Source organism: Culex quinquefasciatus, chromosome 2, assembly GCF_015732765.1.
Source record: "Culex quinquefasciatus strain JHB chromosome 2, VPISU_Cqui_1.0_pri_paternal, whole genome shotgun sequence".
NCBI lineage: Eukaryota > Metazoa > Arthropoda > Insecta > Diptera > Culicidae > Culex > Culex quinquefasciatus.
In genome coordinates, this window is record NC_051862.1 from 119,772,385 (window position 1) to 119,916,563 (window position 144,179).

The following is a 144,179-nucleotide window of genomic DNA, read 5'->3' on the forward strand; positions in this document are numbered from 1 at the left end:
TTAGAAAGAATAAAAAGTTCACAAAAAAAATATGTTTGAAGTTTGACTATTTCTGATAACACTATTTAGAGAAACGTTCATGTTTGAAACAATGTTAAATTCACAGCATTTAGTTTGAAGCCAGTTTTTTTCATGAAAATATATTTACGTAATATCTTTTTTAAAGCACTCATTTGAGTATTTCTTTTCGACACTGTTAAGGGTAATGAGTTAGCCGTTTGGACGCCAAACGTAAGCGAAAAAACAACTGTTTCACTGGAAAAATCCTATTCAAAAGTGTTTTTCGGAATTGCAAATATGTTGCATGCAATTCGTTTCAAAATTCGTTTTTTTCAGCACTCGTTATTATTATCCAACTCGGTATGAAATATACTTTATTTTTGCAACTTGTTATTGTCCGTTTCTCTCGAAGGTATACGCCGCGCGGCATTTCAGAATGTGCCGCAGACACTGTTGCCAGCGATTTTCTGCACTTTTGGTGCAAAAAAAAACATTCCCGGCAACAATGCCATGCAATTCGAAGAAGAAGATCAACAAAAACAAAACGCACAGTATGGGATTTGACAGCCCGCATTTGCTGAAAGTGCGGCGCGTCGTTTCGAGGCTGGTATGCCGCGTGTCTTTTTCGGGAATACGCCCAATACAGATTTTAAAACCATATTTTTCTTGTTGTTATTGATAAAGTCTTAAATATAGGAATTCCGTAAACTTTTTTTTTGTAATATTATATTTTTCCATGTTTTTTTTGTGAATTACCGAAAAACCCTTGAAACGTAACATATCAGCTGTTTCGGTGACTTTCAATAAAACTTAAATTTTTCAGTATCTTGATCTCAGGAATGAGACAACTCATCTTTAATGTTTATTAGTCGAATTTATAGGAAATTATCTAATCTTTTTGAAAATAATATAATTTCTGTCTAAACCCCACCCTAATCCCACCTCAGCTGGTGTGTCTGCGATATTAGTGATATCTACAAGAAACGGTGGTGGTGCAAGAGCGCTCGGTTCTCTCACTTCTCTTGTCCTCCCTGATACACTTCGTCACCATCGCGTGTTCACGCTGCATTAGGGTGGTATTTTCCGAGTTTCTTAGTCCGTATTTGATCACGCCAAGTTCAATGTGTTTTGGTTTCTTCTCTCCCTCTCGTGCTTTTTTAAATATACGGTTTCTTTTGCCTGCTCTCAGATATTGGCTGGTGCTGGTGGTGTTCTTCCTCCTCTATACTCTTCTACACATGCCGGAACGTCGTGTTCGGAGAGAGAGAGGAAACACAGTGTGTATTGGTCGGGGAGCGGCTTTCCTGGTGTTATTGTCGTCACCAAACCCAGTCAGCCAGCCAGAGGGTAGTACAAGCTCAGTTTTTTCATAATTCGCGAGTTAGAAGGTCGCACAAGCTGTTCGCGCGCGCGTCGCAGTAGAACGTGATTCGAGCACTTCTCGTGGGGTTTTCTTTCGCTGTTTTTCGTGTAGTTGTTCGAGGATCACCTGTCCGACGACGGTGTCTTGCGTCAAAGAACTGGTGTGCTTCCTTAGCCGGTTTGTGCCTTTGGAGTGGATTTCTTGGAGTGTTTTTTTTGGGTGGATTATCCAAACTTGGAATTCGTCGTCATACGCCCACGTGCCCACTACTTGTTTGTGATTGAAAAAAAAGTCAAGGAAGAAGAGAGAAGAGCCTGTTTTTTGTTGTTGTTTTTGTGAGGCATGATGAATTGAGGAAATGGAAATACACATTTCACACGGATTCATCGGCTGATGGAGATGCTTATCGGAGCGAAGGAGCCAGCTTCTAGCTTCTAGGAGGTGATGATGATGAAGATGAAGTGCTACCTCGAGAATAGTAGTTGTACATACTAGTGCCAGTGCGCAGTTTTAATCAACGGATGTATTGTGTGCAGCACAGCAGCAGAGCAGAATCATCAATTTGTCGTCGTCATCGTCGACGACTTTGTCACAGTTCAATTCCGCATTCGATTCTTTGTGTGTTTGGGGACGAATTGTGTGTGTGTCATAAAATAAAACAAAATACAAAATCCTCATAAAATATTGATCTGTTTTGGTCGGTGCACAACACTACAGCAACAACGGAAGAACCCTTGAAGAAGATTTGTTTCAATTGCCAGTGGTGCAGTCAAAGTCAGTGATGTCGTTGGGTCCAATTGAGTTAAGCGGTTCCCTTGAACCGCCCCGTCGAGAGAGAGAGAGTGCTCTAAACAACAGCCGCGTAGAAAGTGCGAAAATATTTGTGGCTCCCAGGCCCCGTGCTAAAATTACTCAGCCGCCGCCACAGCACAGAGCACACACGAATTTGCGAGAACAAGCTGCGAACGAGGTGGTGTGGTGAGTCATGTGCACTCACATGGCGCAAAAGGCCGATAAAGATTATCAATTTCGCTTAACTTACATATTTTGCGCGCACAGGCTGACACTCGTGGATTTTGGTGGTGGAAGGGGAGAGCGGTGTACGGTGGGATTTGGGGCGTTGGATAACTGCTTTTTTGAAGCAAAACAAATTGTATGGACAGTAGGGATGCGGTTTTTGCTATCCGGATAAATTTCAAATCAGGTCAAACAAAAGGAAATCATCCATAATTTAAATCTATTTTCATTCAGAAGGGTCAGAAAGTATCGTCTATTGTACGGATATTTTAAGATTACGCGGACACTTTTTTGTAAATGTCCGGACAGTTCAATCCGTCTTTATAAAAGACGAACCCTGTTCTCTAATAGATAGGCATGTAATCAACAACAAGTTATTTTGAAAATTAAAGATTTTTAAGTTGGTTACACTTCAAGTTATCAAGTTTATAACAATGCTCAGTAGTTTAGGGTAAACAGTTTAGAGTATAAAAGTAGTTTAGGCCTTGGCAAAAATTTAACTTCGAATAATTGAAACTTCGGATAATCGAATCACAAAAAAAAATGTTTTTCGTTGTCTTAGTTTTGATTTTTGAGCTTAAGAATGACCCCTAAACTACTCAAAAATGATTTAAAATTTATAAACCAAAGATGACGACCAATATGGCGGTTATGAAATATTGACAAAATGCATTTTTTTTATTTAGCATTGATTTTTTGGACTAATTTTTCATAAATTTTGAAAAATATTAGCAACGGCCTTATTTCATTAATTTTTTTCTTGTTTTTCATAAAAAAGTTCTTTGTCAAAATCTTTAGTATTTTATCTTAGTATTGTTTTTAAAAAATCAAAATTTCAAAATCGGGTTTCGTGTTATATTTTGTGAGTCTTCACCTCAAATTTTGGCCAATTTGGTCTATCCTAGAGGTGGGCAAAAAATGAGTGAGCCGCTCAAAGAGCCGATTCGCTAAAAAGAGCGAACGAACCATGGCTCACAAAAAATGAGCCGCGATTCTTTTTGAAACTCAGGTCTTTTGAAAAACCGTGCCATAATGAAATAATTATTAAACTTATTATGTCTTTGTTTTAATTAATATAAAAAATCATTGAATTTCCAACAAATTGCAGCATACATTTTTTTCTGAGAATTGAAAATGAAATTTTTTAATCAAATTTGTCAGAATTGTGTATACGGTGTACATTTTCATGTACATAAATTAATTCAAAAATAAATGGGTTTCTGAGCAAAATGAAAAAACGTCTGATCGTAAAGAAACATTGAAGAATTTGCAATCAAAAAGTACTTTAGTGAAATTTTGATAGAGTGCACCGTTTTCAAGTTAAATCCATTTTTAGGTGACTTTTTTGACAAAAAGTCGCAGTTTTTCATTTTTTAAAATTAGTGCGCCTGTTGCCCACTCTTGAAAAAAATATTTTTGAAAAGCTGAGAAAATTCTCTATATTTTGCACTTTTGAACTTTGTTGATACGACTCTTAGTTGCTGAGATATTGCCATGCAAAGGTTTAAAAACAGGAAAATTGATGTTTTCTTACTCTCACCCAAACAACCCACCATTTTCTATTGTCGGTATCTCAGCAACTAATGGTCCGATTTTCAATGTTAAAATATGAAACATTCGTGAAATTTTCCGATCTTTTCGAAACAAATATTTTCATAATTTTTAAACCAAGACTAACATTTTAAAAGGGCGTAATGTTTGAATGTTGCACTTTATCAAAATTTTACTAAAGTACTTTTTGATTGCAAATTCAATTTTACATCGAAAAATGAAGTTGAAAAATTTTTGTGACCAATTTTTCGATTTTTTGAAAAAAATCAGTATGGATTCAAAAATTCATAACTTGCTCAAAGATTTTTTGCAGAACCTGGAAATTTCTAAAAAGTTGGCATTTGATGTCCTCTAAAACATTTAAAAAAATAAAAAAAAATAAAAATAGTGTTTTTTTTTTTTGCAAATCAAGTTTTAGTGACAAAAAGTTAAATAAAAAATCACCAAATTTTTTTTTACCATGCATAATTTTTTTTCAGTGTAGTCCATATCCATACCTACAACTTTGCCGAAGACACCAAATCGATCAAAAAAATCCTTCAAAAGATACAGATTTTTGAATTTTCATACATCATTTTTGTATGGCCAGCTGCCAAATTTGTATGGAAAATTATATGGACAAAATTATGATGCAAAATGGCTTCTTTGGGCATACCGAAGGCACCAAAAAAGTTTCAGTCGTATTAAAAAATACAACAAAAAAAATCGAATGACCGAAATCTGAGAGAATTGCTCAAATGCTTAAATTGGAAAATTTCGCTGAAAAACTACTAAGTAGCCATACTTCCTCTTGCCCGATTAAACTTTGGCATTTATAGGCTTTTTAGATTAAATCAGAATGTAGAAAAGAGTTGGCAGAATATTATCTCAAAATAAAATACCAGAATTTGTTTAATTTCGGTAGAAATTAACGCAATTTCGTTAATATTAATAACAATATTCTTCAAAATCCTAGATCCAACTTTGGGTGCTCTCTTCATCCAATTATTCGAAGGTTTATGCAATCCCATCTCAATATATCGTGTTTTGTAAATTTTGTGTTCTTGTCTTTATGATTTTTTTAAGATTTTGGTTAATTAAGTCGAAATGTGGACAACTCTCCCATATTATTTTTGCTGTTCCGAAATCGGCATACCGCATTTCTCAATTTAACAGTCGGTCGTTGTTTATACAAAAATCATCACATCACGTCATCACCGCACGTCCCATCCCTGCTTCCCTCATCTGCCTGGCCAGCCAGAGTGCTCTGGAGAACGAAAACATTCTCTTTTTTGCCTGCTGGTGTCTCGAAATTCGCTTTTCTGTGACATCGCAGTCGTGAGCTGAGACAGGCCATCTGATCTGAGGATGATGATGATGAAGACGTCCAAACAAACAAGCCCCGTCCATTTAACTCGTAAAAACTAACTCGTGCGATATCTAATGCGAAAATTGCTTTATTTTCCACTTGTTAGCGGACGCGTCGGGGAAGGTTGTTTCAACGTTTGGGTGTGATACTTTGTTTTTATACACATTTTTTTAAGAAGCAGCAGCAGTTTGTGGGAGTTTGTTATTTGCATAAAACGATTTTGATGGTGCAATCTCTCGCAAAAGTGAATCAAAGTGGAGGAATTTAGAGTGAATATATCTCTTATACAATGATGTTCAAAAGGGTAAACAAACTTCCTTCATTACACGAAACATTGATATTAGTATGCAAGAGACGTTATCGAGCAGCAGCTTCTTGAATATGCATATTGCTGCGTGTCTGATGGTTTTGGTTTATTTTAAGCCCCACCGGACCAGGACGATTGAAACGTCAACAAACCTTCCAGAGATAGAGGCAGAGGAAGAGGAGGTTAAACCAACCAGTAGCTGCATCTATTTACAGATATGTATGATCAATTAATCTTCTTTGTTCACTCGCAGCCGGTTGGAAAAGTTTGGAATTGCCTCTTAAAATAATAATCTTCACGCACACAATTTGGTTGTTTATTATGCAGGTCGCGGGAAGAGGAATGAAAAAAAAAAACTCGTACAACTGATGAAGTGAAAACAATGCTCGGCCATTTGTCTTTCGTTTGGGAGAAATTGTTTATTGTTGCTCAAATAACCTCCAAAATAAAATTGCTTCAGGAAAATTGGAAACGAATTATAAAATCTTGATACAGTTGATAACACAAATCGACAATTTTGAAGTTGGTAAATGCTTCAATTACATAGATGTATGATAGATTTGGGCTCTCTGAATACGCGCCAATCGACAGAATTAAATTTAAGTGATTTTTGAACTCGACAATAAAAAATCGTGATTGTTATATCTCAAGAGTCGACTATCCGGAGTGAATTTTTTCCGAGACCTTCGGATAATCTAGTCTGGACTCTAGTCCCCACCAACTAGAAGAAGATTAAATAAATAATAAATAATAAATTAAATGACTCCTAAACTACTATAAAGTGCTTTAGATTTTTTAAATCCAAGATGGTGGCCAAAATGGCTAAAAACTAGGAAAAAAAAGTCCCATACAAACCTGCAGATAATTGAAACTTCGGATAATCGAGGCTTTGGATAATCGAGTCTGGACTGTATTGTACATATTTAAAGAAATTCTTATTCCAAAATTGCCGAACTATTTCTTTTTAATTTTATGGGTTATTTTGCCTTTTATTTGTTTTTGTTTTTCTTCTTTATTTTATACTTATTTATTTTTTATTGCAAATCGTCAGGAATCTTTTTAACACTAACTGTAATCTTTTGTCTTTATGTTAATTCAATCATATGTATCATATGTTACGGATATTCCGGGTTGGTGAGGATGTCAAATTTGAGTTCCTGAGCAAAAATCAGTGTTGTTTTACATATCGGAAAGTACACTTGTGAAATTACCGAAAATGGTCCATCGGAACCATTTTACGGATAGTCTGGGTTGATGGCAGGCTGGCCAAATGGCACCAGATCATACTGAAGGATGTCAAATTCTAATTTCTGAGCCAAAATCAGTAACATCCGTTCCTGTGTAGTCGATTCCGCAAGGTCCGGGATCAAAGGAATATGCCTAATATGTCCAGAACAGGTCTTGGAGCAAATTTGGATGGTTTTTTCTGAAGAATTTATGATAATAATCATGATTTGTAGACTGGGTTGCATACCCGGACAAAAACCTACCCCACTAGGTTCCTGAATATCTCCGTGGCCAAGTGACCGATTCCGGATTTCTTTGTAGATTCTGAAAAAAGAGATTTTTCCGGTTCTTTTGAGGGGTGAACGAACTTATTTGGTCAAAACGAGGCCAAAGATACAGCATTTTTAAGGTTTTTTTTTTGGTATCTCGCATCAAAAGACTGTAAGGGTTAAGAAATTTATGATATTTTTAATTGTTTATTTTAAAAACGCTTGAGCTTTTAAACTACCTACGGCGTTGATCTATTAAAAATACATGTTTGAGATCCAGTTACTTCAAGGTTTGTTTATTGTCATTGTTTTTATGAATTTTGTGAATAATTAAAATAGAACGTTATAGCTCTGATTTGTATAAGAGAACCAAGATTTTTAAATACTGAGAAAAATCTTCTTTTTGTGCTATCACCTTCTTCCAAAATTCTTTCTTTTATCTTCATTAAGTCAAATCTTTGCCTTAAAATTTATTCAAACCAGTTTCGGTTGGTGCAAAAACTCAACCATAAGAAAAAAACACAGAAATTCAAAGCAAACACCACGTCGGAACAACGAATCCATTTGATCCTGTTGTGGTGGCTCAGTCAATCGTTCGTGTTTACATCTCACGACAGCCAGAGTAAGCGTTTGCATGTTCAACTGCAATAACGAAATGTATTTATGTATAGAAATCCAATTTTGAACTGCAGAAGAACGGAAAAAGCTACATTTCCTGTTTGACTCGAATTGAAATCAACAAGAGCCAAAGAAACAACAATCGTTGTCGCTCGTAGATCGGAATATTCCGATCAGATCGATTTTCGAAACAATTTCGAGGTGCGTTTGTCCAAATGTAAAACTAAAGCCACAGATGAAGAGAGAAAGATGTTATCGCACGTCTTCTTCTTCTTCTTCTCCTATGACTAGTTCAGTCCAGGCTCTAGAATCTTGTCCTTTTTGGTGATGATTCCTGTAGATTGGGCCGCAGGGTGTGTAAAACATGTGTTCGCTCGAACGACCAGGGTGTCGCCCCAAATGGCAAACACACCACACGTTTTTGCTGTTTTACGATATGCCGTTTGTCGCATGTGGTGCCATCGTCGTTGTTCAAGATATAACATATATACTTGCTGGTCGTCGTCGTCGTCGTCGTCGTCGCAGATTGTCGTACATGCACCGCACTGATAAGAGAACAGTCAGTCCGGGTTTCCTGTGTTGGCAAGAGTCCCCGCCGGACGATATGGTTTGTGTTTTTTTTTGTCTTTTCCCACTGTCGACGACGTTGCTTTCTTATCTCGGCGTGCGTTGTTGGAGAGGAATACACGGAATACGAGAGACCAGACTGCACTGGGGTGTGATTATTCATCGATGGCGAAGATTGCGAGTGGTTTACATAAGGAAGAGTCACATGCAAATTTTGCGTAGGTGGGATGAGCGCGATAAGGATTTTTACAATTTTGAGATGAATTTTAAAATTCTATCAAAATATATAAACTTATTTTGTTTCGATTAAAAGTAAAACATAAGATAGAGTGAATGATAGTCATCTATATATATATATATATATAATTTCGACGGTTTTGTTCGAACGCGAATCAGTTCAATACGGAGCGTCGGATCGAGGTGCTCTTTGTTGCGTTGGGTTCGTATTAGCTCAAGGAAGGTTTATATGCTAAAGAATTCCCACTTTGGCCAATCTTGGACCGATTCCGGAGCATCGGCCAATTGTATGGAGAAAGTTACGTAAAATCAAATTTTGATCACTGGAGGCTGAATTAGCAAAACAGCAAAAAAACGTCAACAAACAAAAAAAGGCAGAACGAAGTTTGTCGGGTAAGGCTTGTTATTAAATAAATATTCATTTTTTTTTTTTGTAAAAAGTCAAATTTCAAACGCCGCGAAATTGCATTACATAAGAGTTTTATGTGTAAAATACTCAAATTTTCACAAAATACATTTTTTTCCGAAATACTAAAAATTTCATAATTCGCAATGAAATATTCTTTTCACAGGGAATTTGAAATAAAAAAAAATCAAATCAAATTATTCGCTCTACAGCAATGCCTTGGTGTTCTCGTTTGCGAGATTCCTACTCGAAACTAAGTGTCCGTTTCACAATTGTTGTGGCAATTGCAAACCTCTTTTTACACCTTAGCTTCCATCCACTCCGGGATTCGAACTGACGACCTTTGGATTATTAGTCCAAATGCCTACAAGCGACTCCACCGAGGCAGGACCCAGGAAGACGACTCCTACACCTGTACTGAGCTAACGACATAACCCTCTAGGTTAGACCGAGGCCAACATTTACTTCCCCGTCCGACGGAAGGCGTGGTCAGACAAATCTCGTCTCGAAAAATGCCACCGGGACCTTCGGGGATCGAATCGATTTTTTTAAATACTCATATTTTCATAAAAATTCAGGTTGTCAAACGACACAAAATTTGGTGTAGATTTGCATTATATTAGAGTTTTCAATGTAAAATACTTAAATTACCACAAAATTCAGTAGTTTTGAAAATATATTTAAATTTTCATCATTTGATATATGAGTATAAAACGCCGAGACATTTCAACAAGATTTTTACTGGTTTCAGATTTTGAAAGATTCTTATGTAATGTACTAAAATATAAATAAGATACGTTATTTGAAAATACACAAATTTTCAATGTCATGCAACCCAAAATCTTGTACATAATTGCACTATATGAGAGCTTTATTTTTTACATAAAATCTTATTTTTTGAAAATACTGAAATTTTATAATTTTCAATATGGATATAAAATGCCGTGAAACTAGGGCGCCCAATTTTCCCGGGTTTTGAATGTCCCCGGAAACGGGAAAAAATTTTTTGATTCCCGGGAATTCCCGGGATCCCGGAAAATTATTGCAGCAGTCATAAAATCTATGTTTTCATTATATTTGTTACGTTTTTCTAGCTTAAATCATAGAATTAGCTCAAAACTTTTAATGGTGATAAGCTACACTTCAATCTGAACAAGGACAGCAGTTTTTAGATAGTTTAAAACACATTAAAAAAAATGTGTTCTTTGATGTGCTTTGGAATTTAATTGAACCAGAATTTTGAATATATTTCTTTTATTTTTTTTATTTATATAATATAACATTTACATAATACAAAAGCTTATGCAATTTAATTGAAAGTATATTTAAAAACATATTTTAAAAATTATTTTTAAATCACTACCAACCAACTACCAACTGGGGATAATCGGGACTGCAGTCTGAATATGTACAGGAGATTTTAGAGCAATAAATTTAGAAATCGGTGTACTAATTGTTTTGATCTATTTCTGTTGTAATCGAAATCAATCAAAACAATCAGAAAATTATTCAAACACAAATTAGCTTAAACAGCTGTCTTAATTTGTTACTTTTGTCCTGATTTGCTCCCGATGCCTGTTTATGATGAAAAGCTAAATAATTTTTAAAATATTTTGCTTTTTTTCCATGTTTAAGGTCATAAATATACGTGAATATAATAATAAGTAATTAAGTAGAAAATATCTAAGGCGCAAAGCATTTTGCGGATCTGTAAACAAAAAATTGAACAATTTTCCCTTCCAAATCAATGCTGTTATATGCCGAATACAAATTTTAATGCTTTAAAATGCTTATTGATTACTAATTTTCACAACGAAATCGGAATTTGTAGACCAAAATTTGATATGTTTTCAATTTCGGGAATTCCCGGGACAAAATATGAAAAATCCCGGGATTCGGGAATTCCCGGTTTTGGAAAAATCCCGGGATTTTTGTCCTGTGAATTCCCGGGATGGACGCACTACGTCAAACTGTGCATGTATTTTGACCATATAGGATTATCTTATTTTAAAATATTAAAATTTTAACAAAATATCATTTTTTTTCTGAAATTTGTAAAAATATAATATGGGTATCAAACGACTCAAAATTTTGTACAGATTTTCACTACGTTAGAGTATTCAGAAAATTAGGGGAAATATACCCTTTTTCAGCCTATTTCTATTATCGGCCTATCAGCACTTTGATCATTAATTACAGCTTTCATAAAGTGTTTTTGACTGTTCCAAAGCAATGGCTCTAATAAAAGTGAGCAAGCAATTCTCCATTGAAATTACTCTAATTATTTTATTTTCTAATGTATGTTGTCTATGTTGTTTAAAAAAGCCAAATCCAATCTGATTTCTCTGTATTTTCACTAAAGTCTTGTTTACAGACAGCTTTTTAAAAAATCTTTGTATGCGACGATTGAATACATCTGTTTCATTTTCATGAATGTTGACCCATTGATCTTCATTTCAGGAGTTATGAATGAAATGTTGCAAATCTCAGAAAGAAATGACATCAACCCAAATCACGTCACCTCGCTTGACAACCATCGAGACACTTCCCATCCATCGATTGACTTGCTTATTTTCGCCAATTATCACACACAAAAAAGCTCAGCCAACACGAAAAAAAAAACACCGGTGAAATAATATTTACCCTCTCGCTCGTGTGAGCTCATCTCAACGGCTGTCAAATGGTTTATTTTCGTTCACTTCCAAATCCAGCAGAAAATGCTCCCACGTCTGGCCGGCACCTGCTACCAGGCAAGGCCGCGGTGACTTTCCGACTTTCCATCCCCAGTCGAAAGACTCGCGCAAAGTAAAGGGCAGAATTTCAATTAGTGTGAGATAACCTGCAATTTGCCTAGCTTTCTAATGCGGAAAATTAGCATTTGAAGCATGAATTGTTTGCTTCAAACTTATTACAGTGGAACTAATGGTAGCAAAAAGGCTGCAGATAAAATGTTTCATTTGTAGCACCTGCTCTTAAAGAGAAGCAAATTGTAGTGAAATGTACAGATTTCAAGTTCTTGCAATCTCTTCAGTAAAACTCAGCAAAAGAACTATTCTAGCATATGTGTGTGTGTACTTCGGGAGAACATGCAAATTCCCGGTACACTTTACACTCCAGTGAAACCCAGCTGCCGTGGTCTTCGTCGTCTAGTTCCGCAAACAAACAATGAACATCCCACAGAGAGACAGAGAGGCGCAAATACACGCGTGTGAAAACCGGGAAAGTTGCTCAATTTCTGCACGTTTTATTACCCAGTTGACACAGTTTCATGCCATTTGGGCGGTATACTAACGAGGAGTCCTTCTAGAATCCTTCCCGTACTTCTGATTTTCACCTTCTTTTTCTCTAGCCGACGAAAAAAAATAGGGACCGAAAAGTAGCAAAAGAACGCAACAATCTTTTTCGGGAGCACAAGCCAACCCTAAAACTTGCAAGGTCATAATCGTTGTAGCTCGTCGTAAAAGTTTGGTCGTAAAATATGGACGAGATTGTTTGGATATTATGTATAAACACACAAAAAACGGAATGTAAATTTCCATTTCTTGAGAAGAAGTAGCAAAAGTTATCGACGGACGGCAACACCCAAACGACAGATTTTTGACATCCAATGGGACTACCATATTGTAGCACTGATTGACGGTAGTTCTGTCTTTAAAAAGCTCCGGTTTATGTCGTGAAGAAAGTTGATTTTTTTTAACTATCCTTCAAGTGCGTTCTTGTCAATATTATGATTGTGAGTATCCTCAAGCTTTATTACAATCATTAAAGCGGCCAGACCTACCACATTGCATTAACCGCAGATCATATTTCACACTTCGCATAGACGCCGTTGTTTCCATTCCCAAAATTCCACCTCCCTCACTTGGGTGTACCAAACGCGGTTTGAAAGTTGACAGGCACGTGATTCAATGCTGAAACTTCGTCACACGCTTAAACGTTGCGATTAATCATCAATTTTCTCTACCAGAGAGCAGTTACATTTATACGCTAACAATGCATTGAAATAAATCCAATTGCGCGGCGGCGGCGGTGGTTCAGAAGCCGTACCGAGATGGCAGAAATTGTGACGCCGTCGCTCTATCACATCTAATCGAGATAGAGAGAGAGAGAGAGTGAGCGAGCGTACAAAAGATAAACACTTTACAGAATTTAAAGCAATTGAGAGAGGTGTACGTCATCTTTTGCTAACCACCACTCTAGTGCGCTCAATGGTGGGCGAAGAATGAAAGTAAATTCAGTGAGCTAGCCAGCAAATCTCGGGTGAGTTTTCAAAAAGCCGTAAGAGCCACCGTGACCTCTGACACTAATTTTCGTTTTACTCGAAAATGAAACAAAATTTAATTTATTTTAAGTATGGGGCACTTGAAGGACGTGTAGATGAACAATTTAGAGCATTTTTGATATTGGTTTTTCGTAAGTAGGTCGAATACCGATGCAAAAAGGGTTTTGTTTACCAATGGCTCTTACGGCTTTTTGAAAACTAATCCGAGAAATGGAGCAGATGATTTAGCGCGAAATCTTGAATGAATGATTTACGGCGCCCTAAACTGGACTGTTCAAGTTCGTCGGAATTGAAGGATTCTTGGGTAGGGTGGGATGAGCTGTTTTGGTTTTGCTGGATTAGATTTCAATTTTGGATTTTTTAAGATATCCGGGAATCAAGTGAACATAACTTAGCTATCCGCCGGCGTGCCTACCAGGTAGCGATACTATTGGAAGGACTCTTTTTGAAGAACTCGTGAATAAGTCAATAATTTGACCATCTGCCTTACAGTTCCGGCGAGCTATTGTCAAGTTTTATAAATGTGAAATTGGTTTGATTGTCGCTGAAAGCAGCACTTTGCTCAACCAAAAAGAAATTGAAATGATCCAGATGACCTAAACCACCCGCCTCGCTTTTTGTAGCGAATTGTGACACCTATAATGAAGGCATCATTATTTATTATTTCCATACTGCGTCTCAAAAGAAGTTTCGGTCGTAACAATCTTCAAGGGCTTAACTAACAACTTTTGTCGATACATTTCGAAGACACCAGAAACACTTTTCCACATTCTTGGCCTAGATTTATGAAAATTTATTCCAAACCCCCAAACACTATCCGACACGTTTTGATGTAGATCGACCGAACCCCTCGCGCGGACAGATTAGGTCATATCAAGTAACTTGTGACATTTTGCTGACAGAAAAGGGCACACATTTCTTGTATCGTGGGCAAAGAATCCCAATGGTGGTGTGGTGTACGTGTGTACAAATCACTTATTATGTGACACCCAGATCCGATATCAGAGCGCACATACTTGAAGAATAAGAGAGTGGCATTCAATGGGCACATCAATAGTCAATCCATCAGTATACAGAACAATCGGGGTAGGGAGACCATCGCCATCGGCGCGGGCAAACAACGCGGGGTTTGAGCCTATTCAAACACGATTATACGACGCGACAAACTCCCATGACTTGTCGAGTTTTACTCACTAGAGGCAGCCAGGATATCCAAAGTTCCTCGCTCTGCATATTTGAGGAATTCTTTGGGCTTTCACAAACCTTGTGATAAAAAGAAAATGAAAATATTTTCATTTGATAAATCCACTATTTCACAAAAAATCCAAACTAATTTAGTTTCAAAAAAGGCCGGCTACGAAATTATGAGAAAGTCAATTCAAAAAGATATACAGGTAAATGATATAAACAGAATGGTTTGATATTTTGTATTATAATTAACTAAACTTTTCTAGGTGAATTCGTATAACATGTTGTTTTTCAAGAGAACAGCCTACTTTGCCTTCGGAGAAGAAGAAGCTGTCAAGCATAGACATTGACTTGAGCAAATTCCTTTCGCCCAAACAATTGCCACTACCACCATCCCGTTCTGCCCGGTGATGCGCTGCGGTACGCCGAAGGAATGCTAAAAAGGTTGCTTTTGAATAACGATGTTCTACCACAAGACAACAGGACGGTGTCACCATAGAGACCTTCGTTGCACTCCCCCGGTGGAGGCTCGGTCCCACAACAGAACACACTCTTCTATGTGGATTATGCTCGGTGTGGGATAAGTCGTCGAAGCAGGCCGGTTCAACGATCGTAACGAAATTGTTGACGGGCTTCCTTCCTTTCGCCTGAGTCGAAGCCTGCTGGGTTGTACTTATTACATCAGTAGCATGTAAACAGTCTCCTCTCTAAGAAAGTGTGGTTACCTGGTTTCCATACAAATTGACTTGTTTCACTTGATTCACCGTTCGAGGAGGAGGAGCAGCCAGTCTCCGCGCTGGAATGTTCAATTACCGACACCAACAAAAAGTGTTGTTTTTATTTTCGGCACTGTTCGACGCCAGTAGATGTAGTTATTGAAGACGTGCGACGCCACTTAGTTGATAGTGGTTAAAACGTCGCACAAAAAATTATGAAGGAAACGAAGCACGATAAGTGAAGTGTCATCCAGTGAATCATGGAATTTACGTTCGCGTTTTACAACACTTGAGTTATTTCGTGCGAGTGATTCAGTCAATAACAAAATGCAATAAAGTTGAGAGATTAATTTCGACAGTTGTGCAAGTTGATATTAATGATTGAAAAAAGTAAAGAACAACTGATAAAAGTATTTTTGTAATGTCATTGTGAAACTAGGGGAACAGCATCTAATTCCAGCGTGCCTCCAATGCTGGCAGGTCAGAACTTTGACATTCAACTAAAGCTAATTAAAAGGGTTTTCAGCTGAAATCGAGTGATAAATAGCTCAATAAGAAGTGAGCAAGCAAGTTTCTATCAACAGTTTTGCAAAATTAGTTGTTTAAATAGTGAAAATCAGCAAATTGGATGGAGTTAGGAGCGAAAGCTTAACCTGCCAAACATACGAGAATTTCCCCCAAATACTTTTATTGACATTCTCAAATGACGAAACGACCTACTTTTAATCGCCAAAAATATCAATACTGAAAAGCACTTCTCAGCATACATAAGAGTACTGAAAAGTTCAACTTTACAGCACATGTATCGAAATGTAATATGTTTTTTTGTTTCATCAAATCACAAGGATCTTCTACTGGTTAACATAACTTACAAAACTCTCAGTAGATTTCACGATTAATTCTAAATTTTTGTCTTTTTATCCATACCATATACATATAATCATATTTATGGGATTACACTGTGGGACAACTAAATCCCCTTCCATTTCTTTGAATAATCTCATATCTCTCTTAAGATAACATGCAATCAGTAAGCAGCTCGCAAACATTCTCGTCTGAACTCTTCCCAGCAGTAGCAGCACACTCGCACAGCTTGAAATAATAAAATCTGAAAGTTTCTTGCATAAATCAAACTGAGCGACATTTCGTAAGCAGCCTCATTCTACTTTCAAGCTCTTTGTCGCAACCATGTTTGTTGTGTTTGTTAAGTTGCCTGAGTTCGAGGCAAAACTCACCAAATTAACCACAGCAAAAGTGTCAAATTCAAACCGCAGTGTGATCAAAGTGCATGACACTGAAAAAAAACTAACAAATACGCCGAAAGTGTGGGCTGATTTGAATGATTCGCAAAAAGCCAACCCGAGAATGACACACTCAATTGAGTCGAAGTAATGAATGAATTTTGTGTTGCATTGCGAAGGCGCCAGCCAAGGTAGAGGAGGGTGACATCGATTTGAAGAATGCGGTTCCCGCGGCAATCAATTATATCTCGTGCCGTGCATACGGGTTCAGCACTGCAGGCAATGACCGCGGTCATCTATGTACTGAACTGAACATACTGCGGACTGGCCGGGCTGCTCTTGATCTTGACTTATGTGTCTCGAGGTGTCACATGTTCTAGAAGACTGGTGGCAGAGAAAATGGGACATGAAATTGGATTTGAACAGTGGTTGTGTTGAAGAAAGCGGTCGCGACACGACTTGACGACTTTTTTTTCTAAACTAACTCGCTTGAGCAGGGCAAACCCCGCCCGTAATCGTAATGCCAAATGGTGCTTCCGTAGGTAAATAAGTGTACGTACTTGTCGCGCAGGTACATGACACACTGATCATTAACTGGAACGCCAGGCAGGCAGGCACTCACTCTGGCTCTACACTTGTTGAGTCATACTCGCATTACTGTATTATCAGCTTGTTCAAGCCTGAGCACCTTCGCTTTGTGGTGGCCAAGTGTTGTTCATGCACCTTCGGGTTTGTTTGGCATTTGCGCGAATCCCTTTCAAAGCTGGAGGGGGAGCATTTATGAGAAAAATCCCTTCCCGAGTGGTTACATGGTGTCAAGTTTGGTGGATTTTCATAAAAGTCAAATATTCTCATAATTTCTTAGCCGGCCTACGAATATTTGATTGGTTTGTTTTGCAAAATGTTTCAATTCTTTAGAGTTTTTCTAAGCTTTCAACCAAAGTAGGCGTCTTTCATAACTTTGAGGAAGGGCAAATCAAAAAGTATCCTCTTTCAAAAAAATCATGTTTGAGACGACACCATGCACAAAGCCCTCTGAAGAGTCACTCTTGCACAAAAGCTTTTAACTTCGCTTTCCCTCGGCTTTCTGATGGAACTCTCTGCTGAATGCATACATAAACCAACATTAGTGTTATATTCCTTTGGCTTCGCAGGTCGTCCCTGTTTTCGATTCTGGCGGTTTCTCCTCCAACGAACTCTTAGCCCCACCAGGATGAGGCTCAAGTCCCAGCTTCTGGCCTACTGCGTTCGAGGCCGAGAGGGTTGAATGATGTTGTTATTTATAGCGCATTGCACTGGACTGGTGGTCGTTTATATTTATAGAACAATATATACATAATTACTGATACGACCTTGCACTGGATTGATACGAAACCAAGTACGCAGCTTTTTTTTGCCTTCCGATATTTTTCGTAATGGGATTGCCTTCCTACATTTTTATGGTGATGCTGGCCGTTACTGTGTAATTTTGCTTTTTTTTGCCTCATGGTCATAATCGTTCGATGTGCCACTATCGACCAGTTGTATAGCATTTAATCCAACACACAGGCACAAGCTTATCGGATAAAACTCCGAGCACCACTTCAGTTTGTGTTACACGATAGATGTGTGTGACCTATCTCTCTGGCACAGAGAGTTCAGAACAACTCAATTAAACGCTTCCCGCCAAAATGCGAACCGTTTTGTGCGGATTCTTCCGTCGTAAAAAAATAATTGGTAGCAGAAAAAAGCAGATCCGCTGTTTAATCCCATCGCCAAAATCAACTTGAATTAAATGCTCTAAATTGCCTAAAGATGAGCAAGAACTTTTCCGACGAATTTTCCCACAGACGCCGAACCGGGTTCAGTCAGCAAAAAATAAAGAAACGGGGAACCGTATAAATAAACCTTGCTATAATTATAGCAGCACGCTGTCGTCCATTACTTTTAGCGAATTCTAATATCGTCTACTGTCGTCTAGTTGAGATTACGCAAGCTCGAGGGAGAGAAAAAAAAGCAAGATAACCAGAAGCATCAGCATCGGTTTGTTTCGCGGTCGAGGTAAAAAGAGCAGTTTCAAGATCAAGATCATAAATATATCTGAACAAGCGAACGACAAAACAGTAGCACCATGATTTTATAATCCGGACTCTGGTGGTCGTGAATTTTACGACCTGGCAATAATATTTTTGCTTTATGTTGGAAAACTTGAAACAGACAGAAATAAACGGATAATGGTGCGTAGTTACAGTGAACTCTGCTTGAATTTGGGTCGACCAGTGCAGCCGTTCAATTAGGAAGGACTAATCCATCAACGCATTGACTAAACAATCGAGTGTCACACCACACCTAATCAACTCAGGTTACTGAGCTGTTGAGTGGACAGAAGGTTCGTTTTATTTTTATTGCCAAAGACAATTACCGTGCGCTGTTATCAGTTACTTAAGATAATGATATAAATACCGATGATCTGATTTGCAATCCTGTTGTGAAACCACTTATTATTAATCCACGTTCTTGAATGACGAAACAGGCTACATTTCATTGGCCAAAATTAAAAGTACTGAAAAATACTTTTTTGCAATTCCGTCTAGAAACTTCCTACTTTTCCTGTCATTCTCGCGTGACGAGACAGCCTACTTTTATCTACTAAAAATAACAGAATCGAATAGAAACACATTTCAAAACAAATGCTGAAAAGTTCTACTTTTCAGCACTGAAATGGATGCTGAAAAGCAGCACTTGTTTTGAAAAGTAATACTTTTCAACATTTTTTTGATTTAAACGATTTATTGACAAAATCCATGAACATTCGACTTATAATTTTACAATAGGTGTTTTTCAGAAATGCAAAAAATGTTGTATGGAACTCGTTGCAAACCTTGATGTTTTCAGCACTTATCGTATTTATCCAACTCGGTGAACCTCGTTGGATAAATGTACGACACGTGCTGAAAAAATCTTATTTTTGCAACTTGTTGCATAAACTACTATTTGCAATTCCGCTGTGAAACTGTCAACTTTTCCTGTCCTTCCGGAGAAACAAAACGGCCTACTTTCAACTACCAAAAATAACAGACTTGAAAATCAACATTTTTTAATGCTGAAAAGTTAATGTTTTCAAAACTTGTATCAAAAAGTAACATTTTTCAATATTGTTTTGTTTTGAACGTAGGATTTAGTTAACACATGGATGTTTGACATAAAAATTCATGCATAACCCGTTTTTTCGGAATTGCAAAAAATTGTGTAAGCAACTCGTTGCAAGACTTGATCTTGTTTTTGCAACTTGTTGCATAAACTACTATTTCAGTACTTATTTGAATGCTGAAATTAAACTTGGTTTGAAAAATAATTGTTTTCGACACTGTTTTAGTTTTATAGTTGCCAAACACAAGGACGCCAAACTGCAACTGAAAAATACTAATTTTGAGTTTAAAATGTAACTAAAATGATGCTCAAATACAACGATATGGTAAAAACAAGTCATCCAACAGTGTTTCTTGTTCGAGGGAATCGTATTGACAATGTGTGAAGTGGAGATTTTCAAACATTTGGGTTGTTTTCGAGCAGTTCCAACAAAAATATTAGAAAAATGTTTTTTTTTCAAGAGGTAATTTTTGGCCACATTTTCAAAATTTTGAAGCAAAAACTATCTTAAAATGCTTAAAACATTATTTCAATTGAGCCAGTGTCGAAAATTTACAAAATATCAATGAATTTATGAGAATTCTTTTATTTTAACATTCGCAAGTCCTAGGATAAATTTACCTTTTCTTGGCCCATTTCTATCATCGGCCTATCAGCGATAATTAATTACAGCTTGCATAAAGTGTTTTTGCTATTCCAAAGTAATAAATAGCTGAAATAAAAGTGAATAAGCAACTCAATATTGTATTTACCTACAGGTACATGAAAGTGTTGTTTGAATAGTGGAACGTCTGACGAAAATGTGTATAATTCCCCAATTGGGTCCTAAAATGCTGATATTATTGTTTACAGGGAAAATGCTTACTTTTCTGAGTACAATGGGTTTTTAAATCAATTTGGAAAAATTAACCTCGCGTTCCTTCTTGACAGAAAAATATCTACTTGACAGCTCGTTCCAAGGGGACCATAGTTGATCCATCGAAAAAATGTTCTCTTGTAAATATTTTTTTTTTTTTGCATTAAAATGAAAAAAAGTAATCAGAAATTGTTTTTAATCTTGTTTTTACCATTGTACATAACAATTGACATAGGGCTTCAGTACCCAATTTGAATAAAAATAAATAAACAAACGTTTTTGAACTTATTTTATACATTATTTTTTGTATAAGTTCTACAATTATTTTTTTTTTGAATATTTTCTTGAGTTATTCATTTTTCAAAGCTTTAGCCCTCGGCTCTGACCGGGGTCGAGGGTAGAGATCCTAAATAGGGAGACTGGTCGAAGTGAATTTGACGTACCCAAACAGACACGAGTTTGATGTATCCAAACAAGCATTTGCCTTTACGCCCAGCAAAACTTATCAGTGCTGTCAAGCTCAAAACATACGTTGCCAGATCGATTTAGCAAGCTTAGACCAGTCTCCCTATTTAGGGTCTCTAGTCGAGGGGCCATAATTACAACATTTGAATGCAAAAAGTGTTTAAAAGGCATTTTACACCTTTTTAAAAATTCAAAAGATTTTTGACCAAACTCAAACATGTTGAAAATGTTTCTAAACGCAGCGAAAAACAAATACCAACTCGACGTCGTCGTGCTATCTTGTCGCACCCGCCATTTCGACGTTCCGAAAAAAAAACGCGTTTCAATGTTTGACCTTGAATAAACAAAAACGAAAGCACGCAATGTAAACAATAACAAACGCGTTTTGTTTGGTTGACCATCATGCATTGTCCCGAAGTTTGGTTGAAGTTGGTTGCAGAAGTCCCGAGTAATTACAAATGTTTACGGTAGTCTAACTTGTACGTGCGGCAAACGCGTTCTGACCTGAAATCCCTTTGGTCAGTTGTTTTTTCGGATTTCGTTGAATATCTCAGGATTGAAATCGAATTTTGGGGATCTGTGAAGGTCAAAAGGTGAAGTATTGTGAGCTGCACAAAATGGTGTTCTTAACTCAATTTGGCCCAAACTGCACGTACGACAAGATAGCACGAAGGCGACGAAAACTTCATTGTAACAAGATAGCACTCCTGTGACGATAGATTCGAAAAAAACTAAATCAATCAAGAAGGAAAGCACCGCCATCTAAAGTTGATTACAGTGTACATCACAAATGATTTTAAACGAAAAAACCTTACTCCAAAAACTGTTCGTGAAACAATTCCAAGCACTCTGACCTGATATAAAACAGCACCAAAAAAAATCTGAAAGCAGTGACATTTCGCTCAAAATCGAGCTTTGCATGAAATGTCCATTATGGGTGGATTTCGGGGAGGCTTTTCAATTCAAACGTTTTTCCCCCACTTTTTCTTTTCTTTTTTTCTGTCAATCGATCGCGCGCGCTGATGATACGTGTTTGTCGGTGACGGTTCGCTGGCGTTAAAATCGAGTGAGAGCACTCAGCCCAAAAGGTGTACAATTTGTACCGGCTTTGTTGGAGCCAATCAATGGGGGGAAACAAGCAAACAACTTTGTTTTCTGCAATCACACTTTTACTGTGCTGTGAATGATTTTGAATGGTTAAAAATATCGTATTCAACATATTGCTGGTTCAACTATTGATTCCCCTCACATGTGGGTGGGAGTTTAACAAAACAATTGTAAACACGTGGGCCCGATTGTTTGACCCCCTTCGGACAGGTCAACAGGGCAGCCAGAATTGATTAATCAAACACTGGTCGGGCAGACCGAGTGGGCGACAGAATTAATGCAATCATGATTTCAATTACCACTTTGCGGCTCTACAAGCAGTTTGGTGCTGTTGGGTGGTTCTTTAGGAATGTTCATGCTTTATGTTGAATAGGGTATTGATTTTGACTGCTAGACGATGTTATCTACGGTATGGAACAATGCGACTTAAAAAGAGTTTTTTCGAATTCGAATATTTCTCACGTTTGTTTGCGTCTGCTTGATACTGTGGTAAACCTCGTCATTCGATACCGTTGGGAAATCATATCGACACGGTTCGCTGTGTTTGGTGACATTTCCTGCGAAAACTGAAAACCTCACCACGCACGGGGACAAATCAAGCGTAAATTGCAATTCTTGTGAAGGTTGCGTGACCGACGGGAGATTGTATGGTTCAATGAATCTTACCGGCAAAGGATATACATTACCTAATGAAGGCGATATCATGCATGTGAGTAATTTCACACGCCAAATATGGAACTGGTTTTGATTCAACTCTCTTTTACTACTACCCTTCTGCATTTACAATATAATTCCAAAACAACGGAAAAAATTAAAATTAAATGAAAATGCTTCGTATTTTGCTTTATTTTGAGAGAATCTATTTTTTACGATTTTCTAATTTTAACTTTGTGTTCTATCTCATTTGATAACATACCTACTAGGGTGGGTACGTTTTATAAAAAGTTCTCGGATCAAGTTTTAGTATGGTTCCCCTTGTAGGGCATGCCCATAGGGACTTTCATGCCAAATATCAGATGCTACCACGTGGGTGAGAAACAGCTGGAATATTTAATTGCAAACCTTCTTTTAACTAGAAAATGAACATTTCGAGTAATCCTGATATTATTTAGTCGAATTCAAAATCTTTGCATAGCAAATTTGTATTTTTTGCAAATATTTCAACCACGTGGTAGGTGTCTAACATATGGCGTTGCGGTGTTCATCAAGCTTTCATAGCATGCTAAAGAAAATTTGATGCTTTTTGAGGGAAAACCGTTGATTCCGGAGACATCGGATTGTTCACCGATGCGCCAGGTCTAGGGACAACGAATCCATATGCTCTCTTCGGGAAAAGTGTTCTCCAGACCATTCCCCATAGGCCTGACCATACCAGAATTTGGCGCGTGATTTTCCCAGACCTGTAGGAGCGTTTGAACAAAGAGTTCCAATTTCCCACAGTAATTCCCAGGTAAACTTTAACCCTGATGCGCGCAGCCAGTTTACAACCAAATGAGCTGATATTTGGCATGAAAGTCCCTATGGGCATGCCCTACAAGGGGGACCATACTAAAACTTGATCCGAGAACTTTTTGAAAAACATACCCACCCTAATACCTACATTGTCAAAAATGATTCTTTGTGTTAAAAATATATCATTACATGGCCTAACTGTTATAGCAGGCGGCACCGAGGAACTCATTGTTTGTAAAATGGTGACCATAGTGACATTCTCGAAGAATCTCAACTGACTACTTGTCCTATTCATGGCCATCGATCTGAGCAGAATACCTGTGGATATCTCTGATCATCACGTTGCTACAATGCCCGATGTCCGTTGCAGACAATGACCAATGACCTCAGAACTGGGCCGTCAGGTTTTCTGCCATTCTGAAATAAGTCATTGCAAACAGTGCGAGGGATAAGCTGTCTCAGCATAATCGAAGTCTGATACAAACTATACTTTCCCATACTTTCACTACCGGCTAGCTAGTATTGCGCGTATTCCCGAAAAAGACACGTGGCATACCAGCCTCGAAACGACGCGCCGCACTTTCGGCAAATGCGCGCTGTCAAATCCCATACTGCGCGTTTTGTTTTTGCTGATTTTCTTCTTCGAATTGCATAGCATTGTTGCCGGGTATGTTTTTTATTGCACCAAAAGTACAGAAAATCGCTGGCAACAGTGTATGCGGCACATTCTGAATACCGCGCGGCATGTACCTTCGAGAGAAACGGACAATATTGGATTGGACATACACATTGGAAGTAATACCATATCGAATCATCTCTGTTAATCTCCTTCCAAACAATGTGTGGTCTCTTGCTGTTGAGATGGTTCTTAACGAGACCTCAACTCGCGAATCGATTCCACTTTGAACTCCACCATCTCCCGGGCCACATCACCATTCGATCCGAAACAAGTATCGTGGGCTTTGCTGGTCTGGGATGCGAATTATCAATTTTCGCTATAATTCCATGTTAAATGAAACGCGAAAATGCAAATACTGCACTCCTGGAGGTAGGGGGTGCGGGAGAGTGCTGATGAGTTGATGTGGGAATGGATTGGACACGTGGATCCGATATGCCGCGGTACTCCAGTCCATCGAGGGGACCATTATTACCGCGTGAGACCACCAATGTGAGTGTCGAACACCGGTGGGCACCGCACCAATTACTGTGCTACATTTATCGGATTAATAATTCATAACTCGCGAAATTAATTTTTACTACACATAATTTATTCAATTAGCTACAATGCAGCGGGAAATGTTTATTGAATTATGAACGAAACAAAAATAGATCCCTCTGGAATGCGCCCGATACTGGCAATGGTTTAGTCCTATCTGGCAACGATACTTCCAAGTTCTCCGGAAATCACGATATCATCCTCAAAACTTAACAAGATAAAAAAAAATCCATGCCAAACAAAACGCAAATTTATTACCAACGTTGGCAAGTTTTCATCCCTTCTTGACCCACTTTTCTGAACGCTATCGAGCCCCCAGAATTCGACGATGCGATTTTAGTACACACTTAACCTACATTCGCGACTAGTCGGACCCTTGTCTAGCGTGTGGGCAGTGTCTTTTCCTATTATTTTTCTTTCCTCCTTTTTTTTAAATTAGCAAACTTTTGCCCAAGAAAGGACGGCGGAAGGTCGACCTTATAAATCCCACCACGTTTCGAGCGCCCTCCCCCCTGCTTCGACTTGAGTTTGTTATTTCCCGCTCATTTTATGCTTCGTTGCGTGTTCTATATTTAAAGGATCTCTTCCGTTTCAAGCTCGAGTCGAGTGTTTTAACGGACGAGAGCGCGTGCTACTGTTGCAGCCGCGTTTTTTTTCCAGAACATAAAAATTTTGCTGATTTGACTTTGACAGTGAACTTCGTTAGTTGATGTGATGTGTGATGGGTCTATGATTGAATGGGTTTTTTTTTTTGAAAATGTCCAATAAACCAAATTTTCAGTTTTTGATTTTTGGGTGTTTTTTTAATATCCCTGACTCAAGACGGTTTCAAAAACACTCAAAAAGCAAAAACTGGAAATTTGGTCTATTGGACCTTTAAAAAAAAAATCAGAACTATTTTTTATCGTTTTCATTTTGTTAATGATTATTAATTATTATTAATTATTAATTAAAATCAATAAACTTTTCGCCTATCTACAATCACTTTACTTTAAAAAAAAACGTAGCGTAGGAATTGGAATTCATGGATAGGCATATGCTATTCTACAATGAAACAGGTAAATTAGTGAATTAACGCCTTTTGAAAGAATATTAATTTTGTTGTAGTCCTTGAAATGATTTTGAAGTTCACTTCATATTGATGAAAATGCGGCCAAATTTGTGTTTTTTGGGAAATTTTTATTTTTTTCACTGTCCTTTGCTGAATTCCCACATAACGAAAATTTTCGTTTATATTTGTAAAAGACAATAATTGAAATCCCCACTATTTCAACCATGAATAACCCCTTCTCTGCGCTTAATAATTACACGAATCAATCAGAATTTTAATTTCCTCCCTCCCCATCACAGTCACCCGTCGGTCGCGTGCGTGTTAACTTCCTTTTCCAACGATCCGCCTGTGTGCAAACTACCATGAAGAAGGCCAACCAACACGCGGAACCATTTTTCTCTCCCTCAAACTCATGGCCTGCTGCAGTTCCGATATCCATTGCTGGGTTGGTACTTCTGCTTCCGGATTTGAATCACCTGCCTGGTCGTGAACCACGGTTCCGTTTGACATTGTGACCTTCGAAAAAAAAAAATTCATTAAGACTCAGTTGATGTATGAACGTAAACGTTTCACCAAAATTTTGTAACTTGTTTAAAAAATAAAATTTGATTGTTGATGCAACTGAGTGCATTTGGATTCGATTACATACAGTGAGTCAAATATTTGTCCGTACCCCCCCGTACGGAAAATGTTTGTGATATAAAAGTACATAAAATTCGACTAAAGTGCCATGTTTTATACATCAATCGACGCGGCAGAATGTCCTCTTTAAGACACTGTCATTGGATTTGCAAAAATCTTTTTCTTAAAAAATACAAAAATAGTTTACTGAAAAAAGTCAAAAAAAGAGGTCAAATAATTGTCCGTACCCCTAATAAAAGTACAAAATCTGATCGATTTAAGTGAATTCATTTATGAAATGTTGTTTCTGTGTCAAATACTAGTACCTCTTGCCAGTTTGTGACAACTTTGAACTTCTGATAACTTTGTTAAGTTAGTTTATATTAAAAATTGGATTAAATTTAGTTTTTTTATGTAAAACTTATCAAAATATTAGTTTATAAACAACTATTTTTATAAAATTGCTATTTTATGTTGTAAGAGTCTCTATTTAACAAGTTTTAACAATATTTGTTCGAAATATATATTGTTTTCATCTTTTATTGACATTTTTCGACCAAAATACTGTTTCGGAACAATACCGTTAAACAATCCGGATTGTCCCGGAACCGGTTTAACCCTCGGAGAAATTTTGTGGTGGTCAGATAGAGGACAAAAACCCACCTCTTGCAATTTAAAGCATCAATTTCGTCCACTACAGCCCGATTACGAGTCTGAAATTTGAAATTTTCAAATTCCCCAAGCAAAACATTCTGTCCCAGGACGGTACAAAAATTCTCAGTACGGAAAGTGAAAATTTCAAATTTCAGACTAGGGACTCGTAATCGGGCTGTAGTGGACGAAATTGGATGCTTTAAATTGCAAGAGGTGGGTTTTTTTGTCCTCTATCTGACCACCACAAAATTTCCCTCCGAGGGGTTAAACCGGTTCCGGGACAATCCGGATTGTTTAACGGTATTGTTCCGAAACAGTATTTTTGGTTGAAAAATGTCAATAAAAAAGATGAAAACAATATATATTTCGAACAAATATTGTTAAAACTTGTTAAATAGAGACTCTTACAACATAAAATAGCAATTTTATAAAAAAAAGTTGTTTATAAACCTATGTGTTGATAAGTTTTACTTTAAAAAACTAAATTTAAACCAATTCTTAATATAAACTAACTAAACAAAGTTATCAGAAGTTCAAAGTTGTCACAAACTGGCAAGAGGTACTAGTATTTGACACAGAAACAACATTTCATAAATGAATTCACTTAAATCGATCAGATTTTGTACTTTTATTAGGGGTACGGAAAATTATTTGACCTCTTTTTTTTACTTTTTTCAGTAGGGGAAGGTGGGGCAAGACGACCATATGGGGCAAGAGGAACAATCGCTCGTACGGCCGTAATTTTTACAATTTTGATTATTTCCAGTATGAGGAATTGTTGCTAGCAATGCAATTAGCTGATTCTACTACCACATAACCGTCAAAACGACGTAAACGCCACGGGGCATGACATTTAATGAATTTTTTTTCAAAACCTTTGTTTTCTTATAATATTTGGAAAGTACAAAATAAGGCTTAGGGTTCGATTTAAGGCTCATTTTATCAAAATGCTATTTTTCCTAGATCAGTAGTGTCCCTACCAATGACTTGCACCTATTAAAAAGTATGATTTAACTTTTGGCTATTTTTGTTGAGAGCTTTTAAAAAACCTTGTCCAGGTGGGGCAAGTGTACCATATGGATTTTTATTATGGAAAAAATACGAATTGCTGCAACATCATATTTTATTGGGAAATAAATACATAAAAGTACTTAAAAACTGATAAACAATTGATAAAAAAAAATCCGTACAAAATAAAGTGATATTATGAAAATTTCCTTTTTTTCATCTAAGTAATAATTTGTTTTTGTATAAACGATCAATTTTTTAGTAAAATATTATTAATTAATCTAAAAATTAAAGAAACGTTTCAAATACATTCTAATCTGATGTACCTAAGTGATAACAGTTCAATTGTTAGCAAATTAACATGTTATTTCATGCATTGTTCCTCTTGCCCCAACGGGTTGTTCGTCTTGCCCCACTAGTTGAGAAGAACGTACGGAAAATCATTTTTTTTTAAATCAATTTTTTACATTAAAAAACTGGATTTTTTAAAAACTTCTTCTATGAAAGTCTTAGTCAAGACCTGGAATAAGATGATTATAAAAAAATCCGACAGATTTTTAACGTTTTTGATGGGTTATAACGAGCATTTCCTTAGCTTGTTACACTTGCCCCACTTTCCCCTAAACTATTTTTGTATTTTTTAAGAAAAAGTTTTTTGCAAATCCAATGACAGTGTCTTAAAGAGGACATTCTGCCGCGTCGATTGATGTATAAAACATGGCACTTTAGTCGAATTTTATGTACTTTAATATCACAAACATTTTCCGTACGGGGGGGTACGGACAAATATTTGACTCACTGTATATTTATTTTAATGCACCTCGTTTCCATGGAGCTTGGGATTCACGTGCTCCTCAGAGCGGCCTACTGGGTTCTTCCGGCAGAATCGCACTTTAGTTTTGTTTGGACGCGCGAAAAATGCTGCACTTGACTGCTCGAAAAATCCATCGCCCGACCGTGAATTTAATATTTGGCACCGATCGATGTGGAACGTGATTGGACTAAGCTCATCGACTGTGACGACTTACTGGCTAGCTCGACTTGGCTGGCAAATAGGAACATTCAATCAATCAATCGACACGTCGACGTCGTGGCGAATTAATGAATCTGCTTGCTCTGTGTGGTTCCGGACGACGGGGGGATTTACGTGTGACTTTTTTTTTCCGATTTCAGCCCAGATTTAGCGTCGGCGAGTGAAAAAGAAGAATTGACGGGTGGGAAGAAGAAGCAGCTCAGTGTAATTAATCGCGTGTAGCCCAAATGAACGATAATGGGAACCCTCAGGAGAGTGCCAGCGACTCAGACGATGAAGATTCCCACCGGCGACGGCGGCCAGAAATAGCCGCGAATTGAACAGTGAACTGTGCGCGATCGTAAAGAGTCGCACGCGGAATGTAATGTGCTGTGATATACAGTCAGTGTGCATATAAAGATTGTCCCGAAAATATAAACAAATAAATACTCTCCGTTTAGTGTTTGTTGAAGAAAGGAAGAGTGTTGCGTCGAGATGTTCTCCTCGGCGAACGCGGCCGTCGCCGACGTGAAGAAGTCAAACTGGTTCTCGTCGTTGCGGCGACAACCGAAGCCCAAGAAGACAGCGCAGGTCGCTGAAAGCTTGACCCAGAAGAGTTGCGTCGATCTGACGTCCAGCAGTCTGTTCCAGGCCGCCGATCCGCCCGGAGAAGCCGCCGTCCAACCTAATCCTCCCGAAGTGATCAATCCCGCCCAGGAACGACCCTCCGTCTGTACCTGCGAGTGGGTCAAGCTCAACCCTTCACCGCCGTCCCTATCGCCATCGTCCGAAACGCACGAATCGTCCTCGTCCTCCTCGGCGGCCACCATCACCACGACCGTGGCGCGGAGTTTACGAAGTCACCACCACACCTATCAACCCCTTCCAACGGCCTCCTCCGAGGACAACCTCACCAGTGATAGCGCAAACGATCTCAAAGATCTGGCGCTGGCCGCCAACGCCAACACCACGAGCAGTCTCCGGAGAAGGCCCCGCCGCAAGGAACAACTCCTCACCTCCACAACCGTAACCACCGTCACCAAAACAACAGTCATCAACAAACAGAAAACCTACCGCGTCGGTCTCATCTTCAGCGACGCCGGCGAACTCCTCAACAGCAGTCTCGACCTGCGACAGCTCCTAGAAGAGAACAAACAGGCCCAACTCCTGGACCTCGCCAGCAGCAGTAGTAGCACAAGTGCCAACTCCGAAGTCAACAACAACCGCAAACCGCTGCGACAGTTCAGCATCCTGGACGACAGCAACTTTGACTTTATCGACGATAGTGCGGACCTGTTCAACCGGAACTACTCGGGGAACAACGCCATCGTCGGCCTGCAGCATGCCAACTCGGCCAGCTCGACGCCAAAGGTTCTGCGCAAGTGCAACAACTGCAAGAACAAATCCAATCTAGTCTACAAGCGGAGCGCTAGCTCTCCGCACCGGAATAAGGTACCACCTTGATCTCGATTCTCAGTGTGTAACATGGCAATTGTTCAATTTCAGCAATCAATCACAATCAAATGATCTGGACTAATTTATTTTATTTTTTCTCCCTCGTGTGTGTGTGTATAGCAAATAAACGATGAGCTGAACGAGGTCGAGTCGGAGATGAGGGCTCATGAGAACAAGGAGGAGAACAAACATTCCAATAAGGATAAGCAGATGGCGCTCGGGCGCAAAAAGTTCAACATGGATCCAAAGAAAGGTAAGAAAAGTTCCATAAATTACACTAAAGTAACATAGCTTATGTCTTCACAAGACAAACATGAAATCTATTTTTACGAAACATTTGGGGTTGATAAGTTGGATCAATTTCACTTGAGTGTGCTCATAACGATAAACAGTGGATCAATTATCTACAAAATCGGCTGTTTTCATAACATATTAAATTATAATTTTAGTTATATAAACCCGTAGAATTTTGCAAGCTGAGAAATTTCGTAGAATTTTCATGTTTTTTTTTCGATAATAACATTTCTTTAAAACTTTCTTTCTTTGAATTAAAACTATTGCCATGCATTCTCTACGGCAAAAGAATCAATTTTACATTGCTAGTTTTTCTAGTCAAGTTTTCTTTCACGGGAGTTCATCGGGACTACAGTCTAAATAGAGACAGCAGTTTTTAGAGTACATTAAAGCTTGAAATTTGGAAAACGATACACTATGTTTGTTTTCGGTATCTGTTCTATTTGAAACTAATCAAAAATATCAAAACATGATGCAGCAACATGGCTTAAACAGCTGTCCCAATTCGCCCCGTGTGGCCCGTTTCGCCCCAGATGACGGGATGTAAATTTTCGGAAATTATATATAATTCTATAATTGGAAGGAATTTTTCAATTGAATTGGTGTCTCTTGCAAAATTGTAGGTTATGATTCTTAAAATTTGTATCTCATTGGAATTTTTTTTATCGATTTGGTATCTTCAGCAAAATGTAGGACTAAGGACAAATTAGAGAAAAACACACTTTTAAAAAAGCTACCCATTTTAAATTGAGGTTTTCCTCAAGAAAGCATTAAAACTGTGGATAACAAAGGCATCTTATGAGGCAAAGAAAAATATCATAATATATTTTTTGCAATTCCATCGTGAAACTATTTACTTTTCCTGTCATTCTTGAACGACGAAATAGCCTACTTTTCTGTACCAAAAATAACAGAATCGAATAGCAACACTTTTCAAAATAAATGCTGAAAAGTTCTACTTTTCAGCACTCAAATGGGTGCTGAAAAGGTGAACTTTTCAGCACTTGTTTCGAAAAGTAACACTTTTCAAAAAAAAATTATTTAAACGATTTATTGACAAAATACATGAAAATTTGACATAAAATTTCCCTCAGTGTGTGTTTTTTGGAATTGCAAAAAATTTTGTATGGAACTCGTTGCAAAACTTGATTTTTTCAGCACTCTTCGTATTTATCCAACTCGGTGAACCTCGTTGGATAAATGTACAACTCGTGCTGAAAAAATCCTCTTTTTGCAACTTGTTGCATAAACTACTAATAACCTATGAATCAAGGTTGCTAACGACAAAATTATCGAGGCTCGATAACGATAACGATAGATCTACTGTTATCGTCGGGATGATAACGATAATCTATCGTTATCATTATTTAGATAATTCTATCGGCGATAATCTTGTTGCGATAAAGCACGATAGCTCATTTTTTAAATCTTTCTAAAATCGACTTACAGTATGTAAAAAAAGTATTTACACCCCTTGGGCCCTATGCACATTTTGTGATGAAACATGTTAACAATTTAATGTTTGACAGAAACCTAGTACTACGTTTTGTTCAAAAACTCATGCCGAACATTTTACTATAAAAAGCTCATGAAAAGATGATTTCTATAAAAAGTTATATAACAAATACTATTACAAAAATCAAAAAAGGTGCAAAAAAAAGTTTGTACACCTTTCGAAAAATCAACATAAATAAAGTTATTTGTTGACAAATCACCATAAATCCAGTCTTCCAACTCCAAATACACAGAAAAAAAAATGTAAATTTACCCAACACTGAAACTACGTTCTAAATGTAAACATGCTCAATGTAATTTTGAGATTCATTGTAAAAAGTTATATTTGATGTAAACAGCCTTCTTGTAAAATGAGATTAAATGTAAATGATAAATCTTATGTAAATTGAGTTTTTGGTTCTCGAAAATCGTAAATTTGAAAATATGAAAAGCATGTAAATTTATTTCAGATGTAAAACTTTCGAAATGTAAACTCAATTAGCATTTAATTTCAAATTAAAAGTTTGTGTTGCAACTGACAGTTCAAGTGGAAGACAAAAACAAACCAGTTTAATGTAAGATGTTCCGTGCGAGGTGAGCGCAAGTTTTTTGCAATAAATGGTGGATTTCGTGAGAAAAACAATCACAGCCGCTCAGGTATGTTGCATAAATGATTCATGATGTAAACAAACAATAATTAGAGTGATTTTTTCTTTAGGATAATCGATATTGCAAGTAAGTAGTGCATCCCATTCAATAACATTAGATGTGGTTAGGATGCAATTGTTTACATTTTCGTCACATCTCGAACAGGTGCATTCGACTGAATGATCTGCACCTTATTAATCGCTCTGGTAACAAGAGGAAAACGGAGAAATCCAGTAGCTCTTCTAGTCCAAACCGGAGAGGCAAGCAAGATCCGGACGGAACGCCGTCTGCAGACAGTTTTCAAGTAAAAACTTACCAATGAATGTTTACGTTGGTCGATTCGTCAAGACGGGACATTCCGTCATCTTGCAGGTAATTGCTCCGACACGGCGATGTCACAGAATGACCAACGGCTTGGCAGGGAGCACCTGATTGGAGTCAGACCCCTTCTGGACTCAGTGCGCGGAACTTGGAGGCGGAAAAAGCAAAGGAGCCTTCTTTCCGTTTGTGGATTGGTCTGATACGGGTTTGCTCCAGCAAACGTTTTTCCAGACGTCAGCCAATGAGAATTTCGACGTTCGAACGTTCGCAGTAAATTCGTGCGCAGGTTGCTCAATTTGGTGAGGTAGCCCATGTTTGATTTAACACTTTCTCTTCGTTGTGATCAATTTTAGTTATTAAATACAATTTTTCTTCTTATCTAATCAGAAATTAAAAGATTTTTTTCTAAAGTTCGACTCTCTTCGTTTGTCCGGTTCATCAAAAGCGAAAAAAATATTTTGATGGAATCCGTTTGACAGATCCACGGCCCAGCGGACAAAGCGAAAGTGTCGGAGTTTACACGGTCATGTTGGTAACCAAGGATTTTGATGAATCTTAACTCCGACAAAAAGTGTACAATTTTGGTTTTATACAAATGTGGGTAACAGGTTGGATGAAAGTAAAGTTTGATATCATTCAATTTTTACTTTTATTTTTGTTAATAGGAATAGCAAGTATCACGTAACATCAACAAGACTCTTCTTTAAAGAATTTCGTCACCAACACACAGACTTCCATCTCCTCTGAAAGTCCTCGTCATTTGTGAATCGAGCTTTATTTAAAATCTAGCTAACATTTCCAAAGGGTTCTATCAGCATAAAAATCCCATGATGCAAAGGGCCCTTTGAAAAAGTTTTCTACACAATGGGCACCGTAAACCGTAAATGATAGGATTTCAATTTATTTTTCCGCCTGAAAGTTTGCAAATTGAATGAACAATGTCAAATTGACCTTTAGTAATGTTACTTTCAATGATTCGTTTGAAAAAAAATACAATTAAATGTTTGTTTGAATAACTTTTCATAAAATGTATGTAAATTTTTGGTTAAGTTTGGTCAAAACTCATCAGTTACTAGTTTTTTCATTGAGTTTAAATTGCCGATGCCGCCAAAATCATTTTTACAGCATGAATCATACATTTTTCAAGTTTCTTAAGAAATTCGTTTTACTGAATATGTCTATAAATCTGAAGAAATTTTTGAGTTTTGTTTCAAAAACACCTAAAATTAGTAATTTAATTTTAATAGTAATTTGTAATTTGTTGTTTTATTGGTTACGATAGCCTGTTAGTAAAAACTGTGCAGTAGTTTAACTATAATACATTCCTTTATAAAGCAGTGTGCCTAACAACTAATTTCCCATATAGTGACAAATTATTTGTGGTATATTGAACTAAAACACAAATAGTTGACAGACTAACTTTTGAAAATTTTCTAAATTTGTTGAAAACCATTTCTTTACGTGTACTTTGAACACGGTTTTACCAAGCTCAGTATTGTTCCATACCATACCGATTATATTTAATTCGTAATTTTCATTTAGCTAAAAAATCTTCAGCCTATCAATCTCACCCCGGCTACCAAAGTCACTCCGGTTTACGATCTTAGAAAAACCAGCCCTTAGATGACGGTTTTCGTGAGATGCGCGTATCCACTGACAGACGGCAATGTAGCCCTCGTCGGAGCTTGCCAGTTTAATATGCATTTCAAATTTCGTATAGGATTTTTTTTTTCTTGTCGGCTTTCGCGGCACGCTCGTATTTTTAAACAAGTTTCTCTATAAAATGATTCCAAAATGCTTGTTATGATGAATTAACTTGAACAAGGGAAAGTCAATATTAATTTAAATTATTCGACATTTTCAAATGTTTGGCTGGATAATATCAAAGGACGCCTTCTTACATCTATGTACCAACAAAAAAGTGAATACGCTATGATTTTACGGGTTCCCGGGCTGAGAAAACTTAAACAAACCTTACAATTTTGTTTGCAGCCTTTAAAACTCAAATCAGCCTTCCCCAGCACAACCCAAAACTGGGTAGTTACCACTGAATCAGATTCACACCCCTATGAAATCTTTGACAACTCCGACAGAATCTCATGGCATTCTGCTCGCTTTTAAAATTTCAAAGTCATTGGTGGTAAATGTCAAAACATTTCATCTTTTGTTGTGAAAAGGTGCAAAAACAAAAACCGCGAAATTTGGTCGATCGATCAGATGATTTTTCATTTTTTTTTTATTCCGTTTTTTGCGAATCGTCTATCTGTAGTTGGTAGATCTAAAGTGTCAACTGCTGCGCAGGCGCTCGACTAGGGCGCAACCGAATTAGTTTAACTTTCGATAAAGGTAAGAAATGGTCTCAGAAAGTTGTATAAGTTGTTAATTTTTTCTTATTTTACGCAGCACGACGCGGAAGTTACCCACGGTGCGGGGATTCCGATGGATTTGGTGCCTACTGGGCCGATCTGCTGCAGCTCAACAGCCCTCTCGTATGCCGCCTAAAGTGAAAGTTGGTAATATTTGATTTCTGTTGTGGCAAGGACACACCACAGGACAAAAAGACGCTGTACAACACCTAACGTATGCTAACTTGGGCATTTCGGTACTGCTGATCAAATACAAAACAGCAACACGGTCGCAAATGCCACCACCAAGTGTATTTAAAGTCCTGTTCGAAGAAGCGGCTCAAAAGTCGCACTCAGTTATGCTGGTAAGTTGTGGTAGATTCTCTCGAATCGTTAAATTTTAATTTTCGTGTTTTTTCCTACGCAGCTCGCCCACGGCGCCGATCTGTACTTCAATCAACTATCTTGCTGCAGGACGCTAGCTGGTCTCAAATCTTCCGCCACGGCTACTTACAACGCTGAGTTGCTGTTCAGCAGGTGCATGATGGTGACTACGAGCTCTCCGACGATGGAAATGTTCTCGCATTACTTGAACTTTAACTAAGTAAGTCTTGTAATTTAATAATTTCCTAGTAAATCCGCAGAGCTAAAATCACATCACAATGTACATGGACATGAAATCAAAATTATTCCCACAATTTGTATGATTTCACATTACTCCGTTGAATTTAGAATCTGATTATATTTGTTAAGCTATGAGCCCACTGAAGTTTGAAATCATTTGCTTTTGTTTTATTTTTCTGTTTAGTAATTAACTTGAAATGATGATAAAAGTAAGCGGTTTCAATAAACAGAGAGCTCAAAAAGCTTTGAAATTTACATCAGATTCAAAATTCAACGGGGTAAAAAAAATTTTGGTTTGGGTAAAATTACATCGATTTCATCGGAAAATTACATGTTTCGAGGGGATCTTTGTTCGGCCGGTTTACGTCGGATGACATTTAAATTTACAATGAAACTGATGTAAATTAGCATCATTAATGACGTGCACTTTTGGTACATCATTAATGATGTAAATTTACCCAATTTTTTTTTTCTGTGTAGGCATCCTTGACTGATTAACAAGATAATTTGGATTGAATATAAAGTTTACTAACTACTTAGGTCCCGCCCGTGTGGATCAATCGGACCGCGCACTGGCTCACAATCCAGAGGTTGCTGGTTCGAATCCCGCGGCGGGCGCTCTAAAATTCTTTGTGTAAATATGGGTATTCGGCGCCGTCGCTCCGTGCCATACTTTCATACACTTAGGAGCCCAGGGCGGCGAAGTCCTTGTAGTTAAAAAGGAAGACACTAGTGGTTGGTACTAGCAATGGTGGCCGACAGCTATAAAGTCAACTTCGTTTAACTACTTAGTATAAAAGTTTATATAACTCTGGAAATTCGATATAAACTTATCTAAAATTAATTTTTTAAACTTTTAATTGAACTAAATGTCAATATATTACCATAGAATTGCTAAAAAAAACATTTTGAAGTGGGTATAACACCGTTTTGCAGGTCTTTGTATCGCTAGAATAGATTTTTCGTTGGAATTTCACCCGAAACCCAACCCGAAATTACGTCGTCGGAAAATCCGCCGGCATCCGAACCAGTCCACGATTTACAAGTCAACCTATGTGGCATCGGAAAGGGCATAAAATTTCCGATCTTTTGATACCCATACATCTAGGTTTTCTATAAAACCCACGTTTTTAAATACCTAGGCAAAACGTTCTTATGGTTTCGTTTGAGCAACCTGCCAAAAATGTATGGAATTTCGTAATTTTTGTTCTCGTGGTTCAAACTGACTTTTTGCCCAGGTATTTAAAAACGTGGGTTTTATAGAAACCCTAGATGTTTGGGTATCAAAAGATCGGTAATAAATATTAAAAAGTCCTTCTTTTCAGCACTGAAACGGATGCTGAAAAGTAGAATTTCTCAAAAAAAATATGCAATATGGGTTTGATACCCAAAGCAAGATTTTGTATGCCTTGCACTTTATTAGAGTTTTTTTGAAAATACTAAAATTTTCTCAAATAACCGTATTTTTTTGAAAATACTCAAATTTTCAAATACTCTAATTGGGTATCAAACGATGCGAAATATTTTATGTTTTTTTTCACTTTATAAGAGTTTTTTTTTGGAAATACTAAAATTTTCACAAATTATCGTATTTTTTCGAAGAGTGTAATTTTTTGTAAAAGTTCCTGAAAATATTTTTTTCAAGAAGCCGAGAAAGCTCTCTACAATTTATATTTTTCACTTTGAAAATCGGATTTTTAATTTGAAAAAAAAAGACATTGCAATGAATGAAATTTGAGAAAAGTTTTCAATGTTAAAAAAATTAATCATTGTAAAACTTTCCAATCTTTCGGATAAAAGTATTTGCAAAGTATTAAAATAAAACTTAGCATATCAAATGTAGACCTTCTTGAAATGTTATATTTGATTTTGCAGATTTGAAAATACATTTATTCGAAAATTTGAAAATAACAAAGTTTTCATTTTTTACACTAATAAAAGGACCAATAGTTGTCGAGCAATTTTCAGTCGTCGTCTAGAAAATTGAAAATTTTCTTTTGATTGTTTTTCAAACTGCTTCGTTATTCAAAAAAAATGTAAAAAAGGCGCATTTGTGACTTCACAAACACAAAACAATTGAAACAAATGCACATTGAAATTCATGTTAGTTTTTGTTTGTGTAACGTAATGAGCAATATTAATAAACAAAGCAATAAAACTGAAGGGTTATCGCTAATGCAAATGACTCCACTAATGATGACGGAGTGAAAAAAAGTTAAGATATAAATGTTTCCAGTTCATCAGCGGCAGTGGCACTTAGCTGGTGGAGTTCCACTTCCTTTCGTAATTTAAAGTGCTTTTGATAGAATGCAATGACAATTCACATGTGTGCATTTCCCACTTGCATCGTGGAGGCTCAGTTCTGTTTTCGTCTTTTTCTTTATCTTGCTTCCTTCAGAAAATTGTGCCATCTGGGTGCCTTGTTCATTGTTCTCAATGCAGTTTGCTCGAGTGCAAAAATGAATTTAAAAAAAAAACAAGAAATTAAATATCTGTCACGCAATTCGCTTCGCTACGACCACCACCCTCGCATCGTTGACTGCTCTAGTATCGAGAATGCATTGTAACTCATCATCAACAGCCGACTCGCCAGTATATTTAGTGGGTGAGTTGTTTTAATTGTTCCTCATCCACTCGAACCGAAAACTTAATGGCTCGGAACTGCGACGACCCACGACCGACAACGACAAGGCAACGCCTGGCTTCTATCTATCAAGCAGAAACAATTTGATCATCGATGAACACCGCCGGAACTGTGTCGACCACCGGCCGGACGGGGAAAAAAAACTTCTGGTTGATTAAAGCCACACGATCGATACAATTGAATTAACCTCGTTGAAATTGTTGGCATGACTAAGCATTTTATTAAAAAAGATAACTAAATATCATCAAAATAAAGAACGACTTTTCAAACATTCTTTTACGCAAATAATGATTTATTAGTCACTATCAAATTATGAAGCAAAACCAGCAGGACAAAGTTCTAGTTTACACCAGAGGGACTATTCTAAAAGAGTCCACTCCGGAAGGTACAACCACCAATTCCCAAACGAGCGATTCATTGAACACAAATAGTCTCGTTTGTCACCAAAGAGAGCTTGTTTGTCTAGCAAGCTGGAAGGTATTTTTTTCACTCTGTTCAACCTTTTGGTTCACACCAGAGTTAACCTTCCCCCTAAGTGGGTGGAAAAGTGCAATTGAGGGTGGGATGGAGAATGACGTTGATCCTTGTTGCATCGAACAGGATTTTGTCGCATATGATGGCGCACATATCTGGAGAGCAGTGTTGCTGGTCGACGATGAAGGTGAAGTTTGTTATGTGCACATAAAGGGGCATTGCAAGCTCTTCTCACATGGTAAACCGAGTTTAAACTGTCCCTTGTTCTAGTGCAGGGAGCATTAATTATACGAACATAAAGCTATTTAAGTTTACCTTTACCTTCTGCAGGCGATAACTTTGTCAGTTTTACTGATACCGTTGTTTTTTTCTTGTTTCAGGCATTGAATTTTTGTACGAGAATCAGCTTCTCAAGATGGACCCACACGACGTAGCTCAGTTTTTATACAAAGGAGAAGGACTCAACAAAACAGCAATTGGTAAGTTTATTTCATGTTCCCCACATTTTTTACCCTACTTTTCTTTGATGAATTTATTGAATCGTATAATCTAAGTCAAACTAATGAGCAGTTCTCTACGGAATCGGTCTTTTTTCTTTGATTTTAATTTTTTATTTTTTTATTCGGCTGTAACTTTTTTGGTGCCTTTGGTATGCCCAAAGAAGCCATTTTGCATCATTAGTTTGTCCATATAATTTTCCATACAAATTTGACAGCTGTCCATGCAAAAATGAAGTATGAAAATTCAAAAATCTATATCTTTTGAAGGATTTTGCCTTCCTCACTGAGGTAAGGCTATAATCCTGCACTAAAAATGAACTTTTCATAAAAAGCTCGTAGACCCATCTTCATGTACACCTATCGACTCAGAATCGAAAACTGAACAAATGTCTGTGTGTGTGTGTGTATGTGTGTATGTGACCAAAATTCTCACTGAGTTTTCTCAGCACTGGCTGAACCGATTTTGGTCAAACCAATTGCATTCGATTTGGTTTAAGGTCCCATACGTACCTATTGATTTTTATGTAACTCAAAAGTTATGTATAAAAATGTGTTTTTGTATTTATCCGGATGTTGGATAAGTGACCGGAAATCGATTCAAATATCGTCATGTTATACATCGTTGGTTAGGTGAGACCTTTCCAACGAGCAGGGCTGTGGAGTCGGAGTCGGAGTCGGAGCCGGAGTCGGTGGAGTCGGGTCTTTTTGGGGACCTGGAGTCGGAGTCGGAGTCGGAGTCGTCAAAACTCGAACAGCTGGAGTCGGAGTCGGAGCCGGAGTCGGCTAAATTTTATGAGCTAGAGTCGGAGTCGGAGTCGGAGCCGAAGATTTCTGATAACCTGGAGTCGGAGTCGGAGCCGGAGTTATCTTAAATTCAACAAAAAATATGTTTTTTTATTGTTCAGTATTTCCTACATAACAGCTTAATTTACAAAACAACTTTTAGTTTTAATTGATTTATCAGATGCCATTATGAATTTGAAACTTTTTATTGTGATTGAAAAGCTCTAATTGTGTTATTACACTATAATCACTAAATGTTAACCTCTTACCCATGTATCATAGTAGTATCATAATTCAAAAAAAAAAATATTGGTTATGTAGTCAGACTATATTTAATAAATATTATTAATATACAGTAGTTGTTCGGTAACTGGGCTGAGAACGTAGCCCAGTCATCGAATGCTGTTCGCTAACTGGGCTGAACGAAAAATAACGAGGGGACTACCGATGCATAATATTTATTTGATGAAATATAAAAATAAAAGTAACTAAAATTTATTTACAATGATTACTTTTCATATTTCTTTAATTGTGACTTAAAATAACATAAAAGTTTGAAAAAAGTTTGTTAATTGTTGACCATGATTTTTGCATCCATTAACCCCTCGGTTTGTTTTGGTTTTTTGACGTTTGTCTGCTTTTTAACTGGGCTACGGCCCAGTTATCGAGCGCCCAGTTAAAAAGCAGCCCAGTTAAACAACGCCCAGTTACCGAACAACTACTGTATATTTATATATTATATTATATTATTTATGTTCCCTTTCAATTCAAATTTGACCAAATTTCATTCAGTTATTTGTGAAAAAAGTACACACAAAGTCATCTTTTACCCCGATAGCGAGTGTCTTAGAGGTTTTAAGTTAAATCATTTTTTAGGAAGAAATTACGAGGTACATAAAAAGATTATAAATAGTAATAATCACTGTTTTGCATATCGAAAAACAGTCACTGACAGTTTAACTTTTGTAACAAATAATCAACTATAATAACAATCTCTTACTTGGAACTCAACATGCGCATTTTGTTTATAAGAAAATCAAAGTGTTGCATTTAAAATAATTTAAACTAACAAAAAATGTCAAAAGAAGTTGCAACAAATTTGAAATAATCATTGATTGTTGATGTTGATGGTGATTTTAGGTAAACTATTTTGATATCGTTGCAAATTATCGTTGAACAAATCTCAAGAATTCAGTAAAAAAATGAACTAATAAAAAAATGTATAGAACAAAATATAGGATTTTAATTTATTTTCAAATATTATAAATAAAAAACAAAGAATCAAAATGGGTAATTCTCCGCCAACTCACACAGCAGTTGCCCCGACCCCTCTTCGATTTGCGTGAAACTTTGTCCTAAGGGGTAACTTTTGTCCCTGATCACGAATCCGAGGTCCGTTTCGTGACGGAGGGCGGTACGACCTTCCATTTTTGAACATGCGAAAGAGGTGTTTTTCAATAATTTGCAGCCTGAAACGGTGATGAGATAGAAATTTGGTGTCAAAGGGACTTTTATGTAAATTAGACGCCCGATTTGATGGCGTACTCAGAATTCCGAAAAAACGTATTTTCATCGAAAAAACACTAAAAAGTGTTAAAAATTCTCCCATTTTCCGTTACTCGACTGTAAAATTTTGGAACATGTCATTTTATGGGAAATTTAATGTACTTTTCGAATCTACATTGTCCCAGAAGGGTCATTTTTCATTTAGAACAAAATTTTTCATTTTAAAATTTCGTGTTTTTCTAACTTTGCAGGGTTATTTTTAGAGTGTAACAATGTTCTACAAAGTTGTAGAGCAGACAATTACAAAATTTTGATATATATACATAAGGGGTTTGCTTATAAACATCACAAGTTATCACGATTTTACGAAAAAAAGTTTTAAAAAAGTTGGTCGTCATCGATCATGGCCGTTCATGGTCACCCGCGACAGACACGGACGACGAAACAAAGAGAAACGCAAAAAGTAACTTTTTCAAAACTTTTTTCGTAAAATCGCGATAACTTGTGATGTTTATAAGCAAACCCTTATGTCTATATATCAAAATTTTTGTAATTGTCTGCTCTACAACTTTGTACAACATTGTTACACTCTAAAAACAACCCTGCAAAGTTAGAAAAACACGAAATTTTAAAATAAAAATTTTGTTCTAAATGAAAAATGACCCTTCTGGGACAATGTAGATTCGAAAAGTACATTAAATTTCCCATAAAATGACATGTTCCAAAATTTTTACAGTCGAGTAACGGAAAATGGGAGAATTTTTAAAACTTTTTATTGTTTTTTCGATGAAAATACGTTTTTCGGAATTCTGAGTACGCCATCAAATCGGGCGTCTAATTTTACATAAAAGTCCCTTTGACACCAAATTTCTATCTCATCACCGTTTCAGGCTGCAAATTATTGAAAAACACCTCTTTTTCGCATGTTCAAAATGGAAGGGTCGTACCGCCCCTCCGTCACGAGATATCAAAAACGGACCTCGGTTTCGTGATCAGGGACAAAAGTTACCCCTTAGGACAAAGTTTCACGCAAATCGAAGAGGGGTCGGGGCAACTTTTCCCGATTTCGTGTGAGTTGGTAGAGAATTACCCAAATATTATCAACTGGTACGAATTTTCTCATACTGTATGTCTTACGCCAATGTCATATAAGGTGATAATCATTGCAAATCAATGTACCTTAAAAAAAATGAAATATTTGTGACCTAGAAAATATTTTACTTGTGGATATCTGTTTTTTGTTATATTTTAAGTTTTTTCATATATTTTGATGGAGGCGCAAGATCATCCATAAAGCTTCGTTTTAGGTGAAGATTCACGAAGTATCGTGCACCTCCTTTTTAAAGTATATAAAATTTTAAAATTAAAATAAATTAAAAATTTCCAGGATAAAATATTTTCCATGTCACAGATATTTGAAAAGGACATCTTAAGCGTCTTTTCCACGAAGAAATTGTTTAGATACATTGATTTGCCATAATAATCTCCTTCAGCCATGGCGTGATGTCCATGTACGTCTTAACAAAAAAAAAAAAAAAAACAAAAAAAGTTTCGTTTAAAATTGTCATGTAAAAAACAAGGTGCCTGTCACTGTGCTTCTTACAAATGTCAGCCTGAAAGTTAGCAAATTGAATTTTAATGTTCAAGGCCAGATTTCTTTTAGTTATTCATTCAAAAATAACAATTTAATAATTAAATTTAATAATTTTTTTTTGAAAAAAATATTTTCAAATTTGAGGTTAAGCAAGTAAATCCAAATTTACTTACAAAACTGTTCTTCTCAAAATGCCTCTAAAACTGAACTTAGAGAGTATTTAAATAATTCTATTTATCAATGTTATAAAAATAAATAACTAATAATAGTTAACTAACTTTTGAAACATTTAAAAACATGTGGAGTCGGAGTCGGAGCCAACCATTTGTTGAAAGCTGGAGTCGGAGTTGGAGTCGGAGTCGGCTAGAGTTGGTAGGCCGGAGTCGGAGTCGGAGTCGGAGCCAACCATTTGTTCAAAGCCGGAGCCGGAGTCGGAGTCGGAGTCAGCTAATCTGAGAAAGCCGGAGTCGGAGTCGGAGTCGGAGTCGTTTGAAATATGACCCGACTCCGCAGCCCTGCCAACGAGTCCAAAACATTGAAGATCTGGCAACCCTGTCTCGAGTTATGACCACTTGAGTGATATTTGTGTACTTTTTTTTGCGGATTTTAAGAAAATCTGGATGAAATAAGTGTCCAAACACATCGAATCACCAATTGTTGTTAAAGAGTGAGGAAGGCACCAACCACTTAGGTGGATTAAGTAAGTTTTTTTGATCGATTTGGTGTCTGTGGCAAAGTTGTAGGTATGGATAAGGACTACACTGAAAAAAATGATACACGGTATTTTTTTTTTTTTTTTGGTGATTTTTAATTTCACTTTTTGTCACTAAAACTTCATTTGCAAAAAAAACACTAGTTTTTTTTTCGGATAAGTTTTAGGGGACATCAAATGCCATTTTTTCAGCAATTTACAGAACGGGAAAAAAATCTTTGACGGAGTTATGATTTTTTGAATCAATACTGATTTTTTTCAAAAAAAAAAAAAATTAAATATTGGCTGCAAAAATATTTTAACTTCATTTTTCGATGTAAAATCGAATTTGCAATCAAAATGTACTTCAGTGAAATTTTGATAAAGTTCAAGTTGAAAGCAATTTTTAGGAAACTTTTTTTTAAATAGTTAAATCAGTTCTTCATTTTTCAAAAAAAATAAAGCCCATTTTTGAAAAATATTTTTGAAAAGCTGAGAAAATTCCCTTTATTGCCATCAAAGGTTTAAAAACAGGAAAATTGATGCTGCCTAAGTCTCACCCAAACATCCCACCATTTTGTAATGTCGATATCTTCAGTCCCTTCAAATGGATTGCTTTGATTTTTCGTTCTATAATTTGATAACTCCCGCTCTCGACGGTCCCTTCAATATCGACAACGAGAGAGTTTACTGTATTATGTGTTTTTGAAGTATAATTAAGAAAAATCTTCAAATTTATAGGCATTTTCAGTAGAAAAAAATGACATAAAATGTGAAAACTTATGATTCGTGCTTCAAATTCAGTATAAAATGCAATATGAATCGATAATTCTATAAACAAAACTAGTTTTAACAAATTTTAGTCAAAATTGTGACTTTTTAGAAAAGTTATCTAAATTTTTTATTTATTTTGTTTAAAAGCTTATAAATTTAGTTAACTATGAATAAATTTGATTTTTTTTTTCATAGAAACTATATATAACCTAAGCGATGGCAAATTTGACTTAAAATAGTAGTTTATGCAACTAGTTGCAAAAAGAGGATTTTTTCAGCACGTGTCGTACATTTATTCAACGAGGTTCACCGAGTTGGATAAATACGAAGAGTGCTGAAAAAATCAAGTTTTGCAACGAGTTCCATACAACATTTTTTGCAATTCCAACAAAACACACACTGAGTGAAATTTTATGTCAAATTTTCATGTATTTTGTCAATAAATCGTTTAAATAAAAAAAAATGTTGAAAAGTGTTACTTTTCGAAACAAGTGCTGAAAAGTTTTACTTTTCAGCACCCATTTGAGTGCTGAAAAGTAGAACTTTTCAGCATTTATTTTGAAAAGTGTTGCTATTCGATTCTGTTATTTTTGGTACAGAAAGTAGGCTATTTCGTCGTTCAAGAATGACAGGAAAAGTGAGTAGTTTCACGACGGAATTGCAAAAATAAAATTTTAACACTTCAAATGTGATTTAAACAAAAAAAACTATGAGTTCAAAATAAGAATTTTCAGCGCAACTATTTTTTTAAGCACTTTTGATTTTTTTTTTTTTCAAAAATAGTGCATGGTCCTTTTGTGGCCTACCCCAGTACATGTTTTAAAATAATAAAAACGAAGTTGACTTTACAGCTGTCGGCCACTATTGCTACTACCAACCACTAGTTTCTTCCTTTTAGCTACAAGGACTTCGCCGCCCTGGGCTCCTAAGTGTTTGAGTACGGCACGGAGCGACGGCGCTGGATACCCATATTTACACTTAGAATTTTTAGAGTGCCCGCCGCGGGATTCGAACCAGCGACCTCAGGATTGTGAGTCCAGTGTGCGGTCCGATTGATCCACACTGGTGGGACATAGTAATCTTGAGAATAACCTTGACAGTTGGAAAATATCCCACAAAAAAATTAAATCCTATCAATGTCACCCGGTTCATGGTAGTTAACAATCGATTCTGCAAGATATTTCAATGAAAATTTCAATTTAGGTCAATATTTTTCTTGCCACTTGTTTGATTGAAACCTTTTTTATGATCATTTATGTTTAATATAATAATTTTGAAGAAAAACATTGACCAATTAAATCAACAAATTTGGCACTACAGCTGAAAAAAACTGGAATTTGGCAATTTGAAAACAATGTTTTGCTGTTCTTGATAAAAAAAAGTCTTGAAATGCCAATCTTTAAAAACGATCTTGAAGAATGCGTTAGGTTAGAGTTCGTCTGACATTCTTCTTGTACCGTTGCATGCAAATGCAACAAAAAATCACAAACGCCAAATCGGACAGGCCTAATGCGTTATATTTACCGAAGAGATGATTCGTTGGGCTGGGTTGAGTTTGAGCATTTTTAAACAACAACACGATGCAGACCCTAAAAGGAGGGGTGAAGATTCAGGGAGCGACACCTTTTTTAATCTGTGATGAAAAGAATATTAGGGAACTACACTTGACATTACCCCAAAACTGATTCTATTTCAGTGCAATGTATACATTAACAAACCAACTAGAACCAGTCGTTTATTCACAAACGCATTCGGCACAAACGCTGTCGGTAGTCACACCATCAAAATGATAAACAGTTTTCAATACAGTCAGTGGACTCGTTCTGTGGAACGGGTAATTAATAATAACCGCGATGCAACACACAACACAGTGAAACCCACAATTTCCTCTGCTCCCTCAAGGGAAAACCTTGCATTTGAACTGATGTGTTGTTTTTACGTGTTTGTGCGTTCACATTGCCCTGTTTGAGGCGTCACAATAAACAAAAATAATTAATACCACCGGTTGATAAAAAGTAATTAAAATTTTTAAAATTATTTCATCTGTATGCGTTTCAATTTGTTTGCGGTTTGTTCGACTATCAACCCCTTCCCACGTTACCCGGGGTTGAGAGTGCATTGTGTGGATAAATTCATCTCGTGGCACACGTGAGCACGGGTTCGGCTTATATTTCATCCCCCTTTCCGTAGTGACACGTTTGGGGGCAAATAACCGTTTTTCATGCGGGGACGACGTTTGTGGAGTTGTAATTTTCATAAATTGCCGCCACGTGGAAAGATGTGCGAATGTTGAATCAATTATGCTTTATGAGCGTGGCGTTAATCACTTCTCCCTGCTCATTTTTCGTCTGTTTGTTTGTTTTACTGCTCATTTCAGGCGATTATCTCGGCGAAAAGAACGACTTCAACGAGCAGGTGCTGAAGGCGTTTGTGGATCTGCACGATTTCAGCAATTTGATCCTCGTGCAAGCGTTGAGGTGAGTACTTTACTAAAATCAGTAGAATTAATTTCACTAACGCATAATACTCTTCCCACCTATTTTTTTTAGACAATTCCTGTGGTCGTTCCGGCTGCCGGGAGAGGCGCAGAAGATTGACCGGATGATGGAATGCTTTGCCCAGCGGTACTGCCAGCTGAATCCAGACATTTTCACCAACACCGACACCTGCTACGTGCTGAGCTTTGCCATCATTATGCTGAACACGTCGTTGCATAATCCATCGGTGAGTTTGCGTCTGTTTGTTTGTGTCCAACATTACATTTTAGGTTCATCTATTGTTGTATGTGGATAGAACAAGGTTTGCACAATTTACGCATTTAGTTGTGAAGCTTTATGTGTAAGCACTGAAATGTTGGTCGATGCAGGATTGGATATCAGATCGTCAGAATATAATAGAAAGTAAATCTAGCTTTAAATGCAATTGAAATCATATGGAAGAAACTAATGCAATTAATTTGAATTTTCAATTTCTTCTTATTCTCTTCTTGATAACAATGATTTCAAAATAAACTCCAGAAAATTTCCTTTATTTAATTTGATAGTTTATAACCCATAGGAGGGAAGGAGGACAAGGAAAATTCGTTGAATTGATACTCTTCTCAGTGTTAACATTAAATTTCCTTTTGGTGTATTTAATGTTTAACTCATGTTAGGGCAGCGAATGGCCAAGAATGGTTTATGGACGGCCCTGTCTTACATTTCTGGAGTTTTTTTTTTTGAAAAGGTCCAATAAATTAAATTTTCAGTTTTTGCGTTTTGGATGTTTTTTAATACCCCTGACTCAAGGCGCTTTCAAAAACCAAAAAGTAAAAACTGAAAATTTGGTTTATTAGACTTTTTCAAAAAAAAAAAAAAATAAACTCCGTATTTGAATGAAAAAGGGTTGCAAAATAGCTTTGTTGAACTGTGCGTCAAAACTTATTCCAATACTTTTTAAAAAGGGTTCACGGTGTGAACGATTTTGCCAAGGTATTTAAAAACGTGGGTTTTAAAGAAAACCTTGATGTATGGGTATCAAAAGATCGGATATTTTATGCCCTTTCCGATGCCACATAGGTTAACTTGTGAATTGTGGACCGGTTCGGATGCCGGCGGATTTTCCGACGACGTAATTCCGGGTTGGTACGAAATTCCAACGAAAAATCAATTCTAGCTATATAAAAACCCCCAAAACGGTGTTATACCCACTCCAGAATGTTTATTTAGCACTTCTATGGTATTATATTGACATTTAGTTGAATTAAAAGTTTGCAAAATTATGTTTAGATAAGTTTTATATAGAATTTCCAGAGTTATATAAACTTTTATACTAAATAGTTAGTAAACTTTATATCAATCCCAATTATTTTTTTAATCAGTTAAGGATGTCTATTTGGAGTTGGGAGACTGGATTTATGGTGATTTGTCAACAAATAACTTAATTTATGTTAATTTTTCGAAAGGTGTACAAACTTTTTTTCTTTGCACCTTTTTTGATTTATGTAATAGTATTTGTTATATAACTTTTTACAAAAATCATCTCTTCATCAACTTTTTGTAGCAAAATGTTCAGAATGAGTTTCTGAACAAAACGTTGTACTAGGTTTCTGTCAAATTTTAAATTGTTTACATGTTTCATCACAAAATGTGCATAGTGCCCAAGGAGTGTAAATACTTTTTTACATACTGTTTATCTCAGCTGATACTGATCAAAAGCTAATATTGTTGTTTTGCAAACTTTTTTTTGCAATTATGTTTTGATTGAACATATTTACTAAAGTGGCGAAATTGCCTATTTATTGAGCACAATGCTAAAAAAGGATCTGTCACTGAATGGAAATGCTCGATATTTAAATGAACTTTCTGTCAGCGGCAATTCCGAAAACGAAATTTGATCGCTGACACACAGCGCCTATCATGAACGTCATTGCGACAGTCGGTTAAGGGACCATCCATAAACCACGTGGACACTTCAGGGGGTTCGAGATTACCAAAAAAGTGTCCACGTGGTTTATGGATGGTCCCTAACGTAAATACAAAGATGAAACAAATGAAAAAATGGGCACAGTCGCTGGAACGAGACAACGTGCTTTTTTCTCTTTCATTCGTTTTTCGTCTCTCTCTCTCTCTCTCTCTCTCTCTCTCTCTCTCTCTCTCTCTCTCTCTCTCTCTCTTCCTTGTGTTTGCTGTGTGTTGACAAAAGTCATTTGAATGCTTTCATGGGAGAGATGATCGGAATCTCGGTAGAATTTCAAACGATCGTTCTCGGAGCGAATGTATTTCTAGAGGAAAGTCAATGACTGTGTGAGTGACTTTGCGTAGCACTCATTCGTTTGAGTGTGAAACGAACGAAAGTAGAATGTCCAAATCAGGTGGTGGAAAAGATTGGAGTGAACTGTCACCTATCACAAAGTGGCAATTTCGTAAGCAATGATATACATATGAATAAGTAATTGTGCAAATTTTGAGCCAAGTCGGTTAAGGTTTAAGGGTCGCTTTTTATCGTTGAAAAATTGAAAAATCGGGAAAATCGCGAAAATGTATGGGGAAAACATTGCTCCAGAATTTCGGCAGCCGGTGGCGCAAGTCTCGCCCAAATTTGTTCAAATGTGAGATTCTTGAAGGAAATTCAATGTCCTACAACTTTTTCGAAGCGTGCAAGAAGATCCGAGTTTCCCTTCTCTCTGGTCTGACCGTTACACTGAATTTAGTAACTAAATGAGACGACATATGGGGAATTAAGTAAATCCAGTAAAGTAAAAAAAATACATAATAATTTTCAAAATATCTAAAAGGTAGGAAGTATTTAGAGTATTTTGATAAAAAAAGGAAAACATGATTGAATTTTGTTTATTTTGCGTTTTTTTTTATTTAAATAAGTTAAATGAGCACAGATTAAAATCGTGGATTGAAAGGTGGTTGCTTGAAAAGTTATTCCAATTCAAATCGTGGAGGTAAACTCTTTGAAAAGTCTTTGTAAGCTGAGCTTTGATTATTATTATTATTATTATTTATGCAATCATTTTATGCAATGTGCATCAGTAAACTAGCAAATCCGATTATAGGAAAAAGTGCTACATCAACAGTATCACTGCTCGGTATGGAGTGTTACAGTAAACGATTTTAGGTCTAGCTTAGAATGGCCATGTAATTACAAATCATTCAACTATTTGGAGTCAATTACAGGACACTCATGAATTCTGCAAGTCGTACACAGAAAAAAATATTTCTGTAAATTTACATTATTTATCATGTACCAAAAGGTATCATGATAAATGATGTATATTTACATTAGATTCATTGGAAATTTACATGACTTTCATTGTAAATGTTCCAATTGAAAATCTATTGAAATCGTGTAAATTTCCAACAAATCTAATGTAAAATTACAAAACCAGAAATTTTTTTTTTTGCTCCGCTGAATCTAGAATCTGCTACAATATTCAGATTCTAAATTCAACGGAGCAATACAAATGAGTTTTTATCGGTGGTATCTACACTGAGGAACATACTCACCAGACTCGGTGCTTTCCTTAATCGTGTCTTCTTTAGCTTGATGATGGGCTCCTCGGGCAACAAATGGTTTTGTGTTTGATTGAAATCAGCTTAACAGTTCCGTTACAAACTAAAAAATCCAACGCAGCAATCTATGGAAGCAAATGCAAGGCCAAATTCGTCAGCAGCAACATATTCAACAACGGTGCTATCATCCGCAGCAGAAGTTCCCTGATGTGACGATCAAGAAACCCAGCACGCGCTTGAGAAGGTGATTTACCGGTGGCAACTGTCCAATTGTTTTGGCCTGTGAATGGTAAAATAATGACTTAGTAAACAGTACTTATTTGACTCTGCCGTTTGATGTCTTACCTCTTGAGACTTTTCCATCCCGTGCAAGCTGGATCGGCCCTGAATTAGGTGCTTGCTAGTTTCGTTCAGCCGGATACTCTGTACTACAGCGTTAAATCCAACAGAACGATGCAGGACTTCTTGATGTACCGGCGCATCTTCAGGCGGGTGACGTCCTGGTTGAACATAACTCCACGGTGCACACGACTCGTCGAACGATCATCCGGCTGCTATTATTTTGCAGTAACATGACCGTCTCCAGAGCAATATTGACCGCCAGATCGGACTAACGGCTGATGAATTTGGAGTCGATGCAAGATTTGACCACCACTTCCAACATAGCCTTGTCCTACGGAACGCTGGCACCCTCCTGCAGCAGCTTGATCATATCCTCCAACGACTCCCGATACGCCCGGATGAGAACCGTCCGACTAATCTGCCACTGCAGGAACAGCTCTGCCACGGCCAATATTTCGACGCCCAGCACTATCACCGAGGTGGTTCCATCACCGCCTCCTCGTCCTGGGTTCGGGCAATCATTATCATACTGTTCGCCACCGGATGTTGGGACGTAATCTCGAGCAGGATCATATTTCTATCGTTGGTCATCACGATTCTGACCATCTGGTCCATCAGCATGGTTCGCGGTCCCAAACAGGATCAACAATTGTCTAACGGAAAAGAATAAAACAAAATAAATTAATCTCATTCAACAACCCAAGCAGAAAGAAGATCAAGACTCATGACTCACCTTGCCGGCATTGATGTTTTCTTTGTTTACCAGCTGCACTTTTCGTGTTCTGATCTGAAAGCTGCCAAATTGGATTAGTTTGAATCCCACGCCACGTAAACTTTCCGCTGTTACTCTTTCTATCATTGAAGTTGGTGTTTATCTGAAAAATAAAAAAGTAAACACAAAGTATCATTTCTTAGACACACACAAAAATCTAATATACTTATCTGAATGACAATTGTTTTGTTTTCTGCTACAGCTTATTTAGCAGTATTCTGCTCTGACCAGATTCTCTATAAGGTTCCGGCCTGAGTTCCAAACTTTCGATGCGATCTACACCTGCAGCTGCGGTGGTGGCGAATTTGAGGAATCGCGAAATCGTCCCGGCGTTGACATCTGCGTCGTAATCGCAGCTCCTGTGTGTGGAGCAAAAACATGTCAGAAATTCAACAAGAATTTTTGGCAACTTACCTTACCTTCTCCATCACCGGCCACCGCAGCCAGGTGCAGATCGCACTGAAAGTTTAAAATTAGAGCTGGCCCGTGAGTCTGCTTTGAACTCGCTGTAGTTTCGCAACTATCAAAACAACAAAACAAAAAAATCCAGCCTTCTTCGAGTTTGACGGGCCAGATTTGACAGATTTTGATTTCGATGATTTCGATGACGAGGGAATGCCCAGTGCTACACATTCATTGAGAATCGAGTGTTTATCATTTTATAAACAAAGGCGTATTCACAAAACCCATTTTAAAACGACTGCTCTCAAACAACTTTGTATTCGATCTGTTTTGTTTTGCTTTGCTGTCAAAAAGTTGTGGCAATTTCAATTTACATGTGTTTTGTAATTACATTAGATGAATTTTACATCTATTTTAGTTTTTACATGTTTAGATTCATTATTGATTGACAAAAACCATTTCCAGTTACATACCATTTATTATTTACATTCGTTTAGATTTAAATGATTGCTAAATACATCAAATTTAGCGATTTACATTGGATTTCAAATTTACATTTGGTGGAATTACATGAAAAACACACTTTACATGACATGGACATTTACAGATTTTTTTTCTGTGTAGGCGAAAAACGTATCTGTCATGATATTAATGAAATAACCGAATTAAACGCAATAAATTTTCTCTTTATAATTACACTATTTGGTATGTTTATCCTCTATACGCGAAACATATTGCTTACATGGAGCTATTTTCACCTGCCACCTATTAAATAGTGGGTCAGCAAATCTTTCCGCACAACGCTAGCTGGACTGAACATGGTTGTAATTAATACAGCATCATCGTTGCCAGGCGGGAAATAACGATAGGGTTTATTTTAGGGCTCATGCAATGCCCCGCATTTGTGCGTACGACCGTTACATATTTCCATCCAGCTTAGTTCGCAAGCAAGCGAACTCTCCGTAATTCATTGCATCTTATGACTCTTCTCTTGTGACCATCTATTTTCAGGTAAAAGAGAAACCAACTGTTGAGCAATTTATATCAATGAATAGAGGCATCAACAATGGCGGGGATTTACCGAGAGAATTGCTTGAGGTGAGTTTACTTTCAGAAACCATAATTACACGATGCGAGTTCTAATTCCCCTTTTCCCCTTCCCCAAACCGCAGTCTCTGTATGAATCCATTCGGACAGAGCCGTTCAAGATACCGCAGGACGACGGCAACGACCTGATGCATACGTTCTTTAACCCGGACAAGGAGGGCTGGCTGTGGAAGCAGGGCGGAAGGTAGGTGGAGTAGCGACGCGACGCGCTTGACAAAAGCTGCTGGACAAACAATTAAACGATATGTTGTCATTTTTGCACTCTCTCTTTGCAGATACAAATCGTGGAAGCGACGATGGTTCATCCTGAACGATAATTGTTTGTACTACTTTGAATACACCACCGACAAGGAGCCACGGGGAATTATCCCGCTCGAAAATATTGCGGTAAGTTGCATTTGGGGTTAGGAATAGTATTTTAGTGAATCGAAATTAGTTAAATTAATTTTTCGAGAATGTTCTTGGTCGTTCTGGTCATGTCAATGACATAACCATTTGCACGAATTTTTTCACTGTTCAGGTCATAAATAAAATAAATTAATGGAGAATTTGTCCAAATCTGGAAACAGACTGATCAGGAAACAACATTTCAACACTAGTAATTGTTTCATTAAAAAACATGCGTTGAAATTTTTGAGTTTTTTCCGCGTGTCATTTTGTTTATTTTTTAAAGAAAAATAGTTTCTTGATTAGTTTTGATATTTTAAATCGACTTTTTCATCTATTTATAAAAGGAAATTCCTACTGGTACTGGGACTTGAATATTGACATAAAACAAATTGAAACGGAGACCGGTTCTCTTAGAGTAATTCCTTAGAATCATTTAAAATGGTCGGGCAATAATTCAAACTTCGGGGAATTAACCAGATACAGTCATGCCTCGGTTTAGCACCGCATATGGGGGATGCAAAACCGAGGCGTGCATAACCGAGGCACAGAGCTTATGGGATTTTGGCTATATGGGAGACATTGGCTTTAATCGTACGAAAAATCATGCAAACATCAAAAAATTAAAGTGTGTTGGAATCGGGATGATGTCAGTTATCCATTAAAATTATTATTTCATGAAAAGTTTCACAAAAATACGTATTTTTCCTGTATTTGGAAAATGAATATTTTTTCTCTAAAGAAACCAAAAATATATTGTTATTGCAATATGGGTATCAAATGATCAGGTTTTTTTTCATACATTTTGGATGTAATAACAACATTTTAAGAAAATACTCAAAATTTTCACAAAACTGCGTCTTTTTGAAAAAAAAAACTTCAAATTTCATTTTTTACAATATGGGTATCAAACGATCGGGATTTTTTCATACATTTCGAATGTAGTAACAACATTTTTGGAAAATACTGAAAATTTTCACAAAACTACGTATTTTCGAATAAAATACTCAAAATTTTTGTTTTTACAATGTGGGTATCGAACGATTTTTTCATACATTTCGAATGTAATAACAATATTTTTTTAAATTACTCCAAATTTCAGAAAACTACGTATTTCCGAAAAAGAATACTCAAAATTTCCGTTTTCACAATGTTTTTTTTTTATTTTTTTTCAATAAATGGTTTTTATTAACGTATTTCAAGCATTACAAGATACAGGAAAATTTCAGCTAGCAAATGTTCAAATAATTGCCAAAAATCTTCTCAAACAACATTTTATAATTCCATCTTAACTGTCTAATATGTTCCTGAAATTTCGCTACTGTTCCACTCTTCAAATTGCTCAAATTAAAACGCATTGCCTCTGCCACTAACCATAAACAAGCCTTGTGTCTTTGCGATGTTACAATACTCATTTCTAAGATGTCTTCTGGATCTTCTAAATTTAACTTCAAACGTTTCGATACTACTTCTACTACCCACTTCCATACTAGCTTTGACTGATTACAATATTTAATTCTATGTTCTGTTGAATACACAGTTTTGCAAACTTCACAAAGGTTGTCGCTTACACCTTTTATCTTCAGCCTGAACATTTTGGATCTGTTTGGGATTATGTTGTTGTACACCAAAAAAGCGTTTCTTTGGCATGAGAACTAATAAAGTTCTTACTGATATTTTCCCAAATGTGCTCCCACAAAAGCTCCGGGTTTTCATACTCTACTTTAGGTACAATTTTCTTTTTTTGAAGCAAATATTCATTAATGATTTTGCAACTATTCAAATGGACTAAATTTAATATATCCGCCGCGAGGTTCAGCCATTCTCGTGCATTTCTTGTGAGTGTTTTACTATGAGACTGTGCTAACATACAAAACGATCGGGATTTTTTCATACATTTCGAATGTAGTAACAATTTTTCAAATGTAATAACAAAACTACGTATTTTCTTTAAAAAAAAAATACTCAAAATTTCCGTTTTTACGATATGGATGTCGAACGATCGGGATTTTTTCATATATTTCGAATGTAATAACAATATTTTTTGAAAATACTCAAAATTTTCACAAAACTACGTATTTTCAAAAAAAAAATACTAAAAATTTCCGTTTTTACAATGTGGGTATCAAACGATCGGGATTTTTTCATACATTTCGAAAGTTATTAAAAAATGAAAATACTCAAAATTTTCACAAAACTACGTATTTTTGAAAAAAATAATAATTATTTGATACCCATATTGTAAAAACTGAAATTTTGAAAAGTTTTTTTCAAAAATACGTAGTTTTGTGAAAATTTTGAGTATTTTCAAAAAATATTGTGATTACATTCGAAATGTATGAAAAAATCCCGATCGTTTGATACACAATGTAGGTTAAAACGGAAATTTTGAGTATTTTATTCGAAAATACGTAGTTTTGTGAATTTTTTTTAGTATTTTCTTAAAATGTTGTTATTACATTCGAAATGTATGAAAAAATCCCGATCGTTTGATACCCATATTGTAAAAATTGAAATTTTGAGTATTTTTTTTTCGAAAAAATGTAGTTTTGTGAAAATTTGGAGTATTTTCTAAAAATTTTGTTATTATATCCGAAATGTATAAAAAAACCTGATCATTTGATACCCATATTCCAATAACAATATATTTTTGGATTCTTTAGAGAAAAAATATTCATTTTCAAAATACAGGAAAAATACGTATTTTTGTGAAAATTTTCATGAAATAATAATTTTAATGGATAACTGACATCATCCCGATTCCAAAACACTTTAACTTTTTGATTTTTGCATGATTTTTCATACGATTAAAGCCAATGTCTCCCAAAATCAAACCATCCACATTAACGACCCCCGGGTCTTTTGTGGTCTCTATTGCAAGTTTCTGCTCGAACCTAGGAGTCCGAAGGCTTGAATGGGGAGATCACCCAAACCTCTTTTTACTCCAAGGAACCTTCCACCCCAGTGTTTGAACTGACGACCTTTGGATTGCGAGTCCAACCGTCGCCAGCGATTCCACCGGAGTAGGCTTGGTTTGGTGTGTTGTTTGTACTTATGGCATGGAGACAACTCCTACACCTGGAATGACTTAACGGCCTAACAACAACCAAGGCCGGGACCGACATTTTACTTCCTCATCCGATGGAAGGTTGTAGCAGATGGGAATCGAACCCAGAATCATCCGCTTACAAAGCGGACAGCGTAACCATTCGGCCACGCACTGCCACAATGTCTCCCATATAGCCAAAAACCCATAAGCTCTGTGCTTCAGTTAAGCACTGAGGCAGCTGAACGGTGCAAAACCGGGGCAGTGCAAAACCGAGGCGTGCAAAACCGAGGCATGACTGTATTCACTTTACAACGCTTGTCAAATATCTTTGTTAAGTTCCTGTCAAAATATGGTCACCCCGGATGTTCCGGATACCGGTTCCCATGATCTTAGAATCACTAAAAATGGTCAAGCGACACTTCAAACTCCGCAGAATATTTATTTTACATATTTACAACAAAAAATAAAAACAAATTCTTGTCAAGTATTTTCTCTGAGTTCATGTCAAATTATGTCCACCCAGGATGTTCCGGAGGCCGTTTCTTAAAATGGTCGGAAGATACTTCAAATTTCATGCAATTAGCCACAGATTCACTTTAGGGTGCGTTTTTTTATTACGCAACGCAAAAAATGGATTTTTAGACTCCCTCCCTCCTCGTAACAATATTTCCAAACAAATTTTCAAAATTTGGTATAGAGCGTAACACAGCCTCCGAATCCCCCAACTGGGTTACGTAATGAAAGAATGCTCCCTTACAACTTTTTCCAAGCTTCTGGCAAAATATGGCCACCCCTAATGTTCCAGATACCGTTTCCCATGGGTCAATTCCTTAGAATCACTCAAAATAGTCAAGTCTCTGGATACGGATACTCGTGGCCAATGGGAGACAATTCTGGGTTATGCATGTAACGCTGGTCAATTCATACTAGAACATCCATCCCAATCATTACCGTCATTTGAGTCACAGAGTACAAGTATACCTTAATAATTTGAATATTTTTTTCCTAACTATCTTCCCTCCCAGGTCCGCGAGGTGCAGGACCGCAGCAAGCAGTTCTGCTTCGAGCTGCACGCCAGCGGCGGCGCCGAAATCATCAAGGCCTGCAAGACGGACTCGGAGGGCAAGGTGGTCGAGGGTAAGCACACCGTGTACCGGATGTCCGCGGCCAGCGAGGAGGAGCAGCGCGAGTGGATCAAGTGTCTCAACCAGTCCATCAGCCACAATCCGTTCCACGACATTCTAGTGCAAAGGAAGAAGAAAGCCCTCGCGAAAAGTTAGTTAGCGCTGTCGTGTTTGAAAAATTAGATTAACCTTTAGTTTTTCAAAAGCTCTCCGGGCAAACACACACACCCACACATATGAACACATACTAAAAGCTACTTGATACTACTCTCTAACTGTTTTGTGTGTGCGAAATGCTGAATCTCAGAGAAAAAAAAACAATTGCGTGTGTGTTACTATTCTCCTCTTTGCCCCATTTTTCCGCGTTGAATGTGAGTGTGCGATTTGTGCTAATAACCCAAGAGAGAGGGAGTGAGCGGACCTTTTTGGCATTCTCCAGCAAAACGTTCAAAGTCAACGGACGATGTGAAATGAAAATCAAGAAACAAAAAAAAACAATGCTGAAAATGTCTGAAAAATCAAAACTAAAACTAATTTTCTACATACATATTATACACGCATCCCCCTTCATATCATACTCTTAGACATCATTATTGATTAACGGATTCCGCAGTCACGTCGCATCTCTGTATTTTGTAAACACACTTGTACACATTATCGTTTATTATTTGTTAATTTATGTACACATGTTTTTTGCGCTCCGTCGTTTAAGTAATTTGAAGCTCTGTATCATAAAGACGAAAAAAATAGAAGCAGGTTGTCTCCTCTTTCAGTGAAAACATTCAAGAGGGATCAAAACAAACAAGTTTAGGTTAAGTTTAGTTGAAATGCTAGAGCTAAGAGAGTTGTTGTTTTCCAGTTTGTTGTACAGGGTTTTACGATTTTTTTTGTACAGGATGAATCTGCTCGCGGATGCATTTTTTTTTTTTTGTTTCTGGGGTCTTGAGATTAGTCGGCACTGCAATCATTTGCATTTCATCATTCCGGTACGAGAATCGAACTCACGACCTCTGGATTGGAAACCCAGCACGCCGCTAGTCGAAACCCATCCCCTACCGGTCAGTATTCCCAGTGAGTAGAATTACTCTTTGAAGGGATCTGACTTTGCCGAGCCAGACAGGAATCGAGCCCATCACCTTCCGCTTACTAGGCGAAACCCGTAACCTCACGGCCACGGAAGCTCGGCAATTAAAGTCGAAGTTAAAATGTTTACTTACTCAAAAATATTTGGCTTTCCTTAATTATTTGGGTAAAAGCTAATTTTATTAAACCTGCTATTTTTTAAATATTTCAATCGTAACATTTTCAGTTTCTGCTCATTAAAATGAACAGATACTAATTAGGATGTTTTTGTTTCCAGTGTAATTTAAACAAATTAAAAGCTTTCAAACATTTAGTTTCCATAAATGTTTTATTAGAAAAATATCTCTCATATTCGTAACAGCGGCCAGGCACACGTTGTAATGTTTACCGCTGGGATAATTCGTTCAATAAAGTTTGAACAGTTATTTTCAAGCGATTCCTTTCTATTCCGTTTATAAAGAAGGTACAGTTATTGCGCAATTCCTACCAACTTGGACTTCACACTAAATTTCTAAAATCGATCGCACTATTGCGACTTTTGAAACTGGCTTGGGAAATTTAAAATTCCCTTTAAAATGATCAGAGCGAGTCGAGGTTATTCGCTTGTCAATCGCAATTTTAAAGAGTGAAAGTCCAGGATTGTCTTTTGCAAGCAGAACATAACCAAACTTTTTGGCACCCTCAGCAAACGTCAAATCAATACAAAATTGCTGCCGGATCTTTTCCGGATCTCTTCCGGAAAAGATCCGGGCGGTAATTTTGTATGGTTTAACGTTTGCGGAGGATTTCGAAATAAGCTAAACAAATCACTTCGGAACAGTTTACAGATCGGCCAATGTTGAAAAAACCATAGAAAATCGATAATTGAACTAAATGATTCGCTTTTACACTCATTTGAAAGCTTTTTTTGTGGTCCTTCGGATGCTGTATCGAACAACTGCAAATTTCAACTTTTATATCACTTTTTTCTTACGAATGTAAACAAACTTTGGTTCTCTCCATGAGTGCATATTTTTTACAAAATAATGACTTCACGCACTGAAACCAAAGAAACTGAAGCTTAGTTATGAATGGTCTGAACACTTTTTTTGTAAAAATATCAGTTAAATTCAGGTGTTCAACAATTGTGGGAGGCACAATAACATCCCACAGTTATGGAACAGGCAATTTGGAGGCGGTGTTTTGCTGCTCGGAATGAAATAGCAAGAGAATGTCCAAATAAAGGTCCTAAAAATATTAGGGTCGACAGAAAAGCTGCGTGTGGCATGCTTTTGACAAATTATCACAAAAGGGTTCCGAATTTGTGGGTGTTCCGAATGTGTGAGATGACTAGACTGGTTGCCTAGTTTCCGTTTTTATGATGTCAAAAGTGCGGGAGAAAAATCCAAGTTACAGTGCAAGAATCAATAAACAAAAGCCAATATTTTGTTGTTGATGGGAAACATTGTTCGCAAACATCATCTTACCTATGACAGTTTTGACACTTTTAAGTTTATCAAAAAGTTTGCGAGCCTACATGAATTGTAGCGAACAAACTGTTAATTTACGTTCGACTCGTTTGCTAGTGTCCAAAACACGACGTCAAGATCGTCATCGGCGACTTAATCGGTCAAGTTATCCAAGAGTTGGATGGTTCAGCGTCCACAAGCAGACGAACGAGAACGGCCTACGACTCATCGATTTTAATACCTCCTGAAACATGGCCATACGTAGTATCTACCTGGAGATCACACAAATCGACCATGTTCTCATTGATGGTCGGCAAGGCAAAGCTGCGCAAACGCCTATCCGAGGTCAGCAAGATCCGGTACTGACGCGGTATATTCTGGAGCGACTCAAGAACCATGAGGTTGCTGGCCAGTACGCGCGGGAACTCGAAGCTGCGTTGCCTGATGAGGGTGAGCTCGCCGAAGCCCCTTTGGAGGCCTGCTGGAGCCATATGGAAGCAGCCACTAACGCAGCGGCATTCCAGGAACCACTCAGCTATTTTTACTATTTTTTGTGTGCGATTGCAATCACTCTGTCCATTACACGATGGCTCGCTACTAAATGATTGATTATACCCAGAAGTAGTAGTCCGGTAGGAAATCAATTATTAGTTCAGCTGGAAAGTTTAATCCCTCCCCACTACCAGGAGGGTTGGGGCGGAGCGGGTCGATACTAGCAGGAAGCTCGACCAACTGGGATTCGCAGCACACAAAAATCCCACCAATCCCAGTAGCCAAACACTGACGTGTAACGTCAATTCACTGATGCGCGATGCACAATTCACCTCCTCCCATCGCGCCATTTAATTGAAAATACTAATTAACCGGGTGTGTAACGAATTAATCCCCTCCCCCGCCCCCCTCAACTCATTCCATTACTCGGAATCAATGCAATTTGTGCAAAATTGATTTTCGCCCTGTCTGCGTGCGTGCGCGTGTCAGACGCAGATCAGACAGGGAATTTAATTTGCAACCCCGACGCGGCGTGAAAGCAGGCCATGCGTTACGGTTCGATGCGTTTGCGAAATTTCCAGCGTGGTGATGGGGTTGCGGTCAGTGCTGACTAGATTACGGATTCCTGGGGAGAACAAATGTGACCGCGTGGCGATTAGGTTCGATTAGTCCCAAAGTTAAAACAAGTGACAACAAGTTAGAGAAGCATGTTTGTTTGCACACACCACGCGTGAATCTGTGATATTATGATATAGGTTACATGAATGTGCCGACTTTGCTGCGATCATCGTGCACACGCGGTGATTCTGGTGAACTCAGGATTCATTGATTTGTATTGTAATTGCGAGGTGGTTCATCTTATCATAATCGTTTTATCAACTCATCAACACATATAGAGAAAAAAAACTCAATAATCAAACTTGCTAGTAACTATTTATCTTTGTACCAAACTGTGTAAAAAAAAGCAAATGTCCCAATGAAAAAAATATGCCTCCCAAACGAACAAACCAGAGTTGCTTCCGAATATTTGCGCGAAGAAGAGAAGTGTGTGTGGTCAATAAAACAAGCAAAGCAAAGACATCAATCGTGTAGTGTTGTAACCTTTATCGACTCTATTGTAATGGTAAAAAAATCTTAAACATACAAAAAACATATACACCACCATGCATGTAAATGATAAAACAGTAACAAATAGCCCACACATATACATGTATATCGCCTTCAATTGGTTTGAGTAAAGTGAGAAAATTTAGGTTGTTGATTGTTTTTATAAAGAGAAAGAGTTAAACAGATCTATTTTTGAGCTTACAGCAGAAGCTCTCTTCACTCTCCCATTACCGGCAAAAAGATGTGACATCGTGACGTCACATCTTTTCGCCGCAGGTGAGAGAGGAAAGAGAGAGTTTAGCAGCAAACTCTTCTCCCAACGGCAACGAAACGAGCAAATTGATACGGGATTTTAGTTAGCGAAGCTGGTTAGGACACGGAACACAAAAACGCGTTTGTGAGGCCATCATTTTTGTTGATTGTTTGATAAGTTGTAGTAGAACCGAACGGGGTTGGTTTTTTTAATATCTTGGCTGGCGGCGCGGTTTCGGGGCCGCCAGCATTTTAAGTGGAACACAAGCTGCATAAAGACTCCTTTTATCCCGATGAGAGGATTTTTAGATAAAACTGTACGACGAGTGAAAAGGGCGAGGAAAAGGAAAACAATTAGCTAAAGTGTATGTTACGATACTATGAATATACTACCTAGTGGGACATGATTAAAATAGAAGATTAAAAAAACATTTTTTACCAAAACAAAACAAAAACCTCATCTGCATTTGTGTTTTTCGCTTTTAGTCCTGATCACGTAGCGAGACAGAAATCGAGAACATTTGTCTTGTGATTTGTGTGCGCCCCTTCTTTCTCTCTCTTTCTCCCTTCCTCCTTTCAGCTTTATCGTTTCTGACTAAAAGTGAGTAGTGAATGCATTCTCAAAGTTAATCTAGAGATAAGCTTGCCCCACCCACTCTAACCCGAAGCGGTCAGTAACTAATGCACTCCCTTGAAATCGCTGTCGTGTCGTCATCATCAGTCTCGTGCTTGATTGACCAAGAGTTGGACTCCCCGGGACGTGGTCTCCGAATTTATCGGCGTAATTTGCCTATCTTGCAGGAATATTAATACTAATATTCAACTGGGTCACCTGTTTTGCCTTTGCCGGCACCGTCGGATTGGGGACACTGGATCGCGATGAAGAGGACGGTTGCTGCGAGCGGTTGAGCTTGAGCGAGTACCCGATGTCCACGGTGTGACGGGTGGGCGACGGGAGTGAACGCGACTGCGGCTCTAAATCCATTTGATTCCATTTATGTAGGTAATACATGCATCCTCGGAAGCAGCTGGATTCTGCTTGAGGTGTTTGGATTAAACCAAAGAATAAAATAAATAAGAGACATTGAAACAAAATTACGTTTGATTTTAAATTGATGACCTACATTTTTGTTGTCCTCAGCGACGGTTTTTTCCGTAATCCTTTGACCAGCGAGGGTCAAAGTCGAGACGGCTAGATGATCGTGGTCGTAGACGGTATTGTTTTGATTCGCAACATGTTGAGTCAACTGTTGTGGGTGTAGCTGAACCAACGAAGAACGGGGTTTCTCTTCTTCCATTTTTAGCTGTTGTCCGTTTCTTTCAAAGGTACACGCCGCACGGCATTTCAGAATATGCCATAGACAATGTTGCCAGCGATCTTTCTGCACTTTTGTTGCATTAAAAACACACACCTGGCAACAATGCCAGGCGATTCGAAGAAGAAGACGCAGGCATTTGCCGAAAGTGCGGCGCGTCGTTTCGAAGCTGGTTTGTCCAGGGATCTGACACGCATGCAATTTCCTGAAGTCCTCGCCAGAGGCGCTGTCAATATTGTTTACGTGTGGTTTTGAAAAGGTCGTATGACATACATAAATTTTGTTCCCACATATTTTTTTGCCACTTTTTGTTTATCTTTTGCATGTATTTGCGAGACAATTTCTATTATTACATAAATTTTTACACATTTTACATTTATTAGATCAATATAACAAAGTTCAACTTGACGATAAAATTCAACCAAAATCACGAAACTAAACTATAAATTTTAATAGCTTCAGTTACCTTGAAATAAAATAAAATTAGTTCGATTCTTTCTGGCGTGAGATCGCGATCCTAGATATTGCGCGTATTCCCGAAAAAGACACGCGGCAAACCAGCCTCGAAACGACGCGCCGCACTTTTGGCAAATGCGCGCTGTCAAATCCCATACTGTGCGTTTTGTTTTTGTTGATCTTCTTCTTCGAATTGCATGGCATTGTTGCCGGAAATCTGGAGTTTTTTTTGAAAAGGTCCAATAAACCAAATTTCCAGTTTTTGCATTTTGGGTGTTTTTGAAACCGCCTTGAGTCAGGGGTGTTAAAAAACACCATAAAAGCAAAAATTGAAAATTTGGTTTATTGGACCTTTTCAAAAAAAAACTCCAGAAATGTTCTTTAACTCTATTAGGTTTTACAGCGTGACGTCACGAGCGCACACGCACACACATTTTTACTGACACACGTGCAAAAAATGTAAACAGTGCACCCAAGCTGTCAAATTTCTAACCTAAATACCGAGTCGGCGTAAAACCTAATAGAGGAGAAAAGCAACTCGCGACATAATTTGGAGGCTAGGAATTTTGACAGGTATGACTTTCATAAAGTATTCGCCTCCTTTTCTCTCCCACATAAAAACTGGGGACAAGATAGCTGTCAAACTAGGCCGAAATGTTAAAGTCACTCACAAAATGAACTTTGAGTGATTTGAGTTCATTTCTGACGTCACAATTTTCTCCTCTATTGCGGAACCAGTGCGAGTTTCTCCAAAGAAACACTTTGACAGCTCTGAGTGCGGCACTTAGAGCGGAACTAGCCCTCAAACGAACGTACCATCAATATAGAGCTTTATGACGTTTCGCGTACGCACACTAGCGCACCATTTGATTTTGCTTCCTGACAAAATTTAACCTCACTTTATTTTCGTGTACGTATACTTTCTTTCACTGAAATTCAGTAAAAATTTACTGAAATCTGCACTACTGAATCTTCAGCAAGTTTTTCAGTAAATAGTAAATTGCTGAAACTTCAGTTTTCTGAAACCAATCAGGATGACAGATGGTAAACTGGATTTTCAGTAAGTTTGAAAATGTCAAAATGACGTAAGAAATGCTGAATTTTCAGCAATCGAAGATCTGGCAAACTGAACTGAAATTTCAGTAAATAAATACTTGTCAAATAAAACTGAATTTTCAGTAATTGATAAGCTGTCAAATTAAACTGAATTTTCAGTAAACCCGAATTGTCAGACAATATTGAATTTTCAGTAATTCTTAACTGTCAAACTGAACTGTGTCTTCAGCTAATCGGTTCCCGGTACTCCGGTGAAACCCGGATAATGGCAAATTACGGAATTATTTCCGAGATTATTTCTCATCCATGATCCCCAAAACTACTTGAGTTCAGCAGGTCATCACGTCGGAGCAAGTCCAGCTTTTTTTCGCTGGCTACTTTTTCGTTTTTGCGTGGAAGAAAAGTGAAAAAAAGAGAAATGGTCAGCCAGTTCTACAAAAGATCGCGTTACAGAAAGTCCTAAGAACAATAAAAATGCCTTTATTTATTACTATATACGATTGCCAAACACAAAAAACAACAGGAATCCACTTCCGGCCGCAGCGACACTGAGAACCGATTTTGTTCGGACGCGGATCAAAACTCGACTTCCAACGGCACGCTTCGAGAACAAACTAAAATGGCAACCAAATAGACTGGCAGAGCAAATGTCAAAAACATAAATAGACTGACAGGAATGTTACTGATTTTCAGTAAATTTGATACGGTTTACTGATTTTCAGTAATTTCAAAAGACGAATGCTGAATTTCAGTAAAAATAGGATTACTGAAAATTTTCAGTAAACTTATTTACTGAAAACGAACATCAGAATTTGGTGTGTCTATGTCTCAAAACGCTAAAATCCCCACTGAGAATTTTGGCTCAAGCATCGACTCAATTCAGGCTCGATCTCGAGCCAAAGTCTCAGCGGGCATAGACTAAATATATATAGATACGCCACTCCGCTGTTGGGGCTGGCGACACTACCGCCACGCCAAAATTACACCTGGTGGCAATTCACAGGTACTAATCTACCCTTTGGGAACGTTTGAAAAAAATCCTCCTCAGTTTCAGTTCAATGCTCAGTGGGTATATCCAAGCAACTTTCGACTAGCATCTGCTGTTTCCAAGAAATGTTAAAACAAAGGCATTTTTATTTTTCGTTTTCTTTGCTGGTAGTTTAGCATCCTTCGCAAATGTTTTATGAATTTGCTGGTTGTGTCGTTTCTACCATGCAGATTCTAGCGGCGTGAATGTTCCAGTCAATAGATCGAAAGTGTTGTGCTCTTCAAGAAAGCAGGTGAGGAATAAAAATAACAAAAAAATCCTCCATCAAAAAGATTGTTTCGATTATCACAGCTTAGTGAGATTCCGGAGAACTATGATGGTGAAAGCGAACTCGGAAACGATGAAGCGGAAGTCTGTCTAGCCATCCATGGTGGATGGCAATCAACGTTCAGTCACACATCCGGACAAATCTAAGACCTCGACTACTGAACAAGCAAGGGAACAAATGCTGCCCCGCCAAAGAAGCTTCTCCTGCCACAGAAGCCCTGTGATTACCCAAATCATCTGGCACCTGTACAAAAAAAAAACAGATTTCGGTGTTCAACTACAGGTGCGACGGCGAACCTGACCGGAAATGTTCGTCTTTTGCATCTGATCTCGTAAAATAGTGCATCTTGAAACTATGTTTTGAATTGGTTCGAAACGATAGTAAATCAGCGTCATGTTCCAATACTGCTAGTTGTGTGTAACACAATTGGTTTAAATGTATACTATGCAAAGTAAAATTCTTGGGAATAAAATAAAAATCTATTTTTTATTATTCTGAACTTTGTGCGTATTATTTATTATAACTGAACTTTGTGCGACTTCTCTTTTATTTGGGCCTGAGGTACTCTGCCAGGAACGGGGCTGGTTGCATTCAAGTTGTTTGGGACACGACCAGGGGGATGCTAACGGCAGCCATCTTGGGTGATTGAGATTGATAACGCGCGCAAACTGCGCACAGTGAAAACAAAAATATTTCTTTTTTTAATAATTCAATTTTTGTTATAAGAATTACTTTAGTAAAAGTCAAATTACACAGTAGTTAAGTTAAACGTTTCATGTGATAAAAGTACAACTTTAAATGAGGTCATCGGCCCGATGTGTGCTTAATAATCCCAACTTTAGTAGTTTATTTTGCAAAAAAAATGATAAAAATCACCTCACAAACACACACTAACTCTTAAACGTACATTGCGGTAAAATTTTACATAGAAACAATAATTACTTTATTTCCATTTTATGTCTGCAGTTTTTGTACTTTTTTTTACAGTGCGCAGTTGCTTTGTTTTGGTTCCGTAACGAACAGCTGTTCTTTTGTGCTGGAGCCGAAGTTGACATTTCCCTTTTGTTCTGGTGCCGAAGTTGACAACTTGTGTTGGCTGCGGGCGAGCTGCCTGTAGTGAGATATAGATGTCGCCCCCCTGGACACGACACATGGGGTGGGAACTGCTGTAGCGGCCTTGTCAATCGCCATTTTCGCTATCAACTCCTGGTCCTTTATATCGAACATCAACATTTCAACGACGCGAATCCCATGAATTGGCGCAACCAGTTTGCTGGTGCAGACTTCACTGAAAAGAGAACACGATTTTCTAAATTGTACAGATCAAATAGGAGAACCTTGTTGCTGTTCTTACCATTAACGGACCATCGGTTCCCGGCAGAGTACCTGTTTACGCCTCTCGAAAATCGTTTGTTGCAACTCACTCACCGCCACAAACAGCCACCACCTCCGTTGGTATCATGGAAACCCTTTAAAACAAAGCAAGTTAGTGGCATTTTTTGATGTCAGGAAACATTAGGTCGAAAAGGGCAGAGTGCTACGATTTTGTTTAGCAATTTAGTACCTGTAACTTGACTGTGGTGGCGCTCGGAGCGCTAAAGGGGTGTCGCTAACTGGGTATATGGAGCAAATTCCTACACTCAAAACTAAAGTTACCGGTTGAAAGGGTTTAAAGTATCCTTTTAAACGGTAACCGAGCTCTACCCTTTGCAAAAGGGTACAGATTACCCTTTTCAAAGGGTGAAAACCACCCTTTGAAATCACTTCGCTGGCTTTACCCTTTCAAAAGGGTACTTTCTTTACTGCAAGCGATGACTGCGCCGCCCTGCGTTTAAAAATCGGAACTAGCTTTTGTTTTGAACTTGTCAGATCTTGTTCGTGTCATCGCGTGTAAACTTTTTCAGTTTGCCGGAACTGTTCCGGACTAAGTTCGCCAGAACCAGAACCAAACTCATCAACGACGAGCAAAACGCTGACAGCATCACGTCGGAGTTTATTGAGCCGACTGCTTCCATCCCGCTGGACCGGCTGTTTCCGACGGTTTCTTCGTCCATCATCTTCGACCCGGACGAACAACTCTCGAAATGCACAACCAACGAGTTCAAGCAGTGCTCTATCCGGCAGAGCAGCCTACCCTGGGCTAGAATGTTCCCGGCGCTGCGAAACACCTCCAGCTTCAATCCCGCCATCTGCTTTGCCGCATTCGTCAGCAGATTGGCACCATCCGCAACGGCAGTTCTAAGGAACAGCAACAGTTAAGTCTTCGTCGAAGGATGCTGCCTAAAGCGGACTAACAATAAAACCCACACTACGGGGGAGACTCTCCGGTGGAACGACCTAAGGATCATCCAGCGCTGGACATGGTACCGGGAAAGGACTGCAATGTAAGTTCTACAATATCAATATTTTTAAAAACTTCAATTTTCTGTTTATTTTCTTTCCCGGAAAAAAAGCGCGCACAAATGACAACCCGGAGCAGACAAGCGAACCTGTCCCAGGTGCAGCTCGGAGCAGAACTACAAAGCAGCACGGAAATCATTTTGGCATGGACGTTTCGTTACCGGATAGCTGTCGGTGGTCAGAAACCTATTCCTGCTGATGAACATCTAGAGTGGCTCGTGATAGTTTTGTAAAAAAATTCGAAATAAATTATAATTGAAACTATTTTTGAGACGAAACTTCTGCTTTAATCAGTATAAAAGAATAACCAAGAGATGGCGCTACTGTATCAAACATTTTTTATGACCCATAGATGTCGCTAGTGAGCGCGCCGCTCCAAGACCAGTATCCTTTTAAAGGGTATTGAGCCAGTACCCTTTTGAAGGGTTTCGCCCTCGTACCCTTTCAAAAGGGTGACGACGGGTAAAGTTGAAAAAAGGATAGAAAGTACCCTTTTAAGGGTTATTCTGATTTTGTGTGTAGTGGGACATCTACTTGATTAATAATCTATGCAGCGGGTCTGTACATCTGGCAACAACATATCGATTGGTCGATCGACAAAAATAAATATCGATGAGTTCAAAAAAGTTCACACTATCACCAGATCACCACTCACCAGTCAGCCATCTTTCAGTGTCGGAAGTCGGAACGGAAGAATCTGGAAAATTCAACGGCCGAAAAACCAAAGCAAATCGCGATGGACAAAGACCCGAAATTATCGCTGCTTCCGGCAAAGCTGTGGGAGCGCATTTTTCGCCGTTTGACTCCTCTTCAGTTGCTGCGGGCTCGTGCAGTTTGTCGCCAATGGCGCGACCTGGTCACCGGAAGTCCGATGCTGATGGGCCGGTTCGGCGGCGTCTTGTGTGGAAAAGGAGTGATGGATCGCAACTACCGGCCGGCTATTGCTCTTCCGGTTGGTGAACTACTACTTTCCGCTTTCACTATCGTCGGAACGGGTTCCTGGTGGGCTGGTTACGGTCCGGGAGTGACCATGTTGGCTCTGAGGGAATGCTCGATGACCGTGGCGGTGCTGTTTGGCGTGCTGAAGCAAACTCCGAACCTCGAATGGCTGGATCTGGAAGACGTTGCGCTGACTGGTTCCTGCAAGCCGGATTTCCGGATGGAAAAATTGGAAAGCTTCAACATGGACAACCCGGGCGATATCGACGTTCCGCTAACATTTCTGGATGATTTGGGAGAAGTTTTCACTGGTCTGAAGCTTTTTCGTCTGCTCCGTAATGTTATTACCAGCGACGAAGTGTATGGCAGCGTGATCAAGATTGTTGAGGCCCAGCAAAACACCCTGGAAAGTCTGGAACTCTGCAATGGAAATTTCTTGGAAGCGCTCTGTCGGATGGAAAATTTGCGCCTCAAATGGTTGTCGTGCTTCATTGATTTCAAGTCGGATTCTCATTGGGACATATTCTGTCGCAAACAACAGCAACTAGAAAAATTGCTGATTATGGCGAAGGACTACTCGGTAAAAACTTTTTGCTCGTCTTAAAGTATTTTTTAATCTCTAATTGTAATATCTCTTTCGATAGACGATCTGCGATGTCACCCAAAAACTGCCTAACCTGAAGAAGCTGCCGTTGGACATTATGAGCGGTTCGATCACGAAGGCCGATTTCCTAAACGAAATGCCGAACTTGGAGAAAATCGACATCAATGGTCACCTGAACGGATTGGACTTTCGTTCGGCGGCTAGTCCCAAGTTGACACTGTTTCACATGGTAAATGCAACGGCCAAAAAGCTGGTTCAGTACCTGCAAAAATCTCCCAATCTTAGCGTGCTCAACATACACGAGTGCGTCCTAATCGGTGATTCTGAACATCCGGCAAGGTTCCAATACCTCAACGAGCTGGTCTTGTCCAAGTGCAAACTACCCCCGAACGTGCTGATGGCCCTGTGCTGCCAGAATCCCCAGCTGGAGCAACTCCAACTCCGTTTCCTGTCAACCCTCACCGATGAGATGTTTCTGAAGATCTGCAAAGAGCTGCCACGCCTGCGGTTCTTGGCCCTGGTTAGCTGTGCACTGCTCACCGATGCCGTCGGGGACTACATCATCCAGCACTGTGTCTCGCTAGAGAAGCTGAAAATCAGCGGCTTTACCCTGTCCGAGGAGGCACTCGCGAAGCTGCGCGAAAGACACGTGCGCATGAAGCGCTGGTTCTGGCCGTACCCGTTCGATCCCGTTGGTGGATTTGCTCAAGCAGAGCATTGAATTTGAATTGCTCTTATGTTATTATTCTAAAGTTGAACATGCTCAGCACTAAAAACTTGCTTTGAAATAAAATTGACGTACCTTTTCTAATCAAATACAAAATTAAATGCTGAACTTAGACAGTCATTATAGTCTGCCTGACATCGACCATTGAACAAAGTTCCCCGTAGATTGTCGGATTGACAGATTGTGCAAAATCGCAGTTCGTCCCTTCTTTCGGCTTGAATTTTTTTCAACATGGCATTCGTTTTCGAAGAATTTTCAACAAGGTATTATCAGTGTAAGAACGGGTCTTGAGAGAGTTGTAGTCGGCTCGGTGTGACTGTTCCATCCCCAACATAGCGCATCGCAGTAGGCTTCGATTGAGTGGTTGGAAGAGATTCAGTTTGGTTGGAGCAAGCATGCCACCAATTAAGCCTGATCTACAATGGCAAATCGCAAAATGTTTCGTCTGTCACTAATGCCCCTGTTAACTTAGTTACTTCAATATCAGACAGGGATCACAGCAACTGATGGTTCATACTCGACTGACATATGGATCAACTTGATGACTTAGGGACCTAGGCTCTCTATGATGAATGTTTGCGCGAAAACAACAACTCACAATTAGAGCGTTCAATTTCCCGTCCCGGGAAAAAAATCCCGGGATTTCCCGAAAAAAAATATTTTCCGTTTCCCGGGAAATTTGTAAATTTCCCGGGAATTCCCGAAATTCAAGCGGAAGTATACATTTTCTTAATTTTCTGGTACATTTTTTAAACTTTCAAAAAAAAATTCGAAATAAAAAAACATATTTTAATAAATTCAATTTACTGTTCTTATTGAACTTATCAGTTCGTCTAAAAATTTTATGTCAGGATTTATTTCAGATGTTAATAATTTCTGAAGCAGTGGCTCTCTTCTGTTCAAGTGATCCGCTGTGTTGTGATAACATCATCAGGTGTCCCACGATGAGGTACTTACCGAGCAGCTGGAATGGTCCCAGGAATCCCTTTTTCACCGTGTCCTCGGTCTTTTTTGGTCGTGCTCCTGTAGGCAATTCTCTCTGACAACAAAAACAACAAAAACAAACGCTCGCAATGTCAAACTGGTTCAATGTGGTGTAAAAAGAGGTGGCGATGTTTTGATCGTAAACAAAAATTAATTTTGCGTTAATTCGTTAATTTCTACAGTTAATTAATTAAATTATTTAATTATTTTCGATTGTCACGCCCCTCGGTAGTATGTGTTTTATTTTGTCTAGTTTTTTTTTTTGTAATTTTGTTGCTGAAAAATTGTGTGTTTTCAAGTTTTAATCTGTTTGAAGAGGCTTTTTTTACGGGTGGCAAAGAACTGCGGCGAGAGTGTCATTCTGCATAGTCGTGGATAAATTCCCTGGCTGATTTTGGAATCCTGCAGCTCTTTGGGTTTGTTCAAAAATTACGTCCATGAATAGGGGAGGGGGCTGGGGTTTGTGACAGCCCATGTTAAAGGTATAGGCAAAGTGCGTGACAGGGGGAGGGGGTCCGAAATCCCGAAAATCACTGGACGTAATATTTGAATAAACCCTTTTTGGTCCAGGGAAAAAACTTCGCTAATTCTAGCGAAGCTGATCCAACAAACAGTGAAGATTTTCACTAAGCCAGTAGGTTTTCAAATTGAATCAAACAATAAAAACAGTTTCTGGGTGGATACAAACGCATCGACTTCATAAACAACATCCATTCATAAATATGAAAAATGAAGATCCCGCCTTCAACTTTTTAAAGATTTCTTGACTTCAACTCCAGGTCTTAGCCACTCAATTTTCGCTCTCGCAAAAAAAAAAACACACACACACAATTTTTAATGATCGATAACAATACTCTCTACTTTTGGCGAACAGTAAATTGGTTCCACTTTGACAGTTCAAAATTGAGGCCGTTTTGCGGACCACTATTCAGCACCCAGTGTTTTCCTGTTTTCTGTTTCCTTTACAACCAACTTTATTTGCATCCATTGTGATAAATGCATTATACACAGCTGAAAGGATCCCCCAAAACTCTGTACTGCACTTACAAAACTACTGTTAGTCGATAAACTAAAGAAATAAACTGAATTGAATTGAATTGAATTGAAAAAGTACATAAATATCACTTAAGTGGTCATAACTCGAGACAGGGTTGCCAGATCTTCAATGTCTTTGATTCATTGGAAAGGCCTTTCAATTACCTAATCAACGATGGGTCGGATGATGGATCCGGACATCGTTTACATGCTAATAATTGAGATCCGGGTATTTGTGAAAACACATTTTTATACATAACTTTTGAACTACTTAACGAAACTCCAAACAATTCAATAGCGATGTATGGGACCCTCAACCAAGTCGAATGCAACTGGTTCGATCAAAATCGGTTCAGCCAGTGCTGAGAAAACTCAGTGAGAATGTTGGTCACATACATACATACACACGTACACACACACACACAGACATTTGTTCAATTTTCGATTCTAAGTAGATGTGTATACATGAAGGTGGGTCTAGGAGCTTTTAATAGAAAGTTCATTTTTAGAGCAGGATTATAGCCTTACCTCAGTGAGGAAGGCAAAATCGAGAAATTACAGTCAAAAGTTTAAAATTTATAGAGCACTTGAGCTACACTCAAAAAAATGAGTTCGCGTAAACGTGAACAGAGCTCATGCCAGCGGGAACCAGGAAGAAAACTGTTCACTTTCATGGTGCAATGCACTATAAAAGTTAAACAGTTTTCTTCCTGGTTCCCGGTGGCATGAACTCTGTTCACGTTTACGCGAACTCATTTTTTAGTGTACCAAGGGCGTAAAGTTTAAATCTGAAACTACTAAACAACTTTTTTCTATGAAAATTCTTTTAACCGAAGTCTTTTATTAGGCCGAATCATTAAAAAATCATTAAAATACTACTTCAAAAAATGTAAACATATTTCAAATACTCGCTCCAAACATTTCAAAACTGTAAGTTGTAATTACATAAAAATGGTATTTCGAGTGAACAGCAGATTTTTAAGGTGAATTCAATGCTTATATATTTATTCATGAGATCAATCCAGTAAGATTTGTTCTGAATAAAATTTTTGCCATGAAAAACATATACCTGGCTACTTCTTATCAATACAAAATACTAATCATTATATTTTGAACGAACGCATTTAGAAAATTTATATATTTTCCTGAAGTTGTATGTTTTTTTTTACAAGCAGCCAAGGCCTTACACTTACTTTGACCATTAGAATTGCTATTTAATACTATTTTGTTGCAAAATATTGACCAAGATTTTCCCGGGAATTCCCGGGATTTCCCGGGAAATTTGTTGAAAATTTCCCGTTTCCCGGGAATTTTGTAACCCCGGGAAATTGGACGCTCTACTCACATTTCATTAAAATGAGGTCGCAGAACTCGAATCTGATGTCAAAAGTAGGAAAACATAAAAATACAAATAAATTGTTCATAATTCGATAAAGTATGTTTTATAAACTCACGTGTTTTATTAGATCCGGATACGTAATTTTGGCGACAAGGATATCACGAAACGAAATTTTCTCGCACCAGTTCCTACAGCAGCTGATGCTTCCTGGCGACACACACATTCGAGATCTCGTACGACCCGGAACGCACGAGGCTCTTTCCGGGCGGCTATGTCACGGTTCCTGGTAAGAAGGCTGGAAAATATTCACCTTCAACCACCTGGCTGTAAATCGCAGGCGGTGGAAGTACATTTTTGACAATCAACGGACAACGAGTCACCGGGAAGGTTCGCAGAGAATGCAGTAGGCTGCCAACAGCCTAACCTGCCTAAGCCTCTGAATAAACGCACGCACGTAGTGAAGATGAAGAGAGTGTACGACAAAGGTATCTCAACGGGCGAAATTTTGAGGAAGAAAGACTCTGTTTATCGAGTTTAAACTAAAAATAGTAAATGAGTAAGTTGCGGTGAGGTGCAAGAAGTGAAATTTCCTGGGAAATTTCAATGATCTCAAGTTTCATCGACTCCCGGTGGAACCCGAGCTGCGGTGCTCAAATGGAGAGTAATCGTTGGCCGCATCGCGCAACGCAGTAAGCTGGAAAAGTGGATGTGGGTTCGTTCTGAAAATTGAGAACTTTGTTCGATTTTACTGAAGTCCGTTTTGATGAGAAACTCTAGCTCACCATCCAGGTTTTTAAGCGAAGATGGCGTTCTAATGGTGAACGCCCCAAATGTCAAAATCACGCAGTGGTACCAATATTACAAAAGAAGTGTGCCATGGCATGACAGCCACATTTGTTTTCTTCTGTTGGTGCTACTGCGTGATTTTGACATTCCGGATGTTCACCATTAGAACGCCATCTTCACGTAAAAATCTGGATAGTTGTGTGACACACCCATGAAAATTCGCATTAGGGGTTTCCGTAACGAACGTGTTTGTTCGGTACCTGAATGTTGATGTCCTTGTTCGGGAAACGCAACCATGTTTGAATAATGCAGAAATCGTTATTTTTCTCTAGATTTCCAATAGGAGTACAGTCATCCCACATATTCGGAACAGTTTACAGATCGGCCAATGTTCAACAAATCTTCACAATCTGAAACCAATAAAACTCATGCTTAGTAATGTTTTATGAATGATATGGAAACTTTGTTGTGAAAATATCAGTTAAATTTAGGTGTTCCACAATTGTGGGAGGTACAATAACATCCCACAATTATGGAACAGGCAATGTTTTGCTGCTCTGTATAGAAAAGTCTTGAAATTAAGTTTTTTGTACAAAAAGTATTACTTTTACTAGTGAAATAGCAAGAGAATGTCCAAACAAAGGTCCAAAAAGCAGCAGGGTCGACAGAAAAGTTGCATTTTGCATCCTGTTGACAAATTACCACAAAAGTGTTCCGAATTGGTGGGTGTTCCGAATATGTGGGATGACTGTACATAGTTGTTCGATAACTGGGCTGATTGAATCACGACGAAAGGCCATCAACAAATAAAACAACGTTTAGTTTTACAATTCAATTGCTTTATTATAAAGTTTGAGTTTCAAAATATAAATTCACTATGTATGATGAAGGTTCTTCGCAGATGGTTCGAACGCCAATTTCAGTTCAGCATAAAACGGCGATGTCGGTTCGATAAATGGTAACGAGCAGCAAACAGAACAAACTTCAGCAAGCCCGAGCAAAAATGTGATTTGTGAACCGTTTTGTTACGTTTTGTTCTCTTGCAGATAACAAACAATCGTCTTGGGAGCTAAACTTGTTGCCTCCTTTTTTCAAATACAGAAATGTTTGTTTTTTTTTAGAAAATAAATGAATATTGATGGAAACTTTTAGCCGTAAAAGAAATACTACAATAATAATGAGGGAACGAAACACAGTAAAGAGAAAAATCGATCAAAAAACGCAACACAAATTAATGTTTTTGGGGGGGAAATTGATAATTAAGAACTTTGAATAGTAAAAGAAAAAAACTACTTTCCAGCAGATGAAGCGCCTCCGGCGCCGGAACAAAATAGGTTGTGCGAGAAGTCAATTCTCTCTCTCTCGGGAAAAAAGAAGCAAAAAATTAAAGGAACAAATGCGCAGCACCCCTGGCAAATCAACGCCGGTCAGTTGAGGTTCCAGGTGACTGAACCCTTGCCGAAGCGACCACGGTTGGCGCCGACGGCGTGACGTCCTTGCTGGGGTTGCGACAGATGCAGCATCTGCTGCAGCGAGTTGGACAGTTCGGCCGCGGTCGATCCGCCGGGGAACATTGAGTTGGCGGACGACGGCTGCGGTGGCGGCGGCGCGGAAAATTGGTTCGCCGTTTGACTCAGCACCGACAGACTGCGCTGGATGTTTGGGCAGACGGACTGGACAAACTGCTGGACGGCCGGGTTGGCCGGTTCGACGGCCTGCTCGTACAGCATCTTGCGCTGATCTTGGAGTTTTTTGCGCAGCAGTGCGTTCTGCATGATGCTCTGGGTGTGGAACTGCAGCTCTTGCTGGGTCGGAATGCGCGGCTGTTGACTTGCCGGCTGCTGCTGTTGCTGCTGGTTTGTGTCGGCCACTACGTTGTCCACGGCGTTCTTCATGAGCATGCGGCGCAAGATCTCGCTCTGCTGGTTCTTGTTGAGCAGCTGCATCAGGTACTGCTGCTGGGCCAGCAGGTTGTTACTGGCACGGTTCTGAGCCACCATGTCGACCAGACGCTTGAACGCCGTGCTGGACTCATCGCCGAAGTGACCCTGCTGCTGGGGATCGTAAGACTCCGACGGGTGGAAGCCACGGTTTCCGTAAGCCGCAGATTGCTGTCCGTAATGACGCTGCTGGTTCTGCTGCTGGGGGAAGCGACTGTTGCCAAAGGCGTCACTGTTCGACAGGAACGCCTGGCGAAAGTTCGCCCCGCTCGACTGGTTGTACCCATTCGCACCACGACGGAACCACTTGCTGAAGCGCGATCCGGATTGGACGCCACTAGTGCCGGCACCGCTGTCGGTCTGCAAAACAACAAGATCTCATTACAAGTTCCCCTCAAACAAACCTCCAAACTCACCCCCAAAATCGAGTCAAACTTCATAAACTCCTCAAAGTTGTTCACGTTGACCCCGTCCCGCTGTCCCATCCTCTGCTTCTCATCCCCCTCCAAGTTATTGTTGCAATCGCCCACGCTCTTAGTCGGCGTGCTCCGAGCCGGCGGCGGCGAGCTCCCGTTCGACGTGGCCACACTTTCCACATCCCCCGACGAAGTGTTGCCGCCGCGATTCTTCGGCCCGCCCACAATGTGCTCGTAGTGGTGCAGCTCGTCGTAGAACGAAATGTGCTTCCCACCGACCTTCCGCTCATCGGAGGAACCCTTCTCCAGCGATGCGTTCGGGGAGACGTCCTCGTCGAAGCCGCGCAGTTCAATGGTGTCCAGGCGGGACGTGGGCCCCGCGGCCATCCACTCCGGTTCTTCCTCGATGACAGTGTCCTGGAGGCGGTAGTGGTGGTGGTGATCGTCGCCGTAGCCACCGCCGCCGCCGCGGTAGTTCTTCACGATCACGTGGTGGTTGCGGTTGTTGAAGTCGTAGTTGCGGCGGAATCTGGGAGGGGAGAAAGGGGAGTTTTGTAGTCCTTCGGTCAGGGTAACATATATTTTTCGATTTTTGCAACAAACTTTTTAATTTTTTTTTTTCACTGAAGCTACCTAAAAACTAATTCATTTCAGAGAACATCGATGGTAGTAGAGATACCGTGGAGAATTTCTCTTATCCCCTTAAAAAAGTGGATCGTCAACACTTTCCGTCTTGTAAATCCCTTCCCATGTCCCCGAAGATAGAAGCGGCCGGCAATTAACGGCTGTAATGCTGTTAAGAATCTGGTTCAACTGGAATTGGTTGTATTCCCAATTATTAATTCCTAAGCAACCTGTTCTGAAAAATCATCATATACACATGACGAAATCCAGTCTGTAATCCGCTAAAATCACCGTCTCCAAGCGAAGCGCGAAGAGAACATCGATGTAGTCTAGCATTGATCTTCAAATTTACATAAACAAGAAATTAGAAAAACGCGAATTATTTTTCCTGGCAAATACAACAAAAAAACAAGAAGTTATACTTCATTAAAACGATAGAACCTTATCGCTTCGCTGGGAGACGGTGATTTTAGCGGATTGTAGACTGGATTTCGCCATGTGATGTGATGATTGCGCAAGTTCCCAAAGAGTTAATAATTGGGAATAGAACCAATTCCACCTGAACCAGATTCCCACCACCATGACAGCCGTCCATTGCCGACCGCTACCATCTCCACCGCGCACCAGAGACAAGGAAAAGCGATTTGGGAGGCGGGAAGTGTTGATGCTCCACTTCTTTACCGGGATAAGAGAAAATCTTCACGGTATCCTCAAATAAGTTTCGCTTGCAGTTGGATGGTTTTTGGGAAGGTTTAAGGTCTAGGATAGTGTGGTATCCTAAATATTAGTGTAGTTTAGGTAAACCGCTGGAAGCGTGTAGATCTACGAGTGTAGTAGTGCGCAGCTTGCGTGAAGGGTGTCAGTCAGTGTTAGACCAATAAAGATGGAGCATCTGTCTCCCGTTTGTATTTATAAATATTAAAGTTTGTAATACTAAATTAAACTTGAGAATATCACATTGGCGATCCTGCCATGATGATAAATCGTGGTGTCGTTGGAAAGTTTTGAATATTAGAAAAGTTGTGAAAGTTACGAGATTGTAGATAGATTTTGTTTTGTGTGAAAGCATGGAAGAGACGCGGTGTGTGTTCCGGCGGTTTCGCGCTACGGGACGGTGTCGTTTTTCCCAAAGCTGACGTTGCCATTGCCGAGACGGCGAGCCGGGGGGATTTTGATGGAATTTGGTGAGCATGTTCCGGTTATGTTGTTATGTTTTGTTTGTTGGAGGCAAGTGGAGCGGCCACTTATGTGTTTGTAGAACAATTGCACGGCCTGCTTGGATGAGCCGTTAAGGTAGGGTTTGAGTGTGTGCGGCTCGATTTGGTTCTGAGAGGAGGTTGAGGACCAGTCGTACCCTAAGTTGACAGTTTTCGTGAGTTGCGCGTAGCTACCGACAAATGGCAAGTGCTCGTCGGAGTCCGCCCGTAAATTACGCAACTCAGAATTAGCATGGGAAACTTTTTATTTCGTCACGGCTTTCGCGGCACGCTCCCTCCAACTGTTTTAGACTACTATTTTAAACTTGGCGTATCTTTAAACAAGTTTTTCAAGAAAATGTTTCCAGAATGCTTATTTTGCCATTTTGAACCGAAACAAGGCAAAGACAATATTAATTTGAACTATTCGCCATCTTCAAATGTTTGCCTAGATAATATCGAAAGCTGCCATCTTAGACCCATGGGCCCAAAAAAAAGCTCTCTCTTTTCCCGTGTTGTTGAAGGCATGCTAGTGTGCGTCTGCCAAGGAGGGCTGGATGTAAGAGAGAGGATTTGGAGATTTATTCCATTTATCATGTCACGCAACCTCATGCAAATTGTTTTTAATCTTTTCATTGCACACGTCTCTTGTTTTGTGCACGTAGATTTCGACTATTGGCGAAATAAAAAAAAACTGGAGGTTCGACACGAGCAATCTCGATTGTCATGAATAGTAGTAAATCATACATAAATTTTAAATAATTCAGCATTATTGAAAGCAAGTATATTTTTAAATTGGTAACAAAGTATTTGCATAAGATTCTAGTTCAACAATTTGAGCTATGCAATCAACAAATTCCATACGATACGTTAGAGAAATGAGTTGTTATTCAAGTTAATCCTTTTCTCATATATTTGTGAGCTTTTCAAGAATAACTGGGCAGAAGTTATGAATTTTGCATATGCATTAATAAAAATAAAGTTCTTATTTTCAAGCCACATTCTCAGTCCAGTCCATCAGTACACAGAAAAAAAATCATGGTAATATCACATCACATATTACATATTGCAAAAAAGGTGTAATTTTACCTCTGGAAATGTGTAATTTTACCACTTTTCTGGTGTAATGTCACTTTTTCAGTCTAAATTGAGGTAAAAAGCTTCCAAATTTACATTATTTTTTTTCTGTGTAGTTCAAGTGACTTAATTTAAATAAAATCGCAAATTTAGATATGGAAACAAGAATTAATTTTTGTAAGTTGATGAAAATACATTTTCTTGAATTTTGTTGAGCTGAGAATTATCCGAAATGATTGTGTCATTTTCCAAAAAAATGGAGGAACATATTGTAATTAAACAGTTTGACTGAGTTGTTGCTGATCACGAATTAAGGTATTGATTTTGCGATGCACGATGAAAGACTTCTTGAAGTGCTCGCGGAATGGATTTTTAAGTTTTACAATAGTGAAGTTGTTGTATTTGCGAGCTGCGAATTTTTGATTCTGATTTTATGGATTCCGATTAAAAAAAAAAAACTCTGATTGGAAATGATAGGAAACTGAAAAAAATGCAAATTGCTGCGTTTCTGTTGTTAGACATAAAGGGAGATTTTTACGAAAAGGCGAAGAGGTAACGTTTAGAAGCTATGGATCGTTCTAGCGAAACATCAAAGATCGTCAACATAAATAAATACTTATCTTATTACACTGTTTGTACTTATACATGATAAAATTGTGTTTGGAAGAATTCTCAACAGATATATTAATGAAGTCAGCTATTAAAACATGGTTTCAGTTCTTCCTCATTGTCCACATCCACGCAAGTAATTTGAAGAATTGTTAATACCGTCTAAAACTAAAAAGAAATATGCCTAATATACAAGATTCTTTTTTTTTTTTTTAAATAATTTTTTATTATTTTTCTTTCAGGGAGAAAAGTTGAGTCGGGTTTAGCCCAAGGCCAACTGCGCAACAGATTGAGTCGAGTTTCAGCTCAAGGCCAATCTCGGAGAAAAGTTGAGTCGGGTTTAGCCCAAGGCCAACTGCGCAAAAGATTGAGTCGGGTTTAGCCCAAGGCCAATCACGGAGAAAAGTTGAGTCGGGTTTAGCCCAAGGCCAACTGCGCAAAAGATTGAGTCGGGTTTAGCCCAAGGCCAATCACGGAGAAAAGTTGAGTCGGGTTTAGCCCAAGGCCAACTGCGCAATAGATTGAGTAGAGTTTCAGCTCAAGGCCAATCTCGGAGAAAAGTTGAGTCGGGTTTAGCCCAAGGCCAACTGCGCAATAGATTGAGTCGAGTTTCAGCTCAAGGTCAATCACGGAGAAAAGTTGAGTCGGGTTTAGCCCAAGGCCAATTGCGTAAAAGATTGAGTTGGGTTTAGCCCAAGGCCAATCACGGAGAAAATTTGAAACGGGTTTAGCCCAAGGCCAACATCGCTAAAAAGTACATAAATTATTGGGTTGATAAACATCAATTTTCATCATAATAAGGAAAATATATATTAAACAAGATATTATAAAACAAATCACCATGACCAAGTAAAAGATACAAAAAAAAAATTAGCATGAATGATAGTGATGTGAAAAAAGGAAGGGATACTTATTTTAGGGTTTTGAATCAACAATAAAAAGGAGAAAATACTTATTTTTGAACTCTGAGAAATACCAATAAATAATTTGAAAAAAAAAAACAACAGGTAACATTCAATAAGATTTTCTTACTACGGTCTTTTTGTTGTTTTTAAACAAAATACTGGAAAAGCAAAAGCCGATTAAATTAGAACAAGTTAATAATAGCCTGCTACAATTGCAAAACCGAATTTGATTTTGAAATGTTTACAAAAACAAAGAGAAATCGATGTAAATGAAAATAAAATAAAATTAAAGTAATCTTTAATAGATATTAATTAATGGAATTTAAAAAATTACTGATTGATGGTGAGGGATTTTTATTTTTTATTTTGATCATATGGGTTCATGAACCATTTGGTATATACTTTCATTAGTTATTTTGGTTGAATCGAAGGAAGATATGGCAAACGAATATTGATTTCTTCGTTCCAGTTAGCCATGTCGGAAGATTTATCATTTATTTTTATTATTATTTTCTGGATATTTTGTTTTTTTTTATAACATCTTGTTTTTTTATTTCAGATCATCTGTTTTATTTTTTTTTCTTTCTTTTTTATTTTCGGTTTCCCGGAGGAATACATGGTAAAACGTCAATCGAGGAATCTACGCAATTGGACGGAGTTCTTCAATGAGCTGTAGGCTGATGGATCGTCTACGAGGCGTTGCAGTTTTGGAGTACAGGGCAGCAAAAATGGATTTTATATTATTGTTAAACTGTTAGTTATTTATACTTGTTTTGACTATCATTTTAGTAAGGGGAGGATGTGGTATCCTAAATATTAGTGTAGTTTAGGTAAACCGCTGGAAGCGTGTAGATCTACGAGTGTAGTAGTGCGCAGCTTGCGTGAAGGGTGTCAGTCAGTGTTAGACCAATAAAGATGGAGCATCTGTCTCCCGTTTGTATTTATAAATATTAAAGTTTGTAATACTAAATTAAACTTGAGAATATCACAGATTGCAAGCCCATTGGTGTGATATTACAGTACTTGTTCAGTAACTGGGCTGAGAACGTAGCCCAGTCCACCAAATGCTGCTCGCTAACTGGGCTGAACGAGATATAACGAGGGGACCACCGATGCATAATATTTTAAAATAAAATTTAATCAAATTTATTTACAATGCTTACTGTTTATATTAATTTAATTGTGACTTGGAATTAAATAACAGTTTGAAAAAAGTTTTTTTAATTATTGAACATGATTTTTGCATCCATTAACTGCCGTTCTACGCATAATTCGCCGGTATTGATCAGCATGATAGGGGCCTTTGAGAAGTTGCGAAGCGAGGAAAGATAGCACCCACTCATCTTCCACGGCTCGTGGATGTAACTTCTGGAGGTCCTGGTCAATAACGGAGTAGCAACTGCGGGTGGGCAACTATGCTTATGCTTATTAACTGCCGTTCTACGCATAATTCTGGAGTTTTTTTTGAAAAGGTCCAATAAACCAAATTTCCAGTTTTTGCATTTTGGGTGTTTTTGAAACCGCCTTGAGTCAGGGGTATTAAAAAACACCCAAAAAGCAAAAACTGAAAATTTGGTTTATTGGTCCTTTAAAAAAAAAACTCCAGAATTGTTCCATGTTCAAAAAAGTGCAACTGAGAAAAAAGCGATTGAAATTTTTCGACCATTAATTGTAATCCTCTTGCTACACAGCAGGTAAACAAGACACTTCGTAAAACTCAGTAACAACATTTCAAAAGGACGAAACCCACAATCCTGCCGTTTCGGGAAAATCAACATTCAAAATTTTGCAATTTCGATCAATTCCTATTTCCACAAAAAAAAAGCATGAAAACCATCAATTTTGTCAAAACGTAATAGAAAATAGCAATAATTTCATCATAGAGAGCAATTTGAAATTAATTAAGGTGTTTTTGCTATTAAAAATTGAGAAAAAGAAATTACGCCTTTTTGAAGAGCGTGCCTACATTTTCGCCCCACCGTATTCGCCACCCACCCAACCAAAACAACGGTATCGCCCGTCAAGTTACGCCAAAAAGCAGAAGTAAACAACCGATTCGCCCATCGGGGTTTTTTTTTATTTTTCGGGTTTTTAACGAAAAAAGTGGTTAAACAACTATTTTATCATTGTGAAACGTTACAGTCAGTAATAATACAGTGAACCTGCAACCTCAGTGATAAAAAAATGGGTCTAGAAAGCCTTCAGAAGGAGTCCGATTCAGCCCAAGAATCGTTGAGCAAGGATCACGGCTATGATATACAGTAAGTAGCAAGTCAGTTTGAGGATGTGGTATATATTGAAGTGATGTTCCTTGGGGTGTCCCCGCCGGAAGTGGGAGACATGGCAGCTGACGACTAGGCCGCCCCGCGACACCATCCAAATCTGTGTTTGTTGTGGAATTGTGGTCAGAGACATCAGAAACATACATTTTGACCCATTTTGAGGATTGTCAGCTTAAAATTCACTAAATTGTAACGAAAATTTAGTGTTTCTAAATATACGTCGGAACTTGCAGAAAACACTACATTCGCCCCTCGTGATTGGGTGAAAACATAAGGGCGGAAACTCAATTTGGTTTGTTTTGATTGATGTTGTTGATTAACCCTTTTGTTTTTTGCTTGTAAAACTACGTATTTTCGGAATTTTGAGATGTTGGAGGGTGTTTCAGAATCAGTTTTGTTCGCTTTACATGATTCTGACGAAAACTCAGTTTGTTTACATCTGAGGGTTTCGCCCTTTTGAAAAGTTGTTCGTGATAGAAAATACTTGGTGGGACAATTATGCGTAAAAGTACAACGATGGGACAAAAATACTTGGTGTTGTTTTCACTGAGTTTACGAACAAAGTACTGGATTTTATGTGTTTTTCAAAAAGTAAACGTCAAACTAAACCAAAAACAGGATCAACTCGGATCGTCTTGCACCCTTCTAGAAAGTTGTAGGTAATTAAATTTCCTACAAGATCACACTTAGACAATTTTGGGCGAGACCTGCGCCACCTGCTGCAAAAATCCTGAAGCGATGTTTTTCCCCATTCTTTTTTTCGATTTTCCCCATATAAACATCAACGATCAAAAGCGAACCCTTAGCTTTGATCGATTTTTCTCAAAATTGGCACAGTTACTTGTTTTTGCCTAAAGAATCGATCCAGGGGGTATTATCTCTTGCGATTTTCCGAAATTTTCAATTTTTCTTGTCACTCTAATGTACACTTAACGTTAATATTGATGGACTACCTATTGCGTGTGGCCGATCCTAGCTGCTTTCCCTAAAGCAAAGGACTCCTCACATTTGGTAACTGAAAGATTCAGAGGTGAAAAGAATAAATTGACCCGAAATGGTATCGACATGAAGCATCAAGACGGGTTGGTTTGTTAATTTGTGATCGCCCAGCAACATGCAAAGTAAGCGGCGTGGTATAGCACGTAAGTAAGCACGGTTGTCCAAAAGCGGACGATTCGATGATAAAAAGGCTTCAATACATTCCAAACATAACCGGACGAAACCTGCCAGAACTTCGAAAACCTGGAGCTGGAGGATGGAGTTAAGCAAGAGCTAACCTACATATTCAGAAATGCCAACAAAGGATAGCTCCGTACCCAACCGTATTTATACCGGATGGAATTAAAAATCTAAATTTCATAAAATTATTCTTTATGTTGATTTGTTTTCAATATTTGCAACTTGTAATATTCCTTAGGTGCAACAAAGCCAAAATGATCCTCGAGTGCACTGACGAAAACCGTAAAGTTGAGAAATTGTTTGCATTCTAGTAAGATACTTGTGATACATCTGTGTTTGGGAAGTGGCATTTCAGGAGCACTGGGGCAAGGTTTTGAAAATTCAAAATCGATTGTTTTAAGTAATTGCCATGGCCAATTTTCCACACATTTTTACACACTTCTTAGTTCTTTCTACCCTTCCATTCCAATCCTTCCCCCAAAAACTCACCTCGGTCCAACGAACCCATTTTCGCGCCCATTGTGGAACTTTTGATATCCGATTCCACCACCCGGGGGCTTCTCCTGCGGCTTCCCATCGTTCATGTCATCGCTACGGTCACTCTTCTGTTGCTCCGTGGCCCGGGCCGTGTACGGAGGTCCACGGCCACCTCGCTTCAGCTGGCTCGCGCTCCTCCAGATGGCAAACTGGCCAATGCGGGGATCGTCCGCAACGACCGGTCGGTGAAAGCAGAGGGCCGACTTGCGCATGGCCTGCAGCTGGCCGGGCGTGTAACGGATCTTCGGGGCCCTCAACGAGGCCAGCGCCGGATGTGGCTGGTTCTGCTGCTGCATGTCCGATAGTACGATCGCCGGCAATCCGCAGCTCAGGATGGCCGGGTCCAGCTCTTCCAGCGGAGGATCATCTGGGGATCAAAGATCAGGTTAGAACAAAATGGTGGCGACTCCATTTTCGACGCCCAACTCAACCCGACTTAAGCCACTTACCTGCTTTCATCAAGAAGCTTGAACAATCGTTGTATTGTTCAGAGTTGAAGAACAGGTTGTTGTTGGAGCTGGTATTTAAAATTTTCACCATACTTTCTATCTTATTCTCTTCAATTTTCGCACAATTTAAAACCACAGAAATTTTCTTTTTTCTTAATCGTTCAATAGGCCAGATAAAGAACAACTCCTATTACTATTACGCAAAACACACGCAGTCTTATAAAAAAAAATAATAGAAAGTCCCTAATCTCAGGTGAAATCACCACACTTGGCTTAGCTCCAATCTATCGTGCCTTCTGGCCGCACTTAATTCTACATTCTAACCCGATCGGACGAACGAAATCAACTTCAAAGTTGCGCGATTGATCTGTTCGTCCTTGAAACAACAATACAGAGGCGGCGCGGCGTGTAAGGATACAAAACACGCGCGATGGTGTGCGTGGGTGAGTGTTGAAACCGTTGAAACAGGCACGCACACGTTGATGTTTTGGCGCGCGCGTTTTTGGTGCGGAGGAATGTTCGAAAACGGCGCGACGCTGTCAGAGCAAAAAAGACAGATGCAAAATCTGTAGATGTGTGTAGAAATATCTGCAGAAAAAGTTGCCGCCTCAGTGGCATAGTGGGCTATGCTTGCGGAAATTGAAATAATATAAAAATATTGCTTGTTGCGAAATTTAATCTCGCTTACGTTTTCAAAACGTATTATGTAAATAGGTAAGGCTACCAACTCATGCTGACCAAAAATCCGTACACTTTGCCGATATGACCCCATGGTACAGTCACCGAATGCTGCTTGTTAACTGGGCTGAACAAAAAATAACGAGGGGACCACCGATACATAATATTTTCCAGATGAAATATAAAAATAAAAGTTACTCAAATTTATTTACAATGCTTACTATCCATATTTCTTTAATTGTAACTTGAAAATACACAAAATTTTGAAAAGAGTTTTATTTATTTATTAAATATGATTTTTGCATCCAATGACCCCTCGGTCATTTTGGTTTATTTATTTATTAATTTATTTATTTGTCGACACCTCCATCAATATGATGCACAGGCTCGTGCACAGGCTACTTTCTTAAAAACTATGAACTATAATTCTAGATTGCGTTTGTTTTGGTTTTATGACGTTTGTCTGCTTTTTAACTGGGCTACGGCCCAGTTATCGAGCGCCCAGGTAAACAACGCCCAGTTACCGAACAACTACTGTATAACAAAAATTGTCAAGGAATTATTTAGATAAATTTAATTAAAGAATTTTGAGAATTACAAATATAAAACTGTGTCGTTTTTACAGCTAACAAATTTCAAAAAATGCTATCAGAGTGCTTATGACTTGCACGTTAAAAAGTATTCATTAAATAAATCGTGATTTGAATCAAATCACTATGGAGCAGTTCCCTACGAAATCGGTCTTTTTTCTTTAAATTTAATTTTGTATTTTTTAATCCGTCTGAAACTTTTTTTGTGCCTTTGGTATGTCCAAAGAAGCCATTTTGCATCATTAGTTTGTCCATATAATTTTCCATACAAATTTGGCAGCTGTCTATACAAAAATGATATGTGAAAATTCAAAAAACTGTATCTTTTGAAGGAATTTTTTGATCGATTTGGTGTCTTCGGCAAAGTTGTAGGTATGGATAAGGACTACACTAAAAAAAATGATACTAGGTAAATTTTTTTTGGTGATTTTTAATTTCACTTTTTGTTACTAACACTTGATTTGCAAAAAACACTATTTTTATTTTTTTTATTTTTTGATATGTTTTAGAGGACATCAAATGCCAACTTTTCAGAAATTTCCAGAATGGGCAAAAAATCTTTGACTGAGTCTCCGTATTATCGGTATAAGTAATCCCATCGTATGAAGCACGCTGCATGCTCATAAACATACAATCAATACAAGAACGTCGTAAATTTGCCATGCTCTCTTTCATCAACGACATTATTTTTCAACGCGTACAGTCAGCAGCATTATTTTCAGAAATACGCAATAGTATTCATGAACCAAGCCGTACTCTTAGACATTCACCACTTTTTAGAATAACTGCATACACGACAAATTATTTAAAAAATCGCCATTAAATCAAATGATGCGCTTTTATAATGAAAATTCACAGTACATACATTTCGACATGTCTAAACCGGAACTACGAAAAAATCTGTACAATAGAAATAATATCTAGTATGTAAGAAAATTGTAAGTAGTCTAAATAAGCTTGACGAATAAACAATAAACAGTAAATTTAGAAATCGCGTTTCTCCTTCGCTGTGAGTCAAACTTTGACAACCAGTCAAAAATGAGTCTGTCATGCCACCATTTTACTGCGGTCGTATCAACGTGCGTGAACTCTAACTATTGACGCCCACAGTAATATAAAAATTGAAATAACAAGTCTCAACATTTGAATGCAAAAAGTGTTTAAAAATACATTTTACACTAGTTCAATTTAAGAGCTTTTTTTTAAAAAGGTCTTATAAGCTGTTGTCTTTCATATGTTTCTAGGACCAAATAAAAATAATCGAGAGTTGTTTTACAATCATAGACTCCACAAAATTTAAGATTTGACTAAAACAAAAATTTCAAAGAAAAAAAAAAAAACTAAAATACTGAAGATTCAAAATTTTCAAAAACTCAAAAGACCTACTGTCCCTATTTAAGCAAACCAGAACAAATCAGTTTCAAAACATTTGTTTAGGCACTAAGGTGCAATCAACTGAAATCAATCTAAAGTGCTTTCCTGTGCTTTTAGAATCATTTGTAAGCGTTTAGCATGTAAACACTGGTGAAAACACATGCTTCACATAAAAATTCATTGAACATCGTTTTTTCAGAATTGTACACAAAATGTTTTAAGCAACTCGTTGCAAAATTTGTTTTTGTCAGCACTCGGTAAATATTTTGAAATGTACGACTCGTGCTGAATTATATTATTTTTGCAAATTACAATTATAAACAAATGTTGACATTATTTTGTACTTTTAATCCTCATTTTACGCTCTCGTTAAATAGCGATTTAATTTATTAGCAGCTGCCTTACCCAACCACAGAGTTCAGACGGGAGTTAATAAAGAGCGATTTTTATCATTTTGTCGTCCCTTCTTGTCTTCCTCAAGGCTATATTATTAGGATAAACGCAAATGGCTCTCTCTCTGTAAGAGCTGTGCACAGAAAAGTTTACACCCGCGTAGTAGTACAGTATACATTAGTTAGAGAGTGCAAACCCAGCAGTAGTGTTCCGAGACCCCAGCTGCGATTGGGAGGATTTTAATCTCGAATGGATTACCGCGTGGTCTCTTATTTATTGCAGCACGAGTACGAAGGTTGCCGAGCTCTTAACTGTAATCCAAAACTAGGAACAGTTTGTTGGATAAAAGTATGTCTCCGAGCTTGCGATAAGAAAGCGTTCCAGGAAAGATGATATCGATTCTTTTAATTCAATAATCTGTCCCAGACTCTGGCGGAAAGGGGTTCTCGGTACAATGTTGGCAAAAAGTATACCATGGTTCGAAAGTTGACTCCATCCAATACAGTTTGTCGAAGATGAGAAATGTCGAAGCAAAATTTTTATTCAACGCAGTCCTCATACACTATTCTGGAGAACTCGTTGAGCTTCGAGTGCAATATACAGAGTTCGACTGTTTGTCATGGAAATCGGATATAAGTGCCATATTATGTTGATGTTTAAATTATGCATATTTTTTTCTGCTCAGACCTCGCACGGTACGGCAGGAGTGGCTGGCAGGAGTACGGAGCTTCCGTTTTATCCTCGATGACTCGTTTGGATACCCTCCTCTTCCCTGTATCCGGAGCTCAAGCTGCTCGACTCTTTTATTATGAGTCTCGTGTGTGTGCTCTCATGTACGTGTGTGTGTGTGTAAAGTGTAAGCAAAGTTGCTCAGTTTGCTTGTAAAGAATTTTATATCAAAACAGTCAACACGTTTCAATAAAAATTTCAAAGCAATAGCAAGTGCCATTCACGGTACAAGCATGTGCATGTGGGATCAGAGGAGTGGGAGGTTGAGCAAAGAATAAAAAATCATTCGCCGTCGTCCCGTTTGAGAGTGGAGTTCATAAATAATTTTGCGCTTATTTCGTTCTAAGTGAAATCATGAGTGAAAAATTGGCAGCAAAAGTTGACGGTACTTGAGGGACGTGATTTTTGCTCTCCGCTCTTGCCGTTGTTGGATATTCATGAGAGTTGTCATGATTGGAACTTGGAACGATTTTTGGAAGCGTAGGGGAAAGTGGGGCAAGTGTAACAAGCTAAGGAAATGCTCGTTAAAACCCATTAAAATGTTAAAACATCTGCCGGATTTTATCATAATCATCTTATTTCAGGTCTTGACTAAGACTTTGATAGAACAAATTTTGAAAAAATCCTGTTTTTCAATGTTAAAAATTGATTTTAAAATTTTTGATTTTCCGTACGTTCTACTCAACTAGTGGGGCAAGACGAACAACCCGTTGGGGCAAGAGGAACAATGCATGAAAAAACATGTTAATTTGCTAACAAGTGAACTGCTATCACTTTGAAACATCAGATTAGAATGTATTTGAAACGTTTCTTTCATTTTTAGGTTAAATAATAATATTTTACTAAAAATTTGATCGCTCTTACGAAAAAAATAATTACTTAGATGATAAATAGTAAATTTTCATAGTATCACTTTATTTTGTGTGGAAATTTTTTTTAACAATTGTTTATCAGTTTTTAAGAACTTTTTTGTATTTATTTCCCAATAAAATATGTTGCTGCAGCAATTCGTATTTTTTTCCATACTAAAAATTCATATGGTACACTTGCCCCACCTGAACAAGATTTTTTAAAAACTCTTAACAAAAATAACCAAAAGTCAAATCATACTTTCTAATAGGTGCAAATCATTGGTAGGGACACTACTGATCTAGGAAAAATTGCATTTTGATAAAATGAGCCTTAAAACGAACCCTAAGCCTTATTTTGTACTTTCCAAATATTATAAGAAAACAAAGGTTTTTAAAAAACTTCATTAAATCTTATGCCCCGTGGCGTTTACGTTGTTTTGGCGGTTATGTGGTAGTAGAATCAGCTGATTGCATTGCTAGCAACAATTCCTCTTAGCGTGGTTCACGGATATATGAAAAAGACAAAAGTGTTCAATTTCGTTTGCATCAACCGGAATTTTGAAGTACTATGACCCAAAAAGCTAGCCTGAAAATTTTAGCTTATTTGGTTAAGGTTTAGTTGCTCCAGTTTTGATATGAAGTTAGAATGGAATTTTAATAAATTTAATTGATTTATTTTTCACTTTTTAACTCTTCTTCTAGAAAGTTTTCCTCAACCCGATAAAACTTTATCATGTAAGAGTTTTCTTATAGGTTTTGATTCGGGGAACAACTTTGTAGAACATCGCAAAGCGCTAGGAAATGATCCCGAAAAGATACAGGTTAATTTTATGAGCATATTTTGAAATTTTGCCGAAAAAAGTAAATTCTAAAAAACATCCTGTATCTTTCTTGGATCAATTCTTAGCACTTTGCGATGTTCTACAAAGTTGTTCCCTGGATCAAAACCTATAAGAAACCTATGAATAGGAAAATTTGATAGGGTTTTGGGAAATTTTCTATAAGAACATGTAAAAAGTTACAATTCTCCATATTAAATTGAATCAAGTTCCATACTAACTTCAGATCAAAACTGGAGCAACTAAACCTTAACCAAATGAGCTCAAATTTTAAGGCTAGCTTCTGGGGTCATAGCACTTTGAAATTCCGGTTGATGCAAACGAAATTGAATACTTTTGTCTTTTTCATATATCCGTGAATCCTCATACTGGAAATAATCAAAATTGTAAAAATTACGGCCGTACGAGCGATTGTTCCTCTTGCCCCATATGGTCGTCTTGCCCCACCTTCCCCTATGTTTAGAATGGTTCTCATTATCCCGGAATACACAAATCCATTGGCACTTTCAATTACAGCTGTTAAAAAGCGTTTTGAACTGGAATTTAGTAAGGAAAATGATGTAAATAGAAAAGCTTAAAACTAAATCATAGTTTTTTGACTCTGAAAAATTGAAAAAATTTCTATCCTTTTGTTTGTGGGGAGGTGTGGATCTGTGCATAGAAAGAGTTCAATTAGTTGGGTGGTGACGCGCGGTCAATTATGTGGCATTGTGTGTGAAAAGAAAAGAATTTTATTTCGTGTTTCATCCTAGTTGGCTTGCCCACAAGCAGAAGAAAATCAGTTCAATTAGTTGGGTGGTGACGCGCGGTCAATTATGTGGCATTGTGTGTGAAAAGAAAAGAATTTTATTTCGTGTTTCATCCTGGTTGGCTTGCTTAAGTCCTTCCTACATCATCGTTGATCGGGAGGCACGACGTCGTGTGAATTGTTGCATTAAAATAAGTTTAAGTATTACTGTAAATGACTGTAGAAAAGTCCTTCCTTTATCATCAATGTCGTCTGGGTAATCGTGATGAAAAATTACATTTATTCAGTATTTAAATACCTGTGCGCGAGTGTTTTGGTGTGCTAATTAGAAAGACCTTCCCATAGCATCGTTGCTCGGAAGGCTCGCCGACGGGTTTGTTATGAAAGTCCTCCCCATAGCATCGTAGCTCGGGAGGCATCGAAAAGCCAATACCTTATCCTACTAACACAAAAAAAAATAATCACGTGATGCTTGAAGGAGATGCTGTGGATTCAACGGTCTCAAGCGGTATCAACAAGTATATAGCGAAAAACTATGTGCTTGATGAGTCTGCAACTTCAACTATCGGACTAACATTCCTCCCTTTTGTTGAACTGCAGGCTTCTTGGGAGGGCGCCGGTATTGACTAATAAAGTCGGGGTCTTCAGGGGTTAAACAGTGAACGGATGGTTGGCTCCCACTGATCATTTTTGATTCATTGTTTAACTTCAGCTGATCTGTCAATAACGGAGTAGCAGCTCATTGGCAGTCAACCATGCTCATGCTCATGCTCATGCTCATGCTCAGGTGTGGATCTGTGCATAGAAAATTTGCACTCGATTGGTTTTGTAAGAAAATCCGCCATTTTTAGAAAGGTTTCTGATCTTTCCAATAAGCCAAAAGACTGAAGACTTGACAGTTATGACCACACCCAGAACTGGACATCGGCATACGAGAGGATAAAGAGCACGATTCGGTAGTAAAATGGTACTGTGTGCGAACTGAGCGAATAAATCCCGAAATTACCGAGAGTACTTTACTCATGGGTTCATCTTCAAAAAAAGTTCATCTATCAAAAAAAAGTACCAGTATCGAGACTCGAACCCAAGACCTTCGGCATATTGAATCGGGCCTTTGCCGTATGAGCCACCATGGTTTGGTGACTAAGTGGCGGTCATTTGTCCATGGATATAAGTCACTCAATAGGATGAACTGTTCCAATGAACGAATGAACACGTGAGAGGACTATGCTCTCGCAAAATAGCTCTTTCCTCTCGTTTCGTTTCGTGAGGACTTTCCCTTCTTTCTTTAACTTTGGGTGTAATATAGCTAAACAGTTTTCGCTGATTTGCTACTATTTTACATTTTATTGAAATTCATATCAAAGCCAAATTCAACAAAACAACTTTAACTTTTTTTATGGCATTTTGCCCAGTTGAACAAATTTTTAGAGTTTTCATCGCGCTTTTCAAAAACTAAATTTAAAATCGATAGGCAAAAGTAATTTGATCTGTAACGAAATCTTCAAAATTTTATTCAAAATCCGAACAGAAAACAAACATTTTTTTAAATTTCCTTGGGAGCCATTCACCCAAATATTTAAATATCGTGAAAATTCAACAGGTGAAATTTTCTTTAAGGTGACTTTAAAGATAAAAAACTGAGTAGAAAAAAAAACTAATAAATACACTCACCACCGGTGGTTGGCCACTTTTTCGTTTGACACTCTTTTAGTTTGTACCCCGTTGGTTGGTCAAAGTCAAACTATCACTTTTTACACGGCACTCACGCACACTATCAAAACCAACGTCTGTTAGTGTGTGTGAACTCCGTGTAAAAAGTGACCCCGTTCGTTTGACAACAGTTGGTGTCAAACCATCGGGGTTTGAGTGTATTAATTTGATGTTGAATAACCAAGCATGAATCTTTTAACATCTTTTAAAATTAATGATAATATTGCTAAATAATTTAGTTCCCAAAGTAAAATTTATGAAATATTTTTTAGAGCATCAAATAAAGAGCAATCTATTTTCTCAATATGTTTCTTTGCTCTGATGAATTAGAATTTTTCAATCTATTTTTTTGCTCCTCCGTTAAATCATTGACCGGAGGAAAAGGGAAAGACGACTCCTTTCACTGAATGTTACTAAAAAAAAAAATTGTTTGCTTTTAACTGATTTCTAAAAAAAATCAATAAAATTTAAAGAAAAAAACTGTGCAATCTTTAAAAAAAAAACATCACAATTCACTTGTTCAATCGAATTTAACAAGTTTTGGTTGAAAAAGACAGAGTTTGTAAGAAAATGCGTGAATATTTTTTTTCTTTGACTGATTTTTGTTAAAATCGTTTAAGTTTTCGCAGCATTCACTCCTTAGTAAATGTTGTATCAATTTCATGTTAATGTTGATTTTGCTTACAATTTTTAAATGGTTCATATCACATTTTCAATTGAAAACTAATAAAATTTAAGTCTTTTATGAATGAAATATTGATTATGTTATTATTTTAAAGAATTGGTTTGAGAAAATTGATAAATTTCACGGGATTTCGCGGAAATCTTCAAATTTCACGAATTTCACGCTGTCCGCGAAATCGTGAAAATTCACTAACTGTAGTAATGATCAAAGATGACCAACTTTTTCATTTTTGTTTTGTAAAATCACGATAGCTCGTGACGGCTACAAGCAAACCCTTAATGTTTTTTTTATTTTTTTTTTGTAATTGTCTACTCTACACTTTTGTAGAACATTGTTACACTCTAAAAAATTTTAAATCATCAGTTCATAACTTCCGGGAGTTCCTGGAAGACCCACCACGATCGAACATAGCGCAGAGTGTCAATTGTGGTCGACTGAAGCTATACCGATGGTTAATTCATCCATACAAACCGCCGTTGATCAGGTAGATATCCAGTTCATGACTTCCAGGAGTTCCTGGTTGACTCATAACAATCTAATATACCCCAGAGTATCCATCGTGGTTCACTGGAGTTACCTGAAGCTATATCGACGCGTTGTCGCAACGGTTAACCCTCTACTGCCCAATTTTTTTTTCAAAAATATTTATTTTTCCCGCGTTCAGGAGGTCATTTTGAGCAACTTTTGTTCTACGAAAAACTTTACTTCTCTTGTTTTATGTTTTTCATGTTTCATTTTTAGTATTTAAATTTGCATTTATCTTGTTTAGTTTATGTTTGTTTTTGGTAGTATTTGGCCTACTCTACCACCTAATATAATAACATTTCGCCTATCTAATTTTTTCATGTTTTTACAGTCACTTTTTCAATTTTTTGCATTTTTTTCACGTTTTTGCTATAGAATCGCACCAGCATCATTTAAATTGTGAAAAAATGCATAGAGGCGTAGTTTGGGACACTACAAAAATTACTGCATACTTCTTTTTGCTGAAAATATAGGAAATGTTAGTAAAAAACACAGCCAAAGTTGACCCCTAAAAAATGACATTTTTAAAAACATTGGCAAAGTCACAAAAAAAAAAGTTAAACTTCCAACCCTGAAATTTTCTAAAATTTAAAGAGTTCATCTTTCCAATGCTTTTTAAAGATCAACAATCGGTTGGAAAATTGATTGGTGCACTGGAAGTGGGGACGCGAAATCGTGATTATGCAGGTTATTTTTTTGTGCTTTTGTGTCGCTGTTCGTTTGGGGAGAGTGATTGTGGTAATCGAATAATAGCATGGCTTACTGAATTATTTGTGTCTTGAGCGTAATTTTCGTTGAGTAATTGGTGTTTTTTGTGATTTTTTTGTGATCTTAATTAATTGTTTTGTGATTTTCAAAGCCCTTCTTATATCATCGTTGATCGGAAGGCACGGCGTCGGGTAAATTGTGTATGATTTTTTGAATAAGGTTTTATTTTTTATGGTGAAAAAGCCATTTCTATATAATGATCGAAAGACGCACTGACATTTTGGATTAATTAATAGTGGAGTGAAATAACTGTGTGTGAGTGACTTTGTGTGTAAAAAGACCTTCCCATAGCATCGTTGCTCGGAAGGCTCGCCGACGGGTCTGTTATGAAAGTCCTCCCCATAGCATCGTAGCTCGGGAGGCATCGAAAAGCCAATACCTTATCCTACTAACCCAAAAAAAATAATAATCACGTGATGCTTGAAGGAGATGCTGTGGATTCAACGGTCTCAAGCAGTATCAACAAGTATATAGCAAAAAACGGTGTGCTTGATGAGTCTGCAACTTCAACTATCGGACTAATATTCCTCCCTTTCGTTGAACTGCAGGCTTCTTGGGAGGGCGCCGGTATTGACTAATAAAGTAGGGATCTTCAGAGGTTAAACAGTGAACGGATGGTTTGCTCCCACTAATCATTTTTGATTCATTGTTTAACTTCAGCTGATCTGTCAATAACGGAGTAGCAGCTCATTGGCAGTCAACCATGCTCATGCTCATGCTCATCAACAATCGGTTGGAAAATTGATTTTTGGCGATTTTTTAGATCGAAGCCCGTCTAAAGGCGGGGTTAGGTTGTAAGGGTTAATATACCTATACAGACCATTGTTGATCAGTTAAATATTTAGGCCATTACTTCCGGGAGTTCTTCGATACCCAGATTTGTGAATAGCCCCATATCCGTGTTTTGTAAATGATCCTTTATACAAATGTTTATGTGTAAATGTGTGTTTTATGTGTAAATAATGTACATTAAATGAGGAAATCCTAAACCCTCTATACTGCCCCTGATCGCACAAATGTCCCATATGCATTTTCATCGGTTTTGAGTTAGTGATTCAGTTTTGTTCAGAATCGCGAGATCTTTCAGAAAAGCCTATAACATCCAATACTTTGTTCTAGAAATCAGGAGGAAATCAAGTTTTTTCGTGAAAACTTAACACGTAACCTTATGTGTGGGACAAACTTCAAATGCGTTTTTCTCAGCTTGCTGTTTTTGCATATGGGTCATTTATGCAAACATGGGCAGTATAGCGACCCTTAAACCTTAACCGATTTGGTTACTTTTTTTGCCTAAGGAATCGAATCAGAAGGTATCCCTTATGTCGACTTTTTCATTTTTTTTTGAAAAATCACCCTAATGACCATCCCCCGAATTGTATCGAGCCATGTATGGAAAAAACTAATGATGCAAAATGTCTTCTTTTGACATAGGAAATCGATAAAGTTTCATCCATATTCAAAATTCGAGGCCCATCTGGAGGCGAGGTTGTGTTGTAAAGAATTCAACATTTCACTATCTGGTTGTTGTTGTAAATTATCTCGATCCATCTCGTCGTGAAAACTTGCAGTGTTCAAGTTTTTCACACTCTTTCTAAATGCTTGGAAAAACATTCCAATTTCCTCACTGTCCGGGCGCAATAAACCTAATGGAAAATTATTTATTTATTACCTCCGAACCGGAAGATGAAACACCGTCGTCCGTTCGTTAGCCCTCCCTCGGACCAAATGCGCTCATACAAAATAATAATAAAAAGGGGTTTCCCCTCTCTACATCCTGCAAACACAGACACACACATGTATCGCAAGCGGAAATAAAACCCTGATGGTCCACTCCATCCGCTGGTCCAGCACACTGACTTTTGTGGCAAATCCAGTGAACCCACAGCAAACTCCGTCCTTCGGCCTTGTCTCGCAAATTTCCCGCGGAGTACTTGATTAAGATCTACGCATGGTTTGCTACGGGCGGGAAATTGCGTGGCCTACTGCTACTGCTTCGAGGAGAAGGGCAGAGCATGTCGTACTTCTTGCAGCCTGGACCATGTTACCTGGTTTTATGCGCCTTCTGAGAGTTACAAAAACGGACCAATGACGACGGTGGCGAACCCAAGAGTGGTCGGTTCCGCCCAATGTACCATGAGTGGTCACTCCGTCGGCCACCGGAAGTTTTCACCTGATGGATCTTCCTACAGACGATTCGAAGCTGGAGTTGAGTGCGGGAGAAAACTCCCCCTTTGAGATTTTCGGCGAATTGCATTCATGGCGGGGAGGGCGAGATGGATTTACGTTCCGGATGGTCACGGACTGTTGGACGACTGTAATCAAGTTTCGTGTAAATCACGTGGATGTCATATCATTTTGGAGTGGCAGCGGTGAAGGCGAAATGTAATTTTGATGGAACACCGCTGTGATACGCTGCATGTGCGCACTTAGTGGAATGAGCGGTGCTTTTCATTTGTTCAAATTCATACGAGTGCTCAGAGTTGTTTCAAAAAATCAAATTATTCGCTCTACAGCATTGCCTTGGCGTTCTCTATTGCGAGATTCCTACTCGAAACTAGGTGTCCGAAGGCTTGATTGTTGAGGCAATTGCAAACCTCTTTTTACACCTTAGCTTCCATCCACCCCGGGATTCAAACTGACGACCTTTGGACTGTGAGTCCAACTGCCTACCAGCGACTCCACCGAGGCAGGACCCAGGGAGACGACTACTACACCTGGACTGAGCTAACGACCTAAACTTTTTTAGGATAGTCCGGGGCCAACATTTACTTCCCTGTCCGACGGAAGGCGTGATCAGACAAATCTCGTCTCGAAAAATGCCACCGGGACCGTCTGGGATCGAACCCAGGCCGACTGGGTGAGAGGCAATCACGCTTACCCCTACACCACGGTCCCGGATAAGAGTTGTTTGAAACTTTTAAAATGTGTCTATTATTCCATTAAATTTCTTACATTGATCATCCAACAATTAGGACGTAAGGATGAAAGGAAAAAGCTTTCTTTTTCATTAAAATAATTAGCTGACCAATTCTCAGGCCATTAAACGAGAAAATCTCTTCTCTTTCGCAAATAACCCAAAGGGCAAAACCAGAAGAAAAATCCAGCTTCCCTGCCAACGACGAGATAAAAATTCAATTGACAAAAGTCAAACTTTCCATCTTGAGCTCGTTAAGCCTCTCGATTTCGCCAAAGTGGTCACCAAAGACGACAAATCTGTGTGGGAAAGCAGAAGAAATGTCTCGGACAAAATATAGAACCATCGTTTTCCTGAGAAACTTTTCTTAATTAAATATCGACCTCGACACAACTTTTCCGGTGACTGGGCCCGTCCCCCCTAACCTTCATTGAGAAGTCTTATTGGGGCGTTATAGACACGTTTGTGAGGATGTTTCCGCATAAATAACGTGTGTTAGGTATATTCAACCAAAAGTGAGACTTTTAGTGTCAGGTTGATTGCTGACCAGGTTGCTGGACTTAGACAGGCTACGATCTTAATATTCGCCAAAAATATTTTTTTAGACACGATTTTTAATTTTCAAAATGCAGAAGCGAAATCTCTTAAATATTTGGATCATTCTCCGCCAACTCGCACAGCAGTTGCCCAGACCCATCTTTTATTTCCTTGACATTTTGTTCTAAGGAGTATTTATGGTCCCTGAATTCGAGGTCCATTTTTCGAGACTGTTTTTGTGTTGAATTGGATGCTTGATTTGAATTTCAAAATACGGGGGTTTTAACAAAAAAAAATAATATTTTCAAATCGCTGCCATTTCCCGTTATAGGAAATTGAATGTATTTTTTTAAAAATTTTACATTTTTCAGTTAGATTTTTTTTTTCATTTTAAGGATAGGGGTTGATAGGGCACTTTTGAACTTTGAGCAAATCGACGCGCCTTTGTGCACGCTTATGCTAACTAGATAGGAAAGACAGCAATCTAAGTATAAGAATCTTGGGACCACAGATAGGAAGAAAACACAAAACCCAATAGAACATTTTTTTTAAATAAATTCATTGATATTTTGCAAATTTTTGGTATAAGCACAACTCTGGAGTTTTTTTTGAAAAGGTCCAATAAACCAAATTTTCAGTTTTTGCTTTTTGGGTGTTTTTTAATACCCCTGACTCAATGCGGTTTCTAAAACACCCAAAAAGCAAAAAACTGAAAATTTGGTTTATTGGACCTTTTCAAAAAAAAAACTCCAGAACTGTAATAATGTGATGTGTAATTTTGTGGTGGTTTTAGCTTCATAATTTTTTGCCTGACATTTTAAATTTAGGTTTTTTGCCCTCCCTCGAACTTAACCAGAGCTGGGAGACAAAAACATTTAACAAAAATTTTACCAACCCTACGATTTTTTTTGTAACTTAGCTGGTATACTTTTTATGTCTTACAAAATTATAGAACAGTTTTTTCGAAATGTGTTCAACAATATTGCAACATATTATCATTATCTGTTTTTTTCTTTATTTTCGAAAAATCCTCACATTCAAGCAGTGCAAAACGTCAAAAGGGTCATTCTAATGCATAATTTGCTGAGCTTTCCGAAAAAATACTTCCAAAGCATTTTTTCGTACTTCAACTCGCTATTTCTGGAACATAACTCCAACAATCGGGACAATTCTTATTTTGAGTGAATTGTAAGAATATCTAGATGATACTAAAACATTGCAGAACTCGATATGATCAAATCTGGGATATTTGCGATCAAAAACATCGTTTCAACTTTTTTGTGCCACCGCGAAATTGTTGACGTTTTTTTACACGCACAAAAAAAAAGTTGGAGCGATGCATCGTGATGTTTTAGAATGCAAAAATTACAGATTTGAAGTTACCGTTCTAACATTTTTAAAGGAGTTAGGAGTTGGAATGTTAAACTTTGTTGTGTCTGGATAGCAAATGGTTTTAGTTAATTTGTTAAGTGTGAGAAACACTTTAAAACCCAAAAATTACTGGATCATTGAGAAAAACAGTAAATAAGCAAAATATAGTGATTGCAGGTTGTTAGAATAAGCTGAAACTAGCAGAATAAAGTAAGCTAGATAAATGTATATAAAAGTAAGTAACATTGGTGAAGAAAAACATAAAATAAGCCAAATTTGGGCATCAGATGGTTCAGCTTGAGTTTTATTGAATTCAGCGTTTGAAGCTTGGTTTGAAGTCATGTTGAAATTATGCACTTCTGGGGAGAACAGGTGTGTGTTCAATTTTGAACTTGCAGTTGTATCAGGCCACCCAGGGATGCAAATGACAAATTCCCGGCATGCTGGTGCGAAAATATCGTTGTAGTAAACCCCTGTTACATTTTCAGCGTTATTTTATTTGAAGCAGTTTGTGGACCCTTGACGGGATTTGAAAAAAAAAATAAAACACGAGGATCCATGACATTTCCTGGCACCGTCGAGACAAATTAAAAAAAAAAAAAATTCGGATGTTGTTGATTTGGAGAATTGAAAAGTTTAAGTTGATGCGTATTCTTAAAAAAATAAACCTTTAATGCCTTTTTTTATTTTTTCTGTGTCCAGGAGGTCATTTTGAGTAACTGCTGTTCTAAGAAAGAAAAAAAATACTACAGTCAATTGAGGCGAATCGGGACTACAGTCTGATTATGGAAAACATTGTTTAGAGAACTTAGATGCTTTAAATTTGCAAATCGATGTTGTTCTGTATCAATTCTTGCTAAAAACACTCAAAAATTTAAAAATACTGTGCAATAACATTGTTAAAATGGATGTCCCGATTCGCACCATATGTTCCGATTCACTCCAGATCTTCTTTAATTTTTTTTTTCTGGGTCGAATGGTATAAATGGTCGTGAGTCTACCAGTTTTCTGTGATTTTTTTATAGTTGGAGGGAAGCAAAAAAAAGTAGCTTGGCATCAACCACGTGAGTGGATTTAAATAGTTTTTCGTTAGGGATTTAAACAGGAACACGTTATCCTAAAATCAATAAAAAAAAGTTGCATTTTTCCAAGCAATACTAAATTATTTAACGTCGGAAAAATGTATCCACATTATTGCCGTAAAACGACAGCATACTGATTCTAAAATTATTCGTAAATAACAGTTTCATTAGAAATGAAACTCACAAAATCAGTTTAGCTAATTGATATGAAAATTGAAAAGCTTTTATCGGGAACTTGAACGATAGAGTTTCCTTTTTCGCAGAAACGTTTACATTCGGCTAAGTGGGGAGTTGGAAATCAGCTCACTGCTGCATGATTTATTTGACGTGCATAAATGAATAAATTGCGCACAAATAGAATGCTCCTATACTCTCATGAACATCTGGGGCAGAAGAGCACAAAAAAAAAGCAAGAGCAGATTTGGTAATCTGTTTAGAAAGTTGATTAGCCCATCAGTGCGCTATTAAACTGTGCTTTGGCCAATATGTTGATCGAAAGAAAAACACAAAAGCTCCTTTCAAATCGACAGTCAAACCACTTCATTTGCATAATCACCATCACTTTTCTCACCAGACCAACCCCATCAGCTTTGCTTAGCAAATGAATCCACTCTTTTAATTTATTACAAATAGGTTTTTGCTCATGTCACCTTTTGTTGGCTTTTCTCCCCCTTATTTCGTCCTGCTCCCCCCTCCCAGTGTTGGCGTGTTGTAGAAAGGACTTCAGCCTTTTTCAATTTTCTTTTTATCTCCATATAATACTCTTTTACGATGCTCTTTTTTTCCTCCACGGCGGCACTTTTTTAGTCTCCATATTTAGTGACACTGCCTATGCACAGACTCTCTCTCCCTGCTCGAAATGGCCAAGTGTTGGAAGTTCTAGTCTATACAGCACAAGAGCAGAGAGGTCGAAAAACACCCAACTTGTGCCGGTGTGGGCTGGTTGTGTAAATGTTTACAGTCGAAGCTAAACCAACATCATTTTCTCAAATCACCCTCTTGCTTTTCTTTTCAATATCCTGTGCAACATCACTCCCAGCCTCAGCCCCGCAGGATTCGGTGCAAACTTCTGTACAGGAGCAATTCTCTGAGATTTTGAACATTTGTTGTTTTGAGTTTTTGAATTTTTTGAATTTGGCGGAAATTGTGAAACTGCTAAACGAATTAATAGATTTTGTAACATAATTTTCCCAATCGCGATTTTTTTCATTTTAATCTATTTTTTTTTTGAAAATCATACTTTTGATACCTCCAAAATTACAATTTTTGATCCTTATAACAAATCAAGAATTCTTCCGAAGAATTTCCCGAGAAACAGGACAGGTTTTCCACTTGATAGCCGCCGCCAGAAGATGACGACGAGTGCGGGGACGAAAATGGGTTTGGCTCCGGTGACGGCGACGATGTTGTCGGAGATGATAGTCATTATGGACAAAGTTGATGGTACATTTATGGAAAGTTTGAAATGGCAAACGCCAGCACCCAAAATGAAGGTACTTTCTGGCCAAATGAAAACAGCAACAGCAAACCAACGGGGGTAATGATGATGATGGAGTTGGAGGGGAGGAATAAGAGGCAAAAGTGTTCTTTTATTGCATGTTTGTCGATAAATGTTCTTTTTTTAACTTCTGGGAATGCTCGATATTAATTGTTGATTACGGAAAAGAGTTTGATTTTTTAATGGAATTCATGTTCCTGAGAAACTTTTAAAAAGTATCTCCCAAAAATTCCAGATGAAAAAAAAAAAAACTAAAAAAAACAACATAAAAAGTTTGTTTTGAAACGATGCAACTTTTAAAAAGCAAACGTCGTTTTCCAATATTACTGATGGGATGTTGGGAAGTTACTTTGTATGTTTCTATGTCTCCTCCAGATGCAGAATCCAATTTAACATTGCATCTCTTCAACTTTTAATCAACCAACGGTACTCCAACCGTAGGTACCTTGTACGCGACCGAACCAAACTGACGAGAGCACCGTGCCAAGGTTTTGCTGCCGAGTTTATAAAGTTATAAAATACTTTTATTAAAAATTTCCTCTCGCAAACATTCCAATTTCCTATTTTTCCGCGTGTTCGTGTTTGGTGTTCCGCCCCTCGTTCCTGGGAAACCACGTTGGGAGGCAGTACCACACATATCACTCTGTATGGGGTTAGATCCCAGCGTAAGAATTCAAAAACCGTCCCCTCTTACAAACCAAGCAGGCAAGCAAACAGAAGTGGTGTCATAGTAACGAAGTTACGCCCTGTCGCTCACAGTCTCTGTTTTTCGTCATCGTGTGTCGTCTTCACCCACGGGGAAGCATCATCCGACATCCAAGTAAGCGCAGTTTCACCTGTCACCTGGAGGGTACCTGTTGTGAAGAAGAAGAAAAAAACGGAAAATGGGGGTGGAAAACAGTCAGCAATCGCAGCATGCTAACTTTGATTCCTTCACGTATCAAGCAAGCAAATAAAAAGGATACACGCCTGCTGTGTGTGTGCTCCTCGCTTCTGAAACGGAACGATCACTGGAAGGATTTTCGAAATTGAATTAATTTTCGCAACAACCATGCGTATAGAAACATTGGAAAAGCGTTAGGATAAGTTTGCGGTGCAGATATCAGCAGAGTGGTCACACGGAGAAAAAAAGAGTTCCCAAAATCGTGAACAAGCGTTCATGAAATTCGGAACCACGAACAAAGTGTTTCATGGTACGTTTGGAAATGAACACTTTGTTTGTGGTTCAACACATCATGAACGCTTGTTCACGATTTTGTTAACTATTTTTTTCCGTGCATAATTTTTTTTCAAACCTATTGTCATTATAAAAGTCTAATCCTTTCTCTATTTAAAAATTTCGAGCGTGGTTCTGTTATTTTTTGTCATTCTCAAATTTTAAAACAAATTTTACAAATTTTATTTAAAGTTTTTGTCACCCCCCCCCCCCTCCTTCAAAGTAGGCCCGAAAAATCAGGGAGCAAATTTTTTTTTCAAAAAGCTTCGATATTTCAATAGAAATTCAAGTGCAATAAGCTGAAATTTACTAAAAATGCATTCCCCTGCGTTTTAAATCATTTTTAGCATGTTTGGGTTGAAATAAACATCTCTTGAATTTTGGAAAATTTTCGATGTTTAGTATTGCAAAAAGATTTTTTTTCGCTTTTTTTTTGTTTTCGTCAAATTTTACATTTTTGAAAACTAATGATTGCAAAACAACTGAACTAGTGCAAAATGCATTTAAAAACACTATTTGTATTCAAATGTTGAGACTTTGGCTTGTTATTTAAATTTTTATATATATATTTTTTGCTCCAAGCCAAGTCAAGGGACACAAATTTTGAAAAATATTTGCATCGGCCTTATGACCAAAACAATCAATTTTTTATCATAAGTTACTTCATACAAGTCTCCATACAATTTTGGCACTTGTGCATTCATAAATTGTAAGTAAATGTTATAATCATGGGTAATAATTATCTTATCGATATGGTGTCTTCGGCAAAGTTGGAGGTTTTGATTAGGAAAAACTCTGGAGCAACATTTGGAAGGGCCCATACGACATTGGTCGTACATCCTTTTGCCCAATTTAAACGCGTGTAATGAAAAGCCGTAAGAGCAATGTCGTACCGCCCCTTTGCAAATGTTGCTCAATGAATGTTGAAATGAATTAAGGCCGATGCAAATATTTAAAAAAGTTTTTGTCCCTCGGCCCTGGCCGAGGTCAAGGGGGGGGGGCAAAAAAATAAAAAAATATAAAAATTTAAATAACAAGCCATAGTCTTCACATTTAAATGAAAAAAGTGTTTCAAAATACATTTTACACTAGTTCAGTTGTTTTGCAATCTCTAGTTTTCAAAAAATCTAAGATCTGACAAAAATAAAAATTGTATCGAAAAAAAAGATTTTGCATCGAAAATTTTCAAAAAAATTTAAGATTTTTTAATAAACCCAAACATGCTAAAAATGATTTTAAACGCAGAAGAATGTGTTTTAATTTGATTTCAGCTGGTTGCACTTGAATTTTCATTGAAATTTTGAAGTTTATTGTAAAAATATTTTTTTTGCCCCCTGATTTTTCGGGCCAATTTTGAAGGGGGGGGGTGACAAAAACTTTTAAAAATATTTGTACCAGCCTAAGATGAACTGCGCAAAGTGTGAACATAACCAATCGGTTCCTAATTTAATATTATTGTTTTGAGGCCATAAAGGCGCAGTTAAAATCAGTTTGGTCTGAATGATAGTTTGATTTGATAATTTTTTTAAAATAATACATAGAACGACGAAATAATCATATCAAATATCGCAAGTACCAACACATTGAAAGGGCGTAGCTCAAAATGTTGCTCAAGAACTCTGAAACATATAGTGGCAGTGACACGAAAATTTAACCCGTCTTTTAAATTAAATTCCTAGCACTAACTGGTGATTTTATTTTTTTTATTTGTTTTGGGAGATCAAAAAATTACATTTCCTGAGCTTAAAAGAACTAAGCAAAAATCCGATAATAAAATCGCATGCACATCACCTTTATGAGAAAAGATACGCACTGCATGTACAATAAAAAGTTGCAACCTTCGGGATTCAAACCCAGCACCAACAGAGAGGACTTTTGCCTTAGACCGATGAAGGGTGGAATGGATCAACGCCTTTTTGAGCTTGACGTTCCGGTCATGTAGGTTTCCCATACTGATGGGCTATGGGAACATTTCAGGGTGTAATATTACATAAAAATTTATTAAATGATGCAAAATTCATTTTACACTCAGGCCTTTTACTCGCATCTAGATTACTACTTTTTGTTGCTGTATGGGTAAGTATGCTGCCAAGCTGAACATTTTTGAGAGAAAATTATTCAAAAAACAAAAATCTCACAAAAAAATTTAATGTGATTTTTAAAGTAAAATTAAAAATCTTTTTTTGATAGACCCGTAAATGCCCATTTTTTTTTAAATATTTTATCAAAGATCTCTAAAAATTTCTGATAATGATCTTTAAAATTTCTGATAATGATAAGTGTAAACAAAGAGTCTGTCCTGCTCGTTCCTAATGTAGGATATATTCTTTGTTTACACTTTGGTTTTGGCCCATTTACATTGTTTTGCTTGAAATAGTCTCTTAAAATTAAAACAGAAAGGTTGATAAGTGTCGTTCAAATAGCACATTTTTTTCTTGCCGATATCTCAGAAACTATTTATTTATTTTTTTTTTAACATTATATAACATATCATTTGTAAACATTGAATTCTTGAACGTGATTTTCGAACACAAAACAAACAACATAAAACACCATATATTCTTCGGGAAAGTTTTGGGAGAATTGTCTCATTTTTTAATCTGTTTCAGGAAACTTCGTACAAAATTAAAATTACAGAAATCAAAATAAAAAAGTGGGGTTTCCATAAAAATAAACAGAATTAAAATGAACTGCGCAAAGTGTGAACGATACCAATCGGTTGCTAATATTAAGGGGTTGTTTTGAGGCCATAAAGACGCAATAAAAACCAGTTTGGTCTGAATGATAGTTTGATTTGATCATTATTAAAATAATACATAGAATGACAAGTCAGAAAATAATCAAATCAAATATCGCAAGTAACAACATATTAAAAGGGCTTAGACAAAATTGTGTCCATTTGGAGCAAATTGTGAGCCTGAAAATTCTCTAAGATCACATACTTGGTTCCCAATTTTATCGAATCTATCCTAAACAAATACAACCGCCCAGTCTGAAAAAAAAAAAACATCTTGAAAGAACATGTGATCAGATTACACCCCATGTTTTGTACTGTCAATATTAAAGATTGTAGTACATTCGAGTATCCCCGAGCTGTATCTACAGGGGAGGAAGGATGCGTGGACATACCGTACCAAACGCTTCGGAATAGTGTGACATATTTGGTTTCAGATAAAAAATCTTTTCGGACTGTGGACCATCCCGATACTTTTAAAAACCTGATCAGCGTATTTTATGCTCTATTTTTAAGAGTTTTTTAAAACTGTATCTCAGTGATTAGAATGAAAATGTCCGAACCTTTCGTGGAGCTATCGCGGCACAAAACGTCGGTGCAATATTGATGATTACCGCAGACATCAGAACAACATAATTATTTGTTGTTGCGTGATTTGCGACGCAATAGAAAATGATGCACTTCCATTCCAATCAATGGACCTTGTTCAATGTTTCATAAAGTCCCCGAAAAACCGTGCAATCGAACGACTTTTGACCTAGCAAAGATTTCTCGCCCAGTGGAGAACTATTACTTCCGACATTTGCTCGATAAGGTGGGCGAGCGGAACGATGGTACTATTGTGCATCCTGTTTACAACTTTCAATTCAAATGGTTTCCCATCTCGCCGGCTGCTGCTGGCTCTGAATTTGTGGTGCCACAGTTTTATTGCCTATTCCAATCCACCAGACCGGGATTTGGAATGGAGCATCGGTTCGTATACTTTATTTATCTGGGGCTTTCCGGGGCTACCCCGGTGGTAGCGACGGTTCTTGGATCCTGCAATACGACGGCCGGGGAGCTTCTGGAAGTCCCCGAAGACCGACGGCCAACGTGGACGATACAGTTAAACATCGGTGTTCTGACAAACTCATATTAAAAAGTGATCTCTTACTCAACAGATAAAATCTACTGTCAAACCATCGGATTCTGACTTTAGTTTGGGTTGCAGTTGAATATCTTCATTACAGCCGACATGCAGCATCCGCTGGAACAAGTTATTTCCTTCGACCTTTCCGAAAGTCGTAGCTACCTTCCTACCTTATCCTATATCCTACTTGGGGCTTGGGGCATGCAAAATGTGTTCGTTGGTAAGATTGCATTTTTGGTTCGCTCCAATAGCGAGAGATCAGAGTGCAGCAAGCACAAAGTTATCTCGGTGGGGCAGTTTTGGCTGAGCTGTCGTTGCACAAAGACGAAATTCCAAATGTGTGCAATTTCAGGTGATTCGCAATTGTGAGTGGCTGCTGTTGGAAATAGGCAGTTCAAGACATTTTAGATAAGTTTTTTTTTGCATTGATAAACAAAATTGAGAATTTTATGAATGTTGGCATAATTTAAAACCGAACTACATAATTAACTAAACAACAATGAAAATTAATATGAGACTATTAGGTGAATATGGGAATTTATTTCGTTGAGATTAACAACTGAATGTATTCATCATTATCACCAGTGTTGATCAAATCGATGAACATTTTAACATCTTTTTTTGCAATCCCGCTGTGAAACTTTCAACTTTTCCTGTTATTTTGGAGAAACGAAACGGCCTACTTTTCCCTACCAAAAAATAACAGAATGGAAAATTAATACCTTTTAATACAAGTGCTGAAAATTTCTACTTTTCAGCACTGAAATGGGTGCTGAATAGTTGAACTTTTCAACACTGGTATCGAAAAGTAACATTTTTAAATATATTTTTGTTTGGAACGGTGAGTTTACTAAACACTTGATTGTTTGACATAAAATTCCATTCTAGCAGCGTTTTTCGGAATTGTAAAATAGTAGTTCATGGGATTTTTTCAGCACGAGTTGTACATTTATCTAACGAGGTTCACCGAGTTGGATAAATACGACTAGTGTTGAAAAAAAATCAACTTTTGCAACGAGTTCCATACAACATTTTTTACAATTCCAAAAAACACACACTGAGTGAAGTTTTATGTAAAATTTCCATGAATTTGTTAATAAATCGTTTAAATAAAAAAAAATGTTGAAAAGTATTACTTTTCCAAATAAGTGCTGAAAAGTTCAACTTTTCAGCACCCATTTCAGTGCTGAAAGTAGAACTTGTCAGCATTTATTTTGAAAAGGGTTACTCGTCGATTCTGTTATTTTTGGTAGAGAAAAGTAGGCTGTTTCGTCGATCGAAAATTACAGAAAAAGTAAAGAGTTTTACGACGGAATTGCAAAAAATGTTTTAAGCAACTCTTTGCAAATCTTGATTTTTTCAGCACTCGTCGTAGTTATCCAACTCGGTAAACCTCGTAGGATAAATGGACAACTCGTGCTGAAAAAATCGTCTTTTGCAACTTGTGGCATAAACTACTATTTTCTATTCATAAAAAATCTGAAAAAAAACCCAATATCGGTCTGGACTTCGGTTTAAAAAAAAAATCAATTTTTAACAGTAGTTTGCAAAAGCTATGAGAAAAAGTCAAACCGATCCTGGATGCCTATGGCCCATTTTGAAGTGCTTCAAACTAGGCTTCAAAAGACCTTTCAAATGAATCTACGAGAGTTGGAATTGATAAAATTTTACGGAAATGCGGGCAATTTTAAGATTTTTTAGGTTTTTTGGACCACAAACTTCGAAGCCCGTTTTACCCCACTTCCCTTTGTCGTAGAGGGCTCATATTTGGCATGAGTTCATCTCATGTATAGACAAACAAACGCTGAAAGTTTCATCAAAATCGGAGAACATCGATACGACCTGTTACACATTGGTGAAAAACTCGCTCTTAAACAATAACATTCAATCATAAAATCTCCTATGAGTTGATTTATAAACTCAAAAATCACTTTAGTGTAGCATTTGGGCAAGAGTTTAGGATGGTGTAGAATTTTTTACTGGAAATATGTTTTTTATGATTTATATTTGCCATACTTTTCAAGTGCCCACGTGGTTTAATGGATGGTCCTCGGGATGGTCCCATATTAAAAAGAGATATCTATACACGGAAAGGGGATCAATCGCCAAACCAGCGACCGAATTTTGCTGGGTTGGTTTTGCTGATATCAGCGAAATTTTTCTCTAAACCAGCGAAATTTTTCGCTGAAAAAGGTGGCTGCGCAAAATCAAATCCAGCAACTTGGTTTCGCTGGTTTGTTATTTCCGAAACGGTTTCTTTTCCAGCGAAAGTTTTCGCTGGTTTGATACACATCCTTCCGACAGCCGTCATAAATGTTTGTTATTGTTCACGTTCGGAAGCGATTTGTGGCAATCGAATTGCTTTAGGGGTTTTTTTCAAAACAAAAAAGCATGAAAAATTTCTGCATCAAGTGTTCAGCATTAAAATACATACTCAACAGGTGAGGGTTCTTTTCAATGAAAAGAAGCACGTTTCCATAAAGTTCTCGCAGCAGAAAAATACGGTGCAGTGAAGCTGGAGATGTATTTGTACTGCTGCATAGATGAGTGCACAAATTGTCGCAGGTGGCAGCAAGAATCGTAGGCGAGGAACTTGACCATGGCCGCGGAACAGTTTGTGCTGTGGCAAGTAAGTACAACCTGGTTTATTTTGGCATAGGCTTCTGCCGCCAAAACAAAAAAAAAAACAAACGTCGGTGATAAAAAACGATGATCCAGTGCAAAAAAACACTGGTCCAGTGGAAACATTCGCTGAACCAGCGGATTTTTTGCCGGAACCAGTAGAATAATCTCCTGGTTGATTTTGGTACGAGCTGCTGCCGCAGAAAAAAAAAACCGGACGTCAGCGATAGAAAACGCTGATCCAGCGTGAAGGAACACCAGTTCAGTGAAAAAATCCGCTGGACCAGCGAATTGTTTCCCAAAACCAGCACAATAATCTACTGGTTGATTTTGGTACGAGCTGCTGCCGCCGGAAAAAAACCCGGACGTCAGCGATAGAAAACGCTGATCCAGCGTAAAAGAACACTGGTCCAGTGAAGAAATCCGCTGGACCAGCGAATTGTTTCCCAAAACCAGTACAATAATCTCCTGGTTGATTTTGGTGCCCTGCCGCTTTTTCCAAACCAGCGAGAAAATTTTCTGATTCTAGCAAAACTGATCCCCCAAACAGCGACATTTTTCACCAAACCAGTGTTTTTTTCACTGGTTTGGTAGAATTTCATCGGTTTCCAAACCAGCGAAAAAAATTAGCGATTCTAGGTAATTTTTGTGCAGGCTGAGAAATTAGCGACATTTTTCGCTAGTTTTAGCGAACTTTATCGCGATTTGGCGATGGATCCCCTTTCCGTGATAAAATTTATAATTTGTTGCACAGAAAATCAACAAATTATTTTCACTAATTTGAACCTGAATGTTGAAATAATAAGTGACTTCACTTCAATTTACATGTTTTATTGTCCTAAAATGTAATCAACTTAATTGAAAATATACCTCTTCTTAGGCTTCAAAAATTGTGTTTATATTACTCCGGTTTGATAAGCTCGTTTTTGACCTTTGTGTAACATGTTGCGTTTTCCTATTGACTTTTGTTTTTCTACCAAACCATGCCCAATTATTTGGCACTCGCGCGGCGCAATAATGATAATGAACGCTCCTGGCGGGGAAGTCATTCCTGCGACATCATCACACACCCTCCTCCGCCCACAGGCATTTTCTGACCAACCGGTTTGTGGAATCGAAATTAAATTTTTATGCGATGAAAATGCACATAAAGCTGATAATTACGATAAAAGCTTTTACTTTGGCGTTCACTCGCTCGCTATCTTCAGCGCGGGATTATGTTTTCGATGTAGGGTTATGAGTCGATAACCGAGAAGCCACATGCAACATTAAACATAAACACACGCACACATACGTGTGAGCACTAAACATGCGTTTTGTGTGGTTGCACTGGAGTGGACCACGTTCGTCCGGAGTGGTCATCACCATCATCATCGGATCTGTCGGATATTCCGGAGGTGACCTATGATGAGAGAGGTCACACATGTAAACAGCTTAGTCACACACACATACAGAAACACACATACATAGTTGGGCAGGCCAGTCAGTCAGCAAGTCAGTCAGCCGTAATGATTCGATTATATTGATGGAGGGAAATGTGTTGACTTGTTTAATTACCGAGTCAAGACCCACGCCATAAATTTAGATCCATGGGCGCAGGACGCAGGAGGTAGGACACGTCATTGCTTTTTTGGGAGGGAGGTGGAATTGGGCACGGGTGGAGATATGCGATGGAAAGCATTTTTGTATTGTCCAATATTGGGGGACCAGGAAGGGTACTTCGAAGATTAACATGGGTTTGAACTTTATCGCAATATTGGATCATAAAATCGGCCAGACGTCTAGGGGGAGGATTATCACTCAAATAAGTTGGAGGGAGAAAAAATGCCAATAGAGTTGATATTGGCGTATCAAGGGTGGAATCGAGGACCAGAAATTTTTTGATTCCAAAATTTTTGATCACAATCTCAACTGATTTTTGTTGATTTTTTTTGTCATTTTACTCAAGAGCAATTCTCTACGAAATCGGTCATTTTTTTAATTTTAATTTTTGTATTTTTTAATCCGACTGAAACTTTTTTGGTACCTTTGGTATGCCCAAAAAAGCCATTTTGCATCATCAGTTTTTTGCGATCAATATTTCAATTTTTTGAAAAAATCAGTATTGATTCAAAAATTCATAACTCGGTCAAAGATTTTTTGCACAACCTGGAAATTTCTGAAAAGTTGGCATTTTATGTCCTCTAAAACATATATATAAAAAAATAATAATAGTGTTTTTTTTTGCAAATCAAGTTTTAGTGAAAAAAAAGTTAAATTAAAAATCACCAAAAAAAATTTAACCGCGTATAATTTTTTTCAGTGTATTCCTTATTTATACCTACAATTTTGCCGAAGACACCAAACCAATAAAAAAAATCCTTCAAAAGACAAAGATTTTTGAATTTTCATATATCATTTTTGTATGGACAGTTGCCAAATTTGTATGGAAAATTATATGAACAAACTAATGATGCAAAATGGATTTTTTGGGCATACCGAAGGCATAAAAAAAAGTTTCCGTCAGATTAAAAAATACAAAAAAAAATTACGAATCAACGAAATCTGAGAGAATTGCTCCAAGATAAAAGTAATTTTTTCCCATGACCAATGAGGAGTATCGGGACCACATTTACAAATCGGATTTAGTGGCTATTTCTTAACTTAATATTAACATAAAGTGTCATGATAAGGTTCAGCTTGTAACGATACACTACCTACCCCTTTACTAAGCAATCGAATACAGAAGTGAAAAGATCACCAGTGGTGTTAGCCCAAGCCAGGATTCAAATCTCGATTTACTGCCTACGAAGCGGAAGCGTTACCACTAGGCTACGTGGCTCGGTCAGAGTCGAGGCAAAATAACTGTTTTTTATGTACAGTAGTTGTTCGGTTTCTGGGCTGCTTTTCAACTGGGCGCTCAATAACTGTTAAAAAGCAGACAATCGTCAAAAAACCAAAATCACCGAGGGGTTAATGGATGCAAAAATCATGTTCAACAAATAAAACAAACTTTTTTCAAACTTTTATGTAATTTCAAGTCCCAATTAGAGAAATATTCAAAGTTACCGAGTTGCTATGGGGCGCGGGTTCAATTCCCGCCTTATCCTTTTATCGGATGGGGAAGTAAAACGTTGGTCCATTTGCGTAAAAGAGGTTTTGGGTGACTCACCACACATAACCTTCGGACTCCTAGAAATGAGCTGAAACTTGCAACAGAGCCCACAAAAGACCCCTTTTTAAGTTAACCTCTTTTTCTATGGATTTGTAGAGCAAAATCTTATACTTTGGCCAATTATTATTTATGGCAAATTTTGTTTGTTTTTTTTTTCCGATGACTGAAGAAATCATTAGAGACCACAAAAGACCCGGGGGTCGTTAATGTGGATGGTTTGATTTTTTGAAGAAATCATTTGGCATCATTATTTCTGTAAAAAAAGTCTCCCTATAATTTTGCCAGCACTTTAAATATTCAAAAATTTGCTTCTTCAAAACAGAGTTTCAAATCAATTTTGTGTCATCGGCTGTAAGAGTGGCTTGGGACTTCTCCTTAATAAAAAGTATATTTTTTTCAATTCGACCCTGAAAAAAAAAACAAAAAATGATCATTAAAATAACACTCTAGGATATGGTTTAGTTGACAAAAAATGCTATCTATTAACTCTGTTGAGCTATGGTTTTGTTGTAAAATGCATTTGACAGTGTTGCCAACTTAAAAAAAAACATAATTTTTGAAAGTAAAATTGTAGCCACTAAAAACAGATTTTAGTTAGGTGACATTGAGTCTAGATAGATTGTGAGATTGTGTAAATATGATTTTTACGGATTTTAATTTTAATTTCTCAGGGTTTTCTCAATGAAACTGAATTCTGTTTAAAGGATTGTATTGATGACTTAGCTGAAAAAACCTCGTTCTTAGAACAAATCCTGGCAGCTGTCTAAAGTTAAGGGTGCACATGAACGAAGGAAGTTGTTGTCTTCTTATTCTAAAATTGTCAAACTTACGGACCCAATCCTGCCACAACGGGATTGTTCAAATTAGTCAAACTTGTTGTAAATTACTTTGCGCACTTTAGGGGATGAATCAAAAATATTTCGATGGTACCCGTATTTATGAAGATACTAAAAAGACTGTAACAAAAATGTTGGTGCAAAAGCTCTGGTTGTGCACCGTTGAGGTACGTTTCTGGTACGTTAATAAAAAATGATTTTTCGAGAGGTAAAATCAATTTTTTAATAATTTTGTAGGAAATGCTCGAAAAGTACATAAATGTTTGAAAATCTTTACATCAAACATTGTAACATGTCAATACGATTCATTCGAACAAAAAACACTGTTGGGTGACTTATTTTTACCATATCTTTGTTTTTGCATTCATTTTAGTTTCATTTTATCTAATGTCACCCCCTCTAAATGGTGAGATTGGGTTTAAGGTAGAGTTCATCAAATTCAACCGTATTTTGCGAAAATGTTAGTGAACTATCCAAGGACAAATCTACGTTAAAAGATTTTAGACGTTACACGCAGAAAAATAAGGCATATTTGAATCAACAAAACGTTTTGTTGATTTGAAAATCATTTTTTTTTGTTGAATCAACGCTAAACGTCAAAGCAGCTTTTTCAAAACAACAAAAGACTTTTGTGGAATCGATAAAATCAAGGTTTGTTTCAACGCAAAATCGGCGTTGATTATATTCAACAAAAATTTTGTTGATTCAAACCTCGTACAGGCTGATTTTACAAAACTTTTTTCTGCGTGTATTTAAATTGTTTATGTTATTAAGAAATTACGACAGGTGTTTTGTTTTTTGATCCTTAGTCACCGCACACTGACGGTATGTATACCAATTTTGAATGTATTCATGGGACCATCCATAAACCACGTGGACACTTTAGGGGGGGGGGGCTATGGCGATTGTCCACGATCCATACAAAAAAGATTTTTTGTGTATGGACAATTGTCCACGAAGGGGGGGGGGGGGGGTTAAAAGTTTCCCAAAAAAGTGTCCACGTGTTTTATGGATGGTCCCCATAGTGTTTGGACACAATGATGTTAGTTTTAAGATTTATCAGCAAACACAGCATGAAAATAATAATTTTAGTCGACGTTTTACCTTAATTTATGTAAAGATGGGCAATCACACAAAAAGATATAAATTTACATATTTTTCAATGTAATCTACACATTTTTCTAACACTGTGTACACTGAAAACCCTGTTTTTTGAAGTTCCCTTGAATTGGGTTTGGGATTATTTTTGAACTATAACTTGTTTTTGTACTTATAAACTAATGTTTAAATAACGATTAAAACAAAAGTTTATAAATACTCAGTAGTGTTAACTTGTTTTACAACAATCTTTTCATTGCAGGAACCACATTCCAGGAACCACATTTTGATCAAATTGTTTTTTTTTAATTTGAGTTCAGAGTAAAAATAGTTCTATTTAAGAAGGTTTAAAAGTCATGATTTTGTTTCTAAATTTGATGAATTCAGTGGACATTTTTGTCAGACGTTCCGTCTGAAACAGTTTGTAGACTTGGCAACCGTGCTCGCTTAAAAAAATTGGACAAATGTATAATAGATTAAGGGTACATTTTTTTAAAGAGAGAATAAGCCCAACTTATAAAATTGAGTAAAATGTCAATGGCAAGCTCACCAAAACCCAAACGGAAATGCCCCATTGCATCATTTTTGCACACCAACCCTGTCCGCAATATTTCCCAATCAATGAAACTTTGCCATTCACATTCGAATGTACATAAACTCAACATTGCGCGAGTTTCCCACCTTGCTCGAAAAATTCCCACCAGATTGGTTCTTGCTCACCTCCTCTCCCCTTAATATTTCCCGACGTAATTACGAAGATTTTTCCTTGTTACTGAATTTAACTTTTTTTTTCTCTGCTCTTCCTTTTGCAACACGGTGTGGCAGTATCATCAGCCCAGACGGTTTGCCAATTCCAATTCTCAAGAGTCGTGGCGCTAAAAGTGACACCGCCAGATAATAATAAAGCCCGTCGAAAACGAGAAAAAAGTGCTATATCAGTATGTAAAACATTATTACGGAAATAATCCTTAAATTATTAAATACGAGGGGGTGTTAAACGCGAACACCCATTTTTGCTGATATTGAAAAAAAAGAAAAACCCAAAGAAGTGTAATAAAAAGTTAGGCGACAATATTTTATTTTATATATTTTTGGCGTTGCCCCCTCAGCCTCTTTTTTTTTGCTATCTGCAAGTATTGAACAAGTCTCGTTATTGCGAGTGCGGTGGAAAAGTGAAAAAAAAAAGAAACGTAAGGAAGGAAAAGTCAGGGCCGCGAAACTGGTGCTGGAAAAAAGAGAATATTTTCCACGTCTGAGTCTCGAGGGAATTTGCAACTGTACCCCGGGGAGGGACTGCACGACTTTGGGATGAGGGTGTAAATGTGGCCAAAAAATGTACTTTCTACGGAACCAAATTCGACGGTGTCTGAGTATTATCTCGGTATGTATTATGGGAGATTAGGGTGGTGCTGGAAAAAAAACCATATATTTTCAATCGAGTCATCATTTTGCATTGTTCTGTATACTTATGGTCTCTCTTTCATTTCTCGTTTCGATATAGGAAAAAGAAAGTCACACAAAAACGCACAAAGCCACACAAAGACACACAAAGACACACAAAGCCGAACAAACCAACACAAAGACACACAAAGTCACACAAAGACATACAAAGGCACACAAAGTCACACAAAGACATACAAAGGCACACAAAGGAACACAAAGACATACAAAGGCACACAAAGGCACATAAAGGCACACAAAGGCACACAAAGACACACAATGGCACACAATGGCACTCAAAGGCACACAAAGGCACACAAATGCACACAAAGACACACAAAGGCACACAAAGGCACACAAAGACGCAAAAAGACACATAGATCAATCAAGTTTTATCCAAAAATGCGTTATACAGTATGTAAAAAAAGTATTTACACCCCTTGGGCACTATGCACATTTTGTGATGAAACATGTAACAATTTAAAGTTTGACAGGAACCTAGTACTACGTTTTGTATGTATGTATGTATGTATGTATGTATTAGTACCCCCGTCTTGGCAGGACTTGGCCATGACCGCAGTATGTTTCAACTGAGACGGTTTGGTTAGTGACCGACTTATATCGTATGGACCTTAATAGATTGACATTCTCAATCCAACCATTTCTTATGATATGATTAAAAAGACAATGAAACTCATGTGACTTGGGCCAGGCGATCCACGACTCCCTCGTCCAATCCATAAAACATATGAAGGCCCTGGGATTTTATTTTTTGAGAGGGGTTAGTATTTTTTGGGGGTTGTTAGGCGTTTGAAATATATGTAATATATATAATAAATATAATAAATGCAATAAATGTAATCAATATAATAAATATAATAAAAATAATAAATAAAATAAAAATAATAAGTATAATATACATATAATAAATATAATTAATACAATAAGAGATCATAAATATGAAATATATGAATAATACAAAAAAAAAATAAAAATAATATAACGTAAGAATTTGACACATTGTTTCGAAGTTTCAACTCACAATATTGTATCTGAAATAATGGATAAAAAATTAATGCTTATTTAAGCAGCTATACTGCCCCTGATCGCATAAACGTCCCATATGCATTTTCATCACTTTTTAGTTATTGATTGAGTTTGGTTCAAAATCGTCATTCAAAAGAGCATATAACATCCAGTACTTTGTTCTAGAAATCAGGAGGAAATCCTTTTTTTTCGCGAGTACTTAACACATAGTCTTATGTATGGGACAAACTTCAATTTAATGCGTTTTTGTCAGCTCGCTGTTTTTGCATATGGGACATTTATGCGAACATGGGCAGTATAATTTATTAAAATACCATACACATAGTAGGCAAAAAAAAAAAACAATAGCTTAAGCTAAAACCAAATCAGAGAGAAATGTAGGGCATGAGAAGAAAAAAAACGAAACTATTGGCACTACGCCCCCCGGGGCATGGCCTTCCTCTAACGTGGGATTTCTGCTCCAGCGCCTCTGACGAGACAGGAGAAACCGGGACCGACGTTTTACTTCACCATCCGATAGAAGCTCAGTGGATAAGGCGGGAATCGAACCCGCGTCTCATAGCATCATCGGGATCGGCAGCCGAAGCCGCTACCCCTGCGCCACGAGACCCACCATGAGAGAGAGAAGAAAAACCTTGTTTTAATTGGTAGTTATAATCTGTCCCGATTTTGGCAGCATTTGCTGCCAAGCTGTTAAAAATAATAATAATTACTAATTCATCAAATCTCTAAGTATTAACCATTAAGGATATCATGAAAATATTTATTTAATTATTAAAATAATCTGTAAATAAAGCTAAGTAAATATAAAATTGGTGCCAAAATCGAGACAATACAAGAAAGTAAAGTGAAATATTTAATGATAGTACTCTCCATTATGAATCTGAAATTTAGAGTATCTGAAAACATATTTTAAAAATATATATTAAATCTAGCCACCAGATTGATCCAAACCTGTAATATTTGAGATTACAACAATTAAACAGATCTCGAGTTAGTTTTCAAAAGCTCTTAGGCGCCAGCTGTAAACAAAGTCGTATTTCGGCGGAACCTAGTACTACGTTTTGTTCAGAAACTCATGCCGAACAGTTTGCTACAAAAAGCTCATGAAAAGATGTTTTCTATAAAAAGTTATATAACAATAACTATTACAAAAATAAAAAAGGTGCAAAAAAAGTTTGTACACCTTTCGAAAAATTAACATATATAAAGTTTTTTGTTGACAAATCACCATAAATCCAGTCTCCCAACTCCAAATAGGCTTCCTTGACTGATTAAAAAAATAATTTGGATTCTAATCTAATCTAATCTAATCAGACCCTAGCGCAGCCAATCTTTCGAAGGGATCCTGGAGAGTGCCTTAGGTTAGATGACGCCTAGCACTCTTCTTGTCATTTATTAACATTTGTAGTGCGCCATTGCATTGGAATGCATTGAAACAACACAAGCGTTAAAGCGGCCAGGCCTACTGCGTAAAGCAGTATCGCAGCACTTGACTCTGACAGCTCCGAGAGAGTAGACGTGTGTGACGTGTGCGCTAAAGGCATCGTGCCTCGAGTTGTTTGACGGATGGAGGTGAAAGAGACCTCCGAGACGGATGATTTCCAAATCATCCCCGGAAATCGGAAGCGGAAGAAGACCCATGAGATCACCGGAGCTGTCGTCGGAGCAGGAAAAGTGGAGCAGAATGTGCTCAATAACAACAAGTTCAGCCCGCTAGCGGAAAACGAAAACAACAACAATGCCAGCCCAGCAGGAGGAGGAGACGCCCCGGCGGTTTCACCACCCGGCCAGTCGTAAACAAAAGCAACCACCTTTGGTGGTGAAGAACACCACGGATTTTTACAAGCTCGTGGCGATAGTGGAAAGTTGTAAATTTGGTTTCAATCCTATTTAAAAACTAACCCGATTTGGAACCTAGGTGACCTGCTTCTCTGTCAAAGATTTTGACAAGGAGGCCTACCGGAACAAGCGGCCGACCAGAAACTGCCACCTCAAGGGGAGGTGCAACAACTGTGGGGGTCCCCACAAGACGGACGAGTGCAAAGTCCAAGAAGCCGAGCCGAAGCGGTGTGCCAACTGCTCTGGAGCCCACGAAGCCACGGACCGCAGCTGCCCCAAGCGTGCGGACTTCATCAGGAGGCGCCAGCAGGCGTCGAAATCGAAACCGCCGGCAAGGAAGGCGGAGAAGCAGAGCCCAGCAGTTCCGGCGTTTACGCCGGCGAAGTTCCCTCCGCTGCCGGGCGCAGTTCCGGACGGAAAATCGAAGGATCGCCCTCACCCCGCAGGAAAAAGCCAAGGAAGCAGTGGCTCCCGAGACGGTGGAGCCACGGAGAAGGAAGCCGGGGAGGTGCTCTACAGTTCGGCTGAGCTGTGGGGCATTTTCTCCGAATACATCGGCAGGTTCATGACCTGTAAGACCCGCTTGGACCAAATAACCCTCGTCAGTTACATGATCTCCAAGTATGGAGTTTAAGGAGTTGTTTTTTTGTTATATATTAGTTATTTAACGATCCTCGGTCCCCACCTGGTCACAGCACCTAGAAGGACCTAATAAAAATAAGTTATGAAAAAAAGCCGTATCGCAGAGATGACTCGTAATTGTGTTGAGTTTGAGCACTTAGTGTTCGAACAACAACACAATTAGGTTTTACGCCGACTCGATTTTTAGGTTAGAAATTTGACAGTTCGGCTGCACTGTTTACATTTTTAGCACGTGTGTCTAAGTAAAAATGTGTGTGCGTGTGCGCTCGTGACGTCACGCTGTAAAACCTAATTCTGAATCGACAGGGGAGGAAGAAGCGTGGGGACACACCACCATACGCTCCGAGATTTGGTTGTATTCGTTGGGAGCACCATGCTAAGAAGGTTTGGTACTCCGGGACCCTCTGGGATGGGACATTGTATTTCCACGAATGCCCTGGACACTATTTGCCGTGGTTATAGCGCCACAACTCGCTCTCTGTAACAGTATGCCTAATTCCAGTCCACGCTCACCAAGTCGACATGGCCTAGTGGTTAGCATTTTTGCTTACCAATCCAAAGTACGGGGGTTCGAACCCCGCCTCGAGCGACTTTGATTTTTCGGTCATATTCATCATTTCAAATTTATGTGTTCCTAACTTTCTCGTTGGGAGCAGATGGGCATCGAACCCAGAACCATTCGCTTACAAAGCGAACACCGTTACCAGTCAGCCACGGCCGCTCCTATAATTTAAAAAAAAAATGGAGTAAATATAAAGTTTACTAACTACTTAGTATAAAAGTTTATATAACTCTGGAAATTCTAAATAAAACTTATCTAAACTTAATTTTGCAAACTTTTAATTCAACTAAATGTCAATATATTACCATAGAATTGCTAAATAAACATTTTGGAGTGGGTATAACACCGTTTTGGGGGTATTTGTATGGATAGAATAGATTTTTCGTTGGAATTTCGTACCAACCCGGAATTACGTCGTCGGAAAATCCACCGGCATCCGAACCGGTCCACGATTCACAAGTCAACCTATGTGGCATCGGAAAGGGCATAAGATTTCCGATCTTTTGATACCCATACATCTAGGTTTTCTATAAAACCCACGTTGTTAAATACCTGGGCAAAAAGTAAGTTTGATCCACGAGAACAAAAATTACGAAATTCCATACATTTTTGGCAGATTGCTCAAACAAAACCATAACAACGTTTTTACCTAGGTATTTAAAATCGTGGGTTTTATAGAAAACCTAGATGTCTGGGTATCAAAAGATCGGAAATTTTATGCCCTTTCCGATGCCACATAGGTTGACTTAAGAATTGTGGACCGGTTTGGATGCCGGCGGATTTTCCGACGACGTAATTCCGGGTTGGTACGAAATTCCAACGAAAAATCTATTCTAGCGATACAAATACCCCCAAAACGGTGTTATTCCTACTCCAAAATGTTTATTTAGCAATTCTATGGTAATATATTGACATTTAGTTAAATTGAAAGTTTGCAAAATTAAATTTAGATAAGTTTTGTTTTTCCAGAGTTATATAAACTTTTATACTAAGTAGTTAGAAAACTTTATATTCAATCCATATTATTTTTTTAATCAGTCAAGGATGCCAATTTGGAGTTGGGAGACTGGATTTATGGTGATTTGTCAACAAGTAACATTATTTATGTTAATTTTTCGAAAGGTGTACAAACTTTTTTTGCACCTTTTTTATTTTTGTAATAGTTATTTATATAACAATATATAAATAGTTTTTATAGAAAACATCTTTTCATGAGCTTTTTGTAGCAAAATGTTCGGCATGAGTTTCTGAACAAAACGTAGTACTAGGTTTCTGTCAAACTTTAAATTGTTACATGTTTCATCACAAAATGTGCATAGTGCCCAAGGGGTGTAAATACTTTTTTTACATACCCTACCTTACAAGGTGATGCTCGCGAAAATCGCTGCGTTAGATCTGTGGCCTGGTGTTCAATGATGGTTTGCGTTCCGGGTGTGCAGGCAGGTTATCTGTTGCGGTAACACTACGAGACACGACAAGTTTCGCACTGGGCACCGTTTTTATTCAGTTTCTCCTTGGCAACCTGCATCTGTGGAAAAAAGAACCCTAAACCAGAGTGTGGAAAGAAGAACAAGAAGAAGCAAAAAAGTGTATCTCGCGAGTAATGAAGTCGGTGATAACTCTATTTCGGAATATTTATTGCTTAAACTACACTATCGGGATTTGAAGTGGGTTGTGTGTGTGTGTGACTGTGTCATACATACCTAAATGTGTGAGTTTATATACACTTCAGTATGTATAGCCTGGGAACATTGCTGGTGCTGCTGGGAAAGTGTCCTCGCGCCATGTTTCAAATTGAATTTCGCGCGCGCAAATTGCTCGGAGGGAAATTGAGTTTTTCACGCACACACATTTGAATTTAACCCGATTCGTGGTCTACGGACGACTGCGGGCCTACACTGCTGGTTGGATAGTTGAAGTTCAACTAAGCGAACATGATTTCCATGAATTAAATTGACGTTGCTCGGTTTAGTGAGCTGAAAGATATTTAAATTACTGAAAGTTTAAAGCCCTGCCTAGTTGTTATCAGATTTATTCCAACCATTCAAAGGTTGGCCTATTTCAGGTCCAAGTACTTTTCACCTTTTTTTTAAATAGCTCCAAGAAAGTGGTTTTCCCGTCGTCGAAAGAGGACCGTTTATCACCTCCCGGAGGCAGCAGGCAGTAAGTTTTGTTTTGTCACACCATTATGCTCCGAGAGGTCCATCTGATAAGCCGACAGACAAAGGGTATTTGCTTTATTTTTATTTTCAATTAGTCCTGCTGCCAACAGGAGAAGCAAACGAGGCTGGAAAAGTACCATTCATTGTGTGTCCTGAAAGGGGTTGGTTCGGGCAAACTGGGGGAAACGATATCATTTGGTTGATTACTTCGAAACTGCCAGAATCAGTTGTTGAGTTGAGTTTCTTGGTGTTTCTGCGAGGGTTAAGGGGGTCACTTGAATCTTGTTTTCACCCTTAAACGATTTCGATGCGTGACTTTTAATGGGTGGGTGTTGGTCGACTACCCCTGCTGTGTTTTTTCTTTCGATTTTTGTGTTGTTGTTGTTGTTGTTGTTGATGGTGGGTAATGCAAACATGCAAGGTAGCATATTCTCTGTAGCTGACTGAAAGTCAATTTATTTTGATATTTGGCTGCAGAAGGGTGAATCGTGTTCTCGAGCAAGTAATTCCATTATGAGTTGGTTGGAAATAATTTGATGAAGTAGGGAAAATGTTTTTCTTTGTAATCATATCGAAGATCTTGGAAAAATCGATTTTCATTCTATTAACGTCCTTTTTGTAGTGGGCCTATGAAAACAAAGTAAATTAATGTTCAGATGAGTATAAAATTAACGATAAATATTGTCCTTGTGGTTGACAATGAGAAAATAAATCAAACTCCTTTAGTTTATAAATAACTATATCAAATAACTTTCCAAGGCAAAACATTCTGTCCAATGCAAAAGACAAACGTCCATATACAAATTAGAAATGTTTTCACTGTAATAAACCGGAGGGGTGGTTTGGAGTGTTCATCATTTCCAATGTTAAGGCAGCGTGGTTTATGGATTATCAAAAATTGTGTCTATCTTAAACATGCGATTGTTTTCTTTACTTAACAGGCAGAGATAAAAAAAATGTATTTTTATCGATGTAAAATACGTTTTTTTTTCGAAATTCTGAGTGCACCATCAAATTGAACGTAAAATTTTACATAAAAGTCACTTCACCAAATTTCTAAACCCTCACAGTTTCAGCCTGAATTTAAAAAAAACAGACGTCTTTTTTCGAATGTAAAAATATGGAAGAGGTCATACCGCCCCTCCGTCACGCTATATCGAAAAATGGAGCTCGGATTCGTGATCTTTTTTTGTTGACCTAAAATATGACCAATAAATTACGCTAAAGTGATTCAAAAAATTAAAATCTAAGATGGCGATGATGAAAAATTGAAAAATGCATTTTGCTATGTTTTAGGCAATCAACATAAGTAGAGGTGGGCAAAAAAGAGCGAGCCACTCAAAGAGTCGGTTCACTAAAAAGAGCGAACAAACCATGCTCACAAAAAAGAGCCGCGTTTTTTTGAAACTTCGGTTTTTTGAAAGAATTGGAATTGCAATTTCATACTTTTCAATGCATATACAAAATTTATCTCAGAATTGTCTCACAACTTAATAGCATTGATGCCCATATTTGAACACCACTTAAATGTTTTTAAACTCAAATTTTTCATTTTCCTGGTTTTCTTTGAAATTCCAAAGCGAATGATTTTCTAAATATAGTAAAAATCCCTTTTCATTGTGTTCAGCGTTTTTACTTATCGTAAATTAAAGTATTACCAAAAAAATAATTTGAGCATTTCAAATTGCTAGACATGAAAATTGTTCGGGACCGTGGTGTAGGGGTAAGCGTGGTTGCCTCTCACCCAGTCGGCTTGGGTTCGATCCCAGACGGTCCCGGTGGCATTTTTCGAGACGAGATTTGTCTGACTACGCCTTCCGTCGGATGGGGAAGTAAATGTTGGCCCCGGTCTAACCTAAAGGGTTAGGTCGTTAGCTCAATCCAGGTGTAGTAGTCGTCTCCCTGGGTCCTGCCTCGGTGGAGTCGCTGGTAGGCAGTTGGACTAACAATCCAAAGGTCGTCAGTTCGAATCCCGGGGTGGATGGAAGCTTAGGTGTAAAAAGAGGTTTACAATTGCCTCAACAATCAAGCCTTCGAACACCTAGTTTTGAATAGGAATCTCGCAATCGAGAACGCCAAGGCAATGCTGTAGAGCGAATAATTTGATTTTTTTTGAAAATTGTTACCAAAATATTATACATAATCTACGAGATTTTGGAAAAATAAATCAAATCCTCTTGCCCGATTAAACTTGAGCATTTATTTTCAATTTCAATTTCGGTAGAGCATGAGCATGAGCATGAGAGACCACTAATTTTTCAATTTTTTGGTACAAATGAACGTAATTTCGTAAAATTGAGAGCAATTTACTCAAAAATCCTATATTTGGAGGTTTGGGAGCCATTCAATTATTCAAACGTTTAGGTTTGAGTAGAAATCTTGACATTGAGGCCGCCAAGGCTTATGGGTTTCAAGTGCATTTTCTCGTTTTTAGTATTTTTTCCAATAATTTATATAAGTTCAATAAAAAAAACCTTTAAAAATCACACCATTCTCGAAACAGTCTTTTCAGCAAAATTTTGAATAAGAGCCAAAGAGCTGTTTTTGCCTTCCTCACCTTACTGAGGAAAGGCTATAAAAACACTCGAAAAATGAGCATCTCAATTTGACCACCTAGACCCACCTTCACGTATATATATCGACTCAGAATCAAGTTCTGAGCAAATGTCTGTGTGTGTGGTGGGATGTTGATAAAAAAAATGTGCACTGGATTATCTCGGCACTGGTTCAACCGATTTTGTCTGTTTTGGTCTCATTCGATCCGTCTTGGGGTCCCATAAGTCACTTTTGAAAATTGTAAAGTTTAGTTATGTACTTCAAAATTTATGCTTAAAAAAGGTGCAGGTGGTTATGTTACACATGACCAGTATGACAAAGAACTTTGCAAGATGATTTTTGAAATTTTCGATAAGAATGTTCGGTCCGAATTCCCCCCGTTATAATAACCGTCCTATCGAACTAAGGGGACGGAAATTGCAAGTGGAGCTGAAATAGAAATCGAAGTGAAATCAATTTACTTTCCTTCACCACTCGAAAGTTACCAAGATGCGGGAATATTTTTGCAAGGCTGTTGCAAGCAATCGGCGGCAGTAAAGGAAATTTGAACAGCAGACATTAAAAACTACCCTTTACAGGGCTCTTAATGATTACGAGATAGTTATTCTAAATTTCCAAAAACAGATTTTTGCAGTGGCACAAAAAAATGTGCATCGCAGTAATCTATTTATTACTTCCTGTCTAATAAGCAATATATTTTAACTGCTTAATTTCAGATAATGGCCAAATGCAACTTTTTATGTCCAGTATAAAAAACCATAAAGTTTGATACCCATAATGCCCCAACTCTTACGGTCCGTCAAATGTCCCCCCATCGGAACATCTGCGGGGCCTCCGGCCACTCCGGATTATGGCCACTACAGCCGATATGTCAAATTTTATGTCCGGTATCAAAAACCATAAAGTTTGATACCCATATTGCCCCAACTCTTACGGTCCGGAAAATGTCCCCCCATCGGAACATCCGCGGGGCCTCCGGCCACTCCAGTCCAGGTGGTGGCCAGTTCCAATGATCGACTCCCGCGACTGGCATGTCTTAGCTGGTCCTTGCCTCCAAGCCATCTGCTCCCGGACCTCCAGGCCGTCTGCTACCGGGCCACCAGGCCATCTGCTTCTGATGTGTTCTCGTCGACGTCCAGCAATAGAATGAATTTTCGGGACCGACCGAGCCGAGTTTTGTTGGCTCGTCGACGATCCGAAAATTATGAGGTGGAGTGGGGGTGATTTTAGATACATCAATCTCACGTCTCTCGATTGACTGATTGGGAAACGTTCGTTCATCCAACCAGCGTGCACCAAAAAGAGGGGAAATTTTCCGAGAGGGGAATTCGTCACGTAACGTTTTCGCTTCGCGAAAATTTTGGATTGACACCCCGTATAGAAACCTTAGGACAAAGTTCTTTGTCAAAAAACAATTTCGACTAATGTTCGGAAGATTGTAAAAAGGGTGGTTTTTGTAAGAAACCCCGTCATGTTATACATTTTTACAAAGGTATTTAAAAGATCTTTCTAACGAACCTTGAAGATCAAACAACCCTAACAACTCACACTATAACACTCAAGCGTTTTTTACACTTTTTTTGAGGCCATATCTCAGATATTTTGACCGTTCTATGCGTAATCAAAAGACCTTTCCAATGAGTACAATAGGGTGGATATCTGATAACCCTATCAAAAGTATAATAATGTGAGGAAGGTGGATTAAGTAATCTTTTTAATAAGCGAACAAAAATGAGCGGCTCCTAAAAAGAGCGGTTTTGCCCACCTCTGCAATCAATTATTTTTATTCGACTTAAGTTGGGTCACAGAACTCGAATTTAATGTTAAAAACAAGAAATAAAAAAAACGCAAAAGAAAAAAACTGATCGTGATTTGTTTAGCCGAAATACCTAGAGAGCCTGAAGCTCATTAGAGAACGGACATCTAAATCCAAAAGTACCAATCGAAGCACGAGAACTGTCAAACGGAGGTACCAATCGAGCATAAGACAAAGGATTTTGCTCGATTGGTACCTCCGTTTGACAGTTCTCGTGCTTCGATTGGTACTTTTGGTTTGAGATGTCCGTTCTCTAATAAGCTCCAGGCTCTCTAGAAATACCATACAAATCTTCGGATAATCGAAACTTCGGAAAATCGAGTCTGGTCTGTACTGGAGCACGAACATACACTGAGCAAAACTCCCACAGCGCATCAAAGTGTTTCGCACATAATCTAGCCCTGCTGTACAGAGCACTCAAATATCAATCGCAAAACACTTGAAATTTCGGTGATTGAAATGAAATAATTTCAATAGCCAAACACTTAGTTTTAAATTGGTGTTGAAAAATAATACGTACTAGCTGGGTGATGAATAGAGAGAATGCGTAACGTGAGTTTTGAATGATCCCACTTTGCTTACATCTAAAAAGTAGGAAGCTGTTCAAGCACAAGCATGAATTTTTTCTTACTGGTAAATGAGCTTTTTTTAGATATTAGTAGTATGAGTTTAATTTTGTCTAGTTACCGTAATCTTGGGCAAAATGGGAGCGAATTGAGAAAGCTGTTTTAGCCTTGTTACTGTTCAATATTTTAATATTTTTGATTAGTTTCGAATAGAACAGAGACAGAGCAACAAAAATAGTGCATTGTTATCCAAATTTCAAGCTTTTAAGTGCTCTTAAAACTGTTGTCCCTATTCAGACTGTAGTCCCGATTCACCCCAGTTTAAGGTATTGACATATTTTGATAGAAAATGGTCGCGTTTCGATCGGAAAAAAACAGATTTTTCTTTTTTACGGGTGACGAAGAACTGCGGTGAGAGTGTCATCTGCGATGTCGCAGATAAATTCCCTGGCTGATTTTGGAATCCTACAGCTCTTCCTGGTTCAGCGAAAAAAACATCGCTAATTCTAGCGAAGCTGATCTGATCTAACAAACAGAGAAGATTTTCACCAAACCAGGTTTTCAAATAGAATCAAACAATAAAGACAGCTTCTGGATGGATACAACCGCATCTACTTCATAAACAACTTCCATTCATAGTTAACAAAATGACGTTCTCGCCTTCAACTTTCTTAAAATTTATTGACTTCGATTCCAGGTCCTCAAAAGCCATACATTTTTAATTCTTGCAAATCATTTTTTAATGATCGATAACAATACTCTCTACTTTTGGCAAACAGTAAATTGGTTCCACTTTGACAGTTCAAAATTGAGGTCGTTTTGCGAACCACTATTCAGCACCCAGCGTACAAGCGATATACAAGTTCTCGCTTGCTAGTCGTGCACGCTACCACTGCACCGGCCGGCCAGTTGGAAACGGGAGAGTTTTTTGTGCTACTCGTTCTAACCTCGCTTCTAGCTTTCTTTAAAAGTCGCTCTAAAATCAGTCAGGGAAACACATTAAAATCCAAGTGGAAAATCACGTTGACTTTGAATAGTGACTGTTTTGGGAAGATCTTAAGATCAATTTCAAGTGTTTTCCTTATCAATTTGAATAATTCAAGACAGTGGGCAAAATCATGAGCAAAACACTTGAAAAGCTTCAGTCACCCGAATGGAAATAACATGTCAAAAAATACCAAAAAGTCAATCGCCCAAACATTTGCTTCTGATAGTGGTTTGGATTGATGTTGAAACACAAACCAATTAAATCTACACAGAAAAAAATAATCCGGTAAATTTACATCATTTATGATGTACCAAAAGTGCACGTCATTAATGATGCTAATTTAAATGAGTTTCATTTTAAATTTACATGTCATCCAACGTAAATGACCCGAAGCAAAAGAGACTTCAAAACATGTAAATTTTCCGATGAAATCTACGTAAATTTAAGAAAGCTGTAAATTTTTTTACCCCGTTGAATCTAGAATCTGATGTAATTTTCAAAAGCATTGCGATTTGTTTTGGCACGAACATTTTGAAACACATGCTTACGGTTTTGTATTGATTTGATTCAAGCTCAACACAAAACAAAAGCGTGCAATTCAAAGTGCAGAAAACAATACAAATCAAAGCTTTCGAAAAATTTATCAAAATCTAAATCCAACGAGGTTTGAAAAAATGATAAAACGTATTTTTACCCACTCCAACTTACACCTTGAATATGAGCGTATTTAAATTAAAGGCTTTTTGTTAAATAATTCACAGTAAAGTAAAGTTTGTTAAGAAAAAAAATCTTTTACTTACAATTTATATTGAAAGGTCATCAATTGACCATAGTAAGAATGGTCAGAAACGATGTTTGTGAACTTTTCTATGGCGTCTGAAGCACAACTTGTCGTCGCAATGTGTCGATCCGTGCCGTCGCCGTTGAACGCTTTTCCACGATGAATAACAGTTTGTGGCGCTTGAACGATGTTCCAGACATCCCACGTCCGTGAACGGTCTCTGCGAATCTGAAAAATAAACCAAAGTAAACAAAAGTGCCACCATCAGTTCTACGATTTCGCTTGCCGCTCGTGTTGTGCTGAAAAAGTCACGGGTTGTACCGGAAAGCAGCTCGGCGGCTAATGATAGTTGCACGGTTCGAAACCAATCACCAACTAGGGCAAATCCTCTTCGTTGGCCAGAGGGTGCTTGTTGCTTAATTCAGCTGGAGTTTTGGGATTCCTGAGCCGATAGAGTGAACCAAACACCGATTACAGCTGCTGCCGAGGTGGAAGACTTCGAGATGCAAATCTCAGCAATTTCGGTCGCGTCGAAGGTCCTTACAATGGAACGTTTCTTACCTCAGTTTCTGATTCGTCGGCTTGATATTGAGTACTTCTTGTCCCGCGCCGGCTGCCTCCTCACGACTACAATTGTATACCGCTTCGCAAAGCACTGGACGCAATCATCCTTGGCGCGTACAGACAGCTGGCCGGAAAGTATAGTCTCTAGTAGAACTTTTTGCCTGTGCGGCTCAGCAATCGCTGAAAAGGTTAAAAAATTTGATAAGTATACTATTTTTGTATACAATTATAGCAGTTACTACTTACGCTATACATGTTGTACGCGACTATTACCAGCAGGTGCATCACGATCGTCATCAGGAAGGCCGTCAGTTCTGGCATTGCACATTGGCTTGCGATTGCGACTGTTGCATCCTGAAAACCAAACCTAAAATAAGCTCAACTCCAAAAAACAAGAAAGAACCAATACGAACCTCTGCTTAACGCTCGCCACGCCCTGCTTCACCTGGTTCATTCCATCGCGCATTTTGTTCAGCAAGTTCTGCATGTCGTCCAGCTTGCTGCTCATCGTTCGCAGCTGGTTGTACGTGGCCGTTTTAGCTTCCCAAATCTGACGGAGCTCGCGAGCGTTGTACTCATCGAACCAGTTCTCCAGACCTAACTTCGTCTGCTCCTCCGTGACCTGACCCGGAATATGCAACCAAGTAGTCAGGAAATGGGACAGTCGTGATCGCCGGCAAGCACTCCGGTCGCGGCCGACAGAGCAAAGTGACCGTTCTTCGGCAGCACCACAATCTCCGCCCGGAAGCGCATCTCGTATTCCTGATCGCTGTTGGCCATTCCGTAGTAGAACAGCACCGGCAGGATGTTGTAGTACATACTCGATTGGGTATTACGGGAACCAGGACAATCAAAGTATTACAGTTGCAAAATCGGCGCAACACAAAAAAATTTTACGCGATCGCAGCAGACGAAAAAACTGGTGAAACTTTGCAGGAACCAAACCAAAACAAACTGTACAATATACACGCTTAACTTAATTTGGTTGAGTTGAAGTTATGCACGGTCACGAAATTTTAATTATTATATCTCATTTTTGTGGTGAATTTTTGGAGTGTTCAGCTGCGCTAACACTATCCGAGTGAATTTCCCTGTAAAAAATTTGACAGTTCTCAATATGAGTAATCAGCCAACGAAATCGGGTGTCTTCTAAAACGACCGACCAGTAAACCTACTAAGTTGGCATGCGGCATGCGAAATTTCTTAAACACAAAAGGAAAAATAAGTTCTCAGACTTTCAAATGAGACCTTCATAAACATTTTTTTTTATTTTACACAGATAACTCTTTTTTTAATATATATATCGGGAAATCAAAAGTGCAACATGGAGTTAAACTTTCTGTCAAGCTTCTGTAAAGTTTACCATGACAGTTGCGAAAGTTTAACTTCCATGTTACCGGCTCACATCTCTCTTTTTAATTTCTCGATAGGGAGCAAGGTTGAAAAAAAATCTCTTCGAGCGAATAATGATTGCCTGAAGAAAGGCCCTCTGAGTATGCTTTGATCTCGTTTTTCCTGACTGCCACTTGATCGCTGGGTGTGGCAGAGACGAATAAAAATTAGAATGATTAGGTTTAGTCATCAACTTGCTGCGATCAAGATCCAATCTTGCCCCTTTACTGCCAGCAGTCATGGGTTGTTACAATCATCAACAGCACTCTTGACGAATGACAGCTAGTCGTGGCAATTTGAGAATAAAGATTATTCTCAGCAGTCGTATTCGTGGGGTGTAACAGGCAGCGATTAATCGCAAAATTAATCATAGTCGCCAGATTTTCAACACTGATAGGGAGGGTAATTTCTGATATATTCCAGACAATCTCTAAACGCTTATTTAATGATTGGAAGTTCAAGCAAAAAGAACAAAGATTCAACAAGGCAAAAGCAAATAAAAATACAAAAAAATAAGAGTACAAAAGAATGAAACAGCAGGAGTCTAAGAACAAAAGTTGCTCAAAATTACCTACCTCACAAACAAGGTAGAAAAGGAAAACATATTGGTGGTACAGGATTTCTCGCTAACTTTTTCAAATTGTCCTATGTACATAGGTAACCCATGGCTCATTGTTTGTTTTGAAAATAGTAATCTAGTTTTCAGTGACATGAGAATATCATTTTAAATTCATAACAAGAGTATTTTTTTTGAATAGGTCCTATAAACATATATGAAACACAATCAAGAAATTAAAAGTGAGAGTGTGTGCATGGAGTTCAACTTTTCAAAGTGCCATGGTAATCTTCACAGCAACTTCACAGAAAGTTTAACTCCATGTTGCATACATTCTCACTTCTAATTTCTCGATAGCTTTGAGGACCTTTAAAAAAAACTCTAGAGAAATTAAAAGTGAGAGTGTGTGCAACATGGAGTTAAACTTTCTGTGCAGCTGCTGTGAAGGTTCCCATGGCACTTCGAAAAGTTTAATTCCATGTTGCACGCACACACTCTCGTCGTCGCTCTCACTTTGAATTTCTCGCTAGATAATTTCTCACTATTAGGTTCAACGTAAGTTATGAATGTCCCAAACCCCGTGGTGAAAACTAAAAATGACATGGTTACCATGGCTGAACATTCCAAGTGGTGAAATTGAGCTACTGCCCACTGAGAAATTTAACAACCCGATCGGCCTTACATCAGCCCTATTTTGTTCAACCATCAGAATGATCGGGGCTTTACATTTCTCAGAGGTTGTGGCCCTGACCTGTCAAAGCCTTGACTTGGCAGCTGTCAACGAGAAAAAGTGTTGACTGTTTTTATAAAAAGTTAGGACTGTCCCGAAAAGTGTGATGATTCTTGCAATCAAATATTCTGGCCAAGAAACAAAAACCACCCAAACCGAATGCCCATGTGAAGTTTTCCTCAAAACAAAATAGCTATCGTGATCGGGAAAGTTGGTAAGATTTTATTTAGTGTGTGTTTTTGAATAAAAATTTTATGTTTCGTAAAAAAACATCACCAGGGCCCGGAATGTATATGCGAGAGCACTTTGACATGCCGCTCTTGAACCGGAAGCACCCTTCCGGAAGATCTTGCTCCAATTCCGGCGGAAATGGTTGTTTTCCGGGAGATCTTGACTGGCACGGCGAGATAGAAATATGTCGAGAAGCCGGTTCGACAGGTTCCATAACCCAGACTTTTATAAGAACATTTGCTGGTTGCAAACTGGCCAGGATGTTCCGTCCAAGCAGCATGACGACATGAACTTTCAAGTAAGGATTCCGCTAGAGAGATGCTGAAAGTGTGGGTATGTGTCATATAAAAATAACTTGAGCATAACATTGTAAGAAAAACGATCGTTCACAATACGTACCCGTTTTTGTCGCCACAAATCAGCTAAAAGTCATCCGTTCCCTCTGTTTCCGGAAAAGGTTCCTCCAGTCGCAAACGCTTCCGGCAAAATTCCGCGGTCGGCGTCACTGGACCAGACACTGTGTTTTGTGAATTAACCGGTACCATTTCTTCAACCACTGCGGATTTTGTTTTTGTTTTGATATTTCTTGGTTTCCTGCCACTTTCAACTCGGCCCGTGAAAATTTGTTGCATTCTTTATTGAAACTAACCTGAATTACACTTGAACACAATCAATGATCACAAAATGCTTGAATTTACAGCAAAAGTTTACGTTTATTACTTAAACACTTCCGCATCTTCACCCGCAATCATCAACAATATTGAACTGTCACTATCATGAACAAACAAGATTTGAAATTAAATTTAAATGACTTAAACATTTACATGAAGCAAATTTTACATTGAATAATCATTTACATGCATTTCATGAATTCAAATTTTACAATTGGCAACAAAACCGAAACCGTTTACACGACAAACATGCGTTACATTTAATCTCATTTTACATGAATGCTCTTTAAATGCAATACAACATTTTACAACGAATTTCAAATTTACATTGAGCATGTTTACGTGGAAAACATAGATTCAGTGTCGTGTAATTTCACACTTTTTTTTCTGTGTATGATGTGGCTTTATTTTCAGTGTATCCTTTTTTATTAGTTGCTCGGGGACGCGTTAGGAGATATGTGTATCAATTTTTACCAAGAATTAAATACATCTCATTGCAGTTTCTTTTAATTTCGTGAGTTTTCACTGTTATGGGTCCTCAGGATGTACTTCGTGTAGTTCATAAACATTTTTAAATTGAAAGTTGTAATTTTATTGTCACTGACAACAATATAGAGTATATAGTATATAGTAATAAAAAAACACATTCAAAGTCTACAATTTGAAGACCACAGAGCTCTACACTCCGCACAGTGCATTGTGCCCACCTCTGAATAATGCGACATGAAAAGTTTTCCAATGCGAGCTGGTGCGAGTGGAGCGATGTTTCCCGCGCGTATGACATTGATATGTTGCCCAAATTCCCCTGCACACAATTAACTCCGGGGTGAACCACTATTCTCACGATGCCTGATGGACGGGCGCGGGAAGGAGAATGAGTTCCAGTGCACAACAAAAAGCGGTCACAACCGCGCCCTCATGGTTCCATTGCATCGGCATCCCTTAACCGCCCACACAAACAAACGTAAACACCACTACAAACACAGGGGCATGCACTTTGGCACCATTGTGCTGTCTTGACGTACTTTGATTTAGAGTGAAAACCAATGAGTTGCAAAGTTGCCCCTTGTCATGCATTTTTTCATCAATCTGGGAACTTTGCCACTCGTAATACATTTACGACAAGATGCCACAACGGCGACAACTTGCACTGATGAACAACGGCCCCGCGTGATGATGATGGAAAGGGGCGCCGGCAACCCACTCAGAGTATTATCCTGTCGCCTGCACAAATGCAACATTTTGCAATATCCATCCGTCGAAAAGTGAAGGGGTGGGTGGGATGCGGTCGGAACATTGTTGTCGCCGGAAGGGGAAGGAAGGGGGGAGACGAAATACCGAAGGGAAATGATCACTTTATGCTTTTTGTTCCCGAGCGCCCTCGCATAATGTGTTTAATTGAAAATGAAATAAGGGTAATTTTAATGACATATGCTTACGAGTTTTTATTTCCGTTTCGCCGACAGACGGCCACAGAGTCGAGTCCCAGGGCAACAGGAGGGCACCTCCTCTTGGTCTCTCTCCTCTGCTGGACGCCACGTGGTTCTCGTCATTGGGGTTGGGTGTACTTGCAAAAGGAGTGTGCAAAAATATTGCACTTCACCATCAGTAGTGCACACAGTCGCTTTTGTTGTTGTGCACTTCCTTCAGGCAATGTCAGCCACATCCGGATCCTGAATTGTTGCTTGCATGTGTGAGTGCCTATTTGGTGGTTGAAGAGTTGATGTATGACAAAGCAACACAAGTTTTTCTTTAATTATTGTTTGAAGGAGAGAAAAGGACGTTTAGAGATTTTATTAAATGTGCTTATTTTTCCCACAAGATTGCCACCACGTTTTCAAAATTATTAAATTATATCCCCCAAAAAAACAATTTAACTCGAAAATGCTCTGTATTTAATGCAATATAACGAATGTCTGCACCAAAAAGGATCAGCATCAGCATGGCGGATGTTGCCATTTTGAAGACACTGAAGGATTTATTGATCTAAATCAAATGCGTCTTAAAATTTATATAATGCAATCATTGACGTTCTGGCTTTCTATCAGTAATTGAGAATGAAATTCATAACTTTCTAAGGATTTTTTTGTTTTGTCTCAAATGTCATTGTTTTGTCTCTTGATGTTAATACTAAACTTAAGTTATTTCATTTCATTTCATTTATTGGATTGTTTTGGCAAAAACATCAGTGCAGTAATTATCCTAAGCTGAGATATGGGGTACCTTTCAACAGCTGACTAATTCAAACAGTGTTCAGAGTTTACTGGTACACGGGAGAAAAATTGAGCAGGGGAAGGAAAAAAATACAAAATAACCTTCGAAATTGTTAATAGATAGGGGATAGTTAGAGGAAAGGATTAAGTTATTTAGATCACTGATTTTTCCACACTTTATCTATACCGATTTTATTTACTCTAATGCCAGCGGTATGCATATTGATAGGCTTCGTATTGCTTTGAATGCTTGTGTAAGATATGTTTTCAACTTAAATAGAATGTCTAGGGTTTCGCATTTACAAAAACACCTTATTGGATGTAGTTTTTCAAACTTCTATAAATTTAGATCATGTGTTGTCCTACACAGAATTATTAACACAGAAAAACCCACATACCTTTATGAAAAATTAGTATCGTTTCGTAACACCAAAACTTACAGCTTTCTAATACCCAACCATAGCTCATTTTATTACAGTTAATCGTTTTTTGCTAGGGGCATTGTAAATTGGAACAGCCTTCCGACAACATTGAAACAAAATACTTCTAAATATAATTTCAAGCAGAGTTTACTCGCCAACCTCAACATGAATCACTAGTTAAATAAGAGAACCAAATAAAATTAAAGTTAGTTAATTTAAATTGAAGCAGAACTCAGCAGAACACACACTGTAACATAAAAAAGACTATGTCTTAAGTTACTATATGGAATAAAACAAATAAATAAATAAATAAATAAATAAATAAATAAATGTCATTTTAGGATGTCTCCTGTCTGAAACTGACAAATTTGCCGTAGATAGAAGGTCTTCAAAAATGGGGTTTAAGTTGACTTTCTTTTTCGGTTTTAGCAGATTCCCGGTGGCCACAATGATCAAATTCGGGTTTCCAGGTTGGTTTTGGAAATCGGACATACAAAGGTTATATAGAACTAGATTTGTTTGCAACTGTTTCAGTTTTTGTCCTGATATTATTGTTCACAACGATAAAGCATTTTTTCTGAATATTGTGACATTTTGGTTTAAAATGGGTTTTAAAATCAAAAGAAAAAAAATTCTTTACGAACCTTCTTCACAGAAAAGGTTTTACTTGACAGCTTTTTCATCGTAAAAAGTTGTCTTGACATTTTTTTTGCATTCAAATAAAAAAAGTGATCCGAAGGGCTTTTAACGGTGCACATCAACCAGAGCTTTTGCACCCAGATTTTTTCTATAGACATTTTTGTATCTTCGAAACTACGGGTACTATCGAAATATTTTTTTATTCATCCCCTAAAGTACTGTACACAAAGTAATTTACAACAAAGTTTGATTAATTTTACACTCCCGTTATTGCAGGATTGGGTCCGTAAGTTTTACCATTTTGGAATAAGAAGACAACAACTTCCTTCGTTGCATCCCTTAAGCCCACAGTAATTTGTCAAGAGGTTTCGGATGGCTTACAGGAGGAACGACAAAACGCGTGCGTACAGTCAAAGCGGTTGGAAAAGACATTTATTATTATAAACAGACAGTGACAGCTAGAGGAGCACGGTCACTCAGGTCTGGCGCAGTAGCGCAGCAAAAAGAGGGGGGCAGTGGTTGTTATCTCAACACCCCTGCTCAACCACAGCACCATCTCAACTACAAAACAGTAGTCCCAACTCTCCGGACAATCCGAAGCATCCCGTCTACACTCTCACACAGCAATCGACGCAGCCAACACCTAGGGGCGTTCCCCTGCTGAAGTCCATCTGGCTGCGCGTTCTTCTTCTTCTTGATGATCCAACGAAAACACCAGCCGGAACGTTCTGGTTCGCCTCGTACTTGTCAGCCACAACTCCGTCACCTCGCTTCAAACGACTCCACTTGCAGGTGACCGGTGTGCGACCAAAGGGGAGCATCGTCAAAGAACAATTTTTATTGCACCCCAACGAATCAATCACCTCGTCCGGTTTCGTCCTCTCAGCAATCGTTTGCGTGATGTTGTCGATGTAACTCGTAGCAAACAAGGCGAATCCGCGTCCACGGCCCGTTTCTCCATCCGCACAAGCTGTTCCGGATTCTTCATTTTCTCGATCATTCGGCTCAGTTTCAGGTTCTTCGTCCCAACGGCCAAATTCTTCTTCAGCGGGATCACCACCAGGTTCATCAGCATCGGCAGCAATCGGACACACCAAATTCTGCTGCTGAGCAATTCTCTACCAAAACCGGAAATGGATTTTATTTGTATTTTTTTATTTGGCTCAAACTTTGTGGGGGCCTTCCCTATGACCAAAGAAGCCATTTTGCATCATTAGTTTGTCCATATAAATTTCCATACAAATTTGGCAGCTGTTCATACAAAAATGGTACGTAAATATTCGAAAATCTGTAACTTTTGAAGAAATTTTTGATCAATTTGGTGTCTTCGGCAAAGTTGTAGGTATTGTTAAGGACTATTTAGAAAAAATAGGTACACGGAAAAAAATTTCCCGATTTTTTATTAACTTTTTTTTCACAAAAACTCAAATTCCCAAAATACGTATTTTTTGATTTTCGAGATTTTTTGATATGTTTTAGGGGACAACAATCCGCAACTTTTGAGCTATAGAGAAACATGGTCAAAAAATCTGCCGCCGAGTTATGATTTTTTGAAAAACTGGTGATTTTGGAAAAAATCGAAATTTCATTCATAAAATTTTTGACCTCATTTTTATGCAAAATTGAATTTGCAATCGAAAATTACTTTACAGATTTTTTGATAAAGGGCCCCGTTTTCAAGATATAGCCACCGAAAGTTTGATTTCAGCGAAATATTTGCAGTTTTTCGATTTTTAAAAATAGTGGCCATGAGTGACCATTTCCAAAAATATTTTTTTTGAAAAGTTCAGAAAATTTGCTATAAAATTGTCTAAGAGACATTGAAGATTGGACCTCGGGTTGCTGAGATACAGCGGCTTAAAGAAAAAGAAACACGAAAATTGAAGTTTTCTAAGTCTCACCCAAACAGCCCACGATTTTCTAATGACGATATCTCAGCAATTAATGGTTCAATTTGCAATGTTAATACATGAAAAATTCGAGAAATTTTCCGATCTTTTCGAAAAAAATATTTTGAAAAAAATTAAATCAAGATTAACATTTTAAAAGGGCCAAACATTGAATATTATGCCCATTTAAAATGTTAGTCTCGATTTAATTTTTTTCAAATTATTTTTTTCGAAAAGATCAGAAAATTTCACGAATGTTTCATGTATTAACATTGAAAATCGGACCATTAGTTGCTGAGATATCGACATTAGAAAATGGTGGGTTGTTTTGGTGAGACTTAGAAAACTTCAATTTTCGTGTTTCTTTTTCTTAAAGCGGCTGTATCTCAGCAACCCGAGGTGCAATCTTCAATGTCTCTTAGACAATTTTATAGCAAATTTTCTGAACTTTTCAAAAAAAAAATATTTTTGGAAATGGTCGCTCATGGTCACTATATTAAAAAATCGAAAAACTGCAATTATTTCGCTGAAATCAATCTTTCGACGCCTATATCTTGAAAACGAAGCCCTTTATCAAAAAAATTGTAAAGTAGTTTTCGATTGCAAATTCAATTTTGCATAAAAAAATGAGGTCAAAAAAATTTTATGAATTAAATTTCTATTTTTTCCAAAAATCACCAGTTTTTCAAAAAATCATAACTCGGCGGCAGATTTTTTGACCATGTTTCTCTATAGCTCAAAAGTTGCGGATTTTTGTCCACTAAAACATATCAAAAAATCTCGAAAATAAAAAAATACGTATTTTGGGAATTTGAGTTTTTGTGAAAAAAAAGTTAATAAAAAAATCGGGAAATTTTTTTTCCGTGTACCTATTTTTTTCTAAATAGTCCTTAACAATACCTACAACTTTGCCGAAGACACCAAATTGATCAAAAAATTTCTTCAAAAGTTACAGATTTTCGAATATTTACGTATCATTTTTGTATGAACAGCTGCCAAATTTGTATGGAAATTTATATGGACAAACTAATGATGCAAAATGGCTTCTTTGGTCATAGGGAAGGCCTCCACAAAGTTTGAGCCAAATCAAAAAATACAAAAAATAAAAATGGTCGAAATCGGCCGGTTTTGTAGAGAATTGCTCTGCTTTCTTTCCAGCCCGACTTCAACCCGTTCACCGGCTTCGTACCCGACATCTATCCGACTGGGTACAACCCAAGTTCCACACGGTGTTTGTTTACCTGCACCGCACGTGTCGCAAACGATCGTTTTCTTGCACTTTCTGCCAACGATCTGCTTCGGGGTAGACACCATGTAACATTCAGCGAGAGCAATCAAATTATGCTCTGTTTGTGCACGATCACACAACAACTTTTCACGATCGAAAGTACGAAAATCCATCTCGTACAAACTGTTCCGACGAGCACCACACACGATCAGCTCGTTTCCACGGTAACCCTGAGCTTTTCCGCTGTCAAAAACAACTCGCATTCCGGCCTTTTCGATCCGCACAACAGACAGCAAATTGTGCCGCAGGTGCGGCGTAAACAAAACGTTCTTCACGGTGCACTCAATCGATCGGCCATTCACAAACGCCGTCATCTTCACAGTACCGCAGTGCTCCGCAACAACAGACTGGCCATTCTTGGCCACGGCGATCTCGATCGGCTCCGACAGTCGGCGCAGGTCCGTAAACAGCTGTTTATCCCGCGCCAGTGATCGGACGCTCCCGAGTCCAGGAACCACTTCACTTGCCGCTGCTTCTTCTGCGGCTCAGCACCGCGCACACCAACAAAACAAACACTGTTGCGCTCGCTCGAGCCAGCAACATTCGCACACTCACTGTGTTGTTTCTTCTTCGCTGGGCAGTCGAAACTTTTGTGGCCTTCCTTCTTGCACGAAAAACAGCGCAACTTCTTTTTCTGTTTCGCGCCGTAAAATGCAGCCATCTCGCTCTCTCGTTCACCCATGCCTTGCTGCTTTGTTTCCTCGTCCAGCAGCCGGCATTTCACGAACTCCATTGTGAGGTTATCCTCCGCCATGGTTTCGATGGAGGTCACAACCGCCGGAAACGCCGTCCCCAAGCTCAGCAGCAGATGGCAAACTGCATCCAGCTCCTCCATCACAGCACCGGTTCCACGGAACTCCCGGACAAGCCGGTCGAAACGCAGAAAATGATCCGCCAGCCGTCCACATTCGAACCGCATGCCAACAATCTGGCGTTTCAGGTGCATGCGAATGGCGATGCTCTTTCGCTGGAACACATCCTGCAGCGTGCACCAGATTTGCTTCGGCGAGACCTTGTCGTGCACATATTCCAGGTGCGAGTCGTGGATCCGCTCGATCAGGAGTCGCCTGCAATTCCGCCGCCGCTTGAGCTCCAGCTCCCGTCGATTCTGCTTCGCCGTCTGGGCCGCCGGGGCATCTTCCGGCTTCACGACGATCTCCGTAATCTCGCCCACGTCACGCTCCACGCAGTCCCAGAGTTCATACTTCTCCAGGAGTACCCGAACTCTCAGCTTCCAGGACGCGTAATTTGTACCGTCGAACAAAGCGACATGGTACCGGTCTTCACGGACAACTGCTCCCTCCGACATCTCGAAAACTTAACTTGCGAAAAACTACCCGGACTTGAAACGATCTGGGCCCATAACCTCAAGAGGTTTCGGATGGCTTACAGGAGGAACGACAAAACGCGTGCGTACAGGCAAAGCGGTTGAAAAAGACATTTATTATTATAAACAGACAGTGACAGCTAGAGGAGCACGGTCACTCAGGTCTGGCGCAGTAGCGCAGCAAAAAGAGGGGGGCAGTGGTTGTTATCTCAACAATTTGGAGCCCCGAGTTAAACTTGAAGTCCTGTACGATCGGGGTTCCAAATGAATGTGGTCTTAAGGGGTTACATACATGTAGAAAACCACAAAATTTCATGTTACGAAAAATTTATTAAATCTAGGTAGATTAAATTTTCAAAGTTCCTGTTTGCATAGGAAACTCGTGAGGGATAGTAAGAGGCGATTTAAGATGAAAATTTTGCCAAGCGCAAAGCGAACTGTCAAACTTTGCGAGCGTTTTTCTCTGAACACCGAGTTGATTTACGGGTGCCACGATATCTCGAAATGGGATAGACCAAATTGGCTGAAATTTGAGGTGAAGAATCGCAAGACATATTGCGTGTGCATGACGAAGCCCAATTTTGAAATTTTGCATTTAAAAAAAAATACAAAGATCAAAAACTGACGGTTTTCAATATGAAAGACATAAACAAATTTTTAACTTTTTAAAAAATAAACTTTTTTAAAATCGGCCTTCGTCATGCACACGGGACCGGTTTAATGAGTCTTCACCAAAATTTGAGCCGATTTGGTCAAGGCAGTGTTGAGATATCAAGGCACCCGTTTTTTGAAAATGCTAAATTCAAATAGCTATACTGCCCATGTTCGCATAAATGTCCCATATGCAAAAACAGCAAGCTGAGAAAAACGCATTTGAAGTTTGTCCCACACATAAGGCTACGTGTTAAGTTTTCGTGAAAAAAAAAACTGGATTTCTAGAACAAAGTACTGGATGTTATTGTTATATGCTTTTCTGA

The 144,179-nt window shown here is 38.1% G+C and overlaps 3 protein-coding genes and 1 long non-coding RNA gene across 6 annotated transcripts; 2 read left to right on the forward strand and 2 right to left on the reverse strand.

The window, feature by feature from the left end:
• Nucleotides 1–1,354: 1,354 nt before the first annotated feature.
• On the forward strand, nt 1,355–63,712 carry LOC6032494 (cytohesin-1). 3 transcript variants are annotated; one of them, XM_038251473.1, is made up of 11 exons: nt 1,355–1,804; nt 29,070–30,360; nt 30,484–30,616; nt 39,588–39,686; nt 47,433–47,532; nt 47,605–47,779; nt 53,585–53,671; nt 53,746–53,864; nt 53,956–54,067; nt 58,142–58,391; nt 63,424–63,712. In XM_038251473.1, exons 2-11 carry the CDS (start codon nt 29,404–29,406, stop codon nt 63,561–63,563), a joined length of 2,172 nt encoding a protein of 723 aa, XP_038107401.1. In that variant the 5' UTR covers nt 1,355–1,804; nt 29,070–29,403; the 3' UTR covers nt 63,564–63,712. The 3 variants fall into 3 exon arrangements, with proteins under 3 accessions (XP_038107401.1, XP_038107402.1, XP_038107403.1); XM_038251474.1 differs by having other exon boundaries at nt 1,355–1,540; XM_038251475.1 differs by lacking the exon at nt 63,424–63,712 and having other exon boundaries at nt 1,357–1,804; nt 58,142–58,770.
• A 4,177-nt stretch (nt 63,713–67,889) lies between these two features.
• On the reverse strand, nt 67,890–68,376 carry LOC119767523. The gene is made up of 3 exons (XR_005277567.1): nt 68,331–68,376; nt 68,121–68,235; nt 67,890–68,054 (listed from the first exon to the last, which is right to left on the reverse strand). It is a non-coding gene; the product is annotated as an uncharacterized LOC119767523 (long non-coding RNA).
• Nucleotides 68,377–69,783: 1,407 nt separating this feature from the next.
• Nucleotides 69,784–71,497, forward strand: LOC6032496. The gene is made up of 2 exons (XM_001843033.2): nt 69,784–70,685; nt 70,750–71,497. Exons 1-2 carry the CDS (start codon nt 69,903–69,905, stop codon nt 71,428–71,430), a joined length of 1,464 nt encoding a protein of 487 aa, XP_001843085.2. The 5' UTR covers nt 69,784–69,902; the 3' UTR covers nt 71,431–71,497.
• Nucleotides 71,498–76,402: 4,905 nt separating this feature from the next.
• Nucleotides 76,403–87,167, reverse strand: LOC6032497 (protein cup). The gene is made up of 4 exons (XM_001843034.2): nt 86,795–87,167; nt 86,298–86,712; nt 77,937–78,465; nt 76,403–77,880 (listed from the first exon to the last, which is right to left on the reverse strand). Exons 1-4 carry the CDS (start codon nt 86,883–86,885, stop codon nt 77,008–77,010), a joined length of 1,908 nt encoding a protein of 635 aa, XP_001843086.1. The 5' UTR covers nt 86,886–87,167; the 3' UTR covers nt 76,403–77,007.
• Nucleotides 87,168–144,179: the final 57,012 nt, after the last annotated feature.

Bases quoted from the DNA above. Each gene is read 5' to 3' on its own strand.
- LOC6032494 (XM_038251473.1), top strand. From the start codon at position 29,404: ATGTTCTCCTCGGCGAACGCGGCCGTCGCCGACGTGAAGAAGTCAAAC. The intron at 47,533-47,604 runs GTGAGTACTTTA...TATTTTTTTTAG, and splicing joins ATCCTCGTGCAAGCGTTGAG to ACAATTCCTGTGGTCGTTCC. The intron at 53,865-53,955 runs GTAGGTGGAGTA...CTCTCTTTGCAG, and splicing joins CTGTGGAAGCAGGGCGGAAG to ATACAAATCGTGGAAGCGAC.
- LOC6032496 (XM_001843033.2), top strand. From the start codon at position 69,903: ATGGACAAAGACCCGAAATTATCGCTGCTTCCGGCAAAGCTGTGGGAG. The intron at 70,686-70,749 runs GTAAAAACTTTT...CTCTTTCGATAG, and splicing joins TTATGGCGAAGGACTACTCG to ACGATCTGCGATGTCACCCA.
- LOC6032497 (XM_001843034.2), bottom strand. From the start codon at position 86,885: ATGGTGAAAATTTTAAATACCAGCTCCAACAACAACCTGTTCTTCAAC. The intron at 78,466-86,297 runs GTGAGTTTTTGG...CTCCCCTCCCAG, and splicing joins AATGGGTTCGTTGGACCGAG to ATTCCGCCGCAACTACGACT. The intron at 77,881-77,936 runs GTGAGTTTGGAG...GTTGTTTTGCAG, and splicing joins AGTTTGACTCGATTTTGGGG to ACCGACAGCGGTGCCGGCAC.